The sequence below is a fragment of the Rhamphochromis sp. 'chilingali' genome, assembly GCF_963969265.1.
Source record: "Rhamphochromis sp. 'chilingali' genome assembly, chromosome: 13".
NCBI lineage: Eukaryota > Metazoa > Chordata > Actinopteri > Cichliformes > Cichlidae > Rhamphochromis > Rhamphochromis sp. 'chilingali'.
The window spans coordinates 21,497,620-21,633,015 of record NC_137940.1 but is presented as its reverse complement, the minus strand read 5'-3'; the positions used below and the strand labels follow the sequence as shown (position 1 = coordinate 21,633,015).

General features: G+C 42.2%; 10 protein-coding genes across 18 annotated transcripts; 3 read left to right on the top strand and 7 right to left on the bottom strand.

Moving 5' to 3' along the window:
- Positions 1-20,431: 20,431 nt before the first annotated feature.
- On the top strand, positions 20,432-22,311 carry LOC308408950 (uncharacterized protein). The gene is made up of 5 exons (XM_080901433.1): positions 20,432-20,544; positions 20,719-20,847; positions 20,930-21,070; positions 21,562-21,685; positions 21,757-22,311. Exons 1-5 carry the CDS (start codon positions 20,461-20,463, stop codon positions 21,972-21,974), a joined length of 696 nt encoding a protein of 231 aa, XP_080757559.1. The 5' UTR covers positions 20,432-20,460; the 3' UTR covers positions 21,975-22,311.
- A 187-nt stretch (positions 22,312-22,498) lies between these two features.
- Positions 22,499-28,466, bottom strand: LOC308408839 (uncharacterized protein). 4 transcript variants are annotated; one of them, XR_013973853.1, is made up of 11 exons: positions 28,339-28,466; positions 26,868-26,942; positions 26,453-26,608; positions 25,873-26,188; positions 25,489-25,687; positions 25,197-25,242; positions 25,030-25,121; positions 23,731-23,841; positions 23,514-23,614; positions 23,338-23,419; positions 23,161-23,211 (listed from the first exon to the last, which is right to left on the bottom strand). XR_013973853.1 is itself a non-coding variant. In XM_080901245.1 (10 exons), the coding sequence occupies exons 1-10, from the start codon at positions 28,369-28,371 to the stop codon at positions 23,005-23,007; spliced, it is 1,512 nt and encodes a 503-aa protein (XP_080757371.1). In that variant the 5' UTR covers positions 28,372-28,466; the 3' UTR covers positions 22,499-23,004. The 4 variants fall into 4 exon arrangements, 3 of the variants coding, with proteins under 3 accessions (XP_080757371.1, XP_080757372.1, XP_080757373.1); XM_080901245.1 differs by having other exon boundaries at positions 22,499-23,211; positions 23,338-23,614; XM_080901246.1 differs by having other exon boundaries at positions 22,499-23,211; positions 23,338-23,548.
- Positions 28,467-40,075: 11,609 nt separating this feature from the next.
- On the bottom strand, positions 40,076-52,605 carry LOC308408101 (transmembrane protein 182-like). 2 transcript variants are annotated; one of them, XM_080900193.1, is made up of 5 exons: positions 52,184-52,597; positions 45,576-45,699; positions 44,954-45,052; positions 42,606-42,743; positions 40,076-42,289 (listed from the first exon to the last, which is right to left on the bottom strand). In XM_080900193.1, the coding sequence occupies exons 1-5, from the start codon at positions 52,355-52,357 to the stop codon at positions 42,069-42,071; spliced, it is 756 nt and encodes a 251-aa protein (XP_080756319.1). In that variant the 5' UTR covers positions 52,358-52,597; the 3' UTR covers positions 40,076-42,068. The 2 variants fall into 2 exon arrangements, with proteins under 2 accessions (XP_080756319.1, XP_080756320.1); XM_080900194.1 differs by lacking the exon at positions 42,606-42,743 and having other exon boundaries at positions 52,184-52,605.
- Positions 52,606-52,796: 191 nt separating this feature from the next.
- Positions 52,797-59,741, bottom strand: LOC308408547 (sodium/hydrogen exchanger 2-like). 5 transcript variants are annotated; one of them, XM_080900879.1, is made up of 13 exons: positions 59,456-59,741; positions 58,944-59,166; positions 57,104-57,344; positions 56,778-57,028; positions 56,461-56,678; positions 56,179-56,375; positions 56,004-56,093; positions 55,620-55,690; positions 55,306-55,521; positions 55,107-55,203; positions 54,862-54,987; positions 54,364-54,427; positions 52,797-53,238 (listed from the first exon to the last, which is right to left on the bottom strand). In XM_080900879.1, exons 1-13 carry the CDS (start codon positions 59,700-59,702, stop codon positions 53,054-53,056), a joined length of 2,226 nt encoding a protein of 741 aa, XP_080757005.1. In that variant the 5' UTR covers positions 59,703-59,741; the 3' UTR covers positions 52,797-53,053. The 5 variants fall into 5 exon arrangements, with proteins under 5 accessions (XP_080757005.1, XP_080757007.1, XP_080757006.1 ...); XM_080900881.1 differs by having other exon boundaries at positions 54,862-54,984; XM_080900880.1 differs by having other exon boundaries at positions 55,306-55,518.
- Positions 59,742-65,479: 5,738 nt separating this feature from the next.
- LOC308408672 (uncharacterized protein) lies at positions 65,480-67,636 on the bottom strand. Its single transcript, XM_080901039.1, has 2 exons — positions 67,373-67,636; positions 65,480-66,421 (listed from the first exon to the last, which is right to left on the bottom strand). Exons 1-2 carry the CDS (start codon positions 67,539-67,541, stop codon positions 65,751-65,753), a joined length of 840 nt encoding a protein of 279 aa, XP_080757165.1. The 5' UTR covers positions 67,542-67,636; the 3' UTR covers positions 65,480-65,750.
- Positions 67,637-68,845: 1,209 nt separating this feature from the next.
- Positions 68,846-81,691, bottom strand: sh3bgrl (SH3 domain binding glutamate-rich protein like). The gene is made up of 4 exons (XM_080900197.1): positions 81,410-81,691; positions 73,018-73,203; positions 70,130-70,210; positions 68,846-69,749 (listed from the first exon to the last, which is right to left on the bottom strand). Exons 1-4 carry the CDS (start codon positions 81,452-81,454, stop codon positions 69,711-69,713), a joined length of 351 nt encoding a protein of 116 aa, XP_080756323.1. The 5' UTR covers positions 81,455-81,691; the 3' UTR covers positions 68,846-69,710.
- Positions 81,692-82,647: 956 nt separating this feature from the next.
- LOC308408103 (uncharacterized protein) lies at positions 82,648-86,134 on the top strand. The gene is made up of 6 exons (XM_080900196.1): positions 82,648-82,801; positions 83,758-83,790; positions 83,968-83,997; positions 84,649-84,696; positions 84,788-84,907; positions 85,024-86,134. Exons 1-6 carry the CDS (start codon positions 82,787-82,789, stop codon positions 85,069-85,071), a joined length of 294 nt encoding a protein of 97 aa, XP_080756322.1. The 5' UTR covers positions 82,648-82,786; the 3' UTR covers positions 85,072-86,134.
- A 7,151-nt stretch (positions 86,135-93,285) lies between these two features.
- tent5d (terminal nucleotidyltransferase 5D) lies at positions 93,286-101,345 on the bottom strand. Its single transcript, XM_080901943.1, has 3 exons — positions 100,811-101,345; positions 98,216-98,530; positions 93,286-97,956 (listed from the first exon to the last, which is right to left on the bottom strand). The coding sequence occupies exons 1-3, from the start codon at positions 100,823-100,825 to the stop codon at positions 94,666-94,668; spliced, it is 3,621 nt and encodes a 1,206-aa protein (XP_080758069.1). The 5' UTR covers positions 100,826-101,345; the 3' UTR covers positions 93,286-94,665.
- A 1,197-nt stretch (positions 101,346-102,542) lies between these two features.
- Positions 102,543-109,038, top strand: LOC308408192 (charged multivesicular body protein 1B1-like). Its single transcript, XM_080900343.1, has 8 exons — positions 102,543-102,867; positions 103,177-103,274; positions 103,368-103,514; positions 104,527-104,595; positions 104,688-104,795; positions 104,943-104,986; positions 105,179-105,251; positions 108,375-109,038. Exons 1-8 carry the CDS (start codon positions 102,852-102,854, stop codon positions 108,420-108,422), a joined length of 603 nt encoding a protein of 200 aa, XP_080756469.1. The 5' UTR covers positions 102,543-102,851; the 3' UTR covers positions 108,423-109,038.
- Positions 109,039-119,355: 10,317 nt separating this feature from the next.
- Positions 119,356-126,601, bottom strand: tbx22 (T-box transcription factor 22). Its single transcript, XM_080901158.1, has 8 exons — positions 126,193-126,601; positions 125,499-125,757; positions 124,246-124,347; positions 123,996-124,170; positions 121,779-121,943; positions 120,915-120,979; positions 120,516-120,601; positions 119,356-120,422 (listed from the first exon to the last, which is right to left on the bottom strand). Exons 1-8 carry the CDS (start codon positions 126,326-126,328, stop codon positions 119,896-119,898), a joined length of 1,515 nt encoding a protein of 504 aa, XP_080757284.1. The 5' UTR covers positions 126,329-126,601; the 3' UTR covers positions 119,356-119,895.
- Between the last annotated feature and the right edge of the window lie 8,795 nt (positions 126,602-135,396).

The window sequence follows — 135,396 nt, the reverse complement described above, 5'->3', positions numbered from 1 at the left end:
AATCCAACAATAAGCATAGAGGGTCTATCACTGCAGAATTTATACAAAAGAAAATACACCAACGATAAATTGTAACAAGATTAAGCCAGAAACACAGTTATTGCTTTGGCTTATTGGAGGAAACCTTCCCATGCAGAGGAAACCCATACACGCAAACGCCGAGCAGAAAGTCCCTCGACAAGTTCAAAGCGTGAGCCTTCTCCCTGAGAAAACAGTGCTAACCCCTGTGCCACTGTGCAGTCCGTTTTTGTTGCTCTTCCACTCAGTTTTTTTGAGCATGGTTGTATCTTAGTGGTGTATAGTATGCAGGATGTGGGAGTCATTAAATATCTGACTAAAAGCAAGCTTCATTAGCTGAAAACCAAACTAACAGGTAAATAAGCCCAAAAGGCACAAGGCAGAGCTCACGGAGGGATTGCACACAGAAAACAAAACAGACAACACAACCTAGGCAAAGAGGAGGACGGGACTATTTATACACTCGGGTAGGGATGGGTATTGATAAGATTTTCACGATTCCGATTCTATTTTCGATTCTGTTTAACAATTCGATTCTTTATCGATTCTTTTTTTAAAAAAAGGAGAACACTAAAGTTGATTAGCTTAGAACTTTGTTTTATATCTTCTCTTTGAACAAGGTAGAAATTTAGGAGTAACATGGCCTTACAAACCCAACAGTGAAATCTTAAGAGATCCAGCCTACGGCTCTTCAATGGGGTGTCACAGGGCCCCTAGGAAAAAAAATTGTAAATGTAAAATAATAAAATAAATATTCTTCTGTAGCAATAACAAAGTATAACATAAATTATTCTGTAGCAATTACACAAGAATATCCAGTAATGTCCCTGCCTACAATTAAACACATTCCGAAAATCTTGGGCATCTGCTGTGGCAAATGGGTGCAAACCTTTTACCACAAACTTAGTCACTGCTCGGTGACATTCGTCTATCCTGGCCTGAAAGGAGATGCTACCGGTAGACTGCAGCGAGAACTGCCAGCATCTGAGCCAGCCAGACTCTGCTAACATAATATGCACTGTTAGTTGATTATTTACCTGCCGCGTTAACGGGAGAGGACATGCAAACGTTACCGCTGCTGCTGGGTTGAGATTCACGATCCCGGAGCGGAATTAAAAACACGACATTCATTTAAGGTCATCGTGTGTTTTGTGAGCAAATGCTTTTGCATATTCGTAGTGTTTCCTCCCTTAAATGAAATCTCTACTTTGCAAGTATTGCAAGTTGCCCTGTTGTCATCCGTTCTCGTAAAGTATAATCAAACTTTTGAGCGTTTGAGCCGCTTACGCGCCGTGTTTCCTGCCAGGTAAATGACACTCCGCAACGTGGTGACGTCATTCGGGGCGACTGGAATCGATAAGGGAATCGTTTGCAAAAATGGCAAACAATTCCAAGGAATTGAAACAGTGGGAACCAGTTCTCAACAAGAACCGGTTTTTGATACCCATCCCTACACTCGGGACTAAGTGATGTTACTTAACCTGGAGCCAGAACAGGAATAATACAATGAAACAGGAATCCAGAACCTCACCTGCCATCTAAACCTTCATTAACATTAACTAAGAATTCAAAACCTCATTAAAAAAAACTCAGTCATGCATGTACTGAGTTTAGCTTTTTGGTAGAACACCAATCTGGACTTTAAACCATTCCCGAGTGCAATGTCAGTGCGTACAGCATTATTATGTTAATCATGTTGTTATAAGTAATTGGTCTGACATAATATCTGTTTATATGATATTATATGATTTATATGGCTTTAAAATCGAATCAGTGAATTTGAGCTGAAAGCAGCGATACTCAAACTATTGCATCCACATGCTTCAGAGTTGTTATAAGGGTTCTTCTCAAAAGCCATCTATTGTCTTTTCCAAACATGTCTGATTTAATTCACACATTTAATTCATGTGTCCAGAGCACATTACAAGTCCAGTTCTTTGCTCATATGGTCACTGGCAAAGCTTTGTTTGGCGCGTCTACTTTGCAGGTTGGATTTATACAACCAATTTCTAATTGTAGACTCATCCACATCAAACTTCAACTTAATGTAATATTGTAGTTTCCTATAATATCCTAATTTGTAGAGTTCATTTTGTTAGACTTTGTTAGACTATTTGCATAAATTGTGATGTTGTTTCCATTCTGATAGTATTGCACATTATTGAATGCAGGAAAATATTTAGCATTGATAGAAATTAAATTTGAATGTTTTTAGAATGTTTAATGGATATTTTTGGTCCTTCCTTGGATCTAATTGTTATTGATGAAATAAATGTTAAAAATTATTTTTTGGTTCCAGATATCTGACCGACAGCAAACCTGTGATGTCCCTAATAGTTAGTATTTCCTGATTGGTTGATTGCATTCTGCTTTGGTGGATGGGAGTGATGGAGTAGATACTATTGTATATAAGTGACTGTGTGAACATTGTTTCATTGTACCTGATAAACGTCACTTTTATGAAACCTATTAAAAAAAAATAATGGTAGACACATTTTAAAAATTCTTTCCTCCTTAGCACCTGTCATTGATTCAAGTGTGCCAACCCAGGATCACAGCAAAATGTGCAATAGACACGCAACAACAAGCAAAAAACATAAGAAGTACATTCCAGGGTCTCTAAGCTAGGCGGCTAAGCTGTACATTAATATACATGTAAATGTGTTAATAATGCCTGTTTAAACATTTTCACGTAATTATTAGTATTATCTCCGTCTGCTGTTACTGCAACTTACTGCAACTTCTACATGCGTGCACATATTAAGTTATAGAGAAGCAAAGCAAGAAATGGATGCACTGGACCGGTGTGGCTGCTGCACACTTTGCCGCGATATGGGGTTGGGTGTGCAGAGCTCTCCAAGTTACTCATGTATGTGGACAGAAACAGGTACAAGAATTATATGCAGATACTCTAATTAATTTGAAACTTGTTTGCATCAAACTTTAGGTGTTTGAATGGTTATTAGCTGGACACTTTTAAGTAAGTAAGTAAAGTTTATTTATATAGCACCCGCCACAGACATGTGACACAAAGTGCTTTACAAGAAGGTAAGAAACCACAATACAGTCATAAATACATCATAAAAACTGCATCTAATTAAGAGCTTGGTAAATGGCCTGTATTTGTATAGCGCTTTATTAGTCCCTAAGGACCCCAAAGCGCTATAAACAACCACCCATTCACACACTGGTGATGGCAGCTACATTGTAGCCACAACTGCCCTGGGGCACACTGACAGAGGCGAGGCTGCCGGACACTGGCGCCACCGGGCCCTCTGACCACCACCAGTAGGTAACGGGTGAAGTGTCTTGCCCAAGGACACAACGAGCGAGACTGTCCAAGTTGGGCTCAAACCAGCAACCTTCCGATTACAAGGCGAACTCCCAACTCTTGAGCCACGATCGCCCCCTAATTAAAAGCTTTTTGAAATAAAAATGTCTTTAGCTGCTGAAGGTCATAGATCACAGCAGGATAGCTCCATATATTAAACGTTAGGTCTTTTGACAAGATTCCCATCACGACTGGCTGAAATGCAGCCCCACATGTCTGTAGACAATCCTTGTACTTCTCTCATGACCTCCTTCATATATTTTGATGATGGTTTGAATGAAAAATGAAAAATTTGGATTTATTACTCCATCAGACGTCTTGTCATTGATTTTCAGTCCAGTTCTTGTGTAATTTTGCAAAATTCAGCCTTTTCTCCCTCCCTTCAACTGAGGCCATTTTTGATGAGGCTTCAGTGAAAAGTAGAGTAAAGTTGTAGTACCCACTGAAGGGCCAGGTGGATCTCTCAGGTCCTGTGTCAGGTCTTTGCTCGATTTGTTTTCCGATTTCTCAGCAACATAAATGTTTTTTGTCCTTCACTTGCTCAGTTTTCACTTACTACACAACATACTGAGACTCCGCATTATATCTCACACTTGATCACCTTGTGGTAGATTGCCTGAGATCCCTTTAAAAATTAACATTAAATCTGTCTCCTTGGAAGCAAAATATATAGAGATGAGAAGTGACTCGAGACTTTTGAGTATTGTAATTGCACAAGACCCAAAATACATAAGTTGTATCTTAGTGACCATTAATGGTCTCTTTTGTCTTTTTAAGCATGAATTTGAAAAAAGGCAGCTGTTACTCTACATGAAAAACATGTGGAAGAAAAACTGTCAAAGTGTTACCAAAGTGGTAAGACAAAATAAAAATGCTCAATTTTGGAATTTGGAGGCATCCAGCAGTATTTTTTAAAAGTGATTTATGGAATATGTAATTATGTGTGTAGGACAGAGACAACCATGATGAGACTTCCTAGTGCATTTGTTTGTGGTGCTGAACCAAAACCATAATTTTACAGTCCAACATCCCAAATGCCAAAGGTAGCAACCGCACATTTCTTCAGCTCAAAAAATAGATACGTCTTTATTTCCCCAGAATTCTTTGGATGTACTCAGAAAGCAGCTTCTTCAACTAAAAAAGGTTTTAGGTCCTTCAGCGTATTTGTTAGACCTCACAAACACCACTTTGTTAAGATTAGCCATAAAAAATAAAACAATAAAAAAAAATTAAATATCCATTTCAGAGATTATGTAAACTTGCATGTGCATGTAAGTGCACATACACACACTTATGCATGTACAGGCATAGACACAGCACTGCTACTGTAACCTTTGCAATAATCAGTTCTGTCTGATGGGCCTTTTTAATTAACCTTGTAGGAAATTAATCCCAGTGTTAAATGGACAAGAAAAAGATGTTTGATTACCACCACGAGCCAACTGGGACTTCTCCCTCTGTCTAATTGCCCAGGAAGAGAGAATAAGAGAAAAAGTAGTGCAAACGAGAAGCAGAGAAACCGGGAGAGAGAGGAAAGAGGAGAGCAAGCAGAGAGTGAAGCGCCTCGAATCCTGCGGTGTCATTAGCATCCGTGTGAATGTCAGTTAGTCCCTGGAGCTCTGATAAAGCTTCACTGAGAAGAGTGTGTCGGGGAAAAAATTAGGCATGAGGGGGGAAAAAAGAAAGGAACATTTTGATAAACTAAGAGGGACAAAACACGCTACGTGATGTCCAGAAATTCCTGAGACTCCTCCAGAGAATCAGTAAGAATCTGTTTAACACTAAGCACTGAACAGGCGTCGCGTCCCTTCTTTACTTAAACTTCTTATTTTAAGTAGTAAAGTGTGTTGACATTGGCTCCATAATAGAAAGAAGGGACCACTAACGAGTTTTCAATAATGGTACCAATGCTAAATAGCTTGCTAACACCTGCAGATATTTATGGTCTGATATGTGCGGTCCTCAAGCTGCAAAATGCAGTCATGGTCAAATGTTGTGCACGTAATTGGATCCATATCTGAGAAAACTCTAATTCATTAAAGTGTACGCACTACAAAAGTTTTTACATATTATATGTAGTGTACTACACAAACATGGACTAAGGGAAGGTGTCAAAACCTGTTGTGTGTTGTCATATTCGACCATCTGCTGTGATGTTGGCTTTAATTCTGAATCAAGAAATGAATAAATAGTACTGAGAACAAACCTCTAGATACTTTATAACAAAACAACACAGATTTGCTTAAAGACAATCTGGGACTGAACCAACCCAGATGTGCAGAAGCTGCAGATTCTCCAGTGTCCACTTGATGCTGGTCCAAAATCAAATCAGTCCCTATACACACACACACACACACACACACACACACACACACACACACACACACACACACACACACACACACACACACACACACACACACACGTCCAACATTAAAGCTAGCTAAAGCAATGTTAACTACTCAGTTGGCAATTTTTCACTCTGGAAACACCTTTTCTAAGAACTATTTACAGTTAACCACTCATCATGGGCATGAATGTAATTTTAGGCATTTGATGATTTCTTTAAACTGTGCTTGTAGTGCTTGTACAGCAAATGTCTCTAAGGACTTAAAAAACAGAACTGGGTGCATAAGTTTCAATTTATTTTATTTATTTAAACATACATCTCCATTCTTAAGTCAAAAGACCCTCAGCAAGTTGCACCTCAGCCGGATGCTTTCGGTTACCATCAACAAGCTTCTATATCAGAAAGTGTTTGTGATATCAAAGTGATACAAATCAAAGGAATTTCCTGGAAAAATTACAGCTAGCTAGGCGACATTGCCAGGAATTCATTTGTGAAAATGGCTTAAGACAAGAGGAAAGAAAGCAACACTAAGAAGACTGCAGATTTGCAGATATCCAAAAGCAAAACTCATTACTTGCTATCTTTGTTTCATCTAGTTTTATCAGAAATATCAGCGTAGTGTTGTTTAATCCGAGCTTCCTGCTTCCTGTTTTGTGGAGCCACAGCAAAGAGAGCGCTGCTTCCCCTAAGTTAATGTTTATGTTTAGCAGCTTTGGTATTAATGACTAATTAAGCTGCTTTACACACTTGAGCTATGATGTGGCAATAATGTGAGAAACAAGTACTGCATTTATTGTTGAATGTTTGCAACATTAATTGGGGAATCAACAGCAGAAAAGGCGCCTAATTAAAAAGGCCTTTTGATACATGAGGTGTCACAGCCTCAAAAACACTCTCACGGTTTTCTCCAGTACGCTCACGTCAATGCCATTTTCACCCCAGTCTTGCCTTCTCTCCCTAAAGTCTGCTCAGGCAGGTGCTTCCCTTCTTTACTCCCTAATGTCTAAAGATCTCTGCACTGACCTCAGCTCTACATGACTCATCCTGTAGCGCGCTGGCTCTGCGTATCGGCGTATGTGTGTGTTGGCCGTGTTCATCGGCCTGTGTTGACTTCCCGGATCCCTGCAGGTGTCTGTGTCAATAATCCAGAGGGCAGTGCGAAGAGAACCAGCGGAGGTTGTATTACCTGTGCACTGACGCACCGTCTGTCTGACTGTTATGTCACTAAGTTTGGCTGTGTGGCCTATTATGGAAGGAAAAAGAGTAGCTATGAGTTTCCTCTGCACCTAATATCATTGCATTTTAATAATTTTATTAGCATATTTGACATTTTTCTCAATTTCTCTAATTGGCTTTAAAGTTACCTTCCAACATCTGTAAAGCCTCAACACCTGCTTGTGTGTCTTTAGTTTTTAACACAAGAAAACAGAAAAAGTCAACAAATCTTTGAGCTCTTCAGCAGCTAAAAAGAGCTCAACTCTGCTTTGCATGTGATTCAATGACTCCATATAAAGAATGATCACAAACTCCAGGTCTGAAACATGAAACCTGCTTTTCTCATTACCAAAATAAAGTTCAGGGTCTCAATTGCTAGTTTATCTTTATGTAATACACCAGGATGTTAATGTTGTAATGTACGGTACCCATTCAGAAGTATGCTTTAGTGTGTGGCTCCCATATGACTGACGACACGTGAAGTTGGCCCCTTAAGGTCGGTCTCTCAGTTACGCACTCACTTATTTAAAATTCAGTTGTATTGAAACAGACCTTAACGAGTGAGCTATTCAGCTTTTCTCTGCATTTACAGTTTCTTCAAAAACATTTCCAAACCCACCACTCCTGGAAGCTCTCTTGCTGGTACTATAATAAAATATAAACCTTTTTATTCAAAGAGTTTACTTATTAAGATAGTAAAAGTTATATAGTCCTCACCAGGTGTTAAAACTGAGTGAATACAACCTCAGCTGAACAATGATACATGAGATATTACACCGTGTCATTATTTATTTAACAAAAACGAAGCAAATATGCAGAAGCAGTGTGTGAAAGACTAAGAGCACCCCACGATTAAATAGCTACTAGAACCACCTTCAGCAGCAATAACCTGAAGTAATTGTTTTCTGTATGACTTTATCAGTCTCTCACATCCTTATGAAGGAATTTTGGCCCCCACGTCTTTAGAACATTGAGGTTTATGGGGATTCGTTTAAACGTGATTTTCTTGAGGTCTTACCCCAGCATTTCATTCATGCTAAGGTCTGGACTTTGGATCATTGTGTTCTTTTCTTTGTTCCAGCCATTCTGTCGAGGATTTGCTGCTGTGTTGGGATCATTGTCCTGTTAAATGACCTAATGTGGGTGAAGCTTTAGCTGTCGGACAGTTGGCTGCACATTTTCCTCTAAAATACTTTGGTTTACTGACGAGTGTGTCACTGTTGGCAAGGTGTCCAGTGCAATGTAGGTCCTATTTTTTTAGCTTCTCTACATGGTCTTTGCTGGGACAGCCACTCCTGTAAAGACTGCTTGAATGATTTTTCCACTTGTGAATCTTTCTCATTGGAATGATGGACTTAAACTTGGACATTTCCATATGACCTTTCCCAGACTGGGCAACAACTTCTCTGAGATCATTGCTCATATCTTTTCTAATTTGAGATAATTCATGTTGTTTTCTGACATGAGAACTCCCTGAGAACTGAAAGAAGGTATACTTTTGTTGTTATCATGACTGTTAAATCATTGGTTCACTTGTCCGAATATATGGAAGCCCGTTTCCGCCACTAAAAAAGTATCTGTAACTTCTTAATTCGAAATTTTGAGAAAGGTAGCGCTAACAATCAGTAATCTAAGTGAATTACGTCATTTTCTTGTTACCTGGAAGGATATGGCGCAGAGGAATGCGGACTCAAAACCGGATTGTGAGCTACCAATGTATAGCAACAAATTGGTGCTTTTGAGAGTACATTTGCTGATAGTAACGCCATGTGATTCCGCTAATAACACAAGAATTTCATCATTTGTGAAGCCACGCTGAAAATACTCAGCAATTTGTGCATTCATGACTAGCTGTAATACTGGTAGCTTAGCTGTAGCATTTGTAGCTGAGGGCTTCAGCTTCCGGGTAACAAGGAAATGACGTAATTCATGTAGATTTCTGATTGGCAGAGCTAACTGTAAATTTCGAGTTAATAAGTCAAAATTTTGTGAAAACAACTCGAAATTTAGAGTTATGGAAACGTCTTTTTTTGGTTAGGGGTGGAAACGGGCGTCCATACGAATGTCTTTATGAGTCTGATTGTGGCTGTTGTCACAGTGACAACAGCCAAAATCAGATATTATCCACCCTTAATATACAAGCTATGGATACATATGAACGCTAAGTTACCAAAAGACATAATTTCTGCACCTGATAATATATTTTAAAATTTTAAATATATTCCTTTCAGATTGTTTCCTTTCAATAATTGTTACTGGGAAAAAATATGTTTTCCAATACTAAACATGTTCATTTTTTTCATATTCTGTGGGCTCATGCATTGAAATAAAATGACATCTAACAAGGATCATGTAATCAAACAGTAAGTTCTCAGGTCTTAGTAACTTGTATACATATACTGTGAGATCAGATTTGCTTGTTAGACGTGTTTCTATGTGAACGTCGGTGAATATCGTTCCTGTTAGTCCACTAACTTCATTGTCTTCAGCTCACCTTGCCCTCCCCTTGTTACGAGCTTGTTAATGTTAAGTCATCAGCAGGGTCAAACTCTCTGAAAACACACATTACAACACAGCCAAAAGATCACATTACACAGTTTGAATAAATACAAGGCAATTTGTCATTGTCATGTCAGAGTTGCCCCTTCCTCTGTCTGCACTGGCTGTCTCTCTCATCCTCCTGCCTACCCCCACCTCTCCTCCATGCCCTGCCTCCTCTGCCCCGGCACAGCAGCAGGAAGCAGTAATGGTGATTGTATTAACCCCTCGCAGAAAGCGTTGACCTTTGCTGAAGATAGTAGTGAGGGGGGGACAAACTCAGAGATTAAAAGTGTACACTTACACACTAAAGCATTAAGCAAAAGCATAAAGAAGAAAGAGAGATGTTATATTTTATATGCAAATTTGGGGTATTTGTTGTATTCCATGCATTAAAACATAAAAACGTATGATAGCAAGGATGGGAATTAAGCTCCAGCTCCAGTTGAGAACCAGTTCCCTTACCTGTCCTTTCGTCCTGCTTGCTGGGGAGTTTCAGCAGTTTTGACTATTTATTTATACTCAGTTTTTATAAACACTTCTGCAATGGCAAGTACATGTTAACGGGACTTTTACGGTCTATCTTAAAACCCTTCATTTAGTCGTGTTGCGATTTTTATTTCAGTTGTGTCGACTTGGATGTGTGATGTGATTTCGGCTATTTAGGTGACGAAGAACAGTTTAAAGGTTTAGCTATTAACAGGCCACCATGACTGAGACTCCGGTAGCAGTTAATGACTACCTTTCTGCACTCTTGCTCCGGATTGTTGCTTAAATGGCAATAAAAGCAGAGTTCCTGTACCTGTGCGGTGTATGGGGCACAGGAAAAAGGCAAAAACGTAAATATCTGCCAACCATTTTCTGAATTTACCATAAAAATTGCTAGGTTTTATTAGACGCATTACTAACAACTTTGAGTTGTCAGTAAGTCTATAACAATGTTGCCATTTCATTCAGTCTGTTCCATTAAACCTAAAACTAGAGCTGTTCGACTTTGGTGTCGTTCTAAACGTATTTAACTCGACTTCATTAGAGTTAGCATAACTTGTCCTTCTGAAATTGAGATCCCTTAATTTATTTAATCGGTTAAACTTACAATGTTTTATAGTAGACATGGAACCGTGCAGGCTTAATCGATTCTGTGAGTTTCTGTCACTGGTAGTGGTGTGCAATACTTCATATTTTGGTATCGATCTGATACCAAGTAAATACGGGCCAGTATCGCCGATACCGATACTTTCAATAAATAAGGTGGATGCGTCCTTGAATTGCTAAATCTCAATTTTCATGACGTTAAGTGTTTTTTGTGATGTTTCCTTTTTTATTATTAAATAGTTAAAACTCAGGACATAATTAGGACAAAGTTTATAATTAAATAGAAAATGCTTTATTATTTTGGCGGGGTGTGGCCTGCGATGCCGCATATGCAATCACGCCTCGCCGGCTTAAAACCTGTGCTCTGCTTGTGTTGTTGGTGGTGGTGGTGATGGCAGCGGGAGAGCTGCAGCCGTTGAATGTACTGTTACAGCAACCGCATGATTATTGTGAGAATAAATGATGCTGCGAAGCATGAAAACGCCATCGGGTCTGCTGTGGTGGTTTACAGTTTACAGTTATTTTTTTTCTTAAATAAAAAGCGCTCGCAAACCAGTAAACAAATTAAAACAAGTACTGTTGAGAAACTATAAAACAAAACACAAGGGAGGGGAGGGGGAGCAAAGCATGCCCGCTCTGCACAGCATTGCAAACAGCAACCTGCGTAAAACTTTACAGTTGCACAGAAAAAGCTACAAATGAATTGTTCACTTGTGAGCTATTACCTCTACTGAACATATTTAACTAAACATTAACAGGCAATAGATGGTGTTTAAGCTCTGAAGTCAGCACAATCAGCACAGTAAAAACCACAATGTGGTCATTTACTCATGTAAACACATATGAACAGTGATGCTGTTGTTTTAATTATAAGCTGCCAATCTGTGGCTGCAAATCTTTGGCCAAAACAAAGTCAAATTTGCAAAGCGATTCACACATCCAGCATCATTTTGCAACACCACATGTCTCAGTTCAGGTGGTGTGCTTATGTTTAAAACAGCGCACTTGCTCGAGTTTTAGGGGTCATACAGCGTACCTGTCTCCACTAAAACAGCAGACGGCCCATGTGGTTTAAATGGGCAGGAATCAATACCACTGGTTGCTGTCTGAAAGATTCAGTGCTCATATTTACATTCTCAAAGGGCCTATTTTCATTGCCAGGCTAACAAAGAGATCTATCATCACCCTTAACTCCCTGTTCTTGTCAGACATCACCGACATTAACCCCGACGCATTCACGCTCAGATCTATCGGCCTTCTACGGTCAGAAGACTGAGAGGACAAGAATGATCTGAGAGAAATCACATGTATACCTTTTCACCTACAACAAACCGTCTTGACAGTTTGGGCACAGAGGAAAGCGATGTGTGTGGACTGGAATTCAAAGGGTCACCTTAAAATGTATCAGGGTTAGTACACCAGCGAAGACCTCCTACACTCTTTTATTTGGCTGTTCCCCTCCACCCCTCCCATTCCTCTCTTAAGCAAATCCTTTTCTTTCTGACAGCCGACTAACTCTTAAATAAATCCTGGTTGATGTGAGATCCTGGCTGTTCCCTTCTGACCCAGACAATACCCCTCCAAATACACACACAAACACAAAGAACCTCAGGGCAGAGCTGTGACCTATCCAGACTTTGACCTGTGTGGGTGAAGCAGTCAAAGTCCTCGTGGACCCAGATGTCCTCTTGGCTCTTAAAGCAGCACAGTCTCTCCTCTAATTTCCCCCCCCCCTCCTCTTCTCTTCTTCATTCGCACTCCTTTCCCTCCAGCCCCTCTGGAGACTCAGTGATAACCAGGGTAGACGTGAGGAGGAAGGGAGCAGAGGAAGGAGCGGTGGAAGGAGGGGAAGGAGGGTGGTGAGAGAGAGTTGCGATGTCCCGACTCAGGGATATTTAATCCTCTCTGTGAGGGGCAAGAGTTTCTCTCCCTGTTTGGTTTTGGGAGATCAAAGAGGCCGTTCAGATTCAGAGCGAGATGGTTCGCTCTTTCTCCCATTGAGCCGACAGACGCTGCACACACTTGCACATACACTCACATACTTGGGGTGAGCTGTGAGGACACTGTGGTGGTAATGAGGCAGTGATTGATGAGACTTTATGCTTCTTTGCTTCACAGTCTTAAACCACCAGTGTTTGAGCAGACTCCAAATGAAATCAAATCTGTCTGCAGAAAGAAATCAGTTAGTTAAGACAGGAAAAAGAAAAACACAATTAGCTTCTATTAGCAGTATCATAAAATGTTTCTTTTGCTTGTTTTGTTTCTCAGTTATAATCACAGAATTAATTTCTTGCTTTGGGAATCTTTGTCCTCCCACGTGCTCCCACTGTGTTTCTTCATCTGGCATCGGCCCAGCAAAACAAACACACCTGGAGTCGGGTCAGTGTGGTGGTATTTGCACTCATCTGCAGTAGGAGAACACACCAAATGCAGCTGGCTGTGGGCCGTGGCCCTAATGCTAATCTGAGTGCATTTAAAAAAAACATTTTCCCACTGCTTTGGACATTTACCAGGACAAAGTTGATAATTCAGCTATCAGGAATTGGAACAATGCTCTAAAAAAAGAAGATTTCTGAACTCTCTGTCTCAATATCTTAGAGTGATCAATTTTTAACAAATCTTCCATTCCAGTGTAAGACGAGCATGCAAAATGGCATCACCAATTTAATTTCAGCGCTCATCAATTTCTTGTGCTGTCAAATTAAAGCAAAATAGCCACGGAAAATAAATACATTGCATAAAGTTGATTATCTGCAAATTTGATAAAACTCATAAGTACTTTTCCATTGTTTCTCTGGTTTAACGAATGCATGAAAAAGTATGATTAAGCTGGCATCGCTTTAATTGTTATCCTCACAAATGGTCCTTTCAGTCTTCTCTGCAAAGGTAGGTGGAATACTAAACAACAATCAAACTTAGAATCCATCCATCCATCCATTTGCAAACTTGGAATCCTTTTAATAATATTTTTCATCAGGACAGATTTTTTTTCAGCTTTCATTTATTTGTTCTAATTAATCAAAAACATTTTAATCTTAGTGGTTTGTAATCAGAATTATTACCATAAGTATAAGGGACACTTTTGCTAGAAATTGGATGAAAAATCCAGAGCGTCCAGAGAGTCCAGAGTTACATTTTGTATAAAGATTTGATTTTGATGGGAGTGTAGATGCAGTAGGTACAGATACTGGGCACTGAACAACAAAAGCAGTGACTCTAAGAGTCCTGTACACTGGGCATATTTTGCATTTGATTGGGATGATCAGGAGCAGTGTGGGTCACATAAGAGTCACAAAGATTTGTGTCGTTTTGTTCAGGCTAAGCAATAACTCATAATGTGCTCATACAGTCTGTAGGCTACACTCATTAATGTTAGATTTCCCAGAAAATACCATCAATGCTGCAGATTGTTTGTGGTTTTGTTTTTGTTTCAATGTATGTTAAAAACATTAACTTAATATTTTTATTTTATTAATACCAGTTGTAATTCTGTGGTGCTGTTCTGGTCTTTAAGTGATGACGTATGAAACCTGCTTCTTTCCAAACTACTCTGCGTTTATTAAGGCTGTTGTGTTTTTAACATGTTTTAATGCTTTTTATCTTGTTCTATTTAAACTGAACAAGCCCGTGAAAAAAGGCAGTGATCACTGTCGGCCTCTCTCAGTTTTATTACCACTGTTTATTTTAAAGCTCAGTTTTTAAATCCTTACGATGTCACTACAGCCCAGCACACACAGCAGTATATTAATGACTAACCTCGTATTGTGGATGGATTATCTCAGTTGTTCTCCTGACTGAAGTTTGGTCCGTTTACAGCATCCTGCCATGCGATTGCATTTGTCCCTAACCATCAGGAACCCTCACGTTAACTTTTATCGAGTGGAAAAAAAAAATTGCATTCATCCTCCTGCTTCACTGTGCTAATGTGTTTATATTGTGCTAACCATAGCTGTGTAGCTAGCCACCACGTAGCATATCATTATATACCAGCTAGTCCAACTTCGTAACCCTGTCTTCATTTATGTCGGAAGTGATAGCAGAGCTGTACGTTTTAATTTTTTCAGAAATCTCTCAGTCAGAACATGCTATACCATCTTTAGATAAAAGCTAGCAAGCTAACTTCCTGCTAACTTCTGACTCCGTTAAATGACATAGATTTTGTTTTCATGGATGCCTGGATGTTAAACTTAATTCTTACACTTGGTAAAGTAGCAACACTGATCATTTTATTGAAGATGAAAGAATTTAGACAGTATTTAACTCTCAGTGATGCTGCAGTGTTCCTTTGACTTTGGGACCTGAAACTGTCACGGCCAGATCAGTAGGCCGCTGACTAGTAGTGTTCTCTCTCTTGCTCTCTCTCTCTCTCTCTTGCTCTCTCTCTCGCTCTCCCGCCAGGGCGGAACTCATGGTGGGTTCGCGCCCTCGGCCCACGCCCCTCTGAAGAGGAAACACCTGGGCCTCATCAGTGCAGCCAGCATTTAAGTATGGGCTCAAAATGTGGTCATAAATATTTTGTACTTGTAAAAAAGATTTGTACTTGTAAAAAAGATTTGTATGTGTAAAAAAAATTTGTGCGTGCGTAAAAAAGATTTGTGCGTGCGTAAAAAAGATTTGTATGTGTGAAAAAGATTTGTGCGTGTGTGAAAAAGATTTGTGTGTGGACTTAGAAAAAAAACCCCTGCAAGTTACAAGTACGAATTTTGACCCTATTTTTCTTCCTTTAAGCTGATTGGTCAATGTCATGTCAATCACAAATTAAACAATCCAATCAGAGAACAGATGGGTTTGGCTGTCGGGGGGATGCTTTACGGACCTTCAGGTCCTGGAAGGGTTGCAGATTGAAGATGGAGGACAGCGGTGCCGCTTCTGCGGCGCAGGTAAGGTTTAGTTTATGGTTTACTGGAACAAGCTAATTGTCCAGACATATATTTTTGAATATCATGTTCGTTTACTACACTGTAATTTTTCACGGTGCCAAAAGATAGCTTAAAAAGGGCTCTCAACATTAGCCCTAGTGTTGCATGTGTTTAAATAGTCTCCTGTGTGGCACGGTCTGTCTGCTTAAACGTCAGCATCGTGGAGAATTATGTGTTTGGATTTAAGTGTAATCCCGATGAGATGTCGTTTTGGTAATAATTGGAACTGAAATGCTCTGACTTGACCTTAGCACTGGTCCCAGGTCACCCCCGAGTTTGTGTTAGAGTAATACTACAGTAATTACAGTATACAACAACTTTCAGCAGCTACTGAAAGTTAGGGGACCTAGCTTAACTTTCAGTAGCTGCTAACGCATTAACGAGCAAACCGCGCTAACGTGTTATGCTGCGCTAACGGAAAATCGGTTAATGTCATTTTAAGGAGATTACTGCTGACAGCACAAATATATGTGTGTGTATAAAGTATCTGATTTCAGTTTTCTTCTACTACTGTAATTATGGCTTAACAAGCTTCCTCAGTGTTCTTTTAAACTCTCACTCATGACTATTAGTTATACTGTTAACTATTTTAATATTAGGTTAATAAGGGAAAAAGGGATATATCGGGAAACCATATGGTATTGTTTAAATGAAGATGCAGATGTTCAATAACATATAAATATATTTTCAACAGGAGCCAAAGACTGCAATAGAGAAGGCTATACTGAATCTTGTGGGAATTCTGTCAACTTCCCAGTCTGATATTAGGAGTAGAACTGCAACCACATCTGTTACTGCGACAGTGCCTCAGCAAACCCCAAGAGTGAGCACCCAAATAGAAATGCAAAGGTAAAAAGAAAAAGAAAATTGCCAGTAATGCTACTCCTTTCTTTTTTTTCGGGGGGGAGGAGTGTTATGGAACAGTAATCAAAGATATTCAGTAAAGTAGAAGCCCAGATAATTAGGTTTGTATTTCAGTTGTTCATATTTTTAATATTCTTTTCCCTGTATTCTGGAGAAGACATAAAATCTGTACTGACAAGGATATAATGAATACTGGATTCAAGGAACCCTTTTGGTTTTGAGTTACTCTTTGGTTTTGGTTTAAAAATATAATTCATAGGCTTTAACCTGGCATGCACAAAAGTAAAATGCTGCATCCAGGATTTGTCTCTATTGTGTGTTCAGCTTTTACTCTTACTCTCTTTTATGGAAGTCATCTTTTTATTTAAACAACCTGCTCTGCAAATTACCTATGCTCTTGGATCCTCCTTAAACATCATTATGACATTTCACCTTAACAGTAATGCAGTACTTTTCCAATCAGATGAGTAGTCTTGCTTTAATTTGGAAGAATTTGGCGCAGTGTTTAATGCCTCAAATGTATAATCTTATTTACAGGTCATTTCCAGCAATGTTTCAAAGAAGGCAATCCAAAGGAAAGAGGCCTTTCCCAGCTCCTAGTAATGTCATACATGCAGTTCGCAACCTTCAGTTGCAATTCTGTCTTTTGCCTGACTCCACGACAAAAACCCCAAAGAATGAAATACGGCTTCTTCAAGCTGGACTTGGAAGGCGAACTCTCAGCATAGCTGACAATGCTGATCATGAAGAAGTACTTTTCTCAATTTTAGATGCCTTTATCTTGTCAAAAAAAAATCTAATTTTAAACTTTAAAATTAAAATTGAAAAATGTTACAATTTGATTTGACAAACTAATGATGAGGAAATGTTTGATTTCTTTTAACCCTAATTTAGATTACTGTAGCTCTGCATGAAGAGTATCCGAAGATGAAGGCCCTAACTGGTGGATGGCTCTTGTATAAAGCAGGAGGTAAGTCATTTTAACTCCCCGACTTTGTGTCTGAGTTAATAGAAGACATTTACTTAGAGCCAAAAGCATCCGGATAAGTTTTACAAGAAGCTTTTTTGTCTAATTAAAACATTTCTAACACTTCTTCCGAGAATAACTTATGGAACACTGATATGGCTTTTATTATTTATTTTTCAAATTTGTAGGCATGGTCTTTTTTTTCTCGATTAACTCACTTTTTTTGTGCATTGTGATTGAAAAGCTATAAAGGCATAAGATGCACATCAATACACTTCCATTGTTTACAGGTATAAGATCAACAGTACAGCACCACTTAATTAAAAACTTGAATATTCGGAATATGTTTATGGATGAAATATTGTTTTGGTCTAGTGATTCATTCAACATTTTAAGCATTGTTTAAAAATGAAAAGCATAGTTTGCTACAAGGTAGTTTTTAAAGACATTGCTATACAAGAGTAGTGTTCCATAATGTTATGGATTTATTTGTACTTTATGATCTCAACTTTTAGAACATTGCTGTATTGCGAATGCATTATTTGGTTTTTGTTCCATATTCTAGGTGGTAGCGGACAGAGAAATCTCTCTCTAGTATCTCAGGGAACACAAGGCTACACAGCCAAGACGCTCAAGATGGCCACCAACAATGGAAAAAATACTCTTTATATTGTCCCTCTCCAAGAAAAAATTGATACTACACCTCTTCCACATGATGCTGCAGAATTCAGCAAAATGCCGAAGTCTCAGTGCAAGACCTGTGGTGTGACTATGCCTCTTCAGCTACTTGTTTGTCACGTAGAAAACTGTGTACAAGTAAGCCAAATTCAACAGTAAAACAAACATTGCTACCACCTTTGCTAAAAACTAAAACTTTTTAAGTTGTATTCTTTTTACTACTTTCAAAATGGAAGGACAGAATATTATGCTTTACCCAAGACTACTTTGGGTGAATTTCCAGAGTCAATGTATGTGCTGAAATCAGTCGTAAGTTTTGCTCTAAATGTCTGTGAAGTTTCTCAGTTATCCCAGTCATTGTAGTCTAAAGAGTTTGCAAAGAAAACATCTGGACTTCTATAAGTTTTCTTGAAGATGTGCCACCTCTCATCTGAGAAGCTTCTTCGTTTCTTTAGAGCATAGGTGTCAAAACCTGTCCCGCAGCCTAATTACATTTGCCCTGCGAAGCCATACCAAATTACTATTAGAGTTGGCCTACTGGTATTATACAGCTAATATATATATTGTTTAGTATTAAGCTTTGCTTGTTTCATATTCCGTTTTTTAGCAAAACGTGTTTGAGTCCATAAGAAAAGATTCATTCTTATATCTGGAGGAACAAATATATTTCAATAAATATTAATGTTAGCCCGCGACTTTGTTCCAGTTTTGAATTTTGGCCCACTGTGTATTTGAGTTTGACACCCCTGCTTTAGAGCAATTGGTGGAGAGTCCAAAACTTTATGCCCTATTGGAGTGTCCCCATGAGGGGCGTTGATCCCCTAGTTTGCTCTAAATGACAAATCGTGAGCAGCATGTAGCTACCATAAATGTGTAATGTAACATTAGATTCCTTTACCAGGAAGCCGCGTGTGAAAGCATAACTGACCAGGCACATCAGAATGAAGTCCAATTGGAGGTGAGTTCCCAGATATATTTAACATTGTAATATGGACAATACAAAATTCCAAGCAGATCTTTGTTCAACTGTTTCATTATTTGCTAATTACCTGTGGCATTCTGTGCTAGATTTGGACTGTTCATCTTTGCTAGGACTAAAATAAATACACTTTTTAATTGCAATATCCTCTTCAGCCTTCTTGTCCTGTTTGTGGAAATCATTATCCTCCAGATGACTTGGTCTTGCATGCCAGTACATGTGGTGATCGGTAAGTTCATTTTAGTTGGACAACACTAAACAAATACTATGTGTAGCACATTTATAGTTGCTCTTGCTTCTGTCTTTGCATCATGTCATAGCAGGGGCTCATCCTTATCTAACCTGTTCATCTTCTATGATCATGTTGACCACATGGATGAGCTTTTATCAGTGTTCATCCTGGCATTTTAACAATATACTTTTGCTTCTTTAGAGTGCATTGTTTAGGTGACCTTATCTTTTATTGACAGTATTCCTGCATCCATCTATCGATCGATCGGTTTAAACACTGATGTTTTTTTTTTCTTTTGCAACACTTTGGGTAAAGTGAAGTGGATGACCTGCATCACGCAGCACATGAAGTCAGAGACACACTTCTCAATTTTGCTGCTGAGATGAACACTGACATCCCAGCCAACAATAAGGAAGGTACTTTTCATACCAAATGTCAGAGTATATTTAAAATTCCAAATTGACGTGCTTACCAGAAAGTGTGCTGGGCCTTAATTTTTTGGCTTACTGGGTTTACAGTACAAAATGTTATTTTTGCATACAATGTACTTTATCTTTTAGTAGAACAGTGGAAAAAGGCCAGTGATCCCCAAGATGCTGCAGTTTTGTTTAAGAGGCATCTCTTAAAGGAAAAGGAGGAGAACCCCAAAATCACAGCTATCATTGACATTCGACAAGATCAAACATCCCAGAGCCGAGAGATCATTGCTTTCTACAAAAGACCACAGATTGATTGGGCAGGACCTTTTCGTTGTTCTTTACAAGGTAATGCTTATGGTGAAGCATAGATTCAGTTACTTTCTTTAAAGGCTGTTTAACATTCCAACTTGGTAAATGAGAATTTTCCATTAAAGGGTGCTGTAAAGCAGTTTGTAACTTTACTTGTGTTGTTGTTGTTGTCTTTTTCTTTTTCCCAATTTTAAAATAGGTGACACAGCTGTTGGCACTGGGGTCCAGAGACATTTTTTCAGCATGGCAATGCTAAAGTTGCAACATGGCTTTAACATCCATAGCGGTATGTTTCTATATCCTTTTCTTAATTAATGTGAGATGAGTTTTTAAAATAATCCATCGAGAAATTTACTCCAGAAATTTAAAAAAGAAAAAAGAAAAAAGATTGAAGTATTTGCATCATGTTTGACCACTTCATTAATCAACTACTTACGTCAATAGATAACGCTATACCTTTTTTATTTTTCTTGTACTGTTCTTCTCCAGGTGCAGCCAACATGACCCTTCTCACGATTGCATGGCCTCAGCAAGGCTATTATTCACATGTTGGTCCATGCTGATAGAGACACTGTCACTGTACAGCTCGATGATGTGCCAGACCTAGATATTCGTTCTACAATTTGCATGGTGAATACTAATTTACTTCAAGCCTTTGTGAAATCATAATTTAAATTAACTCATTATTTTTATATACGTGTAAATACCCCCCCCCCCCCCCCCCCCCCCCCCCCCAAGAACATGCAGATTTTTTATGCAATATATTTGCAACATACTAAAATGGAATTTTTTTTCCTCTATAAGCTTGATGGTAATAAACACCTCACTGAGCAGCAGAAGGATGACATTAACAATTTGGCCATTTCCTGGGACTTGCCACCCGTTAGTGCAGAAAACCGCAGATGGCTGTTCCAACAGCTTCTCCATCATGCAGTAAGATTGCCCTTTAAAAAAATTTTTTAGATTGTCATCACCTAAGCAAATGTCATGTGGTTATTTTTAATTATTGTTTTAGGTGATAGGCCGAACTAAAAGGCAGACAAAACACATCAGAAAAGGTCTGAAGGACACCGGATTGTTGACTATGCTTCAACAAAGACCTGACACAGCCTCAGTGGTCTTTCCCCAGCATGAAGACAGCATTCTTACTGCACAGGTATTTCAATGCATTTCTAATATGCCGACTACAGTGACAAGGCTAGATGGCATGACAGTTAATGCTGCTTTTAGGGGAGGCTGTAGCTCAGGAGGTAGAGCAGGTCATCTACTGATCAGCAGTTTGACCCTGGCTCCCCGCTCTGTATGAATTTTTGGTAGGAAGTACAGAAAATAACAATGTGATTGTGACAATGATAATTGTTGTAGAAAAAACTTTGAAGGGTCTGGGAGAGTAGAAAATTAAGAATCAGTCCTTTTACCATTATACTTTAAGTGAGACAAAATGATTGATTGATAATACTTTATTCATCATGAGGAAAATTCTTTTAAAGGCTGCCAGATAATCCAGTGCCATCATGAGCACCCCCTAGAATACACCATATATAAATGCCAAGTGTCGGAAAAAAGTCCCTTCGCAAATTTAACATGTAAAAAAACTGTATTTAAGGCAGTTGCATTCTTAAGTGTGTCTCTGAAATCTCATTTTAGGCTGTTCTTAGCCACATTGTTTGGCCAGGAGATGAGGGCGATGATGAAGACGATGATGATCCACCTTACCCACAAAGCATCCAAATGCAAACAGTGGGATTTCTGAAGACCTACATTGAAACAGGCGAGTGTAATTGCATTGTGATTCAAAATTTGAATCTAATTTAATTTCTAATGCATTGATTATTTTTACAGCCACTCCATTCCAGCTCAGCCAGCTGATGAGGTTTTGGGTCGGGTGGGAAATTCCGACTGGTACCATGAAGGTTGAAGTAGTCGAAGCAGACTACCTCATATCCTCTACATGTTTTGGAACGTTGCGTGTGCCTGGGCACTTCCACGAGTACAATGTCTTTTCCAAACATGTTGATGATTGCATTGCAACTTGTGCCACAGGTTTCGGCCTTATTTAAAAGCAATTTGTAGACACTGGATGTCGAATAAACTTGCTAAACCATGCTTGAAAAATGTTTTACATAGCCAAAACTTTCACTGTTACTTAGGCTTATTGATTTTTTGTGAATATTGTTATGCGAGTTTAAATATAAAAATTAAAGTTACAGTTCCCACCATTAACATTTATATTTGAAGTTAAGGAACTAATGATTGTGTTATTTAGGTTTCAGTCATTGTCATGCATCCGATTTACATCATCTCTTTGTTTGAAGAAGTTTCCTGGATTACACGATTAATACCAAAGCTGTATTAAATGTTACACACAGTCCAATGATGTTGAATATAATGTTAATAAAAATCTGCCACACTGTCAGCTGTGGTCAAGCTATTTAATTACCGCATGCAGGACAGCTAACACACATCAAAACATTACAGTTCTACAGTCATGAGAGTTTTTGTCACTTTCAAGCTGTTACCAATAAAGTCAAGTTTTGGGCTATGAAAATTGGATGATAATTTTCCGGATTATTTTTGAGGTTGTTTGAAATCATTTTGTAAATCAAAGGAAATATGCTTGAACACCCCAAATTGAAATCCAGAAGTTGTTAAGGACATGGATTTGGAGCAGCAGTTATTGGACTTAAATACAAGTTACATTCTAGACTCCATCACAGTTAAGAAAAAGAAATCTTGTCAGACTGTAAATAAAGTATATTAATTGAATCTTGCCTTTAAAATTAAATAAAAATATAAATCAGCAAGAATAGGCATGATGGCACCTAAACAAAATTTTATTGAAGCTATTATTAAACAAAGGACTTACATGAGAACAGAAAGCATTTATCATGTTACCTTTGCATTAACTGACAGATTATCAGGAAAATATGGTTTAGTAAACTCATCAAACACAAAATGCATTAACATTAAAAACTGAAAATAAATATTGGTGCAGACTTTTAGTAACTGTCCTCAGATACAAAAACTGATAATTCAACATAATGTAAACATCTGTTAGGGCATATTATTTTCAACTATCACTAGATAAAGCTATAAATCCTGCCTGTTCTCAAGAATGCCTTCCACATACTGGAGAAGGGAACTGTAAATGTCAGCCCCATAGGACATAGAGGGTTCCATGGGATTGAAAAGGTGTCTCACTCTTTCCAAATCCTCACTGTCAAGTGGAGACACAAGTTCTGGAAGGTGAATACCAGTTTGGTCCAAGTCTGCAATGTCCACATCTGGATACTCTGCCTGAAATTAGACGCCATCAATTCAGGAAGTCTTTAAAATACATGTTTTATTAATTTTGTCAATGATATACATATATTTTTTTTTTCAAAAAAGCAATTTGAATAATTTAGAGATGTGTAATCATACCACAATACTTTCAGGAGGATTGACTGGATTCTGAGTCTTTCCAATCTCCCATAGTTGGTTTGGGGTGTAGTTCCGCTCTGTCCTAAGAGAGTGATTGTTCCAGCCTTCAATAAACGTCTCCAAATCTGCTTGGATTCGTGGCAAAAACACATACTGTGCACAAAAAAGGTCAGTACAGTTTGTTGGATCCAACAGTCTGTCTTCCTCAAGTCTGTGAAGAAGATCGTAGTAGATGTTGGTGACAACATTCCAAACGTCTCGCCACAGGCGCTCTATCCTTTAAAACAAAACAAAAATTTTAAACGTAATTTTGTTAATAACACATTCAATAATTAACGCCAGAATACTACACCTGGCAATCAAAAATATGTTTTTGTTGTAAATTAGGAATACCTTTGGTTATGCACGCTTTTGCCAGACATAAAGCTTCCTCTACCACAGCCCCGAACTTCAAACATGTATCGAGCAATGTCAACATTCTCAACTCCTTGGTCTCCCCTCACTCTAGAAATATGATAAACAAAGGACACAGAAATTGCAGAGTATCACAGTTTAGCAATATTTTAAAGTTAATCATTTAAAGAAAAATGTGAATGTTTTACATTCAACTGTATAATATTTTTAGGGCTCTTTGAGCTCTTATGCAGAGCTATATTTGTAAATATTTTCCCCAAAAGTACAATACACAACTAGCAATGTTAACTTGCAAAGTCAGTGAAATGGTTGTTCTATCACAGTCTGGCTGAGCAGCTGACTATGTGAAGTATTAATGTTTGACCCAAGTGCAGACAAAAATGGAATGTGGTACAAAACTTGAATGTTAACAGAAAGCAAGCCGTTTCTTAAGGCTGGTAAAAACTATACAAAACAAAAGGCAGAGATGAAGCTAAACTGGGCAGACTAAAGATAAACATAAAAACAAAAACATGAAACTCGCCGTGGATACAAAGATACCTGAAACCTGGAGCGTAGAAGCAGAGACGCATGGAAACATGGCACAAACGACAACAGACAACATGACAAAGAATGAACAGAAACACACAGACTAAATACACACAAGTGTGATTAGAGAAAATGAAAACACATGGGAAACAGCTGACACTGATTTGACATATTCGTCCATATTTATCTGATCTTCTACATTTGTACTACATTGGTACTCGCCCCCTCATACACTTCGCTCTTTTTCAGCTTCCCTTCTGTCTGTTCCACATGCTTGCCTAACTACAATGGGACTCAGAGCCTTTAGTTGTTCTGCCCCAAGACTTTGGATGTACCTCCACCAGATCTCCGGACAACAAACACTTTCACCACTTTTAAGTCACGTCTCAAAACCCATCTATTCAGAATTGCATACACCTGATTCTGTATTAGTCCATTTTAACTTGATTAGCTTTTATACTGTCATGCTTGCTTTTCTCTTCTTTAACTTATGTCTACATTTTATTTGCAATGTTTCAATATATTGTATTGTTGCTATTGTAAGATAACCTTAAGGTGTTATAAAACGTGTTATTATTATTATTATTATTATTGTAGTATTTCTCTGAAAATATAATACAAATGATAGGAAAATTCAATCATTTCCAGACAGCAAGCATGTGTGTCAGGCACGAATGTGTATTCAAAATATAAGTGAGACTGATTTAAGCCTCTATGCTCTAATGTGAACAGCAAGTTTTTGCATTATACCTCAATGGAAATCCATGCTTCTGTACAGCCTCAAGGAAGAACGTCAGTGCTGTAGAAGCCTTGTTGTTGTTAGCTGCTTTCAAGTACAAGATCTGAAAATAAAGAGACATTATGGAAGTACTAGTACTAGCATCACATTTTCTGCTATTTTAGTGAAGAATGCAAACCTTCCTTGAGAAGCCATCAACACCACCAAACATCACAAGTCCATATCTGTAAAGAGACAAAGACACAGCCCCTAAGACTTCAGCCACTGAGTATAATTAATTAATTGCATTTTTCACCAATAATCAAATATGATATATAAACACTAAATATATATATATATATATATAAAACTGCTAACTTGGCGGTAAAGTGATGGCGTAATGTAAAATACAGTGTTTGCATATGCATGAATGAGTTAAATAGTAATGGGCCCAAATGTGCCCTATGACTATTGAGTTATGTTAAACTTACCTAATTAACTTATGGTTGGTGTCAATGTGGAGCAGTGACAGAGGACCAGGAACACTGTATGTCCTTCTGACAACACATCCAAGATTTGCCATCCTTTCAAGGATTCCAGCGCTGTCAACACGACGCATGGAATCCCATACTCTGTTCCACTGCACCCTGTGGCCCAGTGCCCTGAGGCATCCTTTAACCATTCTGTAGCCTAAAAAGACATTCCATAGTGAAAGAATCACAACTGCACATTGGAAGGCACTTATAGTACAGTAAATCAAACTACTAACTAATCATGACATTCAGCTAGTGTTATTCATGTAAATATGAACGGTTGCTAGCAAGAAAAATAAAATAGCCTTATTACAAGCATTATTTTTCACATGAATAACTAACCCAGATTTTTTGATTCCTGTTTTATGGCTGCAATTAAGTTGTCAATTTCATCATCTGATAGTGAGCTGTAGGTTGCCGTTATTGAGAGGCCCCACTCTTCCATTCTTCGTCGGACTGTTTTCTGCGATATGCCCAAAAGCTTGGAGATACAAGGAACGGAGAGGTCCATCTTTATTAGATCTTTGAGGTGGTCTTTGGAAACATAGAGCTTTGGCCTCCCCCGTTCACCAGCTGAGCTGTCAACAACAATGGCAGACCTTCTTGTATCCATATCGGAATGGATGAGGCAGATGAGGTGGTGAAGAGCTTCAACCACCTAAAAAATGGTTGCATTAAAATATTTAGTTGGATGAAATCCTGGAATTCAGTTTTACCATCTTACTATCATTATTCTTATACCCAATCTTTATATTGAAACACAGAACAAAATTTCATCTTGGATTTAACAAGGCAATGGATGACAGGTGCATTTGTATAGCATAATTACTACACTGTAGTAATTAACATTATAAGATACATAAGAATGGCATATATTGAAACGATTTTTAAAGATAACCAAAACTAAATCAAATAAACCTACCACTGATGGAACATTAATATGAGCAGAAAGAGAACAGACTAGAGTTGATGCGTTCACGCAGAGGAACTCAATATGATCAAGGTCCAAGGGCTGCTGTTGGTAGGACTGCACCAGCCTATTTTGAAGGTTTTGGAAAACATGTCTTCCTAAAGCCACCTGAAAGAAGAAAAAAATTATTCAATTACTAATATCATATGAAGTGCATTGAAGGAACAATGAAATGTCAAACTGCGTAAAACTCAATAAAACCAAATAATATTCTCATGAAATCTTTTTATTTTGATTAACTTTGTAATACAGTAAAGAAACTGAATTGCATTAAAAATTATTTTTAAATATGTTTTATCCTGTGCCACCTTGCTGTATTCAAAAAATTCAAACAACTTTACTTTAATAATGAAAAAAATGAACCCACCAAAGAGTCACAGGAACATCCCAGGTTCTCTGTTCTGGAGGGAGATCGACCAAGGTCCACTTGATTTACAGTCACCTGTTAAGTAAAACAATCAGGCAATTTTCAAAGATTTACACGTTTCTCTATGGATGTATCATACACTCTACTATTTCTCTCTCTGAAGTACCCTGTGGATGTTCCCATGATGACACAGATGACCCACAAATTTAGTATAGCACACTTCAAAACACATAACCCGATGCAGAAAGACTTTAAAAGTCCCTAAACACATGTGACATCTGTTAGGGTTGAAAATTTACTTTACAAAATTATTAAGTAAGGCTGTTTCATTTTTTTTTAAAGATGTACACAACGCAAATGTGCTCATAAGCATGTTGGCACTCCATGTTTGAAGGTTGAGAATGTCATTCAGCGCTGTATTCGAAATATTGCAGGTACACATAGAGTGCAGAGGGGTTTTTTGCAGTATGCTTACAAACACACGATAATGGTTAGATTAGTCTCTGGATTAGGGAGGCTGAACAAGATGCCGTGAACTGGGCCTTAGAATCAGCATATGTTTTTATTGTCACAGTATATAAGCTGTAAAGCCCGTTTCAGCATTATCCTTTTTGGGAAGCTGGTTCACACAAAAGGCTGGCACTATAAACTTGTAATTTCAACTGCTGAAGCAAATCCAATCTTTTTAAATCATTTTCTCCTGAATTCCTTCTTAAATTTTTGAACAGGACACATCCAGCAAAGCAAATATCAACAGACATTAGCTTACTGACACCAGACAGACACTGCACTACAGTTAACTACAGAAGCATTCTTGGTCAATCTGGTACTGTATAACAGAGTACTTCTCAATGTCACTGCCTATAAGCTGTCATAAATCCCAAAACGCTCACTCAGGAAGCTTGTTAAGCCATAATTACAGTAGTAGAAGAAAACTGAAATCAGATACTTTATACACACACATATATTTGTGCTGTCAGCAGTAATCTCCTTAAAATGACATTAACCGATTTTCCGTTAGCGCAGCATAACACGTTAGCGCGGTTTGCTCGTTAATGCGTTAGCAGCTACTGAAAGTTAAGCTAGGTCCCCTAACTTTCAGTAGCTGCTGAAAGTTGTTGTATACTGTAATTACTGTAGTATTACTCTAACACAAACTCGGGGGTGACCTGGGACCAGTGCTAAGGTCAAGTCAGAGCATTTCAGTTCCAATTATTACCAAAACGACATCTCATCGGGATTACACTTAAATCCAAACACATAATTCTCCACGATGCTGATGTTTAAGCAGACAGACCGTGCCACACAGGAGACTATTTAAACACATGCAACACTAGGGCTAATGTTGAGAGCCCTTTTTAAGCTATCTTTTGGCACCGTGAAAAATTACAGTGTAGTAAACGAACATGATATTCAAAAATATATGTCTGGACAATTAGCTTGTTCCAGTAAACCATAAACTAAACCTTACCTGCGCCGCAGAAGCGGCACCGCTGTCCTCCATCTTCAATCTGCAACCCTTCCAGGACCTGAAGGTCCGTAAAGCATCCCCCCGACAGCCAAACCCATCTGTTCTCTGATTGGATTGTTTAATTTGTGATTGACATGACATTGACCAATCAGCTTAAAGGAAGAAAAATAGGGTCAAAATTCGTACTTGTAACTTGCAGGGGGGGTTTTTCTAAGTCCACACACAAATCTTTTTCACACACGCACAAATCTTTTTCACACATACAAATCTTTTTTACGCACGCACAAATCTTTTTTACACATACAAATCTTTTTTACGCACGCACAAATCTTTTTTACACATACAAATCTTTTTTACGCACGCACAAATTTTTTTTACACGTACAAATCTTTTTTACAAGTACAAATCTTTTTTACAAGTACAAAATATTTATGACCACATTTTGAGCCCATATTTTAAGCCAGGGAGTGGCTTCTACTCATCGCTGGATCGTTGTGTGTGACTCGCGTCAGTGCAGCCCGGCTCTGAGCAAGTTCTCTTTTGCTTCCCTGTGCAAAACCTCTAACGTGTGTTTCCTTCTGTACATAGATCCCCTGGACCCGACCCTGCATTCCCCGAGCGGATTCCCTTTTTGTGTGAGTGTTTGGAGAGAGATTCAGAAGAGGAGCAAGTGTCTTTTCCCTACCTGGATTTCCCCGGAGCCTTTTCCCTGTCACCGCTTTGTATATAGCACTATCCCCTGCACTGTTTGTATATACACCTGGTGGAACTGTAATAAATACTGACTGTGCCTCTGAGTCCTGCATGTGAGTCCTCAAGCGAACCGTGACAGAAACAGATTTTGGACCCGGATACGGCTAATGACGTCAGACTTAAAGACCGGATTAGCCATACTTTGATTACTTTGATTTGGATATATACACTCAGTTTAACCATGGACATGGTCAGCAGCAATACTATTCTGTGACATCAAGGGGGGCAAAAGAAAACATCACCCGAATTACAATTACGTGACCATCACCAACCTGAACAATTGATGCGATGTAGGACAGATCCATGCTTTCATGACACTGGTACAGCAGAAATCAAGACAACGGTGTGGCGCATTCAGAGATGCTCTTCTGGATACCTTAGTTGTAAAGACTGGTCATTTTCTCTGACCTTTGGCATCAACAAGGCTTTCTCACCTCCTGCTCACTGGATATTTTCACTTTTCCACCTATTCTCTGTAAACCCTGGAGACATGAAACCATGTCATATTCAGAGTAACTTAAATCACCATTCTTCTTCATTCTGATGCTCAGATTGAACTTTAACAGGTCATCTTGATACAGTTTCAATAGTTGCCATGTGATTGGCCGATTAAGAAACAAGTGTATCTAATAAAGTGGCCAGTGAGTTTATGTAGCCTCCAGATCAGAATCAGAATCAGAAACTTTATTGTCATTGTCATGAGAACAACGAAATTAAGAATGGTCCCCGATCATTGCATCATCCCTAGCAATATCAAAATATAAATAAAACAATAAAATTCAATAAATAAAATAGATAGAATACTTAAAATACTAATAAGATATAACAGTAAAACATTCACATACATTCCCACACACATGCTTCAGACCGTGCATAGATTAACACAAGAGTGGCGTGATGGACATTTTTTTTGTAGTATTCAGATGTGTTATTGCAGTTGGATAACAGCTGTGTTTGAGTCTATTAGTCCTTGCTCTGATTGCCCTGTACCGTCTGCCTGAGGGCAACAGTTCGAACAGGGAGTGGCCAGGATGTGAGGTGTCTTTTATGATGTTTTGGGCCTTTTTAAAACAGTGGGCGTTGTGTAGAACTTCCAGTGTGGGGAGAGGGCAGCCAGTGATCTTTTGGGCGGTGTTAATGATCCCTTGGAGTGCTTTCCTCTGAGCCCCTGTGCAGCTAGTGTACCAGATGCATATGCAGTAAGTTAGAACACTCTCAATGGTGGCTCTGTAGAAGGACACCAGCAGTCTCTGTGTGATGTTATTCCTCCTGAGAATTCTCAGGAAGTACAGTCTCTGTTGGGCCTTTTTCAGCAGCTCGGAGGTGTTCACACTCCAGGAAAGGTTCTCCTCTATATTGACTCCCAGGAAGCGGAAGCTTGCCACCCTTTCTACACAGTCCCCATTTATGAATAGTGGTTGGATCTCTGCCTTTTTCCTTCTGAAGTCTATTATGAGTTCTTTGGTTTTTGAAGTGTTGAGGAGGAGGTTATTGGCCTTACACCATGACGTCAGCTGCTCCACCTCGTCTCTGTACGTAGACTCGTCTCCCTTGGAAATGAGCCCCACCACTGTGGTGTCATCTGCAAATTTCACAAAGATGTTGCTGTGGTGGCGAGGAGTGCAGTCGTGTGTGTAGAGAGAGTAGAGCAGTGGACTGAGCACACAGCCCTGGGGTGAGCCAGTGCTGAGACTCAGGGCTGAGGATGTGTGATGGCCAACTCTGACTCTCTGTCTACGGCCCGAGAGGAAGCTATTGACCCACATGCAGGTGCTGTATGGAAGCCCAGATGTGAACAGTGAAGCCCTGAAGTGTCTTAAACCTGTATTTTTTGCAATGAGCACCAAGGGGAGGCTCCTTTGGTTGCAGAGGCAGTAATATGCTATTTTTTTTAACTTATTTAATGCTAAACTGTTTCCTAATGAATATATGGTACCAGTTGCTCGCTTCTTTTTAAAAAAAATATATAATCACAATGTTCATTTGAAATCATAATTCAACTCAGATTGAAATAGGTGATAAAGCTGGAGACGTTTTGGACGTGTTCTTTCTTAACCAGAGGTTATTCCTGGCTAATGTCTGGTTGAGTAAAACAAAGGCTGAAGATGTCAAAACAGGACTAATGGGTAACACCAAGATGGCTTTGTCCATTTCATATAGAGTCATGTATCATCTACCAAACTTCTGGCATTGTGGCGAGCTGCTTGCACTCTTACTCTTGCCTGAGGAAACAGGAAATGTGGGAAACAGTACGGTTAGGTCAGAAAATGTTTGGACACCAACACATATTCCTCAGTGTCAGCAAAGCGCAAGACACTAGATTTGAAATGACAAGATAAGTTGCAGTTAAAAAGTAGACTTTAAGCTTCAGCGGAGTTGCTCATTTTGGACGTAAGGCCTACACCTGTGGGTGATCTGTCATATCAAAAACCGTCCCGGGATATTTCTCGAGATAAAATACGCTAAGCAGCTCTTACTGCATCCAACAGTAAAGTGCAGGCTCTGCTGTTCGCAGTGATGTAATGCCTAAAATGAGTTTCACTCCCCTTGCAGTACCCCTTGCCAATGGTTTATAATGTTACTTAAAAGATATTCTGTGAGTCATGAAGTGAGTACATTTCAGCGCTTTCTGTTTCATCACCCTGGAGGAGTTTGTTAACAGTGGGAGCCGTAAACCGCGTAGCTGGCGATAAGAAAAGTGATGATTCCAATGTTTCCTTTCCATTTGTATTTTAATTTTATCCCGAAACACACACACACACACACACGCTCATACGGACTCAAATGTAAACCTGGCAGCTCCCCTGCCACTCGGCTTCTGAGGTTTGGAGGTCTCTGATAGGAAGCCTCTGAAATGGAAAAGAGATAAGAGTAAATAAACAAATAAATACAATAAAACTGAATTTGTGCTGGTTCAGTGCACACAGAGGAAAAGAGGGGGAGAGAGAAAAGGGGGGAGTGCACTCTGCGAGGCCTGACGGCGAATCCCACAAAGGTGCATTCTCAGTAAAGCAAAGCAAGGTAAATAGCTAAGTGAATTCATGCGAGTTGCATTTATTCTCTGAAATCTGATGGAGAGAGACACCATTTTGACTCAGACAATGAAGCTATCGGTTACTGCCTCTGATATGATCTCTGTCCATTTTGCACTACCCAATTGCTCCAGAAAAGGCATTTTTATTTCCATCACTATGAAGTTATTTGGTGCTGTCAGCTAATTCTCAATGGCACGACAAGCTTTCTTTGGGCACACATCGATACCTTCGCAGAGGAAACCACGCTAAACCAAATGTTCTGCACAGCAAGCCCGCCTTTAATGCAGTGCCACGGGCTTTGATGTGCACCCACACCAACACACCACTCCAACAGCCTTTCTTCTCAGATGTTGCTTAATTACACTATCATAGTCTGTTAATTACCTTATCAGTGGTGCATAATCCCATGGTCAGTGTCTGAACGCCACGTATCAAAGCAAAGCAACGTCTCTTTCATGCGGCGGTTTCTTTTTTCGGAGGCCCTGATTAGTGGTTTGTGAGATTGCAGATGAGGTTATTTTTTACTAACAATTAGTGTCTCGAGGCCAAAATAAAAAAGATTTTTAAAAAGGTGTGTTTATTTTGTTTTGTTTATTTAGTAGTAGCGCTCTAATGGTAACTCTAATTGTTGCCCCAGAGAATCCGTCTTAGTCATATGATTAATGAAAACAGTGCAAGGCTGGATTTTGTAGATATAACATTAAAAGAATAAATCAGCTCACTGGAAAAATGTTTAAATATTTGCTTTCTCGTAGAGAGGGAGTTGATTGACTGAAGAGATGATTGGCCTAGATTAGTACAGCCGGTGTGCTCTACAGTTTGTTTGTTTGGTACTTTTTGGTATTAAAGTAGGCAAAAGATGTTAATTTCTATGCATCTAGTGTACTCATGGGGTAAAGGTAGGGTTAGTTCACTATGGCCATAACTCACATCGATCCAATAATAATAATAATACAGGTTCAAAAAAATCAAGCAGCACACAAGACAACAGGACTCTCTCAAAAAACAACAAGTATGGTTTTTAGGACTTCATCCAGCCATTTAAAAGCTCTAAGCACAGCATTAGGACTGTATGAATTTATCCGTTTCTTACATTGCTGTGGAGGAAACATGGCATCAGTGCATTGAGGTTTGCAGGCATTCATTTATGAACAGCTCTCACAGCATTTCAGTCAGGTCAAGTTCTGGACTTGCAACATTTGTTGCTATTTTGGGGTCATTGTCTTCTTGCATAACCCAATTTCAGCCAAGTTTTGGCTTTTTGACAGAAGAGTTCATTGTGGAATCAGTGACTGCAAGCCGCCCACATCCTGCGGCTGTGGTACGCCCAAATCATGACTCTTCCACCACCGTGCTCGACAGTTGCTATGATACGCTGACATGGCGTGTTTGGTTTTCACTAAATGTGGCACTGTGCATTATGCCCTGACATCATCACTTTGGTCTCATCAGTAAAAAAAAGGGACATTACTCCAGAACTGCTGTGCTTTGTTGAGATCCACAGAGCTCAGTATACTGTAAATGTATACTGAAAAACAATCTCCCCATAAAGCCCTAATTATTTGGGCTGGATCAGGTAATTGTGCACCATCCCTTAATTACACTGTAATAGGCCAAGGCTGGCTGGAGGCTTTCCATGATGCATTGACTGTCTCTTCTTCCTGTTAAAAGGTAGTTTTTCCTTCCCACTATTGCCAAGTGCTTGCTCATAGGGGGTCTGATTGTTGGGGTCTTTGCCTGATAATAATATAAAGAAACCATTCTTGTGATGTTTTTATATTTAATATATAAATAAAATTGAATTTAATTAAACTGTAATTCTCTTGAATTGCTGGGATTCATGCCTACCAATACTTACTTCAAGTGCATTTAATGCGGTGCATATGTGCCGATCTCCACGCATCTCCGTTTTGATGTGGAGATGATAATTAAGAAATAATTGAAGCCGCTAGAGAAGTGTGAAAGATGCATTCTTAAATGTCTGTGTAATTCTGCTCAGAATATGTTAACGTATGCACAGATGTTAATGCAGAATCTACGTTGGGCTCCTGTCTTCGCGCACCTCAGCGCTTCCACATATGTACTTACCCTCAGCTCTGCTTGCAGCCTTACTGGATCTGTCAACTTGGGGAAAATTTCCATTTTGCAGCTAACTCTGCAGCCTTTTGATGGGTGCGTCTTGCCGACTTTTATCTCTCAGCGCGTCTGAAAACTAATTAATATTTTTTTTACTCTCACTCACTCTCTCTCGCTCCCTCCTTCAGGCAAATATTTGTTTCCTCTGAAGTGAGCGTGGGCAAACCTTCTTCACGGCTCCATATGCTGCCAGCTGCCAATCAAGCGAGCTAGAACCCTGAAACTAATCGCAACCCCCTCCTCCTTTCTTCTGCGTCTCCTCTCCCTCTCCTTCAGCAGAAATGAAGGAGCTTGGGAGAGTGATGTTTGTGTGTGAGTGTGTGTGTATGTGTGTAGGGGGTGTTAGAGGAAAATAAAGACATACAGTAGAGAAGAAAAATGATGGCTGAGACACGAGCCCAAAGCAGGATCTCCTCTGTTGTGTCTGTCCACAGAGCACTTCATGCTTGTCTCTATGCTAAGCTCTCTGTTTCCATTTTACATCCTGCTATTTATTTATTTACTGTTCACATAGATTGTACTGTCTCTGTGCTGGATTTGTACTTGTTTGCTTGACAGCTCCAAGAGCGAACAGCGTGTGTACACAGTGGCTGGTGTATGTGTGCGCCCTACCAGATAGCTACAGTGGTGCCAAAAAAAACATACAGACTAGGACAGAACAGCTTTGCATGCCCCCACCCCCCACGCAACCTGCAGCAGGTGAATGAAGAAGGTAACAGAAATGTATTTTGTCAGTCATACTGGTGTGTTTCCACGTGAGCTCGCTGTCTCTGTAAGATACTCAGTGGTTGAGAGTGTTTCCCATGGGGCTCTTTGTGCATATAGCACCACTGTGGGTAATGAGGGAAGAGAGGGAGATGATGGACAAGTGTCCAGTGCTCTTCTGAGGAACTTTTAGGGCAACATTTTCAGCATTAGCATGAGGCTCGTAAGCCTCTTCTCTTTATTTTCCAACCAGGGATTTATTTTAGACACATACACACAAAAAAATGATTGTATCTCTCATATGAAACATCCAAGACCAGCTTATTCAGGGAAGAGAAATCAAACACACCTGAGTATAAACCATGAGAGTGCATCTCTTGTCTGGGACTATTTTTAAGTTTTTTTATGCTACAGACACAGGGGAAAGGTGGGTGAACATGACCATGACTATGTGCAATCAACTTGTGATCTCTTTGCCTGAAATGGTTGCTTGAAAACGGGGACGAGGTCTGCAGCTGCCTGCAGTCAGCTGCCGTCTTCAAAGTAACTGGTGCGTCGAGATGGTGATAAAATAAGACAGAGTCAGTCTGCTATCAGCTTGCAACTGAATGTGGTCATTTGGCAATCTGTCTGGGATAAAATCACAAATCATGAATCTGTCACTCTCTACATGCTCGAAGGTATTTATTGGAGATAGGTCGCCTCCCACCAGACGACCTGTGCAGCTGCCTTGTGATCAGACGTGGCTGTCCAGAGATTGAGGGTGACAGTGATAGCAATGTAATCACTCTCCAACTGATTTTTCAGTCCTAGGGAAGTTGCTGTGTGACTGCAGAGTGTCCTGACCTTTAGAATAGAATAGAATTCAACTTTATTGTCATTGCATATGTCACAAATACAAGGCAATGAAGTGCAGTTTGCTTCCATCCAGAAAGTGCTTTAGCAATAATATAGATATATTACAGAATATAGATCTATTATAGGTATGTTACAATGTTTTATTATGCAAAACAAAAGCTTATTTACTTGTGTTTTTTTTTTTTTAATATGTGTATATTACTGATTTAGTGACTTTTATGTGTAGCACATATTATGTGTAACTTGTGCAACACTTTGGTCAACTGATGTTGTTTAAAACGTGCCGTAAAAATACACTTTGCTTTGACATGACTGAGGCTTCAGGGGCGGAAACTTCCCGGTCATGGTTTGGGTCAAAATATAACTTTTTTAGAATATTGAACACGTGTTAGAGAGATCAGTTTTTCAGGTTTCCCGGTTGCCTAGCGCCACTTCATATGCAGGTAATGACTTAAGTGATAATACCACATGCAGGTCGAGACATGGCAGCTCGATGGTATTTTTAAAACTTCACTTTATCTCGCTAAAGCCTGATTGGACAACCTGTCTGGTCTTTTGGTGGGAACAAAGAGAAGGAGCCCAATCATGGCTGTTTTCTCACTTCCACATGTGTGGCCAATCCCTGAGCTAAGTGGGAAGTTATAACAGTTATCCACCTAGAAGGTTGGTACTAGATTATCTGACAAGCTTTTTCCACAAAGCATCTGCAATCTTCCACTTCAGTTATTGAATGAGAAGCACCTATGAGCACAGCGCTCACATATACAGGACAGTAATGTAATGACAGTAACGTATTTTGTGATTATTCTGAACCAGCAACGAGTGCCAGACAAACAAACACAAACCTCGTGTCGCTCTATTCAACTTCTCCACTAAACGTAGACAATCTGTTTTCCTTTGCCTTACATCCAGTTTTGACCACACTCAGCAGTGCATTTCACCTATTTGCTCTTTTTTTCTCTTTCCTGCAGCATATGTTGCAAACGTTTGAGAGAACATCTCGGGCGACACAGAAGAATCTCTCTGAAGACTGAAACCACGACATTAAGTCCTTCACTAAGAGTCAATTCTTGTATCAGGCCTTGCTGTGAAGTACAGTCTGTTGTATACATTACACACACACACACTCACACACACACAGGCTTCACTGTCTCCCTCCTGCTATCATCATCATGTGTGTGTAAATGATCCTGTCTTTGTGAGGTTAATTGAAGGCAGGAGCTCTGACTGTCTGAGACATAATCTGTCTGTGTGAAAAGTAAGTGTGCCTGTATTGTGTGTGTGTGTGTGTATGTGTGTGTGTTTAAGGATTGGGTGTTTGAGGGGAGGGATGTCTTTAATATGGCGACACTACTTTTTAAAAAAATACAAAAACAGAAAAAGAAACATGCAGCAACTCTTCTTTATCCCTCCACCTGCTCCCTCTCTACCTCGACTAAAACCCCCAATACAGATTAGCTCTGTGTTTGTGTGTGTGTGTGTGTGTGTGTGTGTGTGTGTGTGTGTGTGTGTGTGTGTGTGTGTGTGTGTGTGTGTGTGTGTGCTGGGTGAGGGGTTAGTGGGTCTGTTCCTGGGGATTTGGGGTTTACAAAAGAAACAAAAAAAAAGAAAAAAAAAAGCCAAGAGTGATGCCATAAGGCTTTGCTTTTCTCTCATATCAGCTCTTATCAGGGCAGTCATTTTTGACAGGAGAAAAAGCCTTTATCTGGAAGAAGCTGTGTCCGTCTGGCCCTGCGTGTGAGCACAGACACACACACACACAAAGAGCCACGCTCAGGGCCTATCGGACTGGGGCTCACACACACACAGAGCAGGTAATCGGCTCACTAGTAGAGTTAGGGGGTTAGAGAAAAGAAGGAAAAAGCTCTTGCCAGAGTGTATCCCGCTCTTTGACTGGATTAAAGCCCACCAGTATTCAGTCCAGGTGCTCTGGAGGACAGAGGGCCGAGGGGGTCCACGTGGGGTTAACTCTCCCTACGGTGCGAGATCACTTCCTGCTGTTCGCCACCTGACACATCGTATGCACGTGGCCCTCAGCACAAACTGGGAAGTACATCAACGCATAGACATACATGGAATCATTTCTGCTGATCGATATGCTCCTCTGATGTTTCAGGGTTCATTTTCAGAGCGTTTAAGATCTTATTACCATGTCATGTCTTTATTCTTGTGATATACATTAACTATAACTATATAATAACACCATAATTGCCGACACTTGAAGTGCAAGATTATTTCTGTTTTAAATGAAGTGATACTGTGTTTCCATTGTAGTGGTTGACAGGGGAGGAGACATAAGAGTTAATTAACTCTGATTAGGATGAGCCACAGTCACTGAACAAGCCAGGGTTCTAGCTCGATACTCCACTCAGTAATTGCTTCCTTTCCTTTTTCTCTTCTTTCCTTTTACTTTCCCTTATATGTCTTCCTTGTGTCCATCCACGCATGGGAAGCTCGTCTTTCATAGAGGAGAGCTGGAGAGCCCTCTGCTGGCTCATCATGCACGTCTGTCAAGTGAAGATAGGCCAACTATTCATCTGGGCTGCAAAGCATTGGTTTGTTCAATAAAAATAAATAAAGATGTACAAAGTACTTTTTTCCATACAGAGTTCAGTTTTTCAGTCAGCTTCATGTAAAAGTCTTTAGCTGATTGTTTTTCATGTCTTTTAATCGCACACTGAGATCAGGCTCTGCGAGGGCCGTGCCATCTGTTGCAGGAGCTCTTACTCTTCCTCATGCTGCAGATAGCTGTTTATGACTCTGATCTTATATTTGGGTTTGTTGTCATGCTGCAGCAGGAATTTGGAACCAATAATAGGACTCCCTGATGAGAATGCAAGACAGATAAAAATGCAAACATCTGTGTATGGTCATTTGATCTGCACGAATCAAATTTAGTTTTACAAGAGAGACGTTTTAAGACACTGACATCAGCTTTTTAAAATCCTAAATAGACAAAGAGTAAAATGACTCTAACAGTCAAGAGTCATGGGGTTTTAGTAACCCCGATTCTGAATTCATACAGCTTTTGTGGTCCCAGCAGCAGCAAGCCAAGTTTCAGTGAAATTTCCTGCCATTTGATTAAAGCTACAACAATAGGATCAATACTTTGTTTCTATCCCTAAAGGTCAGTAGGTAGCACTCTGAATCATATTACATATATTATGTTTTTGTGAAAAAGAAAAAACTGTACCAAAGTACATTTAACCAAAGCATTAACTTTAAAAGAAAGCTGATTAGCATGGCAATAGCAATAACATGGCTGATATCCTGAATTCAAATTGGATAAGCAGTAACCCTACTGATATACATCGATCTTTGTATTTCAATGTCATTTTTTTAAAATGACATTGGAAGATTGCTAGCATTAGCTAGCTAACACTGATATTTATGAAGGATGTATTAATAAACATCCATTAATTACACATATTAATTAAGTAGTCAAAGAATCAGCTTAATCGAAGGTCAGTTGTTTAATATTTATGAGAATATGTCATTATGTGCTTATTTTTACAGAAAAAATGTCTACGAACTGCAGTGCCTACTTTGTAACACAGTCAACTTATGCTAAGCTGCACTTATACTTTGACATATTCAACAGATATTATGAGCAGAATAAGTCAGCGAGTTGATACAGTATTAAAGTCTTCCTACACAATCATTAGAAGTTTTAGTTTTCTTCTGCTCATGACTTACAGGACGTAAACTGAAATAATTGAGGCTAGCCTAGCTTCAGGGCTAACAGCGTATGCGCTAGCATTATTTGTGATGGGTTCAGTTTCAAGATGAGGACCAGACAACTCTCATAATCATGTATATTTAAACCTTATTAGTCAGTTTTTTAAGTAGGTACCCTTTCTCTTAATTTAACTCACCGAGCTTGAACAGAAAGAGTTAGAGCTACCACAAGGAATGATGATTAGCTCTTTTATAAAACAGGTATGGAGAGGGGAAGACAGCAGGTGGGGTCTCAGCAGAGGTCTTGGCAGGAGAGGATATTTATGCTCATGGCTCCTCGTGTTGTTAACAGAAAATGCAAATCAAAGTTACTATTACAGTGAGTATGTGTTTAAAGAATCAGGAGATGTACTTCTCTTTTAGTTACACAAACTGCTGTCGTACTGTTCAAGCCCCTCAGTGGTTCATCATAAGCCCCGAGAGTCTGAAAGAGTTTGGTTCTCAATATAGACCACAGGCCTGAGTCATGGCCTTTAGGTTACACACAACAAAGTAAAGAAGTTCAGTCAGGAATTTCTTCTTATTTTTATTATTCACGTAATTGTCACATAAAAGCGGTTCATAAAAACGTTTTTAGTACCCGATGAGCAGCTAAAATGGGAGGTTTGCAGATTCGAAAGACTTTTTAAAAACATTTTCAGGCCTGAGTAAACTGCAAGGGTCTTCTAATGGGCAGTCAAAAGACAATACAATGGCTGCAATGTTTATTTCCTCTTCTTCTTCTTTTTTTCTTCTCAAATTTCAGTGAACCAGAAGAATATTTTGACCTGTTCAAAGAGTTCTAAGGACAGGGCCCAAATACTTAAAGGGATTATGCTAGGACAAGCCGCACTACCCACTCTCTGTTCCTAACTTCCTCCCCAGTGCCATTCGGTCCCTTTGCCTGAAAGACTTCCAGTGTTGCCTCATCTCTTTCAGGACCCTCACGTCCTCGAGCCTGACAGCCATCGCCTAATCAAAGACCTTCTTTTCAGAGGGAATGCTAAGTGCTCCTTAAATGGAATGAAAACAGGACACTTATTACTTGCTATTAAATTATTTTCAGTGATAGTACACTTAACAGAAAACAAAGCTAATGTAAAACATGCCATTAAAGCTCAACTGTCACTGGAGACATCCGCTGGTCCAAGTCTGTCTGAGTGGCCAGCAATGGTAGCGACAACCACATCATCGGCCTCGCATGTAGCGCCACTATCAAATCACTGACTGCATGCCACAGGCTTTGACTTCTTCTGTTTGTTTTTCATCTGTCAGACTGTCATCACGCTTCCTCAGATCAGAAGTGGTGCTTTTTTTCCCCCTGTGGTTGAAATCCTGTCAGAAACCAGCTGTGCTCAGCTGTTCAGACTTCCTGCTCAAAGGACCCAGTGTTCATTTGTTATGTCACAAAGTCGAGTCAGTTTTATTGATATATGTTGTTGTATTTTCTGCGCAGAAATAATTCCACACACAGAATTTCATTGCAAAGATGTTACAGTCGGTCTTGCATAAAGCAGCTCTAGTAACGATATTTAGATATTATGTGCACATGTATTTCAGAAATCAGTGGACAGTTTGATCACAGCGTGTATGTGTGTGTGTTTGCGTGTGCATGAACACACGTGTGTCGAGTCCTTTGAAGCAGACATACACCCCACCACTATCACTGCCGTTCTTGCTCCTCAGATGAAAGCTGATATGTGATCGAGAGTCCGGCCGCTTGTTTCCATTCAGAGCAGTGAAAAGGAAAGACGAGCTAATATTGTAGCACTTGTGATACAATCACACGTCAGCGTTTCTCCTTTTGAATAACACAAGAAAAGATTCCTATAGGGCACGGCTCATTTTGGGAATTATTTTTGGATTTAGCTGCACTCTGGGTTTGAAATCTAAATCTAAAGTTTCTGTAAAAGGTGGAAAAAAGAACAAAAAACCAGAAAGAAACAATAAAGCATGGGGGGATTGAATGAGGAGTAAAATGTGATTGGGGTGAAGGAGGCAGGTGGCTGGCCTGCTGTACACCAACCAAACCCACAAACAGCTGTTCATTTCTCAAAGCACCCTTGTGCCCCCCTCCATGCATCAATTCTCCCTCTCTCTTTCTGTCTCTCCCCCCCAATATCTTCCTCTTTCCCGCTCCACCCCCACCCTCTCCCCAAGCCTCCAGTCCACCCAGCCATTCCTGCCTCCCACCTCACTCTGCTGCAGCTAAACACACTTTGATCACGCGCCAGAATCAGGACACAGCTGGTTCACCCGTGCACTTCTCACCGTCTGCTTATCATTTGTGGCGATAGTAAAACATGGCAGCGATAACATGTTTAAGTAAATAGTGACATTTGAGGAGAAATTAAGCAAAGTGGGAGACAGACAGAAAACTTCCAGGAGACCCAAAGCAGCGGCAGTCTTTCCTGTATTTACATCCCAAAAACACGCTAATCCAGTCAAGTGCAGGACATAAAAAAGTCAGGCCTCTCCACCACCACCCGCTCCCCTCCTCTCCACCCTGTGATCCAGGCGGGCAGGTCACTTGCTGGCATGAATTGCACGGCCTACCAGCAAGAAGACCAAACCAGAGATGAGCTCCAGGGGCACTCCGGCAGCCGCCACCATGAATGACAGGCCGTAGAGGACTGAAACCTCAGCGTTCGGACATGTTTCCCCTCTCTCCTGAAGGATGTAGCTCTTCACATCCACCACCTCCATCCACAGGACGTAGAGCAGAAGCGTGAACAGGAACAGGCAGGCTGCGGAGAGAGACAGTATTAGAGAGACAGACACAGAGGCCGTCAGTGCTGTGAGTGGCTGCAGAGGAACGCAGCTCCTCTTCATCTCTACTGTTACCACGGCGGCAGTGTTTACTGCTGTCGTTATAGTGACAACACTGCAGAGTGACATCTGCTGCTCCGCGTGCCGGGTGTGTGTTTATCATGTGACAGGTATGAACAGCTGACAGCAGCAAAGGCTGCAGAATGAATGTGCGTCTGTGCATTCGTCTCTTATTTCACGCTACAGTTAGGACTTACACACACATAGATGCACAGGCAGCAGTCTATATTTTACCAGCAGCTAAGAGGAAGGCCCCGCCCAACTTGTAGAGTTTGTAGCTGATGAAAGGAACACCACAGACCAAGAGGAAGCCTCCAGCCAGAGCTAAGACGAGTCCGAGGATTATCAGCACGGTCCAGAAGCCCCGAAACACTGCAAGAAACACAAGCACAGCAGTGGAATCCCATAAGTGTTCTGCAAAGAAAGGGTGTTTTTGCTCAGGTTTTCAGTTTAATCCCAGCCCCTTGGATTCATTTGCTGACCGGTCCGCAAACAAGATGCTGAAGCCCAGGTTGCTCCTGTCGGCTGGCGAGTCTTGCATTCCTACCCAGGAATTTTGTGTATGTGTGTGAATGGAAGAATAGGAAACACATTGCAAAGTGCTTTGTAGAGCTGCCAAGGTTAAAAGGATGTCATATAAGAACGGATCATTTACATGTAAGAAGCTAAAGTCAGCATCCAGTTACTCTGGCTCTGAGAAAAAGAAAGCAAGAAAACTGCTCTTCCACATCAGTCATTACATGTTCATTTTGTTTGGTTTCAGTCACAGGAAGGCAACGCTGGTTCTGATCTTTTGCAAGAAGATTGGAAACAACCAGCCATCTGTAGATGTGGTTAAATGCTGTCCTATTTAACACACAAATAGAAGAGTGTTTCCCATCTTCCCATAAAACGCTTAGCAAGAAAGCACAAAAAAGTATTTCCCAAAATAGACTGTTCCTTCAGGCTGGTCCTTTAATAACTTCGATATGGTCCTGATACGTTTAGGCTGTAATATGAGCACTTTTTGACTGAATAATAAATACCAGATTAAGTATTTCTCTGCTAAATCTTTACTGCTGTAGCAAAGATGGGATTTACTACTGATATATATGTGGGGACCTACAGATGAGGCCAAAATTATTAAGCGTTGCTTCTTTTAACGGATCGAAGGAATTTGTTATACAAGTGTCAAGAACAGGAGTGAGGAGTATCCTCAATAAATTCCAAGAAACCCACAGAGTACAGAACACGCCTGGCAGTGGTAGGAAGTGAAAGATTTCAAAGATTCTGGAAAGAAAACTAGTGAGAGATGTTTCTAGAGAGCCCAGAATAACTGCGAAGACACCCATGAATGATTTAGCCAAGTTGGGAATTGTAGTCTCAAATGAGACAATCACTAGAGCCCTGCACAGGAATGATGCGAGATTGGAGACCAGGAAAAACTTCACTTCTGCAGAAGACACGCCTTCAAGCCAGACTGCGGTGTGCTAAGGACACCCTAGAGACAGATAATGCACACTAGAAGAGCGAGAAGAGGAGATAAAACTAGAGCTCTTTGTCCACAGACACTTTGCTGATGTTTGGAGAAAGTAGTGAGAGTTCTACATCTCAAAGGACAGCGTCCCCACAGTGAAACACGGTGGTGGGAGGATCATGATGGGTGGATGCTTCAGTGGGTCTGGAACTGGGAATCTCATCAAGGTGGAAGGAATCATGAAGTTTATGTGAAGATTTTAAAAGCATTCAAAAACAAACCTGAGTCTGGGTCGTCTCTTTATCTTTAAACACAACAACAACCCAAAATATGTCGCTCCTGGGGAACAACTACCTCCAGAACACCAAAGTAAATGTTACTGACTGGCCAGTTCAAAAAAAATGCAAAGCCCTGACTTGAAAATCACTGTGGGATGAACTGAAAACCAGGGTCCCTGCTGGAAGACCATCAAATCTGGAGAGCATGTGAGACATGTTGAAAACTACAACAAACGACTGCAGGCTGTTATCCAGCAAAAAGAGTAAACGACTGACTGTTAGCATCGAGGAGGTAATTATTTGGAACCTGGTAGTTTTTGTGAAATAATTTTGTTTCTATGTGCAAAGCAAAAATAATGTAAGCATCCAAAATAAAACAAGGATGTTCGGACAAGCTGTGCTAAAAACAAGTTATCGCTCTGTTAAACAGCATTTGGGAAATACCCATATTTTTATTCAAGAGTAAAAAATATTTCTCAATCATGTATCAAAGATTTGTATCAAAGATAATTTTACCTGAAGTTTAGGAGTGAGACTACACCGTAAGCACTCCTCTTCTAAAAACCTGTACCTGCTCCAAACACCTGTCTGTTCTCAATTTTAGGTCCCACCCTCCCCGTCTTTCTCTCCGTTTCCCAGATAGGCACTTGGTGTATCCGGCATCCTCATATCAGTCTTCTCCAAACCTCTGCCTCTCTGCCTCAGCTGGCGTCAAATAATCTATCCACGATTATTTGTACATATTTTGTTGTTCATAAAATGTCTTGCATAGATTTGACCTCACTACTGAACAACAGGAAACAGAAAGACGTGTGTCCATGCAGCATATATTTGAGACTGTGAATTACCTGCTGTGGGGTCATAATTTGGATGAGGGACTTGTCCAACTGCAACCGGTAGCGGGAAGAGGTAACCATGGATGCAAACCTTAGACTCTGGCTGGTTTGCTATAGTTAAAAAAATGAGAAAGGTTTACAAAAATAATCACTCAAAATAATGGGCAAAGGTCTATAACCACAATAAACAGCAGACATATTAAGGCTTACACATAATTCAGTACTGACTTTATTGTTGCCTTTTATTTCCCATCATTGACTAGATTTTCTAAAAGCAGTGTCTGAATGAGTGGCAGAAGCACACTCAGCTATCGGGCCACTTGAATAACAATATGCTCAATGGTTGTTCTGGATTTCTTTTTCAATTCAGTGATGAAACATTAAGTGCAGCAGAAAATAAAAAAGACACAAATGCAAAATGCAGTCGGGGGAAAACAAAAAGCCCCAAAACACCCCATAAACAACATATTTTAGCAATCCTTTACATTTACTGTCATATATGGGCATTTTTCTTTTCTGCACTTGTAGCATGTCAAGGAGACCGCAGTGTTGAGCAAGGGACACGCAACCACATTGGACAACTCCCAAGAAAACCTTTGCTCAGCTTAACTAGAGGAAAGTTTCGCCTACGTACTGAAGAGAGTGGCCAGCACTGCGTGCGTCGTGGGCTCCACCTGAAACGCACAGCGCCAGAAAAAGCCCTCGTGGTGCAGCGTGAGGGAAGGAGGGGAGGTACTCGCTTCTTCCACCAACAGCGTCTAAGAAAAAGAAATGGAAGACAGACTGACATCACACAGATAGATGCTCGAATACCTAAAGATGGATGAATCCCATTTTCTGTCAGCGCTGTCAACACGTCTGCGCTCGCGGCTCTGTGTGATTCCCTACTTCACTGGAGCCACGGCATCAAACGTGGTTCTGATTATGGCCTGCTGGTCTGTGAGGTTTTCGAGGGGGAACTTATATTCTCTGCTCGCTTGTCAGAAATATGATTGATGGCGCCGAATAACACAACAACTTTAATCATCCTGTTTTATTGAAAATGAAAGACTTTGTTTCTGTGATGTTACGGAGGAATTCACTGGGGGATTAGCTTTTATAAATATATCCCTTACGTTGCACTCTTTGAACTTTCACACAAGTGCTTCATGGGAGAATAAACTGGAAAATTAAAGGGCCACTCCACTGATTTTACACATGAAGCTCAGCCGGCTCGTCAGTGAGAGTCCTACTCGCCGTGTAAAAACAGTCATATCAAGGTGCCACAGTTTTGTCAAACCTTACCCCGAACCGCTTTTATTTTACAGCTGGCAGTCGAAGTGATGGACCAAAAATATAAAATTTATGAAATACACTCAAATTTTCAGCAGCATGCTGATAGCAGCAAAAGGTTATCAAGGATGTCAGTGTGTGATGACTGGGTGGTCCACAGCTGTGGTCCAGACTGAAAGATCTCAACATCTGGGTGGATTACTCTGACATACTCTATATAATCCCTGTTTTTGTCTCCTATTCATGAAATAATACCTCGGCTGCTTATTTGCTTAATATCAGCATGTTCATATTTTAACCAGAGCCATGCTCGTCTTCACAAAGATGCTACTGTAGTGTGTATGATGGGATGCTGTGTCACAAACTCTGGATGTGAAGTCAGAATGTAGGTGTGTAATGAGCAGGGAGGGTTTGATGAAAGGTGCATTTGGAGGTATTGTGGTAAGATCATAAACGCTCCGTCTCTGGGCTGGGACCCGGACTGGGCCTCGGGGGCTTGGGTCCTGGTTGGTGTGTTGCCGGGGTTGTGGGCGGGTGGGTGCATGGGGGCCCAGCCCTGGAGCAGGGTGCCGCCGGTGCGTCGAGCCACCTGGGGGGCTCTTCAACTGGTGGGGGAGATTGTCACATCTTGCAGGAGCTTTCCTCTCCTCAGGAGCTCCCTCTGCAGGAGGGGGAGATACAGGAGAGGTGGAGGAAGATCTCAGCCTGGGTGTTTATTGTCTTATGTAGTCTGGAAGATGAGTGGATGGTGGGGTGGGTGCAGTTTTCTCTGTGGTGGGGTTGGGTGGACTGTCCCGGGCTCTGTGGGGCCGGGCGGCGCTGCTGCACTGGGCCCGGTCTGGATGGGCCTGGGCCCCCTTTCCCTGGCGGGTCGCGGAGTATGGGGGTGCCTACTGGGGTCAGCGGGGGAGCTGGCCCCAGGGAGGGGTCACTCGCCCCTCCCTTCCTTCCCTCCCCATCTCCAGCTGCCTCCCTCTTCCCGCTCCACCACAACCACCCACACATGCAGGGCCTTGGAGTAGGGGTATGTCACCAGGGTGCAGAGGAGGCTACCCCCCCTCTGTCCCCTTCTGGATGCCTCTGCCTCAATTTTATCCCACAACTTAGACATTCACATTACTCACACTCTCATTACACATACATATAGGATCTTGGGGGTGGGCACGATACACGGAGTCCAAAGTACCATCAGGGTGTACACCCCACCCCTGGCATCGTTGCCCACCTCTCAATTTTAAATACACGTAGACATTGAGGGCTAGCAGGAGGGACCATGCGCTTACCTGCTGCTCTCTGGCAGGTAGCTCCAAGCCCTCCTGGGTTTTAAATGCACCTTAGAACACACATGCATCAACATTACAATGAGCGGGTGGAGGGAGGTTTGGAGTCTTCTCTCACCCCCGTTCTCTGCGACCTGCTGGAGCAGGGGGGCTAGGACTAGGAGGAGGAGTTGGCCGTCCGACTGCGGTCTGGAGTGTGGAGCCTTCCTGCTGCTGCGGAGTCGGGGCGGTCTGCCTCCCCCCACCGCAGGGAAAAGGGAAACACCACCTGGGTCTGGGTGCAGTTCCCCCCTCCAGGGGCGGGGGCACCTAGACCCGGTTTGTAGAGTACGCTTGGGGAGTGTGATCGTGTGTACAACGTCTCTTTATGTCTGTCTCCACGTTGGTTGAGTGTGGAGTAAGTGCATATGAGAGCATGAGGGTGGGAATGGATGTTTGTATCTGTGTGTGCCTGTATGTCTGTGTCTATATGTCAGGTTGGGTGTCAGGCGCCACCTCTCTGGGGACATCTCAGGCCCTCCAAGGTTTGGAGGCCTATCTCCCCCTACCACCACTTCCCCTGCCAGTGGCGGACCCCCTCAGACATCGGTGCGTTGGTGGTTCTTTGTGTCCGGGGATGGGCGTCCAGGTACACACCGGCTCACTCCTTGGCGGCCGCTTATCGGGGCCTGGAGCCTGGGGCTCGCTCAGGCCACTTCGGAGGTGGGGTGCCCCCGGCCTCTCGGCCTGGGGCTCGGTCACTCAGGCGCAGCTGGCTGCCGGCGGAGCTCACGGGCGCGTCACTGCAACTCCCCCTGGCTTCTGCTCCGCGGCTGCTGAGTGAGCCCTCATCTGGGACTCTCCTCAGCTCTTTCCGGGACAGTGGCGCAGCTGCCCCTCTGTTGGTCTTCCTTGGTCTCTTGTGTTCTGGGGGCCTCTGGATGTCTGGAGTTTTGATCTCCTCCACACCTGCTTCACGCCCTGGAGGACGGGGCTGTGGCCCCCCCACACCCTCTAGCAGATTATTACATGAAGGAACCTTTTAAAAAACAAAAAACAAGCGCGTCCATGCTCACAGGTGTACACACGGGTGATCACACCCACAAACTACACCCTTTTTGGCTCCTACCTCAAAGCACACTGTGTTCTGTTGATCTTATGTGCTGCACAATAATGTTTAACATTTAGTATTTACTGTCATATTCCCATATATCATTGTGATGTTGTTTATTCTATTACTCTTGTTCTCTTCTGCTTGCTTTCTTTTTTCTTTCTCAGCAGGTGATCCAGGTGATTGATATATGCATTTTTTTTCTCTGCCCATTCTGTTGGTTTTTGTCTTTTGCCCTTCTCCCCCGTCCCTCTTCTCAGCTGTTTCTCTTTCCCTCTTTCTTTCTCCCCTTCTTTCCCCCAGTCAAGTCTGTCCCGTATTCAGTAAGTGAAAATAAAATAAACAATAAAAGGTGAATCAAATGGACCATTACGGCAAGGCTGGGATGGTCAGTTTGGTAAAGTAAATCCGTTGGGCATCTTTCTTTGCCTTTAGACAACAATTCTGATGGCAAAAGAGCCAAACGGGACAGGCCAAAAAAAAAAAAAAAAAAAAAGATCATAAAGGCCACTAAATACAAACTACAAGTCCACATGTCTCTTCTAACTCCTCTCCTGCACACTTTACAGAAGTGCAGTCACCTACAACAGGAAGGCCAAACATAAGGTCCGGGGGCCAGAATCAACCCGGCAACAGCTCCAATCAGGCCCACTGATTTTGAACCTTTAACTGTATTTTCATACGTTTTACAGCTTTTCTGATGAAGACCTCCAACAACTCGTAAAGTACCAGTGAGGACAGTGCAGGGAATGAGCAAGCTGAACTTTTTCTGTACTTTTGCGAATTTATCATGTGGAAAGACTGAGGCGTGCTGTTTAAACTGCACTTCTTGTTCTTCTCATGGATTTAATGTTTGGATCAAAGTCTTTACACTGACAGAAAGGGGAGTTTTACTGGTCCAGTCTATTTAAGATCAAACTGGGCTGTACTAACCACTATGTAAAATGAGTTTAGACATCCCTGGCCTCCCACACGTTTGGTCAGAGTGTAATCGGTCAAAAAAAAAAAAAAAAATGCAGTGGTTTCCAAATCAGGAAGACTTCTGATAATGATTGTCAGTCAGCAACTTTTACTGGATTCACAAATGCAAGACCTTTGCTATGCCATTAAAGAGACAAAAACATATTTTTTAAAAACACTCCAGTTGAACTTATCTAAGAGGCAAAGTGGAGAACTGTAGCCTGACTGCTTTCTCTTGCAGGCCAAAGAGGTTAAGAGTCCTCTGCCCTGACACGGTTAAAAGTCAGTACCTGTGTTGGTATGGAAGTAGATTAATAATGGATTGTATTTATATTAGAGATGGCACGATACCACTTTTTTATGTCCGATACCGATACCGATATCATAAATTTGGATATCTGCCGATACCGATATGAATCCGATATAGTGTTTTTTAATCAACAAAACTGTTTTTTAAAATATCTTGCTGCATTTTGCAAGTCTGCAAGTTCATACTCAAGTTTAAAACAACAACTACACTAAAGCTATTCTGTTATACCTGTATACAAAAAAAATATTTCATAGTTCAGCAATACTGATCAATCTAATAAACTTAGACCTACACCATCCTCCCTATTCTGGTATTTTAAAGAGTACTTAGCGTAAATATTAAGCAACCTAACTAATAGGGTTCCAACTCCCAGCAACAACAAAATTAAATAAATAAAAAATAGGGAACCACCCCTCACGCTCCACCTCATGATGCTTAATCGACGTAATCAACCTTAATTTGATGCAGTGTGAAAAAAAATGCACAGAAATCAATTATTTTTCAAGAAATATTAAATAGATTCAACATCTTTCTTCAACAAAATTGCAGACTGCACAGATGGTACCTTCCCAAAGTAAAAAGTACTATAGCTTACTAGGGTATATATATTAGACTTAATAGTCACTATATACAGTAATTGACTTCTATTCGTTTTACATCAAATTAAAACTTTGGGTGTCAGATAATTATTTATTAAAAGCTAGACATTTTAAATGAGAATAAGAAAGAAAAGTATGTCTTTGTGCCCCCTTTTCCCAGTTAATGCCCTATCGGCCCCCCTGGCTAAACTTTGCTAGATCCGCCCCTGCACAGTTACCAGCCGTCAGCTACGTAGAAAAAGATCCTGGTGTAGAAATTAATATTAAATAAATTCTAACAACAGCTTATCAAGCTTAAACGTGCTGCTGTTGTTCAGCCGCTGGTTTGCTCTTTCTGGCGCAAAGTGGACCAAAAACAAACGAGAGACAGACTCGTGACAGAAAAGCCGATCAGCTGATTTAAGCAGTTTCACGATTGAAGTAGCAGCCGGAGAGCGAGAGGCAGTCGCTTGTTAAGCTTAACGTGGGAATGCTTTACAAACATTCAGAGATGGACTTACACACTTGCTTTACTTCTCTCGGGGATAACTTTGTCGGAGATGAAATGCCAGGTTGCTAGCGAAGCTCCACATGCTATCCAGACCGGTCCGCATGCCACAGCTGCTCTATCACGTGATGCATACATTCTGAGGTGAGTTACGGCGTGTTGCAAGTTTTGTGAGGTGCTTTCGTGATATTTAATGGATCGGATTACATTTTTTATTTTTCTCCGATATCCGATCCAGTAATTTAGGTCAGTATCGGACCGATACCGATACGTAATATCGGATCGGTCCATCTCTAATTTATATAGCACTTTTCAAGGCACCCAAAGCGCTTTACAATTCCACTATTCATTCACACACTGGTGGAGGCAGCTACAGTTGTAGCCACAGCTGCCCTGGGACAGACTGACAGAAGCGAGGCTGCCATATCGCGCCATCGGCCCCTCTGGCCAACACCAGTACGGTAAAGTGTCTTGCCCAAGGACATAACGAGCAGGACAGAGAGCCCGGAGATCGAACCGGCAACCTTTCAGTTACAGATGCGCTTCCCAACCCCCTGAGCCATTAGTGAGCATTACTCAGGTAACCGGTAATGCTGACCAGTGGATTCAGGTTCTGGAGCAAAATATGCTGCAGTGCAGTGTCTTGTTTCAGGGAAGGTCTTGCTTATTTCAACAAGATATCAGCAAACAACGTTCTGCATGTATTCCAGTATGGGTGGAGCTGTTGCCCAGTCAAAACATTTGGAGCAAGATAGGTTCAAACTGCTGGGCAGCTGGAATCCTTACAAGAAAGAATAACGCTACTGCCACGTTTCAAGAATTCGATATTGCAGCAAAGCATCTGACCCAGCTTTTATGAAACATGCCGGTAGCATCAAAATCTAAACTTATATTTTTTTCTTTTAAAAACAAAATCCCTCTGCTTCAACATTTGCTGTTTTCCTTGTTCTAGTTTTAATTAAAACTCATATGTTCTGTGATTATAAATGTGTTTTGCACAGCCTCCCAGCTTCTTTGGAAACAAGGTTGTAAATTGCTTCAGGACATCTTTAAATATCTTATAGTGGCACAGCAGCGAGTCCACAGCACCTGATCGGGTTTCCCCGTTTATTCTTTTTGTGGTTTTCACGTGTGACCAGTTAAAAATAATATTTTCGGTTGCTGTTATTGAATTGATGTGTTTTGATGGAAGTGATCAGTGATTGCTTACAGTATGTTAGGAATCGCACTTCTATCTGTCCTACCTCAGTCCTGTTGGCATCTTTGTCCCCCATCGGTGTCGTTTGTGTTTGCCATCTATATGGTCCGCAGTTGTCGCTTGCGACCAGCCAGTAGTCAGTACCAAATGCCAGGAAGAAACACAGAGTCCCTATTACCCCAAAAATCCCCCCAGACAGGGCTGCAGCTCCCACCCTCATAACTCCGGCCTTTACCCCGCTTTAAAGTATGATTCCTCTTAGCTTTTAGTCTTCAGGTCAGTGACTCCTTACTTGTGTCCACTCTGAAGGCTGTCTGCCCAGTCCCAATCCTAAAGAACATGACCAGCCTCTCTCAGCCACTCCCTGGCATGCTGGGAGCTGTGAGGAAAAAAATGCTACAGTAACCGAGCAGGTCAAACAGAGGGAGGTGGGGGGACAGGAGTTATTTTAGGACGCAGTAAGCCTGTCCTCGTCAGATTACCAGTGTATGTATTTTGCTGTGCATTTGTAAAGGAAACAAGGAGAGGAAAGATTGGCGTGAGGACGGTGTGGGCAGCAGGTATCAGCATTTATGACTGCGAGGTATTTGTAATGTTGGTGTTACTCTGGGAATGGTGCTTTGAAAATGAATTAGGCTGGAGATGCAAGAGTTGTTCAAGAGGTGAAACATAGAGCTGAGAAAAGCTTTATTGTAGCCGGCAAATAAATAAATAAAACCATTAAATTCATTTTATGAGGAATTTACTTGGGATGCATCCATGAAATTGCTGAAGACTTCTACTAGTTCTGCTTTGCACCTCACAACTCTGTGCTTAAAGGAATACGAGGTACTTATCACTTCAAATGATGGAACACGCTGAGTTCTTTGCTTTCATATGTTTTTCTCCCTCCCTCCCCGTGTCTCACAGTCTGCATTCATTGCTGCTTCTCATTCTCCAAAACAAAGCTGAGGTGTTTCCTGGCGGCTCTCTCCACGGTTTCTTGATGTTTTGGAGAGACTAGGTCTTCTCTAGCAGCTTTTGGATCCATTGATCTAGTCTGAGCCGGGCCAGCTGAGTCTGAGGAGTCCAGGAGAGTGGATCGTGGGCTTATGGAGCACACTGCCAAGAGGGAAGAGGGTGAAGTGAGCTCAAGAGTCACAAAGTCAAAAAAGCTTCTGGTCAAAGATCAGGAGGGAGAGAAATACTAATAAGCTGTTTGTTTGTTTTTTCCCCCTTTCTTTTCTTTAAGTTAGAGCAGAAAGTTTGAGAGACAGCAAACACACAGTTAAAAAACTGCATGAATTAAAACACAATTTTGCAGAAGTAGACAGGATGACTGAGTTTTAATCTTACGTACTAACTAGCAAGAAAAGCAAAAAGCCTTTAAAAGTAAAGCTTTCCATTTGTTCAACATAAGTTTGATAAACAGACATTTGAAAAAGAAAGTGGTTGTCGGACTCTATGCGATCACATAAAAAAAACAAAGTGCACCCTTATTGGTTCCATATGAGGGGAAAGTAGCAGCCTTAATTCATAATTTTGGTCATGTAGCCTGGAAAGTAGCAGCCTGGAGAAACTGCAAAAAACCAAAGAGCTGCATGTCCGACTCCACAGGCCTCAGTTAGCATGTTAAATGTTAAACTTCATGACAGAATGGTTGGCGAGATAAGTTATGGCTTGTTTTAAAGTGCCAGGAGAAAAAACGACCATGGCAGCATGGTTTAGTTTTGAAAAGCTGCATCTGAACAAACAACTTCTGAAACAATGTCATTTGGACAGACCAACAAGACCGAATTTGAGCTGTCTCACCATCTTGCAGTTATTGAGTTTAACTCAGTGCACCAAAGTCATCTAGAGTCAAATATAATGCTATCTGAGAGCTAAAGTTTGGCTGAGAGTAGGTTATTTGGCATGGTAATGATCCCAAACATCGAGGTGTTACCATGGCTGAGCCAAAGTCCAGACATCAGCTTCATTAAAAACTGTGGTGGGACATTCAGAGAACCTGCAAAACCGCAATGAACTGAAGCAATGATGTAAAGAAGAGCAGGAAAAATGTATTGACAATGATGTGAGAGACTGATAAGGTCATACAGAGAATTAATGATTCAAGTTATTGTTACGTAAGTTGGTCCTACAAGCTGCTGAATCATGCAGAGGACTTGGCTGTTTTTTTATAGGACTGCATAGAGTCCTGTCAAGACTTTCTGTTTCACATGGCTGTGCACCTGGCTGCGTCTTTACCTGTGTGAGATCTGCTAAGTCCAGTTCTCACTCTCTGTGGCTCACTTAGCCCACCATCCTCCCCCTGCAAAAGTAGAAATACACAGTACAGCACCATGGAGGATGTTCTCTACTCTGATACCGACACTCCATCATTCACGTAGAGTTTAAACAGATTCCTAAACTTGGATGCAGTATTTCAACATGAATCCACCAAGCCACAGGTGTCGAACTCCAGGCCTCGAGGGCGATGTGTCCTTGATCCAACACAGCTCATTCAAATGGCTAAAGTACCTCCTCAATAAGTCTTGAAGTTTTCCAGAAACCTGGTAAGGAGCTAATCATTTAATTCAGGTGTGTTGATCCAGGGTGAGATCTAAAACCTGCAGGACACCGGCCCTTGAGGCCTGGAGTTCGACACCCCTGCAACCCTGTGAACTTACTCTCCTAACCATTCAGTCTTTTTAATTCTGTTCAATAAAACTCGAACATGAGGAAATGCAGGTAGTTTGCATGCACCTGAAAGTGTGTGATTGTGTTGTATGAGTATCTTTCTCCCAGACTTTGGTGTCTGTAAAGGGGCTTCCTTGTTCTGTCCACCGATGTGTCCTGGTGCAGGGTGTGTCTGCTGTAGGCTGGTGTCTGCTGGAGTGAGGACACATGCATGAGCCCAGAAGTGTGGAGCTGAATTATACACATTGTGCAATTTCTAAGTTATAGTAGCTGGAACTAGGAAATAGCTAACAGTGGCATAGAAACTTTACCTTGTTGTTGAAGTTTTGGAGGTTTCTTGAGAGGATGCGCCTGATGCTTTCCATCTCCTCCGGTAGCAGAGGTCGCCCTTGGGAGCGAGGATCCACTCTAGGTTTTTAGAAAACCCTGATTATGGTCATGAACCTTTCTTCCGTTATTCTGGGAACTTTAAGGACAAACACTGACACAGTCCAAAAACCATTTTCTTACATCGGCGGGGCCTCCTCCTCGACTCCCCTCTGCTCCCGTCTCTCCAGCTCCTGGTAAACTCTGAGGATGCTGGAGCTAGCCTGGCGGTCGTTACGGATGAGGAAACGGCGAAGGTACTTCTTGTTGAACTGCTCAAACCTCACACACACACACACAAGCACACAGATGGCAATACTGTGACTTGTAGAAAATGTGCATAGTGTTTGCTGCCACCTGCTGGTCATTTCATATTTTATCTTTTTATATGCACAACAAACGCTTTATGATAAAACACAAGCAGAAGGCAAAGTAACAGTTAAACACGGAAAACTAACTTGTCTTTCCAGTAGTGCTGCCCCCAGTAGCCAACCACATCCTCTATACCTGCCACCAGGTGATCTATGAGCTAACAACAAACAGGATTATTTGCAGATAACTTCCAAAAAATGATATCCTTTGGAAGTATTGAAAGAAATTCATGAAACAGGCTGCTCTCTGTGCACCATCCACTTCAGTGCATCCTTCAAACATTGTATGCTTTGCATAGGAAAAAACCGAACTCACCTTGTTTCCTTTTGGTTAGTAAGCCTTGCTCTTCTGAGATCATAATCCTTGACAGTCTTTGCTAATTTACTGATATCTAAAAATCAGTAGTGTCCAGAGTTATCTACAGCCCTATCACAAATCCACACTTAGCTGTGATTCCTGTGATCTCTCACCCTGCTGTGGATCTCCTCGCTGAGAGTAGGCAGAGCTCTCTTCTTCCTCTTCACATACAGTAGCTCCACCAGAGGCTTGATGGTCATCCCCTGCAAACCAGACTCAGAAAATAAAATCCACCTTCAAACTATGACAAACTTTTTTCCTTACAATTCACGAACATGTTTGCCCCACCTGTACAAAGACAGTAAAGAGAATGACCACGATGGTAGTGGTGATGAAGAGTCGTTTCTTTGGGAAGTCATCAATCAGGAAGACCAGGGAAAAACAGATTGCCCCTCTCAGGCCACCGTAGGCGATGATGAACTGGTCTCGGAAGGTCACGGCGTTCCTCCGGAGCTTGTTCACAAACGCGGTCAGCAAAAGCACGCCTTTTAAGAAGTGAGAAAGAGTTTAGATATCCACTTTGCTGATCTTGTGATATAACTTGTTTTAAAGTGCGGGGAAGACTTATACCCGTGGCCCTCCAGATGAGACAGAGCAGCAGTGTAGAGCACACAAACGGCCAGCTCCACATGTGGATGTCCTGTATGGTGGACACTCCCAGAAAGGTGAAGATTAAGGTCTCGCTCACGCTACTCCACATCTTCAGAAAGTACTGGATGCTGGTGTTGCTGCGCTCCGACACATTTGCTTCCACGTACTGTTTCATTGTAGCAGCACAGGTCACTATGCTGCAGGGCAGGGAAAGGGGAAGCAAAGTTAACTAATGTTTATACTAATGTGTACAATTTGTGGTCTTTGGGATTCAGATGATTCTGAGCAGCACTCACGCCATGATCCCAGAGAGGTGAAGCATCTCTGAGGTAAGGTAAGACAAATAGGAATAGAGGAAGACAAAGAGCGGGGCGATGACTTGGGCCCTGGAGGTAAAACGTGAGGTGAGGGCTGCCAGCAGGCCGAAGAAGAGACCTACACACAAGCCCCCGATTCCGACCACCACCACCCTGCAGCCCCCCAGCAAAACATCCAGCCCTGACACTGATGGCAGACGGAGGAAGGACTCAAAAAGCTTGTAGAGCACCTGAGAGGAAGAAACGTCTATGAGTATCAAGTGTTTCATTTAGGTACCTGAAACACGCACCGCTTCTCTCCTCACCACAGTGACAGCGTCATTGAGCAGTGACTCTCCGAACACCAGGATATGCAGCTGTTCGTTAACTTGCATCTCTTGGAAAACAGAAAGCACCGCCACTGGGTCTACAGCAGCGATCAGGGAGCCAAACAGCAGGCAGTGGAGCAGAGAGACATCTCCTAGTGAGCTCTGAGCCAGCAGGCAAACACCGTACAGAGACAGGCCGATGCCCAGGACGTTCCACAAGGTCCCCAGCACTGCATACCTGCACATGCACAAGAAACCAGCTTTAAGACACCTGCTCCAGGTACCTTTAACAAATGCTCGATGAATATCTGAGTTTAGCCACTCAGGTCCACAAAAATAAGCTCAAAATATGACAAATGTGGTAACATATGCAGTGCGTCATGTTTATTTTGAATATTCAATGTGATTCCTAAGTTCATGGTCAGTTCTTAGTAATCTTAGAGTTCTTCCTCCCTCAGTGTCTCGTCTTCTTCTGTGTTCATTCAGCCTTGTCTTCACGTTGTCTTCATGTCTTGTCTCTGTGTTTTGTGTTCCCCTGTCGGTCATGTCTCCAGTGTGTGTTAGTCTTCTTCTCTGTTTTTATTGTACTTCCTGTTTTATTTTGACAGTCTCTCATCCTTGTACAGTATGTTCAGTTTTACTTCCCCTGTCCTATTAGTCTGTATAGGTTCCAGCTGTGTTTACAATTGTTGCCCATCCTCTCGTTAGTTTCTAGTTTATCTTTTATTAGTTTCTATTTGTTATTGTTTTTGTATTTTATTTCAAGCACCGTGTTACAGCACATGAAACTGCCTCCTTTAGTTCACTCCCTTTGTTTCATCTGTCTGCCACACAGCCATACATGACACAGAGGGGTAAAATGATTATTAGGTCTCCTGCTGAATTTGTAAGTTCACTCACTTACAAAGAATTGAAGAGTCTCTATTTTTGTTGCAGATAAATACAACCAAATAAAACCAGTACCGGTACCCAAAAAAAAAGAAGATCTATCCATAACCACGGGAAAAGAACCAGGGAAACCAAGTTAACAATAAAAACGATTTAACAAAAATAACAATAAAAACCAATAAAAACCCTGAAAACCATAAATTTCACACCCAAGCTTCAACTCTTGCAGCCCGGTACCAAACGGCTCATGGACCGATACCGGTCCATGCCCCGGGGGTTGGGGACCGCGGCTTTAACCCATTCCAGTCAAACAATCCTGTGACTCTGTGGGAGGCAGAAATCTGGCTGGGCTGTAGGAAACCAAATACTCATTTCACTCAGTGACATGCAGGGATGTTTATATCTTGGTTCTCTCCATTAAAATAAAACCGTCATAAAAATTAGAGACTGTCCAATTCTTGGTACACGATCAAAATGATGAATTAAGCAGGAGATCAAATAATTATCATTTGGATGTTTCAAATTTCAACCCTGAGCCTGAACCATGAAATAATTGCCACAAAATTCAATTGTTTTTGAAAGTAGAGCATTCATTAAATCATTTGAAGAAATTTAAACAATAAATAAATAAAATATAGATTTCTGTTTGTGAATTTCAATTTGTATCATATTTGGTGCATCATGACTTCTTCTTTTTTTTGCAATTTATTCTTTTGAATTTTTATTTTATATTGTGTAATTTACACTGATGATTCAGACGTAGAGGTAGAAGAAGGCTTTAAAGGGTAAAACCAAAATAAAGAGTCTAATTCTGACTTTTAAATCAAACTCTTTCTACTCATATTTTATGTGGAAATGGCGTACTTTCATTCTGTTCAACGCAATCTGCATACGAATGCCTCCACACACACGCACACACACAAAAATCAAACATTTTAAAGCTACCAACCAGAGGATTGTACCAAGGTTTTCAAAGAACAGCCTGCCTGGCAGGAAGTATCCCGCATCTAACACGATGGGTGGCAGCAGAAAGAGGAAGAAAGCATCGGCGCTGAGAGTCGGTGGAGCAGAGTGGCGCACCCCATAGATCACACCTCCAACCAGGAGGCCCACCATGATGAGGACGCAGCTTTCGGGGACAACTGCAGGGACTCGACCTGACCAGTGAAAACCTGAGGGAATGAGAAACGGAGAGGGAGTAAAAGGAAATCAGCAGGATCCGAACTTTGTGGAGTTCTGACTAAATCGCTCTGTAGCTATACCGAGGGAGGACTACTACCATTATACTCAGATAAACTCTTTCATTGATAGAACAGATTGTTAACTTGAGGTTTGGTGTGAGTTTTAAAAAATCCTGGAAATAACTAGAAATGTAGAAAAATAATAGATATTATATACATTATATTATATATGAAAGAATCTGGCTTCTCGTGGATGAGTGTGAGCACAACTGAGGCTTACCCAGCTTGGCCAGTGAGGCCAGCATGATCCACAGCACGATCTCAAAGGGAGCCTGTACGTGGTGATAGTCCATGCTGAACACCCTCAGAGCCATGGGTAGATCCACAGACAGGCTGCCATCGCTACTGTTGGTGCCCAGCGAGGGAGGCAGATTGTGGGGCAGAGGGCTCCCATCGGGAGAGGTCACAGCCAGACAGCCCAGCAGACTGGCAGAGAGCAGCAGAGAGAGAGTCCACAGAGCAGTCATCCTGCAGCCATGCTGGGACAACAGCAGAGAGAGGCAGAGAATAGGAGTGGGACTATGGAGATGGGGGGTGGGGGCGAGACACACAAAACAACCTGACTGGGACTCATGCAGCCACTAATGTGCACAGGAATCCCTGAGCTAGCAATGATACCAGCAGCACAGAGCTCAAGGGGTGTGTCACACACACAGACAGTCTCATCAGCAACTCAAAGAACATTACATCCATTTCCTGAAAATGAACCCTAACTGGAAGCCAAAACAAAACCCAAAATATGATTATTTCCATTACAGGGAATTGCTTTAAGTCCACAATATGTGCCTGTGTACACACATTTGTGTCCCCACGGCATAAGTAATGCAAGTACACATGCACAAGATTCAGCCAGGGTATTAGCACTGATGGTTTTTTGTGCACAAAGCTTAGATAGATTGCAATAATTGTTAATATATTTTGTTTACCTAGCAGAGAAAGGGCTTCTCCGATAATGGACTCATTTTCAGTGTTTGTTCTCATGCTGTGGTAGCAGTGCTTCATTTGGTGGAATTTGTGTTCTGCTGTGGCTTATTTGATTTGCAATCTTTCATTTCAAACAAGCAACTTATTGTTGATGCGGCATGTTGTGATTATTGAAATAGTTTGAATTACAGTTACAAATATGTTGCCTAGTGGTGAGAAAAAGGCTTTAATTATCAGCCAAGACAGTATCTCTTCCTCCCACTGGCTTCTTATTAAATTCGGTTTATCGTCTTTACATATTTTATGCCAATATGCGTGCAGTCCGTCAGTTCCACTGCAAACACAAGGATCTGTGTCAGAATAAGCCTTCCACTGTATAAGTGCACAAAAATAATTGGTTTAGTGAGTTTAGTTGTACGGGTCATTTACACAGAAAACAAACAAAAAGTTAAAAATATGTTGCTTGTGTGACTTGTTCCCTTTTCCAAAATGTTAGGCAGATGGCATGTGATTTTTTTTTTTTTCTGTTGCTTTAAAATCTGTTTGTGCTTCTGGAAAGTTGTTAGTTGTTCTTCTCCAGTCCAAGAGAACATTTAAAAGCTAAGAGTTGTTTTGGTTTTTTTACACACCCTCACTACCTCAGTGATTTTGCCCTTCGTCCCTTCTTCCCTACAAGTGAACTCACTGAGGATCAGACCTCTCCACCTCTGATTAACACACAATGCCTGACTGCAACTTCTGGCCATGTTAGAAAACAGCTGGAGAAACTAAGAAGCAGCAAGTCCGTTTGTGACTCTAAGTCATATTTACAACCCGAGTCTGAAGCAGGAGAAGATACCATTGAAATGGAAAAAACATCCTGTTTGATTCCTCTACTGGAGAAGTTGACAAAGTCCAAACTTACTGACTATCAACCTGGCGGACTTCAAATCGCGTGTGAGGAAGGTGATGGGAAGACATGTCAGTCCACGTCAGACCAGAGATGAAACATCTTGACCCTCTGCAGTTTACACACAGTCCATCATCTACATGCTGCACAGCGTTTAATCATTTTACACGATTCAGCCACTGATACAGACAGAGGAGGTAATATCAGTAAACACACCCTCCATCGCATGGATTGCTGACAGACAGGCGTTGCTCCGCCCAATCTCACATCCGTGGACTGTGCAGTTATTCCTGTTCCCCTTGTTCACCTTAGACTTTCAGTACAACTCCAACTCACGCCACCCTCAGAAATATTCTTTGATCCTGGAGTGGTTGGATGTAAGTAATATATAATCAACTAACTTGCCATTAATGTATAAAAATGAATGTACACTGAACAAAAATATAAACGCAACACTTTTGTTTTTGCTCCCATTCCCCATGGGATGGACGTAGAGACCTAAAATTCATTCCAGATACACAATATAACCATCCCTCCCAAACAGTGGTCACAAATCAGTCCAAATGTGTGGTAGTGGGCACATCTGCTATATTGAGATAATCCATCCCACCTCACAGGTGTGCCACATCAGGATGCTGATCTGACATCATGAGTAGTGCACAGGTGTACCTCAGACTGCCCACAACAAAAGGCCACCCTGGAATGTGCAGTTTTGTCTCACAGCAAAATGCCACAGATGCCACAAGCAATGAGGGAGCGTGCAATTGGCATGCTGACAGCAGGAATGTCAACCAGATCTGTCGCCCGTGCATTGAATGTTCATTTCTCAACCATAAGCCGTCTCCACAGGCATTTCAGAGAATATGGCAGCACATCCAACCGGCCTCACAACCGCAGACCTCGTGTAACCACACCAGCCCAGGACCTCCACATCCAGCAGGTTCACCTCCAAGATCGTCTAAGACCAGCCACCCAGACAGCTGCTGGAACAATTGGTTTGCACAACCAAACAATTTCTGCACAAACTGTCAGAAACCGTCTCAGGGACGCTCAACTGCATGCCCGTCGTCCTCATCGGGGTCTTGACCTGACTCCAGCTCGTCGCCGTAACAGACTTGTGTGGGCAAATGCTCACATTCGATGGCATCTGGCACGTTGGAGAGGTGTGCGCTTCACGGATGAATCATGGTTCACATTGTTCAGGGCAGATGGCAGCTGAGAATGTCCCAGTTCTTGCATGGCCAGCATACTCACCGGACATGTCACCCATTGAGCATGTTCGGGATGTGCTTGACCGGCGTATACGACAGCGTGTACCAGTTCCCACGAATATCCAACAACCTCGCACAGCCATTGAAGTGGAGTGGACCAACATTCCACAGGCCACAATTGACAATCTGATAGACTCCATGCGACGATGTGTTGCACTGCATGAGGCAAATGGTGGTCACACCAGATACTGACCGGTTCTGGGTCCCCAGACCCCCAATAGCGCAAAAAAACTGCACATTCCAGGGTGGCCTTTTGTTGTGGGCAGTCTGAGGTACACCTGTGCACTACTCATGATGTCAGATCAGCATCCTGATGTGGCACACCTGTGAGGTGGGATGGATTATCTCAATATAGCAGATGTGCCCACTACCACACATTTGGACTGATTTGTGACCACTGTTTGGGAGGGATGGTTATATCGTGTATCTGGAATGAATTTTAGGTCTCTACGTCCATCCCATGGGGAATGGGAGCAAAAACAAAAGTGTTGCGTTTATATTTTTGTTCAGTGTAAATTCTATAATACATGATTGGGAATATCAGCACAAACAAACATTATAAATTCGGATCTTTCTAACAAGGTTTACTTTTTTTTTCCTAAATCCCTTTTCATTCATCTTTTACTTTAACAGTAGTAACTTAAATACCAAGTTACTTGTTCACAAGAACATTTAATGACACAGAGTCACTGTTCATCACACCTTACACATACACCTGTGCTATAAGTAGAGATGCCCTCTCATCTGAGTGTTTTCACTATGTAGTTTTGTATTGCAAATTCATAAGAATAAAGCTACCAATTCTTAATTAATTTAATCACTTCATTAATTTTATTTGCTTAGAACTCAATTTAATTATAGGACATGTAAAGCCATGAATGTTGTGTAATGTAGGTGTACACACCTATAAACGGTGGAAACTGTCTTGTGTATCAGACTTGACTGAGAGCCTCCTGCCTGCCATCCGTCCTGTTTCAGGTCAGACAACTGCTCTGAACTGACTTGAATCTAAATTTCTAATGTTGCCTGTGTGCGAGCCTAAATCAGGTATGCCATTTTAATTCAGTTATTAAGTTGCAGATAATTTAGTTTTATGTTTTAAAAAAAATCTATTTTCAGTCATGGGTTTTCATATCACTTGATTTTGCTAAAGCATGAATTAATGTCCTGTAATCCCTGTAAACAGCATGCATCATGGATACCAGTACACCACATCCTTTTGATGATGCCGGAACCTGTTAAAGTTGAATAGCTTCCACTTTCTACCACAGGACCTTATATAACTCCTGCTTGCTTCTGCCTTTACTGAGGTCTAATCAACCAGCTGAAAACACTTGTGTAATTACACTGGATAGGGCCCCTAATAAGGTATAATGTTATCAATGTGAAGTGGGGAAGTGATTCAAAACATGAGGTAGCCTACACTGCTCAGGGATACCTCTGTAGTAGTTGGTATGTGGCAATATTAGCTTTGCTAATCAGAAAAATTAAAAAATATTTTAGTAAATAAATTGTTATGATCCTGAACAGGCGTGAGTTATGAATAAGGACTTCAAATAGACAAAGAGAGGACAAAAATGATTAGAATAGCATGAATACTGGGCCAGAGTGAATAATAAATACTTGAAATAGCTAGCTAAACGTATAGCTAAAAACAGCTGAAACTGTTAGCTAACGGGCTGGATTAACATATTGTGAAACACTAAACTGACGTTAAATAGCATAGCAGAAAAAAGTAGTGGTAGAATTGTTTCATAGTTAGCTAAAAAATAATGATGATAATAACAAGTTAGCTACAAGAATATCCAAAACATTTAACCATCATTGACATAGCATTACCTTTAGCTACGCTTAGCTAAAGGTAATGCTAAGCATAATCTGAAAGTCATTGAGAAGTGGTTTAAATAAAAACGAATTCATGATGAAGTAAAACTCTTAAAAATGAATTGATGAAAATGATTATAAATTTGCTGGTAATGGACAGATAGTAAAATACAAAGACTGTAGCTCAGAGCAAACTGACCAAAAAAACCCACGGACTGATAGTTTGACTTGGTTGAAACAAGTGTTAAGTTAGACTGGGTTCAGATGAACACATTTAACAACAAACATGAGGTATTTGAATCCATCTCAATAGACTTCAAGCTTATATCAGATGAAACATAATAACTTAATTTCCTCTGTTCACTCGGTTTGGGACTAATACATCTCCCACAAGTTAAATCTAATTTACCCCTGTTCTTTGTCTTTGTATTCAATTTTTAGATTAGCTCCTCTAAATTACCTTGGATTTACCTGCCATAATCTCCACACAGAGGCTACATATAACAAAGCCTGATCACACTGCCAATTCTAATCTATTAATTACAGGATAACCTCAGTTAAATCTCTGTTTTCCATCTCTTTTCACAGATGAATAGCATGCCTTAGGCTTCCAAAGATTATGTTGGTGCATGTTAATGAATTACCATTAACCTCACTGCAGGATGCCTACTTGTGAGGACGATTTGTGTTTTCTCTTAGCAGCCAGATCAATCATATTTCTTGAGACTGCTGCTCTGACAGTTGATGCCAAAGCTAGAGTGATCTTCGGGTCCCTTTAAACAAAAACCTAACCACTACTAATAATAATCATGGTGGAAACAGCTGTACTAAAGCCTATTCTCTAAACTTAACAAGGTAACATCTTTCTCAGGACTACAGGAAGAACCTGCTTTCTCCTATTCCTTTATCTGCCAGCGGAGATCAAACTAGGTGATGTGTATACACCCGTGGAAATCATCATGGAAACCTAATCAGACACGTTTGCATAGAACTGGTCGATAACATGTAAAGTTTGTGCTTGTGTTAAAGGGGGGCCTTGTCGGTGGGGTTGTGTTTAATCTCTGTTGCTAACATGCCAGCATTATCACCTTTTTCTCCTGACCTCTATTAGATATCAGGCAGTCCGAAGGCTTTTTGTAATCACACTTGAATCAGTTATTTGGTAGCAAAAACCTTTGCACACCATATTTTTTCATAGCGCACATAAATGTCAATATCCAGCCTTCTGCTGTAAGTAGATGGGTACAAGATGGCTTTACAGGTGTTGGTAAAAAGCAACAGATTAATAAAACGCAGTTGTAAACAACCACAAGCTGATACTTTGTTATATCTTGCTTTATTATAAATCAAACACTTAACACATTCCCAACTATAAGTCAGTAAAATACATTTGAATGTATAACAAGTAGCTCCCCGGTGGTGTAATACTCAAATCTAACAGAAGATGGCATATGAAAGCAACTAAGTTTCAGGCATCTTAAGCAAGAGAGCAAGGCTTTGTATAAAAATAGCACTGATATAGTGGATACAATTGTGTGTGTGTAAACTCGGGTGTGAAGCACTGAAGCAAAGTCGTCTAGGTCACAATATTTAAAGCTTTTGCAGGATCATTGCGGATGAGGATTTTCCGCCTCTGAAATCCTCAACACTGGGGAGCTGAAGTTGGAGGAGCAGGGCACTAAGTTATGGGTGTTCAGATAACTAATTTTACTGCTGCTGTCTTCTGTGCTTTCTTCCATGCATCCCAGTAATGAGTCTGGCCCCTCTGACTGGCTGCTAGGCTGCGGCGGGGGCACCAGGCCGTGCAGGAGGCTGTTCCCCAGGTGGGAGTTGCACCGAGCTAAGTTCTCAGTTAGATGCTGCATGTACACCTCCTCCAGCTGTTTCTCCAGCAGCCCGTTCAGCACCGAGTTAGACATGGGCTCTAGCCCCGATCCAGGCAGATCCAGGCTGATGTTCACACTGTCCCCCATTGCTAGATAACCCTGGTCTGGTATGGATGGTACTGAATTCTGTGGCTCTTGCTGGGCTGTGCTTGGACAAACTTGAGAGATGGGAGACTGGATGCAGAAATCATGCTGGCTGACAGCAGTTCTCAGTAGATTGTGTGTGATGCGGCCTGAGTCAGCCACCTGCAGGTCTGGATACTGTTCCAGCAAGCTACAGTCTTCTATGTAAAGGGGGTACAGGTCAGTAGGGATTGAGAGGGCTACAGGTCTCTGAGGCACCACTTTGAGAATCTGGGGTTGGCTGGAGTTTAGATCTTCCTCTATGATCCCTGATTACAGAAGAGAAACTGGTTACAAGCTTGCTTACAATTTTTTCCCCAATATGAAACCAGATAAAGGACAAATGATTATTTACAAATGGATTGCTTCTTATTAGCTATATTTAATTATTTAATACAGCTGTTAAATTATTTAACCAAACTACAATATGGGTATTATTAGTTTTAGATTCAACAAGTTTTTACCTTTAAAATATCATAAATCCACTGTCACCTGTACCACACTTTATTCTATTACGTTCAAAAAAAGGTTATAATAGTTAAATAAAAAGAGAATAAAAATCACACCTTTGAACAAAAAAAAACTCGAAATGAAGTGATTTTGTGAAGAAAAATAACTAAAATAAAATAAAACAAAAAGTATAGAGAATATATTCATAGTTTGTTAGTTTGCTAAAATTTGATCAAAACTTGCCTGACGATTCTTTGACGGAAACATTTTGGGTTTTTACAAGACTGTGAGTTCACTGCTTTCAGAAGGTTCTGTGTTTTTCGTGTAGTTTCTGTACTGCTTTTCCTAAATCTAACCTCTGACATCTGCCCTCCATACAATAAGAATTCACGAAGACTAAAACTAACACAAACTAACCTAAAACTAAACATGTTCAAACTATAAATAAATAACCAGAATGAGCAAACTCTGCCTGGAAATGAACCAAAACTTAACTGAATTAAGAGAAAAAGCTTTTTGTTGTGAGGCGTTAGTTCTATCAACTGCACCACCAACCATTTTAAACCAGCGACTGTTGATGTGTGTGTGTTGGTAAGTTTGCATTTAACAAAAAGAGGAAGCTTGTTAGTTAGAGGGAACTAGACTGCAGCAGGATACAAAGTTACTGCATAAACCCCACTGCAGAATAACTGTCTGTCACACTAATATGGGACAGTTGTTCCAACATGTTTTGTTGTTTGTAATCGCAAAAAAGGCTTCTTTTTTTTTACCTGCTTCTGCTGAATGCACCCCTGGGACTGCAGAGCTCGAGTCAGAGCGAGCACAGTTGGATGGATCAGCACAATGACCACTTGTCTGCAATCTCCTTTGCTTGGAATTGGAGGCAAACTTTCTCTCCTCCCTGTACACCAGCAGTCTGAGAAAACCTTCAGCCAACATGCCCGCCTAGTAACTGGCCTTCTTTTTCCTCTGCCTCTTTTGCTTCTTCGGTCACTTGCATGCACTAATGGCACTGCGTGACTGTAAGTGCGGTTATAAAGATCTCCAGTCTGGTTTCACTTCTGCATATAAGAACTGCCCCCTCCACCTTCCCGCCCCGGCACTTCCTTTATTTAATCTATAACCAAAAATCTGAGTTAAAAAAATGAGAACAGCTCATTTTTACATAACAGGATAAGTTAACATCGTCAGGTTGAGGAGCAGGTGGTATCCTGCTCCGTTACTTAAGCAAAGGAAAAGTTCAGTTCAAGTAACAGTCATTCATTCAAAGTCAGAGAATAATTATATTTAAAGTCTGTGGAAAAGTTTATATAACGTGGAGTTTAGTGGCTAATAACCTCAGAATCAGACCCAATTCAAAGAGTAACAATCAAAATAACTCTGCTGTGATAAACGAGGTAGGCTGTTTTAGTTTGAAAAACAGCAGTCTGATACAATTTCGTTTCGTTTTCCTTGAAACAGTTATGTAACTGACATCATATGAGATGTTTATATGGGAAATCTTTTCTTTTGGTTCTATTGATCATATAACCATCCACAAACCTTAAGAAACCTCGAAAGGAAGGTTTACGCATCTCACCTTAGGACTCCTGTCCTTACCACTAAGTTGGTGAGAGAATACACGGTGCCTTACAGAACTTAAAGCACTTTTGAAATGCAGTTTTTGTCTTTATGTGTTATTCAAATGATAATCAGCTCCAGAGGTTTCACATTCTGAATTTCATTAGTACTTTTAGTGGCTTCAAGTCTTCTGGGTAGGTTCTGTTAAAGTGAACACCTATCTGAGATAGGACCTATTTGTGCTATTACAGTCAAATTTAATCAATGTCTATTCTTACATTTCACAGCTGTTGAGGCTGGTGGTAACGCGCAGAGCTTTAGAATAGGTTACATGCGCTTTTCCTGATTGGGAGAGTTTTATTTTGAAGGTCCACTGACAACTCCTGGGACTCTTTGGTCCTGACATGTGGTGTAAAGTGTTTGACCAGCGTGAGTTTGCCAGTCTGACACAGTTTGGAGGGCCACAGTAAAGTGTCTGAATACTTGTTATTATTTAGTTACTTCAGATTGAGATTTTGAATAGAATTTTAGAGAAGCGACACATATCAGTCTCCTGGATGTAGATGGATTAAAACAGTGCATTTGTTTAAAACTACATTTACGAAACAGTTACGTGTTCTGAATACTTTCTGAGATGACTGACACACGCTAAAGTAAAACAAAAACAGACACGTCAAGTCAAGTCAAGTCAACTTACAATTATTTATTGTACATAAAAAATGAACAGCACGGGGCGAGGAGGCAGAGCTCGTTTCAAAATCGGCTGACTGTTTTAAGAGTCATTCTTTTTGTCTGTGTGTCATTGCCGTTTTATTCCGAGGAGCGATTGTACCAGTTTACGTAAGTCAGGGATTTACCAACACCATGTTAAAAAAATTTATTCTAATAGGAACAAGAACTTCCCCCAAAACAAAACAAAAAAAGCACCAAAATTGCATGTATTGTCATTTCTGTTAAGCAAATATCATCTTGTAGAAAAAGGGTTTGCTAATAAAACAGTTTTAAGACGACAGAAAGTAACTATAAACTCAGCGGGTGGGACTGTAAGAGAAAACCGTTACTGGATCACACAATTTGGCTGAAAAATTTAAGACTTCTACTGATTAAACCTCTAAAAAACAATAATATTCATGTTTACAGTCAAAGGTTGGATGATGTTGTTTGTGGCCAACAGTGAATCTGTCTTTGTATATTTCACTGGGTCTGATGATGTCGTCCCAATCGGGTAGTCACACATTCACGGTAATGCTCTGATTGACATGTCATTGGGCCAATAGGACTATCAGGCTGAGATTAACGGGAGGAAGCTGAGCTGTTTTAGATGCCCTTAATAGTCTGCTTTAGCACCTCCTTTCAACTACAGCTAGCAAGGCACGGCTGAACGCAGATTTATGAAACAGAAACGTCATGAGAAAAAGTACATCGAAACCTTCATTATATTTATAAGCTGAGCAAGGTGTTGCTTCTATTCCCCCCCCGGGTCTAGGCAAGGCTGGGTCCAGATGTAGGTTAGGCCTGAGGTGTCAGGACGGGAACGATGGGAAGCTGCTACTGCTGTGCTCCTTTCTTCGCTTGAGCCTCGGCCTCCTGGAGAGAAAAAAAACAGAGAGGGAAGGGACAGAGTGTGTTATATTAAAATGGAGGATACTGGTTAATATATCCCTTGCCACAGCTCAGAGGAAAACCCCCTCTGTCTCCATGGTAACTGGCACACCTCCCTGCAGTCCCCTTTGTGGCCGAGAGGAGGCGCCAGCGAGCGAGAGAGCCTGCAAAACCGATAGGAGGCCTGCTGTGGTGGATATCATGAACAGATGTATTATGTAATGTGTGTTTTCTTTATGGAAATTAAAGTGCGAAGACGAGTGTATATTTAGGATTGTTTTACAGGAAATGTGGCTGAGGGTGTAGGAATGCACTTCTCAGGAGGGACAGTCACCCAGCATGTGTTACTGTGTCCGTGAGCTTACCTTAGAGCCCGGAGGAGCGGTCAGACCCAGAAATGCGTACACGGCGTTTTCCTCCCTGGCGTCAAAGAAGGCCTCGTAGTTCTGCGAAGCAGGAAGAAACACAAACAGAGAGGTTTAAGGCCGATCAATCAGAAGATCCGGCTCTCCTGAAGCTGAACGCTGATAATTTGAAACAGCCTCTGAGCGTGTGCGGCCTGAGGCAACAATCTGGGCGGCTGTGAGAAACAGTTGAGGTTGTGTTATCTGTCCAAGGACAGACCTCGGCAGTCAGTGTGATAGGAGGGCATTGTCTTTTGAGAATGCAGCGCAGGGTAAACAAGCTAACACGTTCAGCCCGTCTAGGGTTTAGCCGTCTCGCACATTCCTGATCCCTCGCTCCTTCTCTGACCCTTTGTCTTCTTCCTCTTTCTCCACCAGGGCACAAAACTGATTTTTCAAAAGAGCTCTACAGCTGCGAGCATCCCTGTCGTCTTTGTCTGTGACATTCAATACAGCCCATGCTGCAAGTGCACCTTCACTTTGAGCCACCCATTAGCAGCACAGGATGATGCCACAGTGCACGCATGCTAAAGGACCCAAGTGTTTACAAAGGGAGTAAACGAACATCTGCTAACACAGTGCATCAGGTTTGTGTAGTGTTTGGTAGAGTATGTCTGATCAGCACAGCTGCCAAACTGATTCCTGAATAGAAAAAAATGAATGGGGAAGTAAACAGAGGAAAGCAGAATTCATGTGTCACATTTTAAGACTTAATGCCTACAATTGTTTTGTTTTTTTAAATTGTGCGATTAGTGTATTTATACAGCCATTGCAAGAAAACTTCTTAAAGTCTTAAAGTCAGTCTGGATATAGCTCCTCCTATAGACTGGTTGATGTCATGCATTGGTTTGTGGACTTCTCAAATAAGAGGTGGATGACTAAGAAATCACTATATATGCTTTTTCACTAGAAGTGAGGCAAATCGCAGGCCTGTGACCTGGTGACTCAATTACATTTTTGTAGAGGATACAAATTTTGGTGACTGTTAAGTTACGTATGGACTCTGTATTATGACTGAACATAAAAATAAACGCAAACAGAACATAGCCTTACATCTGCAGGGTCATGAGGAATATGAAAAGAATTTGGATCTATAATAAATGTTTGTTTTTTTTAACACATACAGATGCTAATAATCAGTGTCTGAGTGATGATGTTCAACAAAGTTTTGTTCAGATTGGCCTGTTTGTTAAGGAGGATATACGTACATATATATACCCTGATCAAGCATAACATTCTGACCGCCTGTCTATTATTGGGTTGGTCCCCCTTTCGCTCCCAATACAGCTCTGACCCGCGGAGGCATGGACTCCACTAGACCCCTGAAGGTGTGCTGTGGTATCTGGCACCAAATTAGCAACAGATACTTTCACTCCTGTAGTTGAGAGGTGGGATCTCCATGTATCATTGTTTGTCCAGCACGTTCCACAGATGCTCGACTTTGGAGGCCAAGTCAACACCTCAAACTCATTGTTGTGCTTCTCAAACCATTCCTGAACTATTTCTGCTTTGTGGCAGAACACGTTAATGGTCTGCAACAGTGGTAGGTGGTACGGGTCAAAGTAGCATCTAAATTAATGGCAGGACTGAACCCTGCAGAACAATATCTAAAGCATTGCACTGCTTCCTCTAGCTTGCCTTCTTCCCATAGGGCATCCTAGTGTCAGGTATTTCCCTGGTAAGCGATGCACACAGACAACTGGCCTTCAATGTGACCAGGCCACCTTCTTCCATTGCTCCATGGTCCAGTTCTGATGCTCACGTCCCCATTGTTGGTGGACAGCAGTCAGCATGGGCAGCCAGATTGGATTGGACTACACAAGCCAGTCTTCACTTCCCACATGCATCAGTGATCCTTGGCCGCTCATGACTCTGTCAGTGGTTCATCACTGGCCTGGAACATCCCACAAGAGCTGCAGTTTAAGAGATGCTCTGTCCCAGTCGTCTAACCATCAACATTTGGTTCTTGTCAAACTCTCTCAAATCCTTTCACTTGTCCATTTTTCCTACTTCTAACATGAACTTTGAGGACAAAATGTTCTCTTGTTCCCTCATACATCCCAACCACTAACAGGTGTCATGATGAAGAGATAATCAGTGTGATTCACTTAACATGTTAGCAGCCTTGAGTTTTGCCTGATACATGCATACACACATTTACTACGTTAAAAATGAAACCATACCTTAAAAGACACCCTGATTTGTCACCAGTTTTACTATAAATCATTTACAAAAATGGCCACGATGTTGCAAGCAGTCAGGTTTAAAACTGAACATAAACTCAGCAGGAGAGCATTTATTAGGCTATAGATCAAATGACAAGTACGGTAAACAAGCTCCCCCTATTGCCCATTAGAAAGTAAATTAAAGGTAGTTTGCATTAGTTTATTCTTTCAGACCCAGGGGTTATGTCCATTGTTTATTTACCGTCCGTAGGGGCAGCAGAACAGTGACATATTGAGACCTTACGTGTTTTGTATCAGCTTTAGTCTCCAAAAACTCTGTTTCCACTTTTAAAAAAACTAGCTGTCTTGTAAGTTGCTAGATTCCCCACTGTGTTCACCAGCTATTTGCTGACTATGTTTGGCAGCTCTGCGGTGCTGGGAAGGGAGTGTACGGAGTGTATTTTTATTAAAGCCTTTTCACTGAGCACAGCAGCTACTGAAAGAACAGTGAAGCTGCAGTCTATAAACCCAAAACAAAGGGATAAATGACGCCTGTACACTCTGTATACTTGAGGTCAACTTTTAATCAGGTGGTCTTGAAGACATGAGCTTTATTATCACAACAGTAGCTGCTTAGATGATCGCATGCAAATAATTTCATGTGTGTGCACGTGCATGTCTTACCCCGCAATATTTGGTTTCATTAAATATCTGTGGGGGGAGCGGGTTCCCCGTGGCAGGCCTGGATTCCTCTGGGACATTCTCCCTCATCCACTTCCTGTTAGCCTCGTTGGCTGCGATGTCACACTCCTCGAACTCGATCTTATTGGCCGCCAGGAAGCCCATCACATCCTGCTGCTGCTTTTTAATCTGTGTGCGGGTGGATGAGAAAAGATGGTAGAGGGGGAAGTTGTCGGTTAAACATGACTCAGCCGTATGAGGAAACACAAGAGCCTCAGTTCATCATGCTGTCATGAGTCTGTTTTAGAAATAAGGAGACTTTTTCTCTCCTGTGAGAACTACAGAGATCACTGACTCTCTGTTACTAAGTTACCACTCTGCTAGTAAGTAAAGGAAGTGGGAACATGGGAAAGGCTAAGCAGGCACAGATTATACTTCATCTGTATCAAAAAACACACCATACAGTGAAGAAGCCTGCAGACACCAGTAATTCCCCACATTATCAGAGGAAATGTTTAAAATAAAAGCATCTCAAAATTAGTCAAAGGCTGCACTGTTTTTCTCACTGTCTGGGATTTTATGCAAATGCGATTGATTTCGACAGGAGGATATCCTGCTGCACTGGAAAAAGCACTAAATTAAACATTAACACATTTGTCATTTGTCACACTTCTAAAATAGTCTATCCGGCTTGTTGCAAAGCAACATTTTTATCTAAGGGGATGCAGCTCTACAACTAACAAGGAAATAAAGGTCTATCAAGGTTGCCACGGTGATATCTTGCAAGGTTTCATCTCTTTACAAAGAAGCCTAAATGCATCCTGCTGACAGATGAAGAAGAAGCTACAGTCTGCATAAAAGTGAGTGTTTAACTTTGTTTTCTTCCTCCTTCTGTGTCTTTCTGTGTGTGTGTGTGCGTGTGTGAGAAGTTGTGGTCCAATGAGCTCTCAGTGGGTGTGTTTAAGAGGGAGGATGGCCCTACAAGGCCAGACGGAAACATTAGCTCCTCTGGGACTTGAGAGGAGGTAACTGGTCAAACACGAGCCAAATAAGGCCTGCTGAATGGAGACACACACACACACAGAGACACACATTCAGTCTTAGCGGCACACACACACCAAAAGTAAACCAACTTCACCACGAAAACACATAATAAGGATCGATGTATCATCTTTGTGCCAGACCTGACGCCCCTGTGCGAGGGTTCCTCCCAGCTTTATGGCATGCAGATGAGACAGGTGGATTATTTAATAGCTGTTGAAACTTCACTAAGGCATGGAGGACAGTGCTCTGTGATCAGCCAGGCTGCAATCTGAATCATGGCAGTTTCACTCCAAAGGGCAAAGTCCTAAAACCAGCTCTCAATGTCTATCCACCTGCCCCGAAAAGCAATGCAACATAAAGCAACCGAGCAGAAACCTCAAAGGCTTTTTAATAGACTCTGTGTCTCCTAACGTGCATGTTTTGCACAATCACAGGAGATTATTTGAATCTCAAAATGCTACAACGACAAGTTAAGCATAAGGTTTCTCATACTTTGGTCTGTTTTCTGCTTCACTTTGGTGCACTCAGGCCATTGGTCCAACAGGGCTACATTGTACCGCTGCCAAGCAAAATTAATTTGTAGGACAAACTGGCCACATGCCATCTGCACCGTAACTCTAATTGAGCAGTGGGAGCTCCCAGCTCCGGGCCTCTGAAATGCTCCCTCATGTCTTGAGTCCCGAATTGAGCGCCTGGTGAAAGAAAACTGGCTGTCCTTGGATTTGGGTGTGGTAATAAACAAACACTTACTTCTTATCCATTTCTTCAGAATGCTTTTATATCATTCCTTCTTCTCAAGAAGAAGATAATCATCTAATCATCTTCTTCTTCTTAAGAAGAAGAACACAAAAAGAAGTGTGAGGCAGGCCAGTATGTGCCTTACAGCAGAGACCTGCAAGTGTGAGGTTTCATTTCCATAAACTATGCTTCTCTTGCATCGAGTCCAAGCATGCAAATTAATACTGGTATTTAGCTGAACATAATGCAAAAACCAAAAAGGGTGCGCTAATGTCAGAGTTGCTTCTTTTGCATAGATGCTGATCAGCATTAGCTGTGTTACTCTATCTAATCCAGGCGTTCGTGGTACTAACCCAATGATTCCTAATCAATCAAGCGGTCCTTTTAACATTTCCAGCAGTTGGATGTTCAGTCATAGATTAACATTCAGTTATTGAATGTCTTGCACAATTGGTAAGCAGTTTTCCTTCAGGCCAGACTGTTTAAATATCTTCACCATCAAAGTAAGCTTAACTTACTTAAGTAGTCTGGCTTACAATCAAATTAAGCCAGCTGAACATCAACATGTTAGCGGTGTCACTGTGAGAAAGATAGCACCCTGATGTCAGTGTTTAGCTCAAGGTGCTGTGCAGCACTCACTTAGCGCCGTGTCTCCTGTGTCGAGTCACTCGCACACAATTACTTACTGCTGACTACCTACACTGATTTCATCTGGGTTAGGAGAGAGGAGCCTGAAACAAACACTTCAAATCACTGATAACTACCATCATAGCACTTACTTGGCACAGTAATTAAATTTGATCACACCCACGCTGACGGACACACCCATGGAATGACTCAGGCAATTCCACATTAGCTTACTATACTAGGATGTCCGAAACCTTGATAAACAACTCCAGTAGGACAACTCCAGGGATTTATTAGAATATGAAAATATATCAAACTATGCTTTTGAAGTCATAGCAGACATTGCCGGATAGCTTGCCTGAGCTTTAAAGTCAGGAACACTTGTTTAATATAGTTTAAATTTCTTAATTATTACTTGGTTAAAATTAAACGAGACCATTGTTACCCACCGACTATCTGCTCTTAAAAGTTGCCATGCTAAGCACAAACCAGTATGTCTAAAAAGATACATACAGTCATGTAAAAAAGAAAGTTTTCACAATAGTCTATGCAGTCCTGTGAGCTCAAGGTGAACTCAGTGACCGCAAGGTACCCGGTCCAAATCATCAACCTTCTACCACCGTTGTTGACGGTTGCTACAAGGTGTTTGTGCTGATATGCTGTGTTTGTTTTACGCCAACATCTAAACTTTGATTTCTCTGTCCAAAGGACATTGTTCCAGAAGTCTTGCAGTTTGTTCAGATGCATCTTTGCAAACCCGAGGCATGCTCCCATGTTCTTTTCTGCTGCCAACACCTTCCAAACAGGCCATACTTGTTGAGTCTTTTTCTAATTGTACTCAATGAACTTTAACGTTTAACATGCTATCTGAGGCCTGCAGACTGAGAGCTCTTGGGTTTTTGCAGTTTCTTTGAGCATCGCAAACTCTGACCTTAGGGTGAATTTACTGGGACGTCCATTCCTGGGAAGATTGTGGCACTCTTCCAAACCACAAAAACTGCCACAACATCTGCTTTCCTATAGGTGCTCACACTTTAATCAAGTGCATTTGGTTATCATCGCCTGGCTGCTACTTGCCATCTTATTTTCTTTGGAACCAGTAAGGGTGTACTGACTTTTTCCAAGTACTTCATAGTCTTTTGAAACTTTCTTTTGCCTGTACTAAAGTTACAGATTGAAGTACAGATTAAGTTTATTATTAATTAAAAGAACAACTAGTTTTTGGTAGTAAGTTCAGCGGAACTTACTGTATATCGTTACATGAATGATTATTGTTGACTGACTAGAATCTGAGTTGAATACAGTTGAAGGAGGTGGAATCTGCACCACGTGAACTTTGGTTTACATGCCTTATCATCATGTGAGAGAGTTATGGCAGGACAATCCACATCCAGACATGATCAATCCCAGAAAAGGTCAGAACTCTGGCATTAACAGCTGCCAGACAATGACAAGAATTGATTGGATGGACCGTATCCACAACACTGGCTTAGATCAATATGGTGGACACTAATTGAATACCCCATCTGATTAAGGGCTGGGTTCAGCTCATGTTAATTTCAATAAGACAGGAAAGAAAACATGTTTAAAACGTCAGTTGCTCTTCACAGATAAGGCAAATAGCCTTTCATATTCCCCGGAAGCCCAACATTTGAATATGGGAAAGAAACCACTCTTTGCGCCAAGAGGAAACATGAATCAACCCCTGCCCTGTATGCTCATAAGGGATAAACGTTTGTCTTGATTAGATCACGTCTGATTTCAGCTGAAAACAGTTGCTTACTGGAAAAGTACCAAAAGCAGTAGCCTCCACCCAGTCCTGTACTCAGTCAGCATTACAATATAGTTACAAAAGAGCCTTACACTGTTGCTCTGGCTGAATTCCCATACTGCTGCCTGGAGGTGAAACAGCAACAAAATTAGCTGATATAGAAACGAACTGTAGCACCAGCCCAAATCACGTCTGACCTATAAACCTTAACATCAAATCCACAATAGGGAAAAGCATGATAAGGCTGACATTCTGAGGGCGAAAGTCCTGGGCATAGAGAGTTACACTGCATGTCCACAGCATCTCAGGTTATTACAGATTCACAGAGCATTTATTGTGACAATAAGGAAATTGTAAAACAGTGTGGCTGCAGTTCAGGCATGGAAATGAGGGAGGAAATGTGCCGTGGTGCTGGCCAGTGCCTTTGGCTCGTTAGACATTTGCAGTTTAAGTCGACCTTGTGGTCTATGGTCTAGATATACTGTTGTAGGTGCATATGTGCATTGGCATATGTGTATTTAAGGAAAAAAAGATTCTAGTTTGTTAGGCAAACTTGGCCTCGCTCAAAACCAGGCGCAGTTGAGATACCCGGTGGCATTCTATAAAAGATATTTTACATACAAATACAACATCAGAAATTTGGGTTATGTTTTAAAGAGCCATTAGCAACAGGATTGAAAACATCCCTAGAGAACTTACACGAAAGCACAATATTATATATCTAAGTGATTGAAATGCTCTGCTTCACATTACTAGGTGGAAATACAATAATGTCAGCTCACATTGTGATACCCTCCTTCATACTGTATAACTAGCTCAGACCAAAGTCAAGCAGCAACCTCCAGGGATAAAAACTGAAACCGATGTGGGAAAGTGCCAAAAACACCAGTTCATCAAACGGCCACTTGGCAATATATTGCACACAGCTTCTTGCACTGGCACAAAATATGGCTGTTTTTATAAAAGCGTGCAGGCACTGTTAACAGATTCCACTGTTAATGTTACTCACTAGTCGCTCCTGGAGGTAGTGCTGATAATACTGAGTCCTCGTAGTATTGTACCTTGAGTTAGTCTACGATTGTAGCCACTAAACATGGGTGTTTCTCCCTGTGAGACACATCCATACTGTCTATAGCTGTGTCTTTCTCTTTTAGCACTCAAAACCAAAACATGGCCACTTGTGGCTTCAAAAAACCAAGATGCTTTTTGGCTATAATGCCATCTTAAAGCTTCAAAATGGGACTTCACGAACTCAACATCACAATGCAAATGTCTCCTGGGGAAAGGTTTTATGTTCAGATGGGATAAATATTGAGCTGTTTGGCTACAATGACAAGAGGTGTGTTGCAGGAGTAAAGGTGTACCAACTGTCAAGCATGGTGGTGGTAGCATTATGCTCGACAGTTGGTACACTATTGTTAGGTTTGAAAGGCTAGCATTATGCTCTTGTTAATGAAGAAGGAGGACTACCTCCAAATTCTTTAACTTCATTTTAAATCAACTGATAAAGTGTTGAAAGTTACTCAGAGAGTTGCGTTCCAACAGGACAATGATCCAAACACTGGTTTTGGAATGGATAACACATGCTAGCAATTAGCTTCTGTAATGGCCTTCCCAAAGCCCCGACCTCAACCCTATTTAATATTTTGGGACTATGATTAAAAGCCAGGCCTGTGCAAACAAACCAACTAGATTAAATGAACTCTACCAATTCTGCCAAGAAGAATGGTCAGATATCGATCCAGAATTATGCCCGACGCTTGTTGATACCAAAAGTGCCTGATCAAGGTGAGTGTATATGTATATACTTGCGCCTGTATGTAAACTTGGCAAGTTGTGTATATCAGAGAAAACCTGAAACGATTTCAAACTTTTGTACCAAGTTTATGTTTTTGGATATAGGAAATCTGAAAAAAATAAGATGTCATGCATGACCATGGTGGATGTATCTGAACTTCTAATTACAACTGTATACATTTACCATCTCCTACCAGAATACTCACATTGTGTATTTATTTCTTATATGTATTTCTTTAGTGTAAAGTGATCTATTTTTTAGATCTATTTCTTTTCTGATAGTTTTATTTTTATAGAGCTATGTTTTTTAATGTTTTGGGGACATGGTAATTTCCCAATTTTGGGGATAAAGTATTTCCTCATCATATTCTTCTGGAATTTTATTGTTGTTCCCTTTTTTCCATTTTTTTCTGTCAGAAAAAAACCTGTTTTTTCCAAGTGGCAGCAACGTATGCAACTGGAGTTTGTGGCATTTTGCTAAATCATATTTTGAGGAACAGTACTGTTGACATAACTCACCTCAGTTCTTTTTTTCATTACCATACTGTAGCCTTTTCTAACTGGAATCTGTCTATTGACACATACTGTAAATCTGATGTTGTGCTCTTCTATGACAAACTAATACTGAAGCTCAATCAAATAACAGTACTTTGTTTTTGACCTTTGACTCTTGTACGGATCAGCTTTCACATGAAATCAATCAGCCCCAAAAGCTAACACAATGCTCGAACACAAAGAAGAACTTAATGTCTTGGAAAACAAAACCATCTATCTGGATGATGCTGACTGTTGTAGTTTGTCAAGTGCTGAACCTCATATAGCCCTCTGGCTAACTTCACACAGTCTGCTGCTCTGACCTGCATTCAGTTTCCTCTGTGGAACAAAAAACACTTGAAATATTATTTTTTTTAAATACTCCTACTTATCTCCCTGTTTTTGGATGTTCCTCTCTGCACATTCTTATTTATACTCGAGTGCTTAATGTAGTATCAGATGGGGCTGGGTAGAGGAATGTGATGACACTGTTTTGTAGACACGGACGCAAAAAAGCAAGCTTAGTTGCGACAGAGGCTTTTCGCCACGATTTCCCGCTCAGCAGCCTGCTCATGCTAATGTGCGAAGAGAGATTTTAAATATTGTGTAATTCAGACATTCAGTAAATGCTTTAATAATCTACAATAGTGCATCTGCTAAAATAAAAATCAAAGGGAATGAGTTAAACATGGTAAGAACAAACAAAATGAACTCTAACGCTGCTGCTCTGCTGACTATGAAAACAGTGCAAAAGCTCGTACGCCTCTTCTAGAGGACTTAACCAAAAACAAATCAATGAGAGGTAATGCACTTTCCCAGACAGACTCCAGGACGCTGATGGCATCGCTGGCTCTAAACTCACTCCACTCTGACTCTACAGGAAGCTCCTGTGCTCTAAAGCCTGCTGCTGAGCCTGTGCAAATGTCATTTACTGTCAGGGCAATAAAGTCACTCAGAGCAGTCCAACTGAAAGGAGGCTCTGTTTGATTATTTCCTGTATGTGAGCTGTGAAAACAAACGGCTGGCGGAAGGAAAATCGCCCTACAGGTGATCTAAAGCACAAGGGTACAACAAGTGACTATAAAGTTGGACACTTTTATCAAAGGAATCTTTAAAGGTTCTTTTTTTGGGAGCATTTCTCCTGATAAAATTTGCACGTTTACAGTTTTGAGACTTTGCAGACACCAGGCGCGATGCTAAATGCAATGTTTTCATCGCATCTGATGTTGACTAGTTGTAGGATACAGTGTGCAAGAACTCAATGTTTAATGCGCTTCTGCATGCTCGTGTTTATGTTGATCCAGAAGTCTTAAACCCTACTTCAGGGCTGCAGCTGCTTGTCTAAAAGGGGGGCCCTGGAGAATTGCATCACCATCATTCCTCTGCACTCTGGAAGAAACTGGCAAGTCTGGAGCTAAAAGAATGTCCTCTCTACTGAAGGAAAACAAGAGTCCTGCTCTGGCATCAGGTGACACTGCACATCGTTTTAAGTTCATCTATTGATTTTTTTATTTTCTGCATGTCTTTCCTGTTCACAGTCTAGTTTCAGCTGAAAAACCCAATAAACTGCCACTCCAGGAAGCACTGTGACAAACCGCAGCTGAGAGAGACAGACGCCCGCTCGCTCCTCAAACTTCCTCCCTGCCCCTTTCTCTGTGCACGAAGTTAAAAGAAAATCAAGGAGAGACTCGAGCTGCGTTCAAAGTGTGGTGGACGGCAGAGCTGCATGCTTACTGATGAGTCAGGCCACCCCGCGCAGTGAGAGGATGACAGCCCGGTGGACATCAGTTAAGTAGAATAAAAAAGTTCGGCCTGGCTGCTGCATATACACCCCCCAATCACCTCGTACGCACACAAGCCACACGCAATCACCCCGAATCTTACCGAAGTGGATCCAGAGGACGATGCTATGTACACTTTGATCACCATCTTATCTCCCTGATGCTGTTGTCACAAAAGTCCGGCGGGCTGAGCTGGTCGGCTGCTTGCTCTGCTGCTCGCAGACACTGTGCAGGTGGGCGGCTGAGCAGCGAGACACAAAGGAGAAAAAACTACAGCAACAAACTTCCGAGGCTGAAATAACGTACCAGTCTCTGGTAGACAGCGCAGACGATCTGCGCAAATGCTCCGGTCCTCAGCACTGGATGGAGCTTTGCATTCCTCCCCCGCCTCCACTCTGCCTCCCCGCCCCTTCTAGCCTCTCTCTCTCTCTCCGTTTGTGTGTGTGTGTGGAGCTGAAAAGCACACACTCTCAGACTGGTACACGCACAGAGAGGTGGCCTGTCAAGATGGCAACGGGGTTATACTGCCTGAATATTTCAGCATCGACCTCCCCCTCCACAGCATCACCACCACCCCTCCTCACCCCTTTGTCTGTAAGCCAGACACTGGCTATTGTTCGGCGCACAATGCACGTGTGCACGGTTACAGGTGTCCCGGCACTACGTGTGAACGAGGAGGCAGGTTAATGTGATAGAAAATAAAAATCTGATTTGATTTTTTTTTTTTTTGGAGAGTGTGTGTGTGACAGCACAGCCTGTGGAAGCGCCGTCTTCAGAGCAGGCGCTTTATTATTAGCCGGGCTTCGTGGGCCCCCTGCAGGCGTCTGGAGAAGTCGACGCGAGGCCTTTTTCCCCCCTGAAACGAATTTAAGGAAAGCCGACTGACAAAAAAAGTGTCGGAGAGGAGGAGGGGGAGGAGTGGGCGCCATATTGGACTGAAACTCGAAGTGAATCTATGGTTAAATCTCCCCCGCTGACTTCTGCAGAGGCGAGCCTGTGCTTTAATAAGAGCCAGCGAGGATGCCTGGCTCGCACTGGGGGCATGTTGCCTACCGCCGGGGCCTGTATGAACCATGCATGCGGCTCCCTCTCTCACACACACACACACACACACTAACACGGCTCACTCGTGTGAAGGCAAACATGTCCTCGAACGCGAGCCTTTTCCCCCTTCTTTGCAGGCTTCCTCCCATCTCCCTCTGCAAGAACAAGCCATTCGCGGCAGACCCCTCAACATCACCGGCTCCAAAATTCCAAGTGTTCTGCAGCCCCCAATGGCGTCACCCGATTGGCCGAGGGCCTATCAATCATGCCTTTAGCCGCACCCCTCCCCCCATTCAACCACTCGCCTCTCTGTTCCAGTGTGTTTACTACACTGCCGAGCATAAGGGAGACACTCGTCTTCACATGCACTGATCCCACAGAGAAAAAAAAAACAGTTTTTAGTTGTATTTGTAAGGAAACCCTCCAAGAGATCAACATGCCCAAGAGAAAGGTACGTATTACGAAAATAGCAAAAATACTTTGAGGCGGATAGCAGCCATTAATGCAATGAAAACGATTGTGAAGACATCCCTCTGAGACATTACTTAATTATAACGCAACGGATAGCGGTTATTTTTCGCTGGTAATTTTTTGCCTGTTTTCTAGATATAATCTGCATTTTTTTTGTGTTAGAGCGAATATTTTCCTGCTCGGACACGGCCTTTAAAACGCCTTTTTCGTGTGCGAGCCGCTGTCCTTTGGGGAGTCAGAAGTCTCTCTCGGTCTCCATGCAGTTAAAGCACAAGCAGCAGCCATGCTTTGCAGCTCTTGTCCACCTTCGTCGCCCGACCTACCGAGAACAAACGCTTCGCTTATCGCCGTTCGGGCTCCAAACCGGCCCGAAGTGGCGCCAGAAAATGCCTTAGTGGCTTTACTTTGCATTTTGACCGCGAAAACAAACATTCGCCGTCGCGTTTCGATAAAATTATATATTTTCTCTCTTTGTTCGCGGTCCCAAATGGCTGCGATGGCGTTTCCCTGCCGCCCGGTGGCGCCTGTGAGCCCGCTAAACATGGTCCCTCCCCCTTCTCAGAGACTCCCGCGCCAGCTTTCAAATCTCAGCTCCATGCACTGAATGAGAGAAAGAGATGGGGGGGCGTGGAAGGGGAAAGCAAGGCCTGGACCCTCGAAATATGGCCTCAGAGACCCGCATGACTCTGCTCTCACAGTCTCCGTCGGAATCCAGGCGTGGAGCCGGCATTTCTGGCCTGTAAATCGCTTAAACCCACCTGTATTTGAAATGAACTTTGCTTTTCACCTGAAACTGAAAAGTTTTTTCAGCACCTCTATGACCAATCCTAATATGTGTCCAGGTCGCACAGCATCTGTTCGCTGTTGATATAAACAGCAGCTAAGCTCTTATTTTTTCCAGTCACTCATTTAAAGCTGTTGTGTTGTGTTTTTCAGGCACACGGAGCAGAGGCAGGAGAAAAGGAGGAGGTAAGCAAGGAAACGGCGAGCTGCACCTCTCGCACGCCATTTAAATTCAGATTTTAATCAGCACGTGAAAGATTAAAAGGGAAAATAAAAATTTTAGATTAAATACCTGTGTGTCTGTGCTTCCTGCTTGTCAAAATAAAAGCCTCGCATTAACAACAACCTCTTGTCATGTTTCAGCCCCAGAGGAGATCAGCTCGGTTATCGGCGGTAAGATGGCACACACTTTTCCACGCTCACCGACATCACCTGATGAGAATGGACACGTAAAAAACCCAAACAAAGCAGAGCGGCTAAAAGTGTAGCACATGCAGATATTTAAATTGAGTGTGCATAGGGGCGCATAGGAGCAAGAACTGCGTTTTCCAGCAAAGCAAAACTTTTCAACAAGTTGTTTTTGCATAACAAAACATAGCAGTGACTTGAGAACAGTTATATAGTGCATTAAAATTACTACAAATGTCTCAGATATACTTTAATTTGCCTAAATTCACAATTAAAGCAAGATTAATGAACATTACAGTGAGTTAAAACAGCCAAAATCAACCTCAAAGATGTGTTCACATGTATCTACATGTAATACTAACTAAAAGCCAATAGCTGGCATAATCGACCCCCAGTATTGACTGTGGGGTTTTTTTTTCTTAATGAAGCAAATTATTGGCACGCTGTGTCTTTATTGAAAGAAGTTTCTTTTCAGGAACATTTTAGGGGTTTAAAGATGTCTTTCATGCACCAAAGTCCTCATGAACATTCAGAAGTACTGGGAAAAAACAGGCTCTAAACTATCATAGATACTCCTGTAGTGCTGCTGTATTCAAGCGTAGCAGTTTCCACATCGCTTTCCTCTTCTTTCCCCAGAAACCGGCCCCGCCCAAGCCGGAACCAAAGGTGAAGAAGGCGGCGAAGGTGAGAGGCTAAATGAAGTAGTATTCGAGGGTGGAGGGAGGGCGTTTGTAGATGCTCAGCATGCTCACTGCTTGTGTCTAAACCTGAACAGAAAGAAAAGGCTGTGAACGACAAGAAGGAGGACAAGAAGACCAAGAAGGCGAAGGAGAACGCCGAGGCAGAGGCGAACGAGGAAAACCACTCTGAGAACGGCGAGGCCAAGACCAACGAGGTGTGTGCGCAGGGGGACGCCCCTCCCCTTGGCCTTTTTGGACAACCCTGGTAATTTCACGATTTCACCAAAAACGAACAAAGTTTTAACTTCAGCCTTTCTGCTTCATCCCTTAGGTGGAGGCAGCTCCCGAGGAGGCCAAGGAGGAGGCCAAGTCCGAGTAGCACCACTGCCCAAACTCTCTCCTCCTCCATCTTCCACAGCCCCTTCCCCCCCACTCCACCCAAAAAACTACCCCAGCCAGTCCCATCCCACCCCCCCTCTAAGTCTCTCTCACATGGTTTCCCTCCAAGGCGTATTGTTAACAGAGGAATATTTTTATCAATGATTTTATAAGTATCCGTACAGATTTTTAGCACAAAAAAGCAAAGCTGATTATGGAGCGCCTTGCAGATTTGCAGTGGTCATATCAAAGTGTCTGCAAGCGAAATGAACACACTAAAATCTTTTTTAAATGGCATTTCATGATTGTTGAAGGCTTGTTTTTGGTGTAGAAAGCGTGTCCCTGCCGGATTGGCCATGTTGTGAGTTGTGTATTACTGTGGGTTTTTTTTGTTTGTTTGTTTCACTTCTAACTCCACAAAAATCAGACCTTTTCTTCCTCACCTCCTCCCCTTTCTCCCCCCCTTTTATCCACGTTTTTACTACAACGGTTCAGACATGTCGGTGTGGGCGATTCCTTTTAGACCTCTATAAACGTGCAGTGAGTCCCCTCCTCATTTTTTTTTTTTTCCATTTTTGTTTCTCTGCTTCTGTCTCATGGTGTTTTTTTTTTTTTTTTTTCTTTCATTGAAATTGTGTTTTGACGAAGAAGAAGAAAAAAAAGATACAAAACGAAAAACTACTAGCGTGTTGTCCATAAGAAAGAGGAAGACGAACATGTGAAACATTCCGGAGAACGGCGACTGCCTCCGATCCGTCTCCTTAGACGACCCTGCGTGTATAAAAGAAAAGAGGAAAAAAATTCTAAAAAAAACAACAAAACAAAACAGCTCCCGCTCCATCCACGCTGTCACGCCAGCTTTTCTAAACACTGTTTTTTGTTTTAGTTTTTTCTGGTTTGGTTCGGTTTTTTTGGTTTTTTAACAGCGATTGAATTTGGAATCCTTCTGTGACAAAAAAAAAGGAAAAAAAAAAAAGAAAAAAAACATATATGCAGGTGTCCGGTCCCTCTCTTATGTTCTGAAATTCTCTTAATAAAAAGAAGTCCTGGGAATTTTCCTCGAATCGGAGTGTCCAGTTTGCTTTCTTTGACGACAGAGTGGGATAAATAAAGGGAAATGAATGGGGGAAAATGGGTTGTGAGTCAAAACTCAAGCGTTTCGTAGGTAAAAGCAACCATGTGTTGTCTTTGAATTGAAATATAAAGCCTGCTTGCGTCTTTAAAGCATGCGATTTCCACTACTAACTGTGCTTAAGAGCCTCCCGGGATCTATCTGTACGCATAATCAAAAATGACTGCATTCATTTTTCTTTTTTAAACAAGAACATCCTTGCCACTTAGCAAAATCCAGTATTTCCTTCAAGAGAAGCTGCTGCAGGTTATAGATTCCACATTTCATCCGTCCTCCTTTCTCTGATTACACACTCAAGTCCACTTCATCCTCCAAACTTACTCGAGGCATGTTTGTTACAGCCCAGACTGCAAATATCTGTTGCAAAAGACTCTTTAAGGGAGGTCAGGTCAGCGAAAGGTCAGCCAGACCTTCATTGTTCATCCCACTGATCGATCCTTCTAAAATGCACCAGTGAGAGGACATCATACCCAGTAACTGAGCAAAGCCTTTAATAAAGTCATGCTTCTACATCCTCTCTGGCTCGCAGCCTTTACAAACCCAGAGAAAAAGGGCCTAGATGCAGACAGTTCCTAACTGCCCGCTTCTTCCTTCCCCTTTAGGGCTTAACACGCTCACGTTAAACCCTGGCGCGAGTGCTGTGACCCACATTCACCTCGACCCTGAAAGAAAGAAGAAGTTGCTGCTTTATTTCGTAACCTGCTTTAAAGAGAGCCCCGCATTTAGGTTGCACGTACAAAGCTTTCATGCATCGGTTCATGGCAAAGGCCTGGCAGGAGAATGGTGAAGAAGATGCTTGTAGTCTGCTGAGCAAACACGGTGTGAGTGGGCGACTCTGATGTGCACTTGCCTGCAGCACTGGGTGTGTGAGCGTGCACGCTTGCTGCGTTCTGTTGAGCCTCAAAGTCAACCGCTGCTGTGAGTTCAAGTATATGAAGACACATGCATGTGTGTGTGTGTTTGTAACAGCATTGTTTTCCAGGCTTGGACTGGGTGCAACAGCCTGCAGCAGCTCCTCTGGTTTAAGCTTCAGCTTTGTGTCTTCATGTGCTTCACTTATCTGTGAATCACTGCACAATATGACGCTCGATTTTAATTTGTATTTATTTATTTTGTTTAGTTTTGGGTTATTTCCCCCCTTCTCTTCCGCTATGCTGTGCAGCAGTCTCAGTCCCTCTGACCTGCATTGTCATGGCCGAGCACTGGGCTCCATTTTGTCGATGTCTTGCTGTGCGTTAAGCGTCGTTGCGCCTCGCCGCCACTAGATGTCAGTCTTGTCTCATATTTCATACCTTAAAAGAAACCAAAACAAAAAACGCTCTTTGCCCACGGCCTCATGTGGAGCTTTGATTAACCTTACATTTGATTAACTCATGCATTAAAAGGCGTTATTCTGTTTTTTATTATTAATTTACTATGAGAGATGACTCACACATTTCTTAATAGAGCAAAAAAAAAAAAAAAAGCATTTCAAAGGCCTCCTTACCTCCCTTCCCCTTCTTATTCACATCTCGCTTCGTTATGGCTTTTAATCCTCTTGTCATCAGCTGTTGTTTAATGCATTTACTTTTCAATCTAGTGTGACTTGAGCCGGGCCGGATAAAAGCACACGGTCGGGCCCAGGCGATTAATTCGCAGCCTCTGTGTGTGAGATCCGTCGATAAGTGAGGGAAACTAAAGGAAATACATTATTGATCAGACAGAAAGTTTCAGATCTCAGCCAGGGTGGTCTCTTTTTTATTGCTCACCACCTTCTTTCATCTGTGCACTCCTTGTGATATTCCTCAGCTCTTACACTCTCATTGATCCGTCCATTCAGCCCTCTGACTCGTTAACGGCTTTGATACCGAGACACACACAAACACGCGCAAACAAACCAAACATGCAGCCCTCTCTTAAGGCAATCGGGCATCAAAGTTCTAATGAGCCCCTACCGATATTGTTTTATCTTCTGCCTGTGTGTGCGTGCTGAGTGCTCTGGCTGAAATTGAATGTTTGTCTGCCTGCTTTATCTGTCTCTCGGCCCATCTGCCGGTCTGCCTGCTCATCCTCTTCTGTCTTTTCACTGTCTGGTCTGAGTAATCACAAGGCTGCTTTGCCCCCGCCGTGCATGAACCCCCCTCCACCGCCAGTGTTTACTCTCACTTTGTCCTTACTCCTGGCAGGCTTGTTGACTAAAATAGCCCCCACCCCCATTTTCCCCCTTTTATTTATTTATTTTTAAACATTTGCACAGCCTATTCTGTCATCCCACGCGTTTTCAGCTCCCGTCGTTTACCTCCCCCCTGTCCGCATCCCTCTGGTCAGGGACGGTGCATGTTTGCACACATCTTCCCCGCGTAGTTCGGTGTGTGTTACATGGAAGGAGATGGAGGGTGGGGTGCTCTCTGAGTAAAAAAGAATGAGGATGACCTTTTGCGAGGAAGTGATTTAAATGATGCCCTGTCGTCAGCAGGAAGAGCACTGTGTGAATGTGGATGAGCAATTGTTGTGGAAAGGACGTCACACTTTTTGCACACGCGTAAAGCTGGGGGACAGTGTGCGCGCGCGCGCGCACGCACGCACACACACACACACACACACACACACACACACACACACACACACACACACACACACACACACACACACAGGTTCAGGTTCACATTTTCAATGGAAAATGTCTGGCTGTCTTAAACAACTGTTTGTGTTCGACTGTCTTGTTTATCTGTACTCGATGGGGGTGGGATGTTCAGGAGTGAATGGGAAGACGCAGGAGGAGAAAGAGAGGAAGAGGAAACTAACGGGAGGTGAGGAAGAAGAGGGGAAGGGGAGAAGAGAGGAGAGGAAGTGTGCAGGGGAGAAGAGCTGGATGCAGATGGGGATCTATTCTCTCCGTGCACACAGACAAGATGGAAATGAGTGGGCGTCTGTGACGTCAATCAGTGAACACACACACACTCCCCTCCTCTTCCCCTCCTGTGTGTGTGTGTGTGTGTGTGTGTGTGTGTGTGTGTGTGTGTGGGACTGTTCCAGTCCCATGCTAATACATGCTTCACTGCAAACAGCAGCAGTCCTACGGATCACAGGCATAAACATCAGCACACACAAACACCATCTCCACACACACACACACACACACACACACACACACACACACACACACACACACACACACACACACACACACACACACACACACACACACACACACACACACACACACACACACACAGGCACATTCAGATATGCAGAACTGAGTTTCATCTCTGAGCGGCTCGCGGAGCGCAGGATCTCTGCTCTGTTGTTTACACAGAGAGAAAATCTTGTTTGGCGCCACAGATGGCATTTAAAGACACTCAGATCTTTACCAAAGTATAAAACATAAAAAAATTCTAATTTTAAAATTTCAATAAGAAACAAAAAACTGGCATATAAGCCGACTCCAGCGCACGCTTACAGCCACTCTTGTTTTTGTGCAGACCTAATGGAAAGTTGCTGTGCGTATGTAATGTGGAATTATCTTCCTTTTAATGGATGAAGGTTCCGCTGAATTCAGTCCCGGCCTCCGTAGACTTCTCGTGCCATCTTATCGCTGACTGAGGGAATCGAAACAAGAAAATATAAATTCTTCATGTATAACCAAGAATGTACACAATATCACACAAGACAGCATTAGGGGGTTGTTGGAAGAATGAAAAGAAGATGACTACAATTAAGGCATGCTATTGACGCACATAGATGGGTTATCTTGTTGAATGCTGGGTAACTGTACCCCACTGTTCATTTAAATGAGAGGGTGTGAAGAGTCTAAAAGGAATCCACCGCATCTTGTCTTGAACATGAAAAGAACTACTTTCTAAAAGCTGACATTTTTTGAAGGATTTGAGCACAGAAACTGAAATTCGTCAGTGAATGTCACAATACATCATCAGCTACATAGCAGCACTTGTGCTGCTGTATGAAGCAAAACACTTAGTAAACTCACAGCAGCCACCTGCATGTTTTTCTCAGTAAAATGGGCCCCTCCCACTGTCGTAAACCTCCCTTTCCGTCCGCCTGATTGATCACCTCTTATGTAAGCCAGTGTCTTTGCCACACAGCCACCATTAAGATCCATTATGCTGAATTTAGTTTGCATAATTAAAAAAAGAAGTAAGGTCTCGTTGACCCGCGGGTTCCTGAATAAATCTGATAACTAAGAGTGAAGTAGGCAGGCGGGAGGCACAGACAGCCGCTCAGTAAACATAATTGTCTGCCACTATATTCCACATCGGTGCACAATTTTCCACTACTTTAAGAGGAAGTTAAAGCCATCGTGGTGCGAGCTGAGCGTGAAAAACATCACAGATGGGTTGGCGCCGCTCGGAGAGAAAGAAAGTGATATGATCGACAGCTTTGATTCCTCAAGGTTTTCTGATTCAGGGCCCATGTAAGGCGTGCATTTGGCAAGTTCGCCTTTAAGAAATCATCCATCCATGTCACAGAGTCGTGACGACACAGACTTCTATCTAGAGAAATGAAAAAACTATTTTTGAAACACTCCACGCTGCCTGCCCAATTTTTGCTTTTAAGGATGAATTACCGGATAAAGTAAGAGCGCATCCGTTTCAGAGCGGGGGCGGCGCGTGTCTGTGTGTGGGGGGGGATTTGGGTGTGTGGGTGTGGTGGGTAGCATTAATGATGCAGCAGACACTTGTCTTTCTGGCTGCTTTACTTCTTTGAGTATTTATCTCTCCCCCCCCCCCCCTTCCCCCCCCATAATGTTCTCATGTATCCTCAGCTGGAAGAGGACTGAGTCACTGCAGCCATGGAAGCAGGTGGGTGGGTAGGAACACAGTGGATGGGAGGGCGAGGACATGGGTGTGGGATGTGGGGTAGTGGGGATGATGAAGAGGGAGGTTGTAGTGAATGAAAGAGAGAATATATGAATGGTGAATACTGTGTGTCCATTTTATTGCTCTGCACTGCTCAATCACTAAAAGACAAATTCTGTCTGCAAAGGCAAATAAAGCCGTCCCAACTGGTTTTGGACTCTTACAGTCGCTCGCAGGAGACTTTAAAGGGTAATCGAGAGAAAGGAGCAGAAAAATTAATTCATGGGAATATGATCGGGGGAGTGGGAGCAGGGGGAATACATTTGTCGGCAGCCTTAATTATCTTAATACACACTTCAGGCAGAGCTACATGTTTCATCCCTTAAGCCTCCGCTAACCCCAACTTGATGCTTTTCTTTTCTTTTCTTTTTTTACATTTTTTCCCCTGCAGAGGCTAAATGTGCCCACAAGCGATTCCAGATTTAACTCTGAGGTATAAAAAGATTAGGCAATGTGAGCATATCAAACTAGAACCCATATTGTGTTCATAAAATGGTGCTGAGAACATCATCTAACCAAATGTATTGGCCTGAGTGTGTGAGGGACAGAAAGAGACAAAGGCAGATGTGTGGGTGATGTTCTCTTTTTGTCTCACTGAGTTTGAAAATGTTTATTGAGGGTGGACGGGTGGGCAGACCATTAGGAAAATTGATGTGCATGCAGATGTGTGTGGACATGTGTGTGTGTGTTCCTGCTCTGACATCACTGCTGCCGTCACTGCAGCCACCTCACGGTGACTCCCTTGTGACTGAAGGCCTGACAACCTCCCACGCTCTCCCCATCAAACTCCCATGCTCCTGCTCCTCTCTTGCCTGGCTTCATCTATAAACCCACCCCCCTCCCACCTCACTCACTCCTCATCCCCTGCTTTCCGTCTCCTCCTCAGCTCCGTTTCTATATCCATACATCATCGCCGTCCACTAGCTTTTCACCTCACCCACCTTCTTTTCATTCTTCCTGTTTTTTTCCCATCTCTTTCTCCCCCTCATTTGGTGTGTGGGTCTTCCCTGTCTTCCGTCATGCTCTCTGCACCCACAGTGCTCCCTGTCTGTGTCTCTATGGAAACCCTGAGTGGACATGAGTAGCTCAGAGGTCTGTGAAACACTGATACAGACACTATTAGATCACATGCTCCCGTTTCCTCTCAGAAAGCCGCGTGCGTGTGCAAGCCCTACTGTGTGGGAATAGATGCTGCGTGACCATGGCAATACAGCCTCCTCGCAAGATACACCTCGTCTCCCCCTGTGCCAATGACCTATCAGTGGTGTGAAGTGGGAGGAAAGGATGGAATGAGGGAGTAAGGAGGGAGTCCTATTGTTTCATTATACTGTAAGTCTCTTCAATTACTAGCTGGGGAAAGGGACCACCTGATGCCGCCCCTGCACAAATATTTCCATCAGAAGAACACACACAAGGCTGTGTTACCATGGCTTCAGAGGACTCTTGACTTACAGTCATTTCTTAGAGACATACCTTAACCTTATCGCCTTACCTTAAAATATGTCCCCATCTTATTCTGTAGTGATTTAAATTGCTTTATGTCCTCATAAAGATGACAAGTCCCCATAAATATGACTATGTAAACAGATTTAGGACCCCGTAGTATCATAAATTCCAACCCATACAAACATACACACACACACCGTCTCCCTCCTCTCCTTTCTCCCCGATCACTCTCACACCTCATGAACCGTACTCTCCTCACATTTACACATTGTTGAGCCTGCTGTGTTGCGTAGCTCGTGCGTCATCTGTGTCCAAACACATCAGAAGGACAGGTGATTTGTGATAAGAGGCCTCGCACAGACAGAATTTTACAGCTCTGGGTCGCTCTCCTGGGCACCATCGTTATTTGTCGGTCACGCTTAAGTGGATCATTACAGAGCTTAATCACGGGGAAGGATACGTAAGCTGCACAGCATGTCATTTCGGGAGTGCCATGAGGTTATGAACGTGCGTGCAAAAAGGCAGGAAAATACGATAGTGGAATTCTTTTTCTCTTTGCAGTCGAAGCATTAACCGATTTGAAAAAAGGGGAAAAAAGAATCAGTTTCACTCACATGTGAAGGTTTGTCGAGTCTCCCCTTTATTTTATCAAAATGTACATACAGAAACTACAACAGGACTACATTAAAGAAGACATCAAAATGGGCAGCAATAACAGGGGTCAACAACTGAACAAACACCCAACCCAGCCCCAGGCCCACCCCATTAACATCCCCAGTGCAGTGAGATAAAGACATGCCAATGATGTCTCACATTTAGGCACTTGATTTCCCTACCGAACCATCTTTGGTCATAGTTGCTGTTGCACGGTTTCAAACTGAGATTCAAACAGGTTTGAGGTGGATCCGAACTCGATTCACGTGGGTTCTGCTGCGAATCGGCTGAAGCCGATGTACGCTGAGAGGAGTCGCATGAGTTTTAAAGCAAATCGGTTTAGACAGAGCTGCATCTGCCAGGTTTAGAGATGACCCAAAGATGGTTTTAACCTGACCGCCTCCATAGAGTAAACCGCAGTATTAATTAAATTAACACTAGATGATACAATACTTCACATGATTACAGAAAAGACTCCACAACAGAAAGGAATCAAGCAGCACATCTTAACACAGTTTACCTGAAAACAACGCAGTGTATTTTCACACGATATACTGTAATCAATACGCTGTACAGTCTATTCCAAAGGCAATGTTGTTAGACTTTTTTGTAAGAACTAATCAGTCTTTTTACCACTGAGTATAATCTTGGAAAGTCTTGCAAAAATAGATCAATTTTTAATAAATTAAAAGCCTTGTTTTGATTGTAGGATGTGACCTTTTAAGCTACTCATGCATTGTCTAACTTTGTGTGTATACAGTAATATGCGTTACCTTGTATCTCTTTATGTATGTATGCATGTATGTGTGTCTATATGTATGAGAGTGATTTGATAAAAATACTGTACACACTAGTAGACTTATCCCTCTCTCCTTTTTTTGGAATACACCTCTTTCGGTAAAGGAATAACAAAGTTACATTAAACTGTTTAAGAAGCATAGTAGTCACACAGTATTTGGCAGTGAACAGTCCTAATTTATCCATGCACAATATCAACCACAGGCAAGGTCCACATTCTGAACAAACCCATTAAGAACAACACAGTAAGAACATGGAAAGAGTTTACAAGAATTTAAGACCCTGGAAGTGTGTGTGTGTGTGTGTGTGTGTGTGTGTGTGTGTGTGTGTGTGTGTGTGTGTGTGTGTGTGTGTGTGTGTGTGAGAGAGAGAGAGAGAGAATGTCCACAGCACATTTGGTTTCCCAGGGAGACCAAAGGCCTATGACTCATGTAGTGCATACAGCATTTTCTGGAATTTTTAACAATATCGGAAGAATTAGTATTTTCCACAAAGCCCAAATAATTACATATAATCATGTTAGAACCTTACAGAGTACTTGGGGAGTTTAGTGTAAAAACCCACTCAATCCCACCCCCATAGGTCTATTATAGACCAAACAGTTTATCCCTGGATTATATTTCCATTCTCAAGCTTTTTCTTTGGAGCATGCACCATCCCCTAGCTCAGTTGTGTATTTTGTGTAATGACATGTGTATCCATGCATGTTTTACACAAGTCCAGTTTGCGGGTGCAGGTGTAAAGGGTAAGGTTGGTACAGCAGAGCTGATCCCCCTTGGGGTATGTAGTAGCTGCAGTAGCTGGGTTCTGCTAGATAGGGGGCAGTGTGCTCAGCAAGGTACGGGGCAGGCTGGTAGAAGCACGTCACATGGTCTGTGTTGGGTATTATGTTCTGCTCTCCCAGAACCTTCAGTGCCAGCACTGTGATCATATTCAGTGTTTGACGCCTTTCGTGTCCCATCAGACACACTGTGCTGTCATCTACCACACGACGCAACGTCATCAAGTACTGGTACTTGCTTCTCTCCTCGCCGATAAAATGGTTCTTCAAGTAGGACAGGATCTTTCGCTGTTGTTCCTGCACGTCAGGGAAATCAATAAAAAAGCGTGAGCACATGTAGCGCTCCAGTGTCTTTATCTGAGTCTCGCTGGCTGGTTGGTAGTCTCGCACCAACAGGTTGCTGTATTTCAACAAGCCACCACCTCGAATCTCTTCGGGGTTCCTGGTAGCAATCAGGCGGTAGCGCAGGTGGTCCATGGCTGCCTCAAAGTCACCATACATGCTCTCTGCCAGGACCTCGACAGCAGGGACTGAGTCAGATGCCTGAGGAGAGTCACACTGTTCAGAAGTGTCTGTGGTTACCTCAGGGGCCTCTTTGTTCTCAGGCACAGAGTTGGCTGCCTCAGTGGCTTCTGGAGAGGCAGATTCCCTGGGGCATTCAGACTGAGAGTGAGGCAGAACATGTGAGGTGGAACTTGGGATAGTGATTGGAAAAGAGACAGGCTCAGTAACCTGAGGCAAAGATGAGATATATTCATGTTCTTTTTTAACCTCCAACTGTAAGAGAGGAACTCCCGGCTGAGGGGAAGACTCTTTAATCTGTTCATCACTGTCCGTGTTTAGTATCAAAGGCTCCATGTCTGAAGATACCTGAGGTACAAGGTCCTCCGACTCCACCGGTGGAGTGAGGCAGAGGAGGGGAGGGCTCAGGCAGGGGGAAGGGGGTGTGAGACAGAGCGGTGTAGGGCTCAAGCTGAGCATTGGAGGGGTGAGGTAAGGAGGCGAGCTGAGGCAGGATGAGGTAGGGCTGAAGCTTAGGGTTGGAGAGCTAAAGCTAGTAGCAGGGCTGACAGTGCTTAGCATCGGAGACGAGAGGCAGTGAGATGGAGGGGTCAGGCATGGGGGAGGGCTGAGGATGGGGGGCGGGGGAGTTAGGCAAGGAGGGGACAGACTAACTACTGGAGGGGTGAGACAGGACACAGGAGGTGTAACACAGTGGACAGGAGAAGCTGGACTGAAGGCGGACCCTTGCGGGCTGTCACTTGGTTGATTCACAGCCATCTTTTTGGTCTCTTGTTCTGTTCTGGAACTAGAAGGATCTGACTGTGAAACTAACATGTCTGCTGAGTCAAGGGGCTCTACTTGTTTGGCAGTTTCTGTAGGGGAGGACTGACTGGGCTCACTGAAATCCACATGTGTAGTTGGTGTTTCAGTAGGGCTCTGAGTAGCCGTTTCACCTGGGTCTTCTGTGGCTAACTGAGAAACCGGTGGGTCTTGAGGTAAAGCAGACATGGAATTCAGAGTAGAGGTGGAGATTATATCAAGGGCTGGATCCGGAGCTGGGCTAAAGTTAAGATCTGAAGCTAGGTTACTGGAAGGACTAGGTTCAGAATTAGTCTTAAAAGGAATGGTGCTTGTTGGGGTAGCTGTAGAGTTTGAACTGGAAGCAGTTGGCTCTGTGTTAAAGGCTATCTCGGGGCTCGCGTGAGGGTTTGACTCCAGGCAGGGCACAGAAACGAGTAACTCGTTTTCGGGGAGTGAGCTGGGGTTAGGACTGGGGGTGACCTTTCTGCACATCCTCCGAGGGGGTTTGGGGGATGAGTGTTTGAGCACCACCATGTGAGATAGTCTCTCTGAGGCCTTACAAGGGGGAGCAGAGGAGGTCTTTTTGTCAGAAGAAAGGCTAGGTGGTGGAAGTAAAATATCCTGAGTATCTGGAGGGTTAGCGGCATCAAGTGTGTTAGGTGTTTTTTCTGAGTTTTCTGTTTGTTGTGTGTTGTCAATCTCCAGCAAATCCTGTGCGTCAGGAAGCTGTGTGCTGCAAAGTGTGAGAGCAGAAGAGGAGGAGCAGGAACAATCAATACCCTGTGTGTTCTCTGTGATTTCACATATTTCTGTGTCAGTTTTCCTCTCTTCTTCTATTTCTTCCTCTGTTTCTGCATTTTGTTCATCTGCTAACTTGTGTGAGGATGTACTAGTGTGTAGAGCTGGCACATGTTGTGTTTTATCTTCCTCACTGCTGCTTTCATACTCTCCGAAAGACTTAGATACGTTTGTTTTATCAGATTGCTCTGTACTGCGAGGGCTTTCTCTAAGGTTCAGACACTCTCCCTGGGTTTCGTTTGAGGTTTTTGGCATCTCAGACTGTCCCATCTGCTCTGCTAGTTCTTTCTGTTCATCAGGGGGTTTTGTGTGGTTAGCAAGTTCTTTCTGGACAGAGAGTTCTCCGTGGTTTGAATGTGCTGGTGGTAAGTCGTCACAGGGCTTCGCTTGCTTTAACTGTTCTACCTTTGTTGAGCCTTCAGTCTTTTCCAAGAGCTCTGGCTCATGTTCAATCTGAGCTGGTGGTTCAGCTTCCTCAGGGGCTTGTTTCTTTTCTGACAAAGATGTCTGGCCTGTCTGGTTTAAGTTTTCTCCGTGCTCTGACACTTCCTTCAACCCTTCAGGTATTTTCTCTTTGCTGTCTTTCTCCAGTGCTGTGTGTTTTGTCTGGTTTGAATGTACAGTTTGTTGCGAGAATTCGGTCTGAGAATTGTTTTCCTGCACCTCATCTCTCTGTTTTATCTGGCTGTTTTGAGCACCTTCTTCACCGAAAATGTCTCTGTCTGTGGGCTTTTCTGTTTCTGGCGCAGCTGTTTGATTCAGCAGGGAAGGAGAGTATTTATTCTGATTCTCTGCGGGCTGGTCCTTAACTTCAACCTTATTCATTTTGCGCTGCGAGTCCTTCTGCATGTAAGACTCTAGAAGACGATCCAGAATGATCTGGAAGGAGTCTACGCTGAACTCAAATTGGCGCCTGAGCGCACTCACAAATTTGAGCTCCAGGTTTTTGCCACTGTTGTTTGAGAGGGAGATGAGGCTCCAGCGGTCATGTTCGTTGAAGACTTTTACCATTTTCTGGACATAGGCCTCTTTCATTGTGGCGTTGCTGATCCGTTCCCTGTTGACTGCAGCAGGCAGAAAGTCCAGCAAGCAGCCCAGCACTGACTCTTTGATCACCTGGGAGGGCAAAAAGTTAACAGCATGACAGCTACAACTAATCACAACGATCTACTGAAATAAAAATCATTGCTGTGGTTTAGGTTTTGGTATAATCTAGTTAAAACAAGCATGATCGATTCAGCTACAAATTAATTATGGTTAGGATTACAATATCATGTTTAACAGAACCCCAGTAAAAATCATTTGCAACCCCTACATGGCTTATTCAATGCTGTCAGCGCAGGTAACTGGTGTCTAAACGCTACAGTAATCTCACCTGGAACTCCTCTTGAGTGGGCAACTCCACTCCAAAGATGATGTCCAAGTCCTTGTAGCTTGTTCCGTTGTCTCGGACAAGGACGTGGCTGGCCGTGGAGCCGTTCAGACGAACATCTCTAACTGTGATTCCCTGCTTCTGCAGCCTGGCCCGCACGGCAATGATGATGTCACGAGGACGCAGCTCCAGCGTGGGAAAATTCCCACGGCCGTGGATTGGAACCACCTCTGAAAGAACCTGATGGAGAACCTCCACCTGCTCAGCGTTCAGGCTGTGAAATCGCTGACTGGATTTCTTTTCAGACATGCTGCTGCCCTGAAGGGAGGGATGACAATGAGAGTTTATTACAGCTCCTCAATGAAATATGCTGTGTGTTTCTCTCTCTCTCTCTCTCTCACACACACACACACACACACACACACACACACACACTCAGTATCACTCATATGCACACTCTCTGCCAGTCTGCTGTCTGCAAGTCACAGCTTGGCTGACAGCTTTTCCACAATGCTAATGTAACTGCTGTGTTGACAAGCTGACACATGGAGCAAACCACGCAGATGTGCTTTGCATAAATACTCTTCAACTGTTCACCCAGGTCACAGCAAATTATGGGGAAGTGGTCGAGTTACAAAAAGAGTCTGAAATGCTTTACAGTATTTACTGCTCATGACTTACAACGTGTTAATTAGTCACTTTATTTACACTCCATCTATTAATTGCTGGCTCAGGATTTAATGTAATTCCTTTAACTCAAAATATAACATTTACTTAGCCTTTGTATAAGATAATAATAAAAGATAATAAAATGCAACCTTTGTTTATTATTTTCACCGGACAAGAAAGGGTTAAGTTGAATGAGTCATCACCAGCAGACTGCATTAATCACACCAACGTCACTAATTAAAGACACACATCTGTTTTTGTGGCCGTGTGTGCAGCACATGATGCGTGCATATTACAATCAATAACTCCATCCATTTGTGGGACTGCATGTTAAATGTATAAAAAAAAATTCCAACCCAAATTGAAACAAAGAGAAATTAAATAAGAGCTAATTATGCTGTTTGGCATTTAACATGTGGAGTCCTCCTGGCACTTACACACTCAGCCTCTGCATCCAGACTCCATTAATAAATCTCTAAAGAGTCAAAATATTTTCAATAAGCTGCACAATATCTTTATTTGCCTAACCAAGTCAGTCTGAAGAGTCTCTGTTAAGTGACTGAGTGTGCGATTGTGAGCGCCTGTCAAAGTGTTTCGGCGAGTGAGTGCTCGTGTTCGTGTTTGCAACTGTGGTTCATAGCAGCCCATTATGATCTATTGTTTGCTTTAATCAATAGTTGTCACTCAGTGCTACAGCTGAATGCAGCTGATTGCTATGATTTGTCAATACTAGCAGGCTAAACAGTGGGATAATAATGAGCAGTAATCGGATGCTTTCTGGTATCATTTAGTCAGACACCAGAGGGTTATAGTCTGTAACAACCACAAACAAAATCTATAATGGGGGCGTCTTAGAAAGCTTTGCATGCATTTCAACAAACACTAAATCAGCATAAGTGCAGATCGTACATAAAGCTACAGAAGTACAGAAGTTGCTGTTTTTTGAAGAACTGCTTACCAGGATGAAAAGAAGTTGAGTCTTAGAGCACAGAGCTCCTAAATAGCTTTTGTGGATGAGACATCGGCTCACGTGTCCCACTTTAACCAGGCAAACTTCACATCGCAAAATGATCATACATCCAGAGCTGATACAAACACCTCCAGATGTTTACACTTATCACACGCACAGCGACACAATATGTTGACGAGGCACTGCAGGAGCGTTTTTCCAACTGGCCCCTTGTATTTCCCCCACAACCCCCCTCCCCCTTTCTCACTCTCCTGCAAACTTGCAGCCTGAGTGACTCATCCAGGCGTATCGGCTCAGCTCACACATAATCTATAGCCACTGAAAACCCAACAAATCTGAGAAGCTCATACACACTGGGCTACATGTACAAACAAACAATAAGGCTCTGTAAACTCAGGTGAATGTCTTGTGTATAAAATCTGTCAAGTAGCACACAGGAGGGAGAGTTAGTCCTGTGGTTAGAATACTCTAAATATATGTCCTTTATATATACCTATATATAGACAGACAGACACACACACACACACACATACATACATGCATATATGTTATTTGCATGCAAGTCCTTGATTTTTACTTTTATCCCCTTGAAATATTATAAACATATGAATACTGAAGTGGAAGACAACTCAGTAGGCTACTTACTGAGCTTATAACACAATATTTACTGAGAAGAAAGCCTGTATTTTTAAATGCAGTGCTTGAGTTCACCAGTACATTGCTAAAATAAAGAAATAAATAAGAAATAAAAATACAGCTATTAATTTTTCCCATAAAAGTTAACACCTGTTGGGTGTTATAGTTCACCACTTGTACAGTTTCACAGTCCTGTGGCAAGTGGAGGCAATTAAGCGCAATGAAGTGCCTGCCAGGGTAAAGGGCAGCACTCGTGAGAATTAAAAACTTAAAAACGGGATTAAAAGAAAAAAAAAAAACTTCACAGAGCTGAGTGTTCTTACCTGTTGCTGAGGCATCTGAGGGAGCGAGCGGCTCCTGACTTGTCAGCGGGATGAAACAGCGGGTATCCACCGAGCTACAGGTCCGGAGAGTTCGTGTTTTCTACTGGCTTTGTTTTTTCTTTTGAAGTCCCTGCCCGCTCCGTTTAGACTCGATGCTGACGCGGCTGGGTCCCTTATAAGGCATGCGTTGCCAGAATCTGCGCGCGAGTTCATTCGGGCGCTGTCCGGGAGGCGCGTGGTGCTGAAATGAAGAATGAAACGAGTCCTCGCGCTCTTGTTTCTCCTTCGGCAGCCTGGAGCGTAACGCAGTTTCCATAGCGACCTGCCGTCATTCAGTTATGACTGGGGAGTGCGCGTGCACGCGCGCGCGGATGAGTGCGCGTGCAGCAGTCTTCTCACAACAATGGTGGAGTTGTGGTGGTAAAGAGGGCGTTAACAAGTGTCAGGGATAATTCGAGTGTTCGTGCCAGGCCTGCATTAAGAAGAATAAAAGTTTACAGGACGAACTAATCACAGCCGTGCAACCTGTGCGTGTACCAACAAATCCTCACTTTATTATGTGGCCTTTCTGTGTGTTTGACGTGTCAGCGCTGAACTCAACTGCTACCACATCACCTCAGTATTACACCGTGGCTGAGGTTGAGGCCATAAATGTCGGGACATATGGTTTTGGGGGGACATTTTCTCAACCGCTTCTCATCACGAAAACATCATTATATCTAATGCTGTGTCCACACAAAGTGTCAGCAGATACAGTATGAGTCATCCATGCAGCTCCCTCCCCCTAACCCAGCCTTAACCCCCCCCTCCCCAAACCCGAGCCTTCTTTGGCTGGCCGATGCACGCACACACTGGAACACTTTCTCTATCTGGACAATTACAGCCAATAATCCTTCTCCCCCCTTCATACTGCAAATTCGTGCTCCATCCCTTAAAAACCTACTTGCACAAATCCCCGCGCGTGTTCCCTTGCCGTGTTAGCTCACACAGCCATTCTTTCCGCGGAACTCTATAAACAAGCAGTTCCAGATGTTACCTAGTTACGTGTTAATGCATCCGCAATAAAGTGGAAGGATATGCGTGAAAGCGTTAAGTCAAACACGGCTGGCTCTGTGGAAAAGGTAAATTTACTCCTTCTCTCTCTCGCTCTCTCTCTTTCTCACACACACACACACACACACACACACACACACACACACACACACACACACACACACACACACACACACACACAAATGACGTCACTAGACGTGTACCACAACCTACCGATACCGGGTAAACTATTTTTAGCCTGGATGGAACTTGTCTGCTTTGCTTTGGACACGCGCACCCAGTCCACTTTTCCAACGGTCGTGACGTAGAAGGCGCGAGCACGTCACGCAGAATCGTGATCAAGTGTGACGACGGTGAAAGGTGGCCAGAAGTATCAGCGATTGTATTCAAAGATAAAGATTAACTAAGATGGTTCACACATCTCTCTTCTGCCCCGATATAAAGGTTTTAGTCATAGATCGACATTGTTAATGCAGATAATTTATTAATTAGTGACAAAGCTTATTTTGTACGTGTAAATATGGGCCGAATAGTGGGCTATTAATAAAATATAGATGCAAATGTTGAGAAAAAAGGTCATAAATACCACCAAAAACAAGAAGGAACATTCGGGAATAGTCGTCGTGTCTAATAGACGCTCTTTGGCGCATGCGTGATAAGAGAATTCCTAATCTTTCACACTTAGTAGCATTTTTTGCGAGCGATGGAATTTATTTTTGTAACTGCCTAACCAACGGATTAGTATTTCACGATTATAAGAGCATTTTGGGGGACAGAAAGACAAATAAAAAAATCTACCACTCTTTTTTAACCGAATTAAAACAAAAGCGGAAGTATCTGCAACCGATGCATCTTGCCTCGCTACACTGCCGTATGGTACAACCCTCAAAAATCAAAACAAGCATCTCCGGTTGAAAAAAAGCGAGTGTCTGGATGCTACTTTGTACATTACGAAACTCAGTAGTTGTCTCAGAAAAAGACTTTTATCATGTCGAATATGGAAAGTATCCTTTCATTTGTACTCTTACGTACATTTGCCTAGCAAAACCGTAGCTAGTCATAAGCTGGGCTTAAGCTAACTCTTTCATACATGGAAGTTCTGCTCTGTTGTGTCGTTATGAGCAAAAACCTGACCTTGTTTTCACGTTTTTCTTTTTATATTTGGCTAAATTTTCGCTAGCATCATGAGAACCACTGACTTGGGTTAAATAAGCTAGATGTATTCAGACTCGTCCTCATAGCATTAAATTGTAATTTGGATTTATTACCAGTGCTCTGCTAACATGAAACAACCCCTTGACCAGCTGCTCAAGAACACTTGTTCAACCTGAAGTTTGCTGCCAAGGAGCTACAGCGTAACTCCAGGAAATGTGATAAAGAGGAAAAGTCAGAAAAAACTAAAGTGAAGCAGGTTGGTTTATTACACTTATTAGAGTCTTGAAAAGCTGGCCCACAGTATAACTGCACCGCGTGTTACACTGTGTGTGTATGCTGTGTTTCTCAGGCTATCCAGAAGGGTAATATGGAGGCAGCCAGGATCCATGCAGAGAACGCCATCCGGCAGAAGCACCAGTCCATCAACTTCTTGAGGATGAGTGCCCGGGTGGACGCTGTAGCCTCTAGGGTCCAGACAGCTGTCACTATGAACCAGGTCAGGACTGTGGGTCATGGGTTTGCAGGCCACTTCTCTTGCTTTTCCACTGTAATGTAAACGATGACCACCGAAAAACTCTTTTAATGGCATACATTAAGACAGAGAATGTTCCCTGGCTTGAGTTGGTTGTACTTTGCTTTTTACGTTCCATTCAAAGTCAAAATCAGTTTTGCTTCTCTTGGATTGCAGTGATTCTAAAGAATGATATAAGTAATTATAGTTGTGTACTGCAACTATTCCAGATATTTGTCACACATTCAGATGTGTAAATATAGTGGGGTTTTTTTTTTTTTTTCATTTTTAAAAGGTTATATATGTAAACCAGATTTCATCGTAGCCTTGCATGTGCTATGACATCAAAACCTCTTGTCCTACATTTACAAGGAGTGTGCTCGTTCACCACATCAAATGTTATGCATGTATTTTTTTCACTGTGCATGTTCTGAAAATGACATCTTATTTCAGAAGAGGTGAAAAGCGCAGCCACTTCAGAGTCAGGCAAAAGGGCTCGCAGACATGCAAACAAAAAGACACCAATAACATAATGTCATTAGAGGCGCTTTAGACCTTGTGCTATTAGCTCCTCGCTCTTGTGAGAGTGACGGCCTCTTTTAAATTGCTTTAATTCAGCATCACTACAGGAAAGGCACCTTTTCACAGAGTAAAGCGTAATAATGTCTGCAGAAATGGAAGGAGTGCGTGAGATGTTACAGCCGAGCAACACCTCTGAGCACCCTTGTGTGTTGCTATAATACCGCTGCCTCTCATTAAAGCTAATGCCATCGCATTTATTATAAACCCATTTACCGCAGCTTGTTTACCTAATGGTAGGTTTGTTTTTGACTAGATTAATCTTTAATCAGCATCATCCTAGAACTATTAGAGGTGCTTCTAGTATGAGAGAGTCATGATAGAGTGTCTAGTTAAAAGGGTTAAAGTGACACCTAGTGGACACGTTGGAAAACAGCACCCAAGCTTCAGTGGTTTATTTCATGTTTTGTTTTCCCAGGTGTCAAAATCCATGTCTGGAGTGGTGAAGTCTATGGATGCTACACTGAAAAGCATGAACCTGGAGAAGGTTAGAGGCTGTTTGCAGCATATGGCACAAAAACTATTCAGGAAATTTCTATTCGTTAATTCGTTTTTTGGGCTCACTGTGTTTCTGCACAGATCTCTGCACTGATGGACAAGTTTGAAAAGCAGTTTGAAACTCTTGACGTGCAGACAGCTCAGATGGAGGATACCATGAGCAGCACCACCACTCTAACGACGCCTCAGGTAACACTTCCTGTTATCTCCCAAGAAGGAAACATTCCTGAGCCCTTGTTGCTGCTTATGCATGCAGGATCACTGCATACTTATTCAGTTGTTTCATTTCTAAAGGCCTTTTTTTTTAAAATTACTATTTGCTTGTTGGGTCCCTAGAATGAAGTGGATATGCTGTTGCACGAGATGGCTGATGAAGCCGGGTAAGATCTCTACGCTGTCTAAAAGCATTAGGAAAGAAATTGGCAACTGCAGTGTATAAAATGAACTGTACTAAAAGCTTTATTCAAATGACTTTCATTAAGATCGAGGATGCACCTCTTTCACTGTTTACAAGGCTGCTTTGAAACACAAAAGGCTCATTAATATTAATTAATTAGATTTTTATTTTTCAGTTTGGATCTTAATCTGGAGCTTCCTGCAGGCCAGACCTCTTCACTGGCTTCATCTGTGGCATCAGCAGAGCAGGTAAGATATCCCAGTAGAGCAGGGCGATATGAGCAAAAATATTTATCACAATATACATTTGAAAATTTGAGATAACGATATAACTGACGATATAATTGACACTAGACAAAATACTTTACAACTCCACAACTTTATTAGTGCAATGTATTTTCACTTAAACAAGCAGCTGTTTTTTATGTGCATTAAAGTTATATAAAAAATTTAACTGTGCAAATGCAAATTCCTTGCTGACAGTTTAACCAAAAGGCATTTCCAGTGGAAATTGGCCGACATATCCTCAGCATAACCATGTATAATATCCACAAAACTTAAAAAAAGAGGTTATACACACACAATACGATAATATTATGTTGAAGCACAGTACGTATCACTCTGCGAGGCTCCTGCCTACGATAGCCGTAATGCTCCGAAAATCCATCAAGTGGTGCGGGTTCGTAGGCAGGAGCTTCGCAGAGTGATACGTACTGTGCTTCAACATAATATTACCGTATTGTGTGTTTGACAGATTTTTGAGCGACGTGTACCAAATAAAATCGTTTAGAGGTCAGTAAACACAACCACAATTCATACATAAGACACACAGGATTATAAGGGGCACTGTAGATTTTCAGGTAGCATGCTCTACCAAAAATAGTGCTTTGTTGTGTATCTGATGGATGAAAGCTAAACCAGTTCCACACCACTGAAGTTGCAGCATTTTTACAAACCAATTCTGGTTCATTCGTTTCATTCAACGATCCGCTTTCGCCCTTCTCATTCTCCATCGCCGTCATGCTTTTTCTGCATTGTGTGTATGAAAACAAAGGCACTGCGCATGCGCGTTTTACCCGTATTCTATCGCGATATTTCATTTCTTATCGTTGCCCAACATTATACCGGTATTACCGTGAACAGTATGATATGGCCCAGCCCTATATACCAGCTGTTAAACATCCATCCTTTAGAGCAGCGGTCCCCAATCCCCGGGCCTCGGACCGCTACCAGTCTGTGAGTCGTTTATGTGTGATATCTGACAGGGTTTTATTGAAGCGAGTCATCAGCACGACCCTCTGGTGGACAAAAAAAAAATCTGTGCCAAATCAAGCATGCTGATCCATCCGCTGTGCCGATCCCACGGGGCAAGTGAATGTACCTACTTCAAACCCATAAGTATGCAGGTCACTCTGTTATTGTTAAGCCGAATTTATGGTTCAGTGAGGGCAGCGCAGCCGGGGATAGCCCATCTACCTGCAGACCAGTGTGTGGGCTACTCTTGCTTGTGCTGTGGAGAACAGTGTAAGTGTGAAACTGAGTGTAAAGATCAATGAAAAGTGTCCACTGACCCGCTGTCTGTGCTTTTCATGCTGTATTTTTGAAGTCACTAAAGTTTTTTTTTTGCGGTTCTCCAGTTCCCAGTAAACTCCACTGTTGCTCCTTTCTCTATTCCAGCCCACTTGTCAACCAGTCAGCATTTAGCGAACGCATATGACTTCCGCTTTCAGTGACATGCAGTTGGAATTTTGGAAAACTGCAGAGGAGCAAGTCTGTGTTGGGTGAAAACCGTGATACACTCGTTGTCTGAATGGTAGTGTGTACGCTGGAGGACACGTTTACGGGACCTTAAATTACGCTTTAGCCTGACTAAACCATCAGAAACAGACTTCATGAGGGTGTGCTGAGGGCCCGATGTCCTCTAGTGAGCTCTGTGCTCACCGCCCAGCATGTGGAGCCCGATTTGCATTTTCCATAGAACACCAGGATTGGCAGGTCCACCACTGGTGCTCTGTGCTTTTCACAGATGAGAGCAGGTTCACCGTGAGCACATGTGACAGACGTGAAAGGGTCATGAGAAGCTGTGGAGAATGTTATGCTGCCTGTGACATCGAACATTGATTCTGCAGGTTGATCATTTTCTTTTTCATCAAACGATGTGATATCCCTTCACTCCTAACGCATTACCTCGTCCAATCAGTGTAGATATCGATGTGATTTACTTTCCCAGTGAGATCTGATGTGTTTTCAAAGTGTTCCTTTAATTTATTTGAGTGATACACGTTCTTCACATGCCATTAAGGGTCAGTCAGTGGGATCTGTGGAACGTGTGAAGCCACAAAAAGGATCATCATTTTCTTCCTGTTTAAGGAAACTTGTCTTTTATTGAGGTTTTCTTCGGTTTGTTTTGTCCTTTTTGTTAGTGTGATTACTTTGTTACTCATCTTTAACCTCCTAAGACCCGAACTCTTCCATTGCATGCATTTTTAATTTCTCTTTGATATTTGGGCATATTGGGGCCCGATGAATGTAAAAACAAAGAATTACCACATTTTTTTTCTTACCTTTTCCTGTTTTTAAGAAAAATAAGAGCCACATGTGAAGATATTTGTTTAAAATTTTGATAGAACAGTAGCAGTAAAATGTCCTCGTAAGTGGATATCAGGCCCTTGTAGAGTAATTAAGTATTTTGGTCTAAATAACCTAAAATGTGATGTCCACATATGTGGACGCCAGGTCCTTGGAGGTTAAAGAATATTGCTGTCTGTCAGGCTTAACCCTGTATCCCTCACACAGTTACAGCAGTGAGCTGGTTGGATTTTACTTAATGGCTCACCCTCTGTTTCACTGTATTACATTTGGATGAAAATTGCTTGAAAACCAAGAGATTGGTTAGCGCCCCCCTGGGAACAAGTGCTAGGAAAAAAATGTGTATTCCCAGATAGCAAAAGATAGCGAATGAAAATTTGAATTTCAATCATTTAGCAGGTTTCTGGAAGTTGCAAGGATTTTGGATCGCCAGGTGGTCACTGACTGGTTTCCGGGCATGCACGACTGGGAAGATAGCTAACAATATCTTAGTACCTGCAGCCCTCACTAGGATGACCTGCTGTCTGTTGTTTTGAAAATGTGTACATGATGCTGGCTGCAAACTAAATCTACCTACAAGTATAAATATTTAAAGGAGCCGGAACATAAAAGATTTACAGTTTTAATAACTCTGTTCTTTTCTTCAGCCCTAAGAACACACAAAATCAATATATCGAACTGGACTATGAATGATTGAAAACCAAAGCTCCTGTAATAAATGTTTCCTTTGACCTAGCTGTCTCCATCTGCTGATTTCTCTCTCGTCTTTCGTGCCGTCATCAGGATGAGCTCTCCCAGAGGCTGTCCAGGCTGCGAGACCAGGTGTCATAGTGACACGGCGAGGAAAACAACAAGAAGGAGCAAAAACACGGAAGGGCCAATAAAAACAAAAAGTGCAATGTGCCTGCAGGCTTCATGCCCTCCTTTATATTCTTTTTTTTTTTTCTTTTGAGAAAAGCCTGAAAGCAGAAAATGATGTTTTTATAAGAAAGCAGGCTTTCAGTCCTGCAAGTGCGTACAGCTATTACCTCAGTCTAAGCTGGTTATGTTGCATGTGTATATAATGCAAAGCAAAGTAATATATTTATTTATGTACTAATTTATTTCCTAACTGAATGGATATTGTAAGGGTGTACTTTTACTGCTACTGCTGACGGTGTTGACACTTTTGTTTATTGCTTCCAGTGTCAGCTTTGCTGTCGTAATACAAAATTCTCCAGGTGAAATAGTTTCCTTGAGTATTTAATAGAATTTTCTTCATGTAGCAGTAACCACTCCAAAGGCTCACACCGCACTGCTATTCACAAACGCAAAGTCATTAAAAGTATTGCAAAATCTCATCCTTGTCACTTTTTTGTTGTTGTTGTTGTCCTTGTCATTTTGTGTTTTGGATGAAGTATGCAGCACACATTCCTCTCGGTCTCTCCATTTTTCTGCGTGCCCCTCCCTCTTTCTCTTCTTCAACAGGGAACAGATGAGAGGTCAAAGGTGTCACCTGTAGAGGAAGCAGCCTTCTGCCACTCGCATGCCAGTACCTCATTACACACACACACACACACACACAGTGTATCTCTGGGAGGGAGGCACATCCCAGCTGGGAGCCATTACAGGTGCCGTCCTAACACACACACACACATATATCTTCATATGAACACGTTCGCAACCCTGTAGCGAGGGGAGCTCTCCGGAGTGACACTCGGTCACCTCTGACCTCTTTTGTGTCCCTCCTAATCATCATCAGCACAAACTTAACTACATCCACAATCATCATCATCAGTGCTCGCAGACTGATACGAGTCTCTTGTTTGCGCTTGCTTCCAGACACTTTGATGAGTTTGAGGTCTGCAGTACGTTTGAGCACGCACCCGCTCCTTTAAGTCCTCAGTTCTTCTTATTTTCCACTGACCTCTGTGATCCAACAGCTGTCAGTCATTTTTTTTCTCCACCGTTTTTTTGGGGGTCTAAAATTCAAATTCCGTGTTCCTTTTGTGGTAAGAACCACAAAATGTATTTGATACTTTTGTGTGTGTGTTTCAATTCTAATTTTAACCCTCAATGGCCGTCTCTTTTCTTTCAACATGATTAAAGCTGGGAGAGTCTTTCACCGCCTGCCCCCTCCACTGTGTGCATCTCAACATATGTGCAAGGGATGTTTTCACCAGATGTGCAGGAGACAACTCCTGTGTGAGCAACACCGCAGGGAGAAGCCTGTGTTTGTATGTGTGTGTGTCAGGTGTTGATACCTAGCAGCTCTCCCCTCCAGTCAACACCTCCCTGTCCAGGTTCCTACAGGAGTGCCACTTGCTGACAGGAAGGGATCTGGTGGGCTGTGGGTTGTGTCCCTGTGGCTGACCCTTCTGCTTGTGCACAGGGTGTGTGTCTGCATGTCTGTGTTGGTGGATGAAAAGCTGCTCAAAGCCACAAATGCTGGCTCAGCGAAAAAAACTAATTGCAACAGGGAGGATTGGTTAGACTTCCATATGATTCATGTGCAGGATATGAAACAGCGAGTTTAAAGAGTCATAAACTGGATTCAGCAGGAAGAGATGAATACCAAAAAGTCCCAAATTATTTTCTGGAGAATTAAATAGAAGGAAAAAACGAATTAATGGATCCCTAAAGAGTTGATAACTTCCTGATAGTTCCCTTGAAAGTGCTAAAAAATATGGTACTTATTATAAAAAAAACTTGTTGTACTTGGATAACACAGGTTTATATAAACAAAGATGTTTTAATAATCATTTAATTGTTCCAGGATAAGTTTCAGTACAAATTGTTTTAATAATGCAGTTTTGTTATTGTTCAAAAACCATACAGTGGTGACGAACGCAAAGAAACAAAAATGAACTAATACCTAATGAAATAATTAGCAATCATTTATCGTTTAATTTAAATTAAATTAAATTAATCTAGTTTCTTACAGGAAACTTAATGTTAAGCTGTTTTTAAGAAATCTCTGATTTGCAACATGAATGCAAAAAAATAATTTAATTGTTTGATCAGTTTTTATTATTTAAACCATTATAAAATCCTGATGTTGTACTTTTAGAGTGTACTGTGATTAAATCAAAATGCTGAGAAATGTAAATAAACGTAACATCTGCAGTTTTAAATATAACACATACTTTTTCAGTGAAGACCACATTTGCCCATCACGTGTGTCTTACGCTCATCTTTTTTGAGTGTGGATGGTAAGAAGACCGATATTTAAGGTGGCACAGTACATGGAAAAGTGCAGCGCGGCCTCCTTTTCCTCCTCTCCTCTGCTTGTCTTCCTTCCACCTCTCAGCTTCCCATTTTAAATATTCAATTACCACGCGTGAAGGGTCAGGTCAAACACAGGAAGCCGAGCTGATTGGTTCTACTCAGATATCGATGGTCGTGTGTGACCAATCGCTGCTGCTCAGGGCTTTGCCCAGCTGCTGCTCTGTGTGTGTGTGTGTGTGTGTGTGTCTAATCGTTCCAGACCACGGTTTCCCTGGGTTTCCACTCACCTCTTGACCACTGTATCCTGTCAGACGTGTAAACGCTGCTTTTAATCAGTTTTACCGTCTCACACACACACATACACCCAATGCAGCTGACCCTGTCCATCCCTGCTCTGTAAAGCACGCTTCATTAAGATTTAACTGATCTCCTGCTCACACACCCCTCTCACAACCTCTGTCAGGCACACACCTGATCCTACCAGCGCTGTTAACCCCCCCAACTTAACCCTCACCTCACCCCATCATCCACCCTGATATCTCTTACACTGAAACAGCTCTTCAGCTCAGACATGCATCCTTGACTGTATGTGCTAAGCTTCCAAATCTGCGTTTGACGTTATAATTGATAAAAATCAAACAAATTGGAAGACCATGTGTTAAAAAATAATAACCATAATTCATCATACTTTTTTTCTTTTTCTGATTTGCTCTGTTAGCCAAACTGCAGAATTTAACACATTAAAGTAATAAACTCGACACTTTTGGGAAGAATATGTTAGAAATATGGATGCGATTTTCCTTAGTGGAGAATCTGGTGGACCAGAATCTGGTCCATTCATCTTCTTTCACTTATCCAAGGTTGTTTGAGCCTAGCAGAGCTGTCACAGAGCAAGAGAAGCTTGGTGGAACCTGGACAGCTCGCTGATCTGTCACAGGGCTAACACAGCGAGAGACAGAAAACCATTCAAACTCACATTTACACCTACAGCCAATTTAGAATCATCAGTTAGCCTGACTCCGTACATGTCTTTGGACTGTGGGAGGAAGTTGCAAAGAACCCCCACAGACACAGGGTTAGCATACAATGTCTGAGACGGGTGCACAGTATTCTGCGGGACCAACATCACCCTGCGCGCCACCTTTTCCACCTGCTGCCCTCAGGGAGAAGGTACAGGTCTATACAGGCCAGAACATCCAGACTGGCCAACAGCCTGTATCCACAGGCTGTGAGGCTCCTGAACTCTCTGACCCCCTCTCACGGACAATAACCATATCCAACTTCTTAATAGCACTGAACTTACTTGTCAGGTTCTCATGTTTACTTGTCATGTTCTCATGTTGTTGCTAAGGATTGTCTTATTGCACTGGAGTCACACTGGGTTAAATATTTACACTTGGGTTTTAAGGGGTATTTATTATTTTCTTCATTATTTTATTTACGGGTTGTACGGAAGCCCCAAATGCAATTTCATTGTTCTCTGACAATGACAATAAATAAATAAATACTAAATACTAAATACAAACTCCATGCAAAAAGGCCCCGGGCTGTGCGGTGACACTACTAACCACTACACCACTGCACCTCTATAGAAGTTAGGTCACCCCAACAATTTCATTTTGCACCACATACCCGCTAAACTCCTGTCAGTCACATCAAATTCACTTTATGTGCTTTATGTTGAGTCCTGATACTTGTGCACTATTTAATTTATCTGCTGTGCTACTATTGTTACTTTATAGCTTCTTAATGTATCGAGTGCTTACATCATGCTAGCCTAATCCCACCCCAGCTGAGTCCAGCTGTGCCAGAGGTGTCTTCATGTTAAAGAGTTTTTCCTTCCCGCTGTCACCACGTGATTACTTGCAGGGATCATCTGATTGTTTGCGTTTTCTCTGTAATGCCTTACCATATTAAAGCCTTAAAACTGAACTAAATGCTTTATTTTCCTGTAAAGGGTTGGGCACACTGAAATACAATCAAATATGAGAAATCTTTATTGCATTTGGCATCTAAAGCATCCTTTGCTAACACTTTACAAAAAGGACACTGAAAAAAACTCCATAATGTTATCCTAGATAGTGATTAATAAATTATCTAATAACTGTTGATTAGTCAGTGGTCAAGCCATAACTCCACCCCCAACCATCCTACGGAAAACTGCAGATTATACAGAATTTATCTGCTAGATTTTTAACTTTTAACTAGAACAAAGAAACAGGATGACATCACTGGCATTTTTACGCTGCCTCCCTGTTTGTTTTAGAACTGATTGTAAGAGCTTATAGTATCAAGGACCTTCATGGTCTTCCTCCCGCCTACACGTCTCACCTCTTACTACCATATGAACCAGTATGTATCCTGAGAGCCATGGGCAGAGTTTTTAGGGGCCTGGCTGAAAATGAAAAGAGAGCATTTGAAGTCAGGGCCTGGGGGCTCTGCAACAACCTGCCCAAGGAAACTGGGTCAGTGAAGTCAGTCGTTGCCTTCAAGTTGAGTCTTAAAACATGCTTTTTATTGATTATTATGAACTGCACGGGTCACTAAGTACATTTAATAATTATTAGGGAAGCACTGATGAATGACTCCCTGACTCTCGGGTTGCTCCTGATTTGTTCCTCACTCGTTATTTGTCGTCTCTTGTGTATTAGCCACGTATCGCTTTGCTGGTAAGGTGATTCTGGCGTAGGCAGTGAGGATGAATCGGTTAATAAGGTGTTTGTCGATAGTTGTTGACAAGAAGGTTGTATTCTTGACAACGAGGGAAACAGGAAGAGAGATCTACCGAGGATTTCTGCTTCTGGAATAACGTTGTTATAGCAGTGGATGTGGCAGAGCTTTGTGTGTGAGGATTGCGTGTGTGTGTGTGTGTGTGTGTGTGTGTGTGTGTGTGTGTGTGTGTGTGTGTGTGTGTGTGTGTGTGTGTGTGTGTGTGTGTGTGTGTGGTGCATATGGTAAAATACTCTGCAGGTCTGCTGTTAGTCACACTTCCGCGTCTCAAATTGAATTAGCGTTGACAGCGCACAGCGCCGGCCGCGTGTATGTGTGTGTGTGCACCGGGGGCACTAGCTGTTGGCAAGCTGTCCACGTGTGTGTGTGTGTGTGTGTGTGTGTGAAACACAAGAGAAAGACGGCCTTTCCCCCCTGAAATCAATTATACAAGTATAGGTCTGTGGATGTGGGGGTGAGAGGGGCACATCCTGTAGAAGGCAGCCCAGACAGACAGCACCATCTGGGGCAGCAGGCGGGTCAACCCTTGGTTGAGACATGAAAGAAGCAGAGGCTTGGATAAGAGGAGAGGAGAGTACAGCCTGGTGCTAAATCACTTTTTTCTCTCCACCCCACACCCTCGCCTCATCCTCTCATCTGCCATCCGATACATCAGCCACGGAGCATCATTCTCACTCAATCACTCTCTGCCTCTATTCCTATTTCCCCCTCTCCCCCCTCTGTATCTGTCCCAGGAGTGATAACCTGTCATACACAGGAAGCAAAAAGAGGTAAGAACGATCTATCCCTCTGCCAGAGATAGGGGCAAAGAGAAAAAGAATATCTCACATCTCTTGTTCCAAAGGGGTTGATGGCTTGTATTAAATAAAACCAATGCCAGAGACTCTTTCTCTCTCACACACACACACCTGTAGAATCACACTTTAGCCTAACAGACAAGGGGAGGAATTAGCAAACACACACACTTTCTCCCAGGAGGAGTGGAGCTGCATATAATAAAGGGTAGAACGTGTTTTTTGGACAATCTTTGTGCAGAAAGTGCTTTAGCTAAATGAATGCACTGTCACATAGCTGCAAGTGTGTTAATTATGTTGAATCCCTTTTTTGGGGGGCTTCTTAAATTAGGAGATCCAAAGATAAAGCATGATACATGGACTGGGAGAAATGATCTTAAGTATAAATTTGGGAAATGAGGGAGAATGCAAGAACTGGTTGGGTGATTAACACTTTTTCTGAAGAATGGCATGAGTCTGAGGCCCAGATGGAACATGCAGAGGAAACCCCAAAACTCACACACACAAACATGGAGGCCAGCTGCCAGACCACATGTTAAAATAGTTTGTCCTCCACTCATCTAACCTCTGCTCCTGTAAGACAGAGGCTTGTCAGGGAGCACATGCCAAAGTGAAGCCCCCATGACCCCCGTCTACGCACACGTGTGGCCGTACTGAAAGGTATACACGTGCATATAAATAGAAATCTAACTCATTGAGACTTCTTGCGCTGCGTCAGAGAAGAGGTTTTGGACTATATCTGTAACTAGGAGGGAGATAACGATCACAGAGAGGAGGAGAGGAGCACTTTCACTGTAACTGTGCAGCGTACGCCCGGTCGATGGGGCGGTAGAGGAGTGCTTAATAACTGTTAAACTGCTCTTGCTTTTCACATTACTCACAGAGTGTAATTCAATTTCAGCCACAGCTGGTTTCACTTTTAACTTTACAGCTGAGCTCAGTCATGTCCCATAATCTGACCTGATAAATAACCAGCTTTTATTGAATTTGCAGAGAAAATAGGGTCCAGTATAAACCTTCACGAGAGACACGCAGAGGTGAACACGAGTTTGGCTGCAGGGCGTTTAAGCTGAATGAGCATATGTGTGTGTGTAAGTGGGTGTATGGCAACTATTATTAACTGGCATACACGTGTTAGTGGTGTGTGTGTTTCATGTTTTTTAATCTAATGAAGGCAGAGTATACTTACACGTTCCGACTCTCTGCTGAGCCTCTCTCCTGTTTCAGGATGCCATTTCACATGATTGGAAACAAATGACTTCGGGGTCACATTTCTTTCCCTTTACTGCCTGTCAATCACAGTGGAACAGTCCAGAAAAAATCAACACACAAAAAAAACACAAGCCACCCTTTCTGTTGTTTCATAAGCGCAGCCTCCATGTTATTTCAACCAGAGGATTATGCTGACTCAGTATAAGGCAAATTCATAGAGCGGATGAATGGGCAGATATGGATATTCTTCCACAAGTTGATGAAAGGTTAACCCAGCTGTTACCTTCAACACGCTATGGGGTCTAACCAACACAGCAAAAAGATGGATAGTAGATCCTGTGATGTCACCCACTGGTTAGTAAATTTATAAAGCCTTGAGCTCAACTTTTTCACATCGCCATATTGAAAGCGGATATAACGGGAGAGCACGGGACACCACACAGTCTTTGGCTAATGACTTGTGATTGACAAGTTGTTAGAACTTGTTGACAAGTTCTTAGCCTAAGAGCTAACAAATTGTCAACGACTTAAGATTTACAAGTCAATGAGCAAACTAATTTGTCCTTTCTGTCTTAAATTATAATCAGATTTCACAAAGTGAATTTCATATTTTTTCTGTATATAAAACTAGCGACTCAGCCCATGAAGTCACCAGGAAAGTGTTTAACGAGGGAGCTAAGGGCCATTTTCTTATAGACTTAGCCTACATACAATACACATCCATCTTTTAAGTGGTTTTAAAACACGGTTTCTTTAACTAGCCAAGTAATATCCTGCTAAATTATAATCTGTAAATACATGTAACTCTCATTACTGAGAGTCGAAGGAACTATTGTTGCTTTTATATTCTTCCAAGTTTCCAATTTTATGCTAAGCTAAACGAAGCTAAGATAACCTAAGCTAATCATGTAAGAACCCTGCTTCCGGGTCCAAACTACTCTATGTTTATTAAGGTTCTATTTAATCTGAACAAGCCCCTAAAAAAGGTATTGATAACTGTCGGCCTATCTCGGTTTTTATTACCACTGTTCATTTTAAAGCTTCGTTTTAAAAACCTTACAATGTAACTACAGCCCAGCTCACACGGCAGTATATTAATGACTAACCCCTTATTGTGAATGGATTATCTCTGTTGTTCTTCTGACTGAAGTTTGGTCCGTTTACAGCATCCTGCCATGCGATCGCATTTGTCCCTAACCATCGGGAACACCCGCGTTAACTTATCGAGTGGAAAAAAGTTAACGTTCATCCTCCAGCTTCACTGTGCTAATGTGTTTATATTATGCTAACCATAGCTGTGTAGACAGCTAGCCCAAATTCAGTATCCCAGCAAACGTCACTGCTGTTTAGTTTCCTGTCCTTATTTATGTCGGAAGCAGAGCTGTATGTCTTAATTTTTTCAGAAGTCTCTCAGTCAGAACATGGTATATTATGTTAAGTGGAAACTAGCGAGCTAACTTCCTGTTAACTTCTAACGCCATTAAATTTAATAAATTCTGTTTTCATGGATGCCTGGATGTTAAACTTAATTGTTACACCTGGTAGAGCAGCCACACTGATCATTTTATTAAAGATGAAAGAATTTAAACAGTTTTTAGCTCTCAGTGATGCTGCAGTGTTAGTTTGACTTTGGGACCTGAAGTGGAGTTTGGACCCGGAAACAGTTGATAACGTCAGACTTAAAGACCGGATACTTTTGCAGTTAGCCAGGTAGCTTTTTTTTTTATTTTTTATTTTTTTTATTTGTTATATGAATTCTGCTTTCCAGATGAAATTGGAAGACAGAATTTACAATTCCCAGTTAGAATTTTCATCTTGAACAATTTAAATCAAACAAAATTAAAAACAATAAAACAAAAAAATTCCAATTTGGAAAATCGGAGCAGTCCCGCAAACCCCAAATTAACAATCCAAGATGGCATGAGCGAATGGCAGTAAAAGTGTAAAACCTTTAAAAACAATTAAATTGAATCTTTACTGCCACTATCACGTATTTGTGACTTGCTAAATAAGCCATTCACGGAGTACTGATCAGGATCTATCCATAAGCGTGCTGCAGGGGTGTTTTTAACCATAAGAAAACAAGTATTGCACTGCTTTGCTAGTGACATATGACTGGCTCTACCTCCTGAGAAGCGAAACAAATCCTGTTTTTTCTTGCTTTTCTGACTTTACTGCTGTAACGAGTTCTGAAATCCACCTTTTCTAGGTGGAACATAGACTAGCGGCATATTTCTCCTTCTATTGGCAGAAAAATTGTTTGATGGACATTGATGAGGTACAGCTGTTCAGCTTTTTGACCATTACAGGTACACCATTCATCGTGGACTTTACGTAGTAAGACATGATACTATGAACACTGCTATATGCTGAAACCAACAAGTATAAGCCTACAGTGTAAGTGTGCTCCTTCATGTATTAATTCACAATGTGCAGTCATGGTAGATGGCTGCCCCCAGCTTGGGCCTGGTTTTGCCAGAGGTTTCTTCCTGTTAAAAGGGAGTTTTTTCTTCCCACTGTCACCAAGTGCTCACAGCAAAGGGGGTTGTTTAATTGTTGGGGTTTCTCTCTATTATTGTAGGGTCTTTACCTTACAATATAAAGCCCATTGAGGCGACTGTTGTTATGATTTGGTGCTATGTAAGCAACACTGAATTTAACCGAATTTTATCAAACACAGTTTTAGCTATTTCAGACTCTATGAATGTGCGTCAAACCTCTTGTTTATCTTTTTCAATTTAGCACACTCATATTTAGGCCCACATGCTCATGTTATCTTTTTCCTTCTAATATCTACCACAAGCGTGTGCCTGCTTCACTGAAGAGTGACAGGTGCAATGTTCAGCCCTCCTGGTATGAAAGCAATTTGTCTAATTGAAAGATCAGGAATTAGAAGGGAGTTTAAAATGATTGTCCTATGCAGGCCAAATGGAAATGACAGACAGTATCAAATAACCTGTCCAGATTATGTTGGTCTGCAGACAAAGAGCAGGCTGTTTGATAGCGGCGCACCTGACCATTCACCAAAACACGGGCCATCCCCTTACCGAGATCCTCAATTAACTTCTTCCTGCTATTTCCACGTCCAGCTCACATTAGCTCACCGCCATGCTCGGCTGTGACAAGTAAATTGCTGTTTGGTTATGACCGTTTGTCGGGAAACAGGCCATTTCCCTCTCCCTCCCTCCCCACTTTTCCTAAACTGCTGTTCCTAGCTCTGCTGAGAGGGAGGAGAGAGACAGGGATGAACGGGTGCTGGTTTCTGACTGAGCTGAAGGCAGGAATTATCACATCAGTGGCTGAACGGGTGTGCCCCATTTGGTATGAACGCAAAAAAAAACCCAAAACAACTGTGTTGTGTTGGCCAACGGTAGTGATAGCTTTTCATTTGACTCTGAACAACACAACAATCAAGAAAAGAGCTGATTTAAACTGTTTCAGGGAGCAAAGCTCTTGTTCCAAATAAAGGGCTCTACTGAATAACCATTTCACCTCCATGCATCTCTGATTAGCCTTATTATTGGTAATAAAATGCAGGAATGGAAACTGGCTGCCTGGATTCTGGCAGCTGTGGTTCTTCCCCTAAAAATCACACAGAAACCTGATGAGCTCATGTTATTAGTCAGGGGTGGCCAGGCCTGACGCAGAGATTCAAAAACACAAAACATGCTTTTGTTCACTTTAAATGGACAGCGGCAGATAATTGGAACATAATGTGCACCCTTTCATCATGTCTCCTTCAAACTCGCTTCCTGTTGCTCAATACTGCATGTGTGCTTTACTCTGAAATACATTTGGCATTTATGTTCAAGCAGAACTGTCATTATGCGTGTGCTATGTGTGCACTGCCGTGTTTGAAAGTGTATAAAAAGACCATTTGGAAGTTGTGGAGCTCAACAAAAAGCACGAAAAAACTTTAATGGGCACTTATGGTCAGTTTAACAAACACGTTCATTATAATAGTTCTGTTACATACCTCATTGCTGATGCTCTTTGGTAACACTGTTACAGCCCTTGATGCAGTAAAACTGTGGACTGAACTGTCAAAAGCAATCTGTCCCGAGTAAAAATCTGCATCCTGCCTGAACAGGAATGTTTCTGTTTACTCCGTTTTTGGCTTCTCTGGCTCTAGACGAGATTGCAGAATGAAAAGGAGCTGCTCGCAATCTGCCTCGGGATCGCTTGTTTGTGCTGGTAACTCCAACACGTTTGTGTAAAAGAGTTTATAAATACAAAGAAGTCCCCACAGCCACATTTCTCCTCTCAGTCGGATCAAGGAGGATCAGCCCTTTCTGTTGTGTGTGTTCAGTTTTGGGATTGTTATGCTCAATGGGCCGGAGCCCGCAAGTGCCGTCCAGCCGTCAGAGGCAGTGGTTGGTGGTCGGGAGCCAGGGAGGCTGGCGCAGCAGACAGTCTGTAGTGTCTTCGGCTAGTTTGGGGTGCCGGGAAATGGCTGCAAGCTGGGGGTTCAGAGGGAAGCTGTAGCGGTAGAGGCAATACGGGCTTACAGTGTCTGAGAGATGTGGGGGGAGAGGAGAGCTCTGAGGGCTGAGAGGGCAGTGTAAGGGGAGTAGGCAAGGAGACCCCGGGGACTCGTGAGGACACGGGTCCCTGCAGTGGGGCGGTTTCTTCCCCTGCAGCGCAGAGAACAGCGGGAGGTCTGTGAGAGGAGGCAGAGGGGAGAAGCCTCTCAGTCTGTCTGCTCCCAGGGAGGAGAAGGCTCTGCTGGGCAGAGGGGAAATGCTGGGTGAGGTGGTGGAGGTCTTGCTGTAGAGGGGGAGAGTGAAAGCGTGGACAGCGGCGTCCTGGCAGGACAGCGGGTGAAGGGATGAAGATGAAGAGATGGGAAGGAGGCTCTTCACACTGCTGGTGGGCGACCCTGAGCTCCCTGTCAGCGGACAGGACAGGAAAAAAATAAGACACTGAATCAACACGGTAAAAAAGTCAAATCTCAGAAGTAAATAGAGCTGGAGCACTTTACCTTGGAGCTGTATGGTGAAAGGCTTGAAGTCCAGGCTGAAAGGGCCTCTCCAGGGATATGACTCGAGCAGGCCATCCAACACTCCCCTGCACACACACACACACACACACACACACACACACACACACACACACACACACACACACACACACACACACACACACACACACACTTATTTATACATACTGTAAAAGCAATGAAAAACGTTATTCCAGGTATTTAAATTTTGGTACTGAGAGGTGTGAAATTCTGCACTACTCAGCTCAGCTTTATTTGTAGGTTTTATGTGGCTTCAGATTTCAGTGGTTGAACTTTAAATCCCTCTTGGGTCCTTTAGTGGAGCACTTTCAGCTAAATAAAAAGTGTTTATGTTCAGCGTTCAGTGAGAGTTTGCTATACCTATTCCTTCCTGGATCTCGGAAGCCTTTGGCGAAGGGGTTCCTGTCGATCTTCAGTTTTGTAATCTGGCCCAGAGGAGAGGAACAGACACGGGTTAGAGTGGATTTGTCAACGGTTGACGTGCTTAAGCTAACAATGAGCTCAGCTTTTACAATAGAGTAGAGTGGCAGAGCACCCCCGCGGGACTGCATCTCCCAGCAGCACCCAAGGCGATCAGCCATGTCAAACAGGGGTTCTTGCAGAAGGGGTTCAGGGTCGTTCAGTTTTATCCTGTGCTTTAATAGGCCGTGGACGGCTGCAGTCGGCGCAGTCACAGCTCGTTACTGCGTTTCTGTAATAACACGTTCACTGATAGTAAAATGAGCCCTGATGAAAAGAGCTGGCAGTCCCTGCGGAGGGCTCTGTTACTGGAGGAATGGTAGCCAACAGCAGGGTCAGGTCCCCTCGACGGGAACACACACACACCCTCTCTGAGCAATTGGACCAGCAGAAAATCAGAACACTGCAAATTTATGATTTGGCTGCGAGCACATGGAACCGGGCCTCACTGGCTTCACAATGTGGACATTTTATGAGGTCAAGCAGCCTGAGCTGTTCACTGGAACATCATCATAACAACCGTGCCAAGGAAGAAAAGGCTAAACATCTGTTTTTTGATCAAATCTGGCAAACAGTAGTAACACAGAGTCACTGACTGATTTTTCTTTATTAAACATCACTTCATTTTGTTAATGTTCCAATTCATGAAAAAGTCAGATGTTTATTAAAGAAACAATCCAACATTAGTGCGCTTAGTTTCTGAGTTCAAACCTTCTGTTTGTGAGAAGTATTGAGAAGTATTTCAGCACTGCTGCTGAGTGTTACCTGCTGGTTCTGGTAGGCTGTGACTGTGGTGAACTCTGTTTCTGGGAAGGAGAAGCTGTGCACTCCGTCAGCAGGCAGCGACTGGATCTGAGACAAGTCCATGCGAGGGTTGTGTTTGATGATGTGCACACGTGGCTTGTATTTATGCATCGACTGAAGAATGATCTGCATCATGAGACGAAGAATGAAAGGCTTTTTATTTATTTATTTTTTAAGGTGGACATCAATTTGGAATCATCTTTCAGATCAGAAACGGACATGTCAAGTATTACAGCTGCATGTTCTTTTTTGTTTTTTATATAAAAAAAACCCCTTTAAAATAAAAAAAAAATGCAATTTTGTAAATCTGTCATTTCCATTTTTTGTGCTAACAATCCAAAAAAATAAAGAAAGTTCTGGCAAAAACTAAATTTTGCTGTACTTTGTAGTTTTTTTTAAAATGTAAAACAGATTTTAAAATAAATTTCATTCTTAAAAAAAGGAAATTAAAAAAGTGGATTTCAGGCTGTTTTAGATATAAATCTTCTTCTGGTGCACGACAGTAGGTTACATGATTAACAGGATAATGAAAGGAAATATCCAAGTCTTTAAAATACAATTATGAAGAGCTCTACGTTTTATAAAAGTATTTAGCACAAATGTGCCTTTCATCAAATAAACCTAATAAAACATCAAATATGGTTAAATATGTCATATTACTAACAAAGGTCTGACAAATTATTAGTAATACACTATGGGTTACATGTGACCTCTTTGCGAACAAAACAAAATATATGAAACAATTATTTTGTTCCTCATATATTGTCATGGAGTAAAACTGGTCTCCTAGAAGGTTGTTTGGGGGTTTTATAGCACAATTTTTTGAGGTGGAATATTAATATGATCATTTTTTTAATATATATTTGGGAAAGTAGATTAAAAACACTGAAAAGAGTCAAAACAAATAAACATGTAAATGTAACAGCACAACTGTAAAAATTTGTGGTCCTAACATCTCGAGCAGCTGTGTTAAACTCATTTTGCGTCGTGGGCCACATACAGTCCACTTTGATGTTAAGTGATCTGAAATGGGCCGGGTCGGTGAAACAACATGATAAATGTGTAAAATCATAGAAAAGGCTATAATAGTTCACTGTTCTGTAATTATAAAGCCTAAATCTCTTCTTAATACAGTTTAATATAAACAGACTATCCTGTAATTACAAACGTTTTTGTTTTTTAAATTATTGTGGACTCATTAAAATTTTCATATTATTTGATATTTAATATTTGAAACAGTAACTTTCCTGTAAATTTAGCTCTTTATCTGTTAGTAAATTACTGTGATGTTGTATGATGAAAGGCGATGGAGGTGGAGAGGTTTTATTAATAGGAAAAGCTGTAAAATTTATGAAATTAAAGATAGAAATTTAAACTCTATCCACTCCTTCCCATTTTCTATAGCTGCCCAATGGGCCGGCTTAGAGTCTTCAGCGGGCTGATTCTGCCCCCCAGGCCTTATGTTTGACACCTCTGATCTAGACTATTTCTTTTCACAGGAGAAAAGCCCAATAAAAAAACGGTAATGTGATATATGAGGTTTCACAGTGGAGGGAAACGCTTTCTAAAATAAACTCAGCACTTACTGACAAACAGCAATATGTTAAGAAAAAAAAAGTGAAGACAATAAAGTTAATTAAAAATGCGTAAAATGTCCATTTGAGATTTTACACTGACCACGAGAGATGTGGATTTCGAGAAAGTTATTCTTGTCTTTTTTCTTTTCTTTCTTTTTTTTTAAACATGAAATTAATTTAATAAACACACAAGTTCCAGCGTGGACGTATAAACAGCAGGATCGAGTCGAAAAGCCTCCAGATGCCTCCCTGGTCACAACATTTGCAGATTGCTAAATCTTTCGCGGTAAACTTTGGAGCTGAGAAGTATTTCCGCTTCCTTCCTCCCTCTAAGATATCCAGGTTTCCCCTCGATGTTACAAATGTGTAGGAGAGCAGTTTAAGGACTGAAACTCTCAACGCAGTCAGAAAAGCAAAAGCAACACGCAGAAACACATAAAAATGATTAAAAAGATTTGTTAATATCATGATCTAATACACAAAAATTAAAGAATGATCTTCAGCACATACGCTTTAAAAACGAACTCCCTTTTAATCTTAGTGCATCTGATCCTTATCCAAAGCAAGAAGAGCAACAGGAGGCAGCGTGTGGGTTACCTACATGTCCCTTATCGTCCATCTCGTTGTTGGTGAGCTTGACTCGGTCAAAGCTGATGACCTGACGCATCCACGTCTCTCCTGCGCACGGGGAGTCCGGGTGCACGTAGATCCGCGGCGAGATGCAGGAGTGATCCGTGTTTCCAGCCACCATCCACTGCGAGCTGTGGTACACATACCTGCGTGGAGGAAAGCGCGTGTAAGTAAAAGGAAAAAACAACAACAACAAGAATAAAAAAAAAATCGGCGCTCACCTGTAACGTTTGGAGTCCACGGGCATGACGTCCATCGCGATATAATACTGCTGGCAAGGGTCCAGATTGCGCACCTTGACGCGCACAGAAGGAAACATTCTCCTGATGAGAGGAGAGGAAAAATAACAAGAGAGAAGTCGTGTTTGATCTCTTTAATGAAAGCTGCTTAATAAAACTGTTAAATGCGTATTTGGCCATCACGGATTTCAGTTTATAGCGACGTCTTAAAGACAAGAAGAGGCCGAGACGCTTCTGCTTCTGCCGGCCAGGTTCACAGGAAAGTTCAGGGACCTCCAGGGGCCCTGAGGGCGTCGTCACTGTCCGAGATTTACAGCGCGTGTTGTCGGTGATTGAGTAAACGGAACTTAGATTTCCGCGCGCAGTCATTTATCTGAATAACTCATTTATCTGAGCAAGAACCCGATTTCTGCGAACCTGAGATAGAAGCTTAATTACACTCCCAACAACAAGTTTTCTCTGTGCAAACGATGCGTCACATAAAAGAGATCTTACAGATCGGCAAATATGGGTAAAATACTAAGCTAAGAATGATTTAGAAAACGGTTTAGTTCATGAATATGAGTTAATTCACAAAAGCAAAAGTAAGTGACATATTTCCACGTGATGAAAAGCCACTTTCAGTTTTTGTTCTGAACCTCATAATTTGTTTTCGTTAGTTTAGGGAGTGATCTTATTGTACACTGTTGTTCTTCTGCTCGCCTCCGATTGGTTGTATCTTGATAGAGCGTTTTAAAATCCTCGATAAAGCCGCACCTGTGACCGCAGAACAGTTAATGTAATTATCATAGCCTGATAAGCCCGCTCCACATTGGATTTTATTTGCAACAGACGCTTTAATGAGGAAGCACACCTTCAGTTATCATTAAAATGTAGACAAGTCTTTTTTAAATTTATTTGCGGGGGTAATCCCCTTCAGAGGCCCGGACTGAAAACTAAACCGACGGGTTTAAATTGCACTAAGATAAAGTATCTGATTAAACTGTCGTTTTAACTAAAATCTCAAACTGTGGCACTAAAAACATAACGGCCAGACTGCACTGTATCTGGTGATCTACAGAAAAACGGCTGTAGCTCTTTGCTTGTTAACGTGGAGGCAAATACAGTTGGAGTTTAAACGTTTTAAATAAAAAAGCTGGTTAAAGTTGGTAAAATCAGCAGGAAGACGGCTTGTGCGGGGCTAAGACTTCACACGAACTTCTTTGAATTTAGTCTTTCTTGCGCAGATGTTTTACCTTCCGGCTTTAGTGATGATCATCTCGGTGCCGATCTCGTAGAATCTCCTCCACAGCTCGGAGCCCTGCAGCTCTACTCGGACCTCTCTGTCCGGCCGACAGTCGCTCTCCTTCGGCTTCTTCTCCTCGCTGCTCGGGTCAGAGTCTTCAGTCTGTGATCTGTCAGTCTGTCCCTGCGGGTCACAGGCTGAGGGGTCCTCTCCCCTCCTCGGTGTCGGACATGCTTTCTGTAGCTGGTTGATGGGATATTTATTCTGGTCTGAAAAGTGGGGAAAGGAGTGAAAAAAGAGAAATGAGAAAAAACACAGAAATGTGTCTATTTTTTTTTTATATTTAATGGAAAGCCAGAACTTTGGAAGCTCTTTTAATTTGGGGAAATTTTAAAAATTGGTAATATTATAAATCTTATTTTACTTCATGAATGTTAAAGTTCCTAGAGCGAGCTAATTTTAGCCCTATTCCTCAAAAGCAAGTTCACGTGATAACTCTTGAGTTTTAACTGATTGAATATATTCTAAATCATGAGAATTTTAATTTTTGAGAACTTTAAATGTGGCCTAAAGATGAAAAATCAACTGAACCTTGCAACTAGAAAGTTGTGCGTTTTCTGTTTTTTCCCCCAAAATTGTGCGTAAAAGTCCTTCAAATAAAAAGCAGCAGGGTGCTCTCGGCGGTTAAGCAAAAGTGTCCTCACCGGGAAAGATGCTCCTATCGCCGCTGGTGTCAGCGCTGCTCGGCTCGTGCTCCTCCGACACTTTAATCCTCTTGCAGGGCTTCCCGACCAGCGCCTCCACCGAAAAGGCGTGAGCCCGGGAGCTCAGTCCCTGCATCCTGGTGGGAAACACCGTCTGTACGGCTCCTGTATTCCCCCGAACTTTAACTTCGTCCCGCACAAAGTTCAGCCTCCTAGCTCGCTCAGAAGAGGACAGGCAGAGCAAACACCAGCAGCCGCAGCACCTCAGGGAGCTCCGCGTGACGCTGCGTAATTAAACCGCTGCGTTCCCATGTGTTCTCCGAGACGCGCGCCCGCATCAAAAACACCTCCCTGATTATTGGCACGCCTCTTCTCACTACAACATTTCCCCCCTTTAACCGGATCAACTTCTCGCCTTCCCTCTCTCACAGAGAGCTCGTTCCTCCGGTTCCGCTCTGCGCGTCATAGAGAAGGAGGGGAGAGCGCGCATTCCTTCACGTGCGGCCCCGCGCCGTAGTAGACATCCACCTAAACTCTAATGTAACCTGAAATTCATATTAACTGAAACGAATGAGAATAAAGTGAAATAATAAAGAGTGAAATAATGACATTCATTTCATAATCAGTATTTTTGCGCTCGACGTTGGAACTTTGGAACCAAAACAAGCAGCCATTTGGCTCAATACGCACCTGAATTAAGCTTATCTGAAATATCTTTTTGTTTCTTAACGTTGAGAGAAAAGTAAAAGGACTCGATAGATGTTGGATATTTTTTGCTGTGTGTTACTTTGGTCTCGGAACAGCCTGTAGGAGCATGTTTGCGCGCCTCACTGTCCTCAGAAATTCAAAATTCTTAGGTCAGTTCATAAATTTGGGCAGTAATCTTCGACTCATATTAAATAATAAAATTAAACGTTTAAGACAAAAATAAATTTGATGGCTTGAATTTATCCTGTGTCTTCGTCAAATGTAAATGTTGTAATGTAAAGGACATTTTTTTTTAAACAAATAAGCCGTTCATTTGCATTCTAAGATGCTCTCCTATTTAGACGGCCCATAGGTTAATACACTTATTCTGTCAAATATTGTAAGGAGGCGAAAGGCACAAATATTTAGATCTGTTAACTCGGACCATCTGGAAGGTAAAATATCACCGTGAAACTCTCTGCATGTCTGCTGAAGCTAACATTTCCTATATTAATTTGAAGGCTTTCCGTAAAGCGCGCTCACGTCTCCCGTTTCCTTGGTACAGAAGTGGGGTTCTTATTCGTGGTACCCGGTGAGGTTGTGCGCAATAGTCTGGTTCTCATAAATGCGTGGATCAGATGGAGTTTGGCGCACAGGGGGAAGAAAAGGGGTCTGTAATGACAGCTCGGGATTATTACATTACTGCTCGACATGAAATAGATCCGCTTTACACAAATAAAAGTCAGCAAAGGCTCTATTTAAAATGTTTTTTAATCACATGGTGTAATTGCTCTGAGGAGAAAACAAATGAGGGCTGTGTTTACAGCACGGTTGGTTTGGTTGCTGATGGAAATCTCTGACAACAGCCGGGAAATGGAGAACTATGACCAACCGGAATCACATGTTCCCTGTCATCATATAACCTGCTGTCGGACCCCGGCCTTCGTGTTTATTCTTTCCTAACTTGTCGTTTTCTTCCAAAGCATCTCAAACACCCGCCGTGGTTTCAGGCTGGGGGGGAGGAGGGTGTAGCAGATCGGATCTGGCTGCGGCCTGCTGCTGCTGTTCCTGCTGGCTTTTATTGGAAAAAGACGCTCAAAACTGATAGAAATAGCCTGCGCAGTCTCTTTCCTCGCATGTTTGAGAGATTGCTTTCCGTGCTGTCTTCGCCAGTCAGCTCATAAATCTTTCTCATGGGATTATGGGATGTCAGGAGAGTGATGACGAGCGATCGCCTCGCCTGGCTTTCTGCTAAACGGCCCGGCACCTTCTTGTTGCTTTCTGATTTGGCGCAAACCTGCGGCCGTTCAGGGATGGCTGGCACACATGTTTCCTCTTATTAAACACAATATGCGTGCACGCGCTTGGCGGAAACAAGGGATTCAAATCCAATTAAGAGGGAGGCCTCGGGTTTCCATTAAAGCGGAAGTTCGATGACCAGCTGCAATTAGGTTTCCCATTCATTTTTTTTCGCCTTCCGGCTTCTCGCTGCCATGCTGTTGATTTGTATACAGGGCCTTAATTAATAGCAAATAATTGGCCTTAAACTAAAGGACCTTTATTTGTCCATAAGAAGTGTTTTTCTATTATCTGCACTTCAGTTTTCGCGTTGTTTATTCACAGCTATTTGTTTTTTCCAAGTTTGTGCCTATTTGGAGCTGAAGGCCAGGGCCCAAAGAATAATCACCACCAGCCACACACCCATGTGCTGTATGTGCGCACAGGCTCACAGCTCGCAACGTGTGTGTTTATAAACAGGCCTGGCTGTCTGTGGCTCACTGCTGAATGGATGTGACGGGGCTCCCTTATGGTTTGTTTTAAGTTGGGTCATGTGTGTGTGTGTGTGTGTGTGTGTGTGTGTGTGTGTGTGTGTGTGTGTGTGTGTGTGTGTGTGTGTGTGTGTGTGTGTGTGTGTGAGAGGCTTATTCTGGGCACGGGATGCCAGCTCTCTTGCCAAACGTCAAACTTCCACTGCCTGTCTCCTGTGACGTTTGCAGAGTGATTAAATGTAGGACGGTGGCTCTAATGGGATGTGACCTCTCTGCTCTGTGCTGGTACATGGATGACGGCTCACCTGGAGTACTATGACTGCTATGACAATGATGTGCTCATTTTTGTGTTGTTTGCTGTTATCGTCATCGTCTGCTCCTGTTTTCCATTCGAAGCAGATGTGGAAAAGGACGCATAAGGAAGCCCAAACAGAAGCTATTCATCCTCATGTCATCATGTCCAGGGATGTGCATCTGTGTAATGTCACATCTGCTACTCATAACCTCTGCCTTGTCCCTCTTCTTGGAGGTACAGCAGTGTCTCTCAGACTTTCATGTCCCTGCAGGAATGAAGCCTTCATTCACATTCACTGCCTCTGCATCTGCAGCAGCACTCATGTGAGAGTCACTGGGACTGATCACATCCTCTTCTACTTGTAATTAATTAACTCTGTGTGCCAGCACATCGTGGTTCTTGATTTGCTGGCCACATGAGACTTTGTCAGAAAATATCTTAAAGAGCCTGAACAGTTCTAAGATAGATGAAACCAAAATGAACTTTTTGGGAAGAGAAAAGTAACTGAAACATACCACATTACCTGCCTAACATGGTGCAGGTAATGAACAGGTCCAAATGCCTTTGGACATGAAGCAGTTGAGTAAGTACAAATATCTAAAGAATGGTCACTTTTGACTTGCTATTCATCACTATCTCCTTGCTTTTATCATGAATGTCACAATTATTTATACTTGTACCGGCTGAATAGTCATTGTCCTTACAACTAATAGTCTTCATTTCATTGCTTGTGTCAGTGCACTCAAAATTTTTGAACATCTTGTCAAACAATTTGTACACCCATTTTGAAAACCCTATTTTTAAGGAGTTTCCATGAAAATCTCCATAAATTACTTTTCTCAGGTGAACCTTATCTCACACTAATGAAAATTGGTGTGTGTTACTCTTACTTGCAACCAATGAAAAGCCTCTTCTACCCAGTCACAGGTGAATCGCGTTATAGTATCCCCTACTCTACAAGTATATATATAATGTGTAAACCAACAGACAGGCATGAGGTGCATACTGAATCTACAAAACTGCAGAACATGGAACGTCAGCCTTGTGGAAGAGGGGTGAGAATCGGTGGAGGACGAGGACAAAACCGGGTAAGAAGAGGCCAACCACATAGACACGTTCCTGACGAAATCAGGGCAACACTTGTGGATCATGTGATAAACCATGGCCTCACAATGGCCGAGGCTGGTCGAAGGGTGCAGCCAAATGTTGGGAGAACTACTGTAAGTTCTATTATTCAGACATTTCGTCGGGAAAACGGGTGAGCATACTGTAATGTAGTTATTCAGCACAAACTAATTTGCTCTGCACTTTCATAGTCCTACAGGAGACTTGCATTAGGACATGACCTTATCTTTACATATAGACGTACTGTAACTGAAGCGCAGACTAGGCCTAGGTGTGGCATAGTGTGCTGTGGTACAATACAGTAATGCTGTAAAGAAAGGAGTTTTGAATGATAGTCCTGTAACAATTACTGTAAGCATGTTTGCGCTTATTTATGTTTGTGTTTTTTTTTGTTTGTTTTTTTCATCTGCATCTCAAAAAGGACTGCCAGACAACCTGGAAGAGGTGGAAGAGGTCCACTTTTGACTCCGCAGCAAGAGGAAAGAATTTGTGCAATGGTGGCTGCAAACAACGCTTTGAGACTGAGAGAAATACAAAGAACTGTCGTAGAAGATGACACCATCTTCGGAAATATTCAGTCAATATCAATTTGCACCATAGACAGAGTCCTCAGACGGAATGAAATGTCCATGAAGCGATTGTACAAAGTACCATTTGTTTTTTTTTGTTTTTTTTTTTGTTTTTTTTTTGGAAGTGACATCAGAAACAGCAGCATGTGACATCACGTGATGGCGGAGCTTCAGTTCATCCTTTGTCATCCTTTTTTTTTTTTTTTTTTTTTTTTTTTAATAGGACAGGGGGAAAGAATGAAAGAAAGAGGGGGAGAGGAAGAAAGAAAACCAAAGGGGAGAAGAGACGGTGAGAAGGGGGGAAGAGAGAAAAAAAAAAAAAAAAAAAAAAAACTCCTGGGTCACCTGTATGGAGAGAAAGAAAAACAAAAAAAACAGGGGAGACAGCAAACAACAAAGAGCAACATAATAATAAAAAAAAAAAAAAAGCACCATCACAATAAACTAGCTAGTCATAGATATCAATAGTTACTAAATAGTAAACGATATTGTGCAGCACACAAGATAGACAGCGCACAGTGTGCTTTGAGGCAGCAGCCAAGAAAGCTGTAGTCCGCATCTGTGAATACCCATGTGTACACCTGTGTGCATACCTGTGTGGATCAGCATGCTTGCATTCCAAAGGTTTCTCCATGTAATGATCTGCTAGAGAGTGTGGGGAGCCACAGCCCTGTCCTCTATGGTATCAAGCAGGTATGGAGGAGATCAAAACTCCAGACATCCAGAGGCCCCCAGAACACAAGAGACCAAGGAAGACCCACAGAGGGGCAGCCGCGCCACTGTCCCAGTAAGAGCTGAGGAGAGTCCCAGATGAGAGCTCATTCAGCAGCCGGCAGCCGCGGAGCAGAAGCCAGGGGGAGTTGCAGTGACGCGCCCGTGAGCTCCGCCGGCAGCCAGCTGTGCCTGAGTGACCGAGCCCCAGGCCGAGAGGCCAGGGGCACCCCACCTCCAAAGTGGCCCGAGCGAGCCCCAATAAGCGGCCGCCAAGGAGTGAGCCGGTGTGTACCCGGACGCCCACCCCCAGATACAAAGAACCACCAACGCACCGATACCTGAGGGAGTCCGCCACCGGCAGGGGAAGTGGTGGTGGGTGGAGATAGGCCTCCAAACCTTGGAGGGCCCGAGATGTCCCCAGAGAGGTGGCGTCTGATACCCAACCTGACATATAGACACAGACATGCAGGCACACACAGACACAAACATCCATTCCCACCCTCATGCTCTCATAAGTACCAAAGTACCATTTGAACGGAACAGTGATCGAGTGAAGGAGCGCCGTCACCAGTATGTACAGGTAAAACATGTTTGCATATGTACCTCTGTTTACTGTAAAAGTTTAGGCCATGCACTGCACTTACATTTATGCATGTTACTGTAATCCTATTTACAATTCAAACTGTACAATCTGTTGTGCCAAATGCACCATTACAGAATTTTTCATTCTCATCCTTTGTATAGCGTATCCTGGAATTGGAAGCCAGGGAACACCTGCACACGTTTGTATATCTTGACGAAGCGGGATTCAATCTCGCAAAAGGCAGACGGCGTGGACGCAATCACATTGGAGAAAGAGCCACCGTTGATGTCCCAGGCCAACGAGGAGGAAATATTACAATGTGTGCAGCAATCTCAGAAAATGGCGTTCACACCCATATTCCTCGTGTTGGTGCATACAATACACAACACCTGTTGGCTTTTCTGGACGCTCTTTATAGGGACCTAATCCCACAAAATGAAAGGGATGATCCTGGTGACAATCGGACAATGCATGTAGTGGTTTGGGATAATGTTGGCTTCCATCACTCTGCTGTAGTCAGGCAGTAGTTTGCAGCACACGACAGGATACTTATGGAATTTCTTCCTCCTTACACTCCATTCCTAAATCCAATTGAGGAGTTTTTCTCTTCCTGGAGGTGGAAGGTATATGACAGGCATCCACATACCCAAATGACCCTGCTAGCAGCTATGGATGCAGCTTGTGATGACATCACAGCAGAGTCTTGCAGAGGGTGGATTCGATACTCCAGAAGATGCTTTCCCCGATGCATCGATAGAGCTGACATTTGCTGTGATGTTGATGCAAATATGTGGGCAGACAGACGGGAGCATCTAGATATCATTGATTGATATGCAACAGTGTCTGTTTTTCAGTTTTTTGGTGTTTTTCTTTCTTTTCTTCTTTTTTTTTTGTTTCATAACTACTGCAGTAAGGTTTACTGTCTAAGTGGGTTTGTTTGCTGTAAAATGTTTGATTTACTGTATTTCCCCAGTTGCACAATGCTGTGAACAGTTTCAATTAAATATTATCAAGAGTGCATATGAAGTGTCTTGATTTTCCTTTACAAGTTATGGTTTTCAACATGCCATGCATGCTGTCCAGACTTGACATGTCATTGGGAAGCACCTACAAAGAAATCCGTCACAATGAGAACATGTTCAAACCATTTGATTTTGTGACCAAAGGTGCTGGTGTAATGACTTGTAATTGTGACAGCCCTGACACTTTGATATAAGTACTTGCTTTTGATGAAAATAATCTGTTTTGATTAAGGGACTTGCTTTTGAAGCATTGACTACTTATTTTGAGCAACTGACTTTTCTTTTTGATGAAGTGACTCACTCTTGCAAGTTATCCACCATGTTTTGCAGTTTGCACTAATTGTTTTGAGAAGAGCCTTAGTAGTGGTGCAGAGATCAATTCTGTTGTGAGAAATGCACCAAAGCAACTGAGGAAAAACTGTAAGAACAGGAAGGCCACATGAGACTTTGTCAGAAAATATCTTAAAGAGCCTGAACAGTTCTAAGATGAACCCAAAATGAACTTTTTGGGAAGAGAAAAGTAACTGAAACATACCACATTACCTGCCTAACATGGTGCAGGTAGTGTTATTGCATGGGCATGTGTGGCTTGCAGTAGAAGTGGGACTCAAATGCAGGGGGGGGGGGGCAACTCCAGGCCTGTGTCGGCCAGTGTCCTGCAGGTTTTAGATGTGTCCTTGATCCATCACAGCTGATTTAAATGGCTAAATAACCTCCTCAATAAGTCGTGTCATTCCCCAGAAGCCTGGTAATGAACTAATCATGTGATTCAGGTGTGTTGACCCAGGGTGAGATCTCAAACCTGCAGGATACGGCCCTCGAGGCCTGGAGGTGCCCACTCCTGCACTAGTGTTTATTGATGATGTGACTGCTGATAGAAGCAGATGAACTATAAAGTGTACACGCCTGTACTCTTTGCTCAGATGGTGTAAAACAGATTAGACAGCCTTTAGCAGTGCAAATGGATAATGGCCCAAAACACACTGCAAAAGAACCACAAGAGTTTCCAAGAAATGGATCATCTTCGATGGCCAATGGCCAGTCATCTGATCTCAACTCAACAGAGCAGCTTCAGTTATTAAATACAAAACTGAAGCTGCTCTGCACTCTAAAAAGTGTATTTCAGCAGTAGTTGAAGTTATGTAAAGTTCAGAGTCAGTTTCATTAAGATTTCTGCTTTAGTGGAGCCAGTCTAAATTTGTGGAGTATATCAACTTGTTATTACGTGTTGTTCCCTCAGTACACATGTAACCTGCTATTCTCATTAGAGTCAACCTGCATCAATTAGGTTTCTCCTGACGCAGTGCATCTGATGTCATGACGTCTCCGCCTTCTCCAGAATTTTCTACTTGCGGTTGAGAACAACAATTTGAGAGGCACTTGGCTGCAGGCAGGACCTCGTGAACAATTTGGTCAATAAGGTAACGAAGATATTACTTTTTCCATAGTCCTTGAAGGTAAGTCAAATGTAGAACACATATTTTAATATATTAGATATAAAAATATTCCAACTGTATTGTTAAGTTTGTTAAGTGTTTAGTAAACTGACCTGACCAAACCGCTATCATTCAGCCCTGCTAACATTAGCGAAATGTCAGACCTGTTGGTAGTTTGTGCTTGGACATGTAGGTTAAGTTAGTAGTTTTCCGGCGGTACTCTCTTGTTTTAATATCGTAACGCTAGCTTAAAGTTGTGTATTCATGCAGTGTGTCGGTGTTGGCTTACTGTTAGTTATTCATTAGCATTAGCACATTATAGCGGCAAGCTGGGCCGCGGTTCTCTTCAGAATACGTTACTTCGGGCGCGCGCATTTATACACGAGTGGTTGTTCGCAGTATGCCTGTCGGCGCGAATAGTTCACGCGGTCACGGCCACGGGTGATGTAGGAGGTAAAGTTTAGCTGTGGTGGCTCCAGGAAGCATGCATTTACTGCCGCTTGCATTGCTTTCAATGTACATAACGTTAAGAAGGCGAGGAGAAAGGGTGCGTGCAGCGCTCGTACACGCACGGATCAGCCGTGTGAGAGGGAGATGGTGTGCGGCAGAAAATCAAAATTAGAAATCATAGAAGAAAGTATTACGCTATTGAACACAGAAAATACAGCCATCAGATTTCTTGTAGACCTAGCACACTTCTGGTCTGTGTCTGAATACATATATAAGTACATAGATGCAGATGAACACTGTAAACATGATGAAAGATCGACAGACTAACTCGAACATATCTTTAATCTTTAGGACTTTGGGTAGCGCTTCCTTTCCTTCCTGTCAACCTCTCCAGAGGGGTGTCTGCTGATGGCAGAAAGATTACATCACCTCTGGTTGGAACCCTGGACAGTGCCACAACCTTTGGCTTGGTGTCCAATGTGATGCCCCATCGCCACCTTCTGACCTAACTTCTTCTCAGCTCTGTGACTACTTCAAGAGGGGCATTCCTGTGT

Coding starts and splice junctions, on each gene's coding strand:
- sh3bgrl (XM_080900197.1), bottom strand. CDS start 81,454: ATGGTGATCAAAGTGTACATAGCATCGTCCTCTGGATCCACTTCG. Junction 73,204..81,409: donor CGTCCTCTGGATCCACTTCG/GTAAGATTCGGG, acceptor ACCCGCACACAG/ATTAAAAAGCAGCAGCAGGA. Junction 70,211..73,017: donor ATGAAACCAAATATTGCGGG/GTAAGACATGCA, acceptor CCTGCTTCGCAG/AACTACGAGGCCTTCTTTGA.
- LOC308408672 (XM_080901039.1), bottom strand. CDS start 67,541: ATGTTGGCTGAAGGTTTTCTCAGACTGCTGGTGTACAGGGAGGAGAGA. Junction 66,422..67,372: donor GGTGCATTCAGCAGAAGCAG/GTAAAAAAAAAG, acceptor TTCTGTAATCAG/GGATCATAGAGGAAGATCTA.
- tent5d (XM_080901943.1), bottom strand. Junction 97,957..98,215: donor CCACTCAAGAGGAGTTCCAG/GTGAGATTACTG, acceptor TTGCCCTCCCAG/GTGATCAAAGAGTCAGTGCT.
- LOC308408950 (XM_080901433.1), top strand. CDS start 20,461: ATGTTGGTCCATGCTGATAGAGACACTGTCACTGTACAGCTCGATGAT. Junction 20,545..20,718: donor TTCGTTCTACAATTTGCATG/GTGAATACTAAT, acceptor TTCCTCTATAAG/CTTGATGGTAATAAACACCT. Junction 21,686..21,756: donor GAAGACCTACATTGAAACAG/GCGAGTGTAATT, acceptor TTATTTTTACAG/CCACTCCATTCCAGCTCAGC.
- LOC308408103 (XM_080900196.1), top strand. Junction 83,998..84,648: donor GATCAGCTCGGTTATCGGCG/GTAAGATGGCAC, acceptor TTCTTTCCCCAG/AAACCGGCCCCGCCCAAGCC. Junction 84,908..85,023: donor GCGAGGCCAAGACCAACGAG/GTGTGTGCGCAG, acceptor TTCATCCCTTAG/GTGGAGGCAGCTCCCGAGGA.
- tbx22 (XM_080901158.1), bottom strand. CDS start 126,328: ATGCAGGGACTGAGCTCCCGGGCTCACGCCTTTTCGGTGGAGGCGCTG. Junction 124,171..124,245: donor GTGGACTCCAAACGTTACAG/GTGAGCGCCGAT, acceptor TCCTCCACGCAG/GTATGTGTACCACAGCTCGC. Junction 121,944..123,995: donor AGATGGACGATAAGGGACAT/GTAGGTAACCCA, acceptor CTCATGATGCAG/ATCATTCTTCAGTCGATGCA.
- LOC308408547 (XM_080900879.1), bottom strand. CDS start 59,702: ATGACTGCTCTGTGGACTCTCTCTCTGCTGCTCTCTGCCAGTCTGCTG. Junction 59,167..59,455: donor GGCCTCACTGGCCAAGCTGG/GTAAGCCTCAGT, acceptor TCATTCCCTCAG/GTTTTCACTGGTCAGGTCGA. Junction 54,988..55,106: donor TCCAAAACTTCAACAACAAG/GTAAAGTTTCTA, acceptor TCCTCACTCCAG/CAGACACCAGCCTACAGCAG.
- LOC308408192 (XM_080900343.1), top strand. Junction 104,596..104,687: donor AAAGCATGAACCTGGAGAAG/GTTAGAGGCTGT, acceptor GTTTCTGCACAG/ATCTCTGCACTGATGGACAA. Junction 105,252..108,374: donor CTGTGGCATCAGCAGAGCAG/GTAAGATATCCC, acceptor TGCCGTCATCAG/GATGAGCTCTCCCAGAGGCT.
- LOC308408101 (XM_080900193.1), bottom strand. CDS start 52,357: ATGAGGGTGGGAGCTGCAGCCCTGTCTGGGGGGATTTTTGGGGTAATA. Junction 45,700..52,183: donor AAGATGCCAACAGGACTGAG/GTAGGACAGATA, acceptor TCTTTTTCTTAG/ACGCTGTTGGTGGAAGAAGC. Junction 42,744..44,953: donor AAATTATGACCCCACAGCAG/GTAATTCACAGT, acceptor TGTTTCTTGCAG/TGTTTCGGGGCTTCTGGACC.
- LOC308408839 (XM_080901245.1), bottom strand. CDS start 28,371: ATGGAGGACAGCGGTGCCGCTTCTGCGGCGCAG. Junction 25,243..25,488: donor ACCAACCATAAGTTAATTAG/GTAAGTTTAACA, acceptor GTCTCTTTACAG/ATATGGACTTGTGATGTTTG. Junction 23,615..23,730: donor AAAAGCGTGCATAACCAAAG/GTATTCCTAATT, acceptor TTTGTTTTAAAG/GATAGAGCGCCTGTGGCGAG.